Raw genomic sequence first — 106,409 nt, 5'->3', positions numbered from 1 at the left:
TTACTTCTATATTAGGCTACTGTTGAAAATACCTTAAATAATGTTAGAAACACACACATAAGAAACTGTGCACATGAGTAAAACAGGACAAGAGATCAATCTACAGGAGAATAAATGAAAACTATTTTCCTGATCTACAGCTACATACTTCCCTTTTGTTTTTAGTATAGGACTCTTGTACAGTATGGATATAATAAGACATTTGAAGACATCACAGACTGTGTTGAAATTATAAAAGTTTCTTGCTTTATTTTGTCATTTATAGACAAAACAATTAATCATTGTGTCAGATTAATCCATTTTGAAATAACTGTTGCTGCTTTACACCAAAATCCAATATTTTTCTCATGTGATTTTTTATCTGTCTCATGTGTACAAAGTTTTCTTTGTACACATGGTCACTTGTGTCAAAAAAACAATTATCTTTTACATAAGCCAACATCAAACCTCTATGCATGAGACAAATTGCAGTCACTGTGCCGCAATGCAACAAATGGCAGCTCCAGGTGAGCATCAGAGGGGTCACAGTTAAATTACTCTTCTAGAAAAAGAAGCAACAAGCTGGCTGTGTTTTGGAATCCAGCAACAGATAAGCGACAACTCTGATAGGCAGCTGATAGTTGGTGTCTGTCCCTTGTTAATTATTCATGCTGTGTGCCTCTCTCACAGCCAGAAAACAAGAGGAGTGCTTTTGTTTCGGGTTTAGAGGGGGTAAGAGGGGGGCCTGAAGTGTTTTCTCTGCCCCTGTGCTCCTCGTGTCACAAAATCTACTACAGATGGAGAGCAAGATAAGCGCTCCGGAGACTGATCTTTTTGCCTTCTCCTCTAGGGTCGTGACACTGACATTCCCAGTGGCATACGTGATACTTCCAGCCCCCAGCCTCCTTGTGTTCCTCTCCTCATCCCTTTCTTATTGGCCCTCAGGATCCCTCTGCAGTTTTAAGTGCATTTCTGGAGTCAAGAATAAACAACAACTAACAGTTTAAAGTGAAGCCAGCGATCACCTCATGGAAAGATTAGATTCAAAGGCTCGCCGGGGGTTCGGTCCAGACGTTGGGCCTCTGTCTGTGTAAGAAAAGTATTGCAAGAATGGCCCGGCTGCAGAGCGAACAGCTGTGAGATATTTTCTTTTTGGCTCCTTGGGTATTTTCAGAGGGCTCAGAGAGTAAAGAAAGGCTGAGGTGAATCACTGACTCAACAGCCTCCTCCCCCCGCTCTTTGAGCACTCACATGCATCACTGGTGTTGGGGAGAGGTCCTCTCTCTCTCTTCAGACCCTGACACAGTTCACTTCAGTGATTATTTGTTTTTCTTAGGTAATTAGTGATTGATCAACAAATGCAGTGATCTGCAGCTGCTGGGATGTTGTATGCACCAGTCAATGCACAGCTCCAAAATCAGCTTACAGACACGAGTTATGACCCTTTAATTGAGGTCACTTAGCAGGAACCAAGGGAACATTAGAAAGTGACTCAGATATTAAAGTCAGTCAAGAAACAATTGTACAAAAGCTGAGAGTGATTCAAGAGAAAACACGGGATGTAAATTACTCTCCTAACTTTAATTAATGACATTTGAGGTCATTTAGATGAGACGATGGAAGGTTTCACAGCTGCAGGGAACGAGTACAAGAAGCTATTTATTTCAGTTAAGCCATGTGGAGGTTAAACCATGGGGAGTTTGGATTGCATGCTGAGTTCATTACATGTACAATGATCATTTGAACCCCCCACTTTTGTTTCCAGGCATGACTTGGTGTCTGCTTGTTCCCCCTCTATCCAAGCTTCTGGCAATGAAATTTGTCCATGTTAATCACGTATCACACACACACACACACACACACACACACACACACACACACACACACAAGGACGGGCGGACTATAGCTCAGAGGCCGTTCCTCACATGCACATTCTTATCGCACACAAACCCATTTAATTCAATTTACACAGCCCGCGCTTCAATTTCACACACATAGCATCATACCACATGCTATCTCATTAAACAGGCCACTGCCATGCTTCACCAGCTCGCACAAAGTAGGCCTTATTGTTGTGCGCACACATGTACACACACACTGGGGGATATAATCTTGAGGAATTTCCCTGGCAACAGCATATGAGTAATTTAATATTTCATTTTGTGGTTATGTGATGCTGGGTTGTTTTGTCTTAAGAGTGTTTCTTTAATATGTAAATATTGAGCTCCTGTAAACATAGGGTGTAATTTAACCGCTCTGTGTAATTGTTGCACTCATATACAACCATCTCTTCCCCATGTAGAGATGAGGTTTCAGTCTTTGGCATTGTGCAGACTTAAAATTACATCAAAGCCTCTGTTTCCACCATGCGGTGTCTTTGCCACCAACACTGACAGGCAGTTGTGCGTAGTGTCAAAGAAAGATTTGACATTTTGTTAGAAAATGCTTCTTGGTCTCCTGTTGCGATCTAGACTCTCTTCCTTCTGCATTAACTGGGGCTGCAACTAATGATTGTTTTCATTATGATGAACCCACTTAATTATCTAGTCTGTTAGATGTAAGAAAAAAAACAGCGAAATTATTTCTTTCTTAGAGATTCAGCACAGCGACTTCCTTGCCAGTTGCCTGGCAAAACATGACAACAAGATTTTAGAAAACACTGTATGAAGTTGCTGCTCACCCCACCTCCCTATGAACTTGTCATTTTCACAAATTTGTGTCAAACCATCCATTTAAATGTAAATTTTCTTGTGGATGTGAGATACAGACTCAGTGACTGAACATAAACCATGTGGACCAGGCTTACGTTCACAAAAAGGCAATTAAAAAGTAATTTGGCAACTCCGAAAAAATAAATAGAGCAGAAATCGCAGTCGGCGGATCAGTTAGAAAACTCTGATGATTGCTTTTAGGACTAATTCACTTTTGAATTTTGATTTCATTTGCTTAAACAAACAAACAAAGCTGCTGTGGTCTTGTCCCCCCCAACTGTGTTGTTTGCCTCCCATTATTCTGATGAATCTAACATCCTGAAGACGCAGGCAGACACGGACCACATACACACAGATGCACACACGTAGACGTTGAACACATCCTTGCAGCCTCAATCTGTCAAGGGGCATCAGCCAGCACCCAGGGGAGACGTGCCACGCATCATGGCTTCCTGCCCCCCATCTATGACTCCAGGACCAAGATCAAACAGTGAGACGGGTTGTGGATGGGCGAGACTCATCTCCTGGATGCCCTGTGGGGGAACCACACACATACACATTCAGATTTTGGTTTGCACTGTCGCTGAACAGGCGTGCTGTCTTTAATTTTCCGTTGTATTGTCTGAGTCATTATTTGGTTGTTTTGCATGTAGGTGCTTTGAGCTGAAACAACCAGAAGATAGTTTTACTCAACCCATATATTTAAGCTTAAACTCCTCTAGAGGTGGTGAGAGTTTGACTGAGACACCATTCAAACTGAGGGAGCTTTTGCATGGAATCATCTGTGAATTCATGCATCTCCATCTGGCTTAGTGCATCTGTCACACAGCCAGACTGATGGAGGAGCGGAGGAGGAAAGTTGACAATAGACATAAAGGTTTCACTCTTAAGCTGGAAGGTAATGAATCATCTTTATTTGGAAACACCTTCATCTAAACAACTCCTGTGGTAACGGTGCATGTGTGTGTACTGTATGTGTGTGTGTGTGTGTGTGTGTGTGTGTGTGTGTGTGTGTGTGTGTGTGTGTGTGTGTGTGTGTGTGTTACCTGGCTGTAACCTAGCAACAAGCCCGTGACGCTGTTTACAGGAATAATTGGGCAAATCCGTGGGAAGCGGAATAAAGAAGAAAACCCTAGCATTAACACAATGAGTGTGGATTTAGAAAGCTTTTTGCACTGAGGTGGCTTTGCACTGTGTTGCACTTCAGCCGCTCCGTGTGCATACCACTGCATTAAAAAAACACCTGTAGGCGATCTAGTGGGAGACTTGCCTCCACCTTAATAATTACCAGTGTCTACCTGCTGTAGCTCAGTCAGTGACAGGAGCCCAAGGATACGGGAGAGAGGGAGGGAGGGAGAGAGGGTGGGGGAGTGTGGAGATGTGTGTCAATCTGCCCAGATATTTTAAACACCCCTGCTTCCAGGAATTCACACACACAGAAACATCTGCTGGGTCTGAGCCTAACACAGCACAAAAAAAAAAAACACTCACACTCACACAAGGCGTCATGACTGCAGAATGAGAAGGAATGGAGAGTGTAAAGATGGAAACAAGAAATGATTGGACCATTTCTCCCCCTTGCTCCCTTTTATTGTACAGTAAGTGTGCTGACTCTCCCTCCCAAACCCCCACTACTCTGCCCACACTGAGTGCAGCCATTTCTTTGCTGTCTAGTGGTGACAGACCAAGCGTGGCTGAAACTCTCTCCACTGTACCTCCAGTGTTCCCAGGAGGATGAACCGGTTGGTGAATGGAGGAAAGTAGGCCATGGGAGCCACCGCTGCATCCCCTCCTCCTTCTCTCTATCCTCCAGAAATCTACAGTAATTCACCAAGAGGGGAAAATCTGTTTGTCTATCACACAGAATTTCTCTGCTTACATTTGGGGATTTTATTCATCTCAGACAAAACATTCATTTTTAACCATGTAGACCTATTTCCTGTATTGAATATGTTTTTTGGTTGTTTTTTTTACATGCTCTGTGTGTTTACACAAGATGTCAGTCTGTATTTTAATTCAAACAAGTCCACAACTGAGTCACTTCTCCTGTCACAGGACTGTGGTTGCATATGCAGCACAACTATGACGCTCTGTGGTTGCTGGTCTAGCCCAGACACATTTTCTGGTCTGGGAGTCTTGGAAGGTGGAACTGTGGGATATAAAAGATTTTTTTTTAAACTGCGATATAATTTGTGGAGTGAGGCACTGTGGCCCTGTACACTGTAAAACATTGTGAGGTGATTAAACTTAAACATAATAATAATCCTAAAACTGAGTTGACTATACCATTTTTACACAGAATTAATCACTTTTTAGCCCAGTGGAGCTCCCTTGCTCTGCTGACTAAAAACACTGGTGTTCGGCTCAGCAGTGATGCAAAGTCCATTGGATCCTGGTTAAAAGCTTATTAAAAGACGACAAACGCCACAGAAACAATCAGAGTGTGATAACACTCATATCACTGCCTGGTATGGGACCTGCAAAATCTCAGAGCACAGCTCCTTGCACAGAACACTGCAGAAACGTGTCAAGCAACCCCACCGATGCTGACTCTACAAAGTGTGTCAGAGAGGCCTCCAACATAGCGCCTGGCCTCACCCCCCCATCTCTTTGCACTCTTCTGGGAGGAGGTTTGAGGACCTCCAAGTCCCTGCAGGCCCCTCCACCCTCCACAAGATTTCTATTGACCTTTAGTTATGTGGAGAACAATATTTTTGCTTTGTGAGTGTTTAAGCGTGCACTTCAAGAATAACATTAAAAAACTTTAAGTTGAAGGTAGGTGGCTGCTGCATTGTTAACCTTACGAACAGTGCTTGTAGAGACATTTTATACTGAGCAAGCATTTGAACAGTGCTACAACAGTTTAGGTTAAAAACATGGTGGATAATTCCATTATTGTTATTACATATTATAGTGACCACTAATCATAGATCTACTGAGATCTGTAATTTCTAATCTTCAGAGAAGCAAGTCCAACCAACATTCGTGTTGTCACATTGACATACATTACTCTTGTTTTTGCTCACCCATAATGATGAATGTTCAGTACTTCATTTACTACAAAGGCGCTGCAATCTCAGTTGTTCCCTCCACCATCATCAAGGTCAGCATCATTGCATTATTATCAAAGAAAACATCCATCTATCTATCCATTAGCTGTGCCTATCCTTGCAAGGTTGCGGAGGCAGGCGGTGGGGGAGGCTGCTGGAGCTCAGTTGATCCTTGGTGAGGGAGGAGAACACATCATCAGTCTATCACAGGGCTCACATGTTCACACCTATGAGCACATAGCCGGAGAACCTGGATAAGAAGAACATGCAGACTACACACAGAAAGGCGTCAGCCGCCGAGCAGGAACACAGAATCTGTGAGGCGACGATGCTAACCACTGCAACACCATGCCACCCATCAAAGAAAACAACCTCAATCATTTAATTAAATATATAACATAATTTTAGGATTTACAAGAAATCTCCAAAAATGGCAAATACATTATACAGCAGGGAAAATAAGTATTGAACATTTTTCTCTGAAAACATATTTCCAATAGAGCTATTGACATACTGTAACATTTTCACCAGATGTCAGCAACAACCCAAGTAATGCACACATACGAAAAAAATCCAAACATTTATGTCCATAAATTAAGTAATGTGTAATAAAGTGAAATGACATAGGGAATAAGTATTGAACACGTGAAGAAAGGGAGGTGCAAAAAGGTATGGAAAGCCAAGAAACCAGCTGGAGTCTGTCAGTATTTAGAAAGTAACCCTGTCCCCTATCAGTGCAAAGTAATTTTAGCTAGTTTAGATCAAATTGACACCTATGAAAAGATGAGAAGAAGAGAAGGTACAATTGTAAAAAAAAAAAAAAAAAAAAATTAAGCGTAGCGTTAGTTCTGGCAGCTCCCTTGCTGCTGCTGCTTCCTCTGCCGGCTTTTTTGCAACCCACCTCCACCCCAGCTCCTCCTGTCATTGTATACATGTTGGTTGCTCTGCTCTGTCTGGGTTTTCTTTGCTGCTGCGCTCCCTGCTTATGCCGTTCATGATGGCTCATGAAGGGCAGGGAGGTGCTCTTCCTGCCTCAGGCTTTCCCAGAACATTACCATACTGCCAAATAAAACTTGTGCAAGTAAATAAATATTATTTTGACATAGTGGTCCTGACAGAACTATGAGTAATGCACTCAACCGCCATGGCCTCCATGCATGCTCATCATGCAAGTCTACTGACGTGTTCAATACTTATTTTCAAGATTCAAGATAGATTTATTGTCATTGTATGGTTGATACAACGAAATTACATTGCACTCAATATGCTGGGCTCAATATAAAAACAATTAAATACTCTAGTAAAATTAAAAAGTATATTCATCCATACATCGTCTCATCCATTCAGTCACATTCACGTCATCATACATCACACCATTTACTCAGTACCTTGTATGCATTAAAAACGAGACAGTGAAAGTGCATATGCTGTGTATGGTACAAATGCTGTACGCTGTACTATATAGAAAAAACCCCTTGAGGTGTATTATTTTGTTTTCAGGGGTGTCCTGAAACACATAAGCAGATACAAAACGTATCACAAATCCCAGGATAGAGGCTGTCATAACACAAAGAACAAACTTGGGGGAGGTGTACTGGTAGCTTTACTGTAAACACATGTAATTCAGTTTAACATAAAAGGAAAAGAAATCAAAGGATAGAATAGGAATAGAAATAGAGGGTTTCTCACAGCCAGACCCTGAGGTACACCATTTTGCTGAGTTAACAAATATGATTTTCACCCTTGCACAGCGTCACATTGCTTTCTTCCAGCGCATTAACCTCCAAACAATGAATGCTGGGAGTTCTACTAATCTGCTGATCAGGATTTTCCCTCTCATTATGAGATTTACAGTAGTTACAATGTCTACGTATTTTTGTGCAGAGCTCTCTTCTTTCTGGGGAGAGAAAGGATACCACAATGACCAGAATACAAGATGAGTTTGTATCTGTAAATGGGGGGTTGAAGAAATGGGGTCACTGGAGCACCAGTGCAACTACAGCCTGTTAGAGAATGTTGCATCATGGGTAGTTTGTTTGTAGTAAGTCTTTCAGAGTTAATAAGCCCTGGATCTGTTTTGTTAACTCAGTTTAATGCAGTTGAAGGCGTGGGTGACATGTTACAGAGGAAGTGAATTCATGATAATAGAAAACACGTTTAAAGCATCTCACAAAAATGTTTTTACTGCAGAAATAAACCAGGGAGCAAATGGGTTAAAACAGCCCAGAGTTACAGCTGTCTGAGGTGAGCAGCTCAAAAAGACTGAAAGACACCTGTCAGAGAAAATCCTTGAGAGAGAAATGAGAGTGAGGAGGAATCAGTGTGCTACAGTCACTTGACTTGCAGCTACGCCCTCTAAGAAACTGACCTGCTTATGGGCCTGACTGATGAACGCTGTGACACTGACACATAGTTAGGATGAGGAGGTTTGAGTGTTATTTTGTAGTGTAGAGTGCATATACTCAACGAAAAGGGATGGATAACTGCAGGTGACGTTGCCAAGTTTATCAGGGAGTTAATTTGTTTCATTTTCCTTTCTTGCTAATAGTTGCTAATGTGAAAAATAAATGATAAAGGTCCAAAACGATGTGAAAATGCATAGTTTTAGTTGATGGATTGCCTGAATTTATTTCTTTTACTCATGTGTGAGGTTTTACAGTGTATCTTTGTGGCATGTCTGCTGAAGCCTGGACGTCTGGTTTTGGGAGCTTTTAACTGGAGAACAGTAACCGGGTGTGGAAACAGCACTGTCACGGTGGTCACTTTTTTTTCCCTCCCTCTGGCCTGTTAGAGACCCCACTGACCAAGATTCATGTGGAAACCTGTTAATACAGTTTGGGCAGGGGGACTTTCAGGACCACAACTCTCACTCCTCTCCTATTCCACTGTACCAGGGTTGCCTTTTAATGACCTATGAGCTGATAATGACGTTCCCAGAGTTTATTTTGGACCTGCTACACTTTACGCTGCAGCCTTTTTACAGATGCCCAGGTAATATTCTTCCTTCCCTTCAGAGAACTTGTATACATAAATGAAATATGGATGCAGCTCGAAATCAACTCCAGCATCCAATCTCTTGAATCAACTTTGGGGATGTTTCCCTGCCAACTCTTGCTTGGATACCAACACTTCCTTAGCAACTGCATGGCCAGTGGCTATATATGTGCATTTAATGCTGACAGGAGCTGCAGGGCTCAGCTGTTGATGGAACACTGTTATCCTTTTTCTCATTACTGTCTGCTCTATGTGAGATTCACCAGGCCTGAGGGAAACCATCAGGGACATACTCACATGCGTGTGTGCGTATGTGCACCGTGTGGCCAATAAGGAAAAGAGACTCGCTCCTGGGAAACACCTGTCCAATACTCTGAACAGAAATCTCAGCATACAAACAAAGGATTTTATCCTCATCACACTCCAGATGTCATCCAATATGGATGTAAACACAAATCCCAGGGAAGAAGGAAAATTGCTCAAACAAGTTGAAAGTGCCAGAACTCGCATGCATAATTTCATTAAGATCATAAAACACAAATCAGGTGCTCCTGCTGTGAGAGCGGTGGCTACAAACCTGTTTCTACATGAACCTGAGCTGCATATTTCCTTTAACACACAAGACAGGGTCCAAAACAGCACATACTGTACTGTACTGCACTGGGTAGATGTTTATTTCATGATCCTGTTCCCATGGTCAAATGAATAATCACCTCTGAGTGGAGAGAAAGTGATGCCATGCTTTAAGAAAAACCTTCACATTTCATATTTTATGTGAATAGTTTTCTCCAGTAGATAGTAAATTGGAACTGTTGTTAAATCAGTTGGTGAAATATTAAAATTGTCAGAGTGGTGACCTTAAGAGAAAACAATAGCTTTAAAAATTATTTCTTTATTGATCCTCCCCATCCTCATAGACCTTCCGACATAAGTGGGCTACGCCATCAGCTCCTAATGGTCATACAAGGCCAGAGCTTCCATTTTCTGAAAACTCCTGCCGCCTATGCATTGTGCTCAGTAGCCTTCAGTTCTATGGCATGACGTTGTAACAGGCTTTCAAATATAAAATCAAAATAACAAAATAAAGTAAAGTTGATTTAGAGACTGCACAGATTGTTTCCAATGTTTTTTCTCCATCTCTTTTCGTTTCAGAGCAATCAGTGTACAACAATTGGCATTCAATGAATCCACAAACACAGCAGCACATTAATCATATTCACACTCCCAATCCTACTTCCACCTGAGCAAACACACAAGACCATGAAAACAAAGGGGTTTCTCATATTTTAAATGATTATTTGGAGCTTCTACAACCAATATTTCTTAATTTAATATTAAATTACAATGTCAATTTCAAAGGGGATGCTTATGTTTAAGCATCTTTTAGCAGCAGCAGAAGAAGTAGAAGAACCCTTAACACCCTCTCTACAACACCTGCCTAGTACAGACTGCAGACATAGACAGTCAGAGATGTTTCAGTGAACTCACTGGAGCGTTAAGCAGCTAAAGAGCTAAATAGATATTTCCCCAAGGAGTTGGTGAAGACCAATACAGAGATAAAAGGAAAGTGAATATTGGACTTAATCGTGTAATAGACCCAAACACTGCATCTCCAAATGAGTGCTAATGTTCCATGTTTTTTTAATATATATTTTTGGGGGCTTTTTTTTAATGGACAGGAGAGTTAAGAGAGACAGGAAATGGGAGGCAGAGAGGGCGGGAATGACGCAGGATTCGAACCGGGGCCGCCTGCAGTAAGGACTATAGCCTCAAAACATGGGGCAGGTGCTCTACCAACTGAGCTAAACACCACCCCAGCTTGCTGTTTTGCCTGTCAGCATTAAATGTCCCTGAGAGCTTGCCTCTTTACGGGATAAATCAAATGTCCCACTCACAACACCAATCTGCCACCATATCTGCCAAATACATATAATTCTTAATAAATTAATTGTGTGCTATGATAATAATCGCTTTAAGATTGTTGATATTAATTTCACTAAAATGATGACTACAAGTACAGCTTGGTGACCTGCTTTGGCTGCAAAGGTTGTGACAAGAAATCCATCAAAGACAGTGGGGCGATGGGCATTTATTTGTCCACCAGGGCAAAGATGAGCTCCATCACATCTGAGTGATGTGACACATTCATTTATTGAAGATCTTGGCCTCATTATTTGAAGATGTGATGGGTGTTCAAAGATAATCCAGGTGATTGATTGGAACGGTCCATCATGAGAAGCCGAGGTAAGGTAGTGCAATTATTTCCAGACAAGGACAAGGCAAGGTTAAGGTGGAGAGTGTGATTGAACATTTAACCTTGAAGCAGCATCAGCAGTGGAGATTCACAGGTCAGCCAATGAGCTCAAAGCTTATTAGCAGTGAAATGTTGTCATGAAAGTCCAATGTAGAAATCCATCTGGTGCAGCAGTGAAGAACAAATGGCAAACGTGTCGCATACCTTCGAAGATGGACTTAACAAGAAGGGAAAAGCAGTGAGGGAATAAAAGCAAATAGTAAAGGAAAAGCAGCACAGGTTGGATCTTATTTGACTCTCCTTGTCGAAACTCAGCGGGTGGCTCCAGGGGAAACACAAGACTGCCGAGTTTCATATAAAAGCTCATTTTTAAATCATAACTCTGAGGCCAAGTCCACCAGGGGAGAAATGATGCCTCTGTCTGTTGGCAGCGTACATATTCTTAATAAAAAAGGATCTGATTCTTTGATGCGATATTTATATTCCTTTGGGAAGAATGTTCAATTTGCTCCAACTCCACGATACTACTCGAAAAACTGACATACACATGAAAGTTTAACGTGTGCTGTGAACTCAGGGAATACTGCACACATAATAGAGCAGGACCTCCTCCGTCAGTTTTCCTTGTTGGAGCAGACTTGAACTGTAAATCCACTCCATCCACTCGCCTTGTGTCAGCTGCTTTCCATTTCTTTATTAAACTGTTTATACTGAAGGAAACATGAATTAATTACTCCTAACGATACAGATGTTCAGCGCCGGAGGGCCTTGTTTAATAATGGAAGCACTTTCCTCTCTCCTGGAGGCAATGAGAAAAACTACACACTACTATACACAGGAGCAAATTACCTCTCATTTTATTTCAGGCCAACACCAGTCAAAAGATATCACCCACGAGTCCAAAAGAAGAGAGAGGAGAGATTTTTTTTTACAGTGTGTGTTTTCTCTTTAATTCACACTGACTGGCTTCTCTCTTTACTGTATGGCATGTGGGAATTCCTGAGAAAATCTGCACACTACACACAGCGGGCGAAACCTATAACATCAGACAGCGCTTTAGCTGCACATCTGTCAGTGTGAGAGTTTGCCTGTGTGGACTAGGATATATTGGGGGAAAAAAAAAGAAAAAGATGACGTGTGTCATAGTGTCATGATATGAGGTCAACTGCAGGAAAACATTTCCAAGACACACACATTACAAAACCACTATGAAAACACAGAAACCACTTGGATTAGAACCTCAATCTTATATTATTAATAGTATTCTTTAAACTCAATCCACAGGGTCTGAATGAGGAGTTATTTGCTTTTGTTGTGATAAATCATGAATGTTATAATGTTCAGTTGCTGAATTGTTGTATTATGTATGTTACTTAAACTTTTAGACACTGATAGTAAAGTGGGGGTCCATCCATTGTCTAAACTGTTGTGCAGGGTCACCGGGAGGCTAAGGTCAGGCCCAGCTGAAACAGGACAAGGGCTGGGCACTAGTCCATTACATACATGCTATATGCTTGAAGTCCTTATTCTGTTGCAGAATCTTGCTACTATTCGTTCTTCTTAACATTTTATGTGCCTTAAAACTTATGCATATACTGTCCATAGTGTGGACACAATAATGCCCATTCTTCTTTTCTTTGTAAACATGCAGGCATTTTTACTAATCTACGTTGTCACAGATCTAAACCATATCTCAGTTGATACATTAACAGTCCGAGCTTGACAGGACAGATTGTAATCCAGTGGTTATTAGAAATAAGATCAACAGTCAGTGTGTTTTGTCTTTCACCGACCTGTTCAGAAATCACCAGTCTTCATCCTATTCTCGTTTGTTTTCATTTAAGAAATGGAATAATAGGATGTAAACTATGATGCTGTTGTGACGTGTTAATGCCAAAAGCCACTGTCTGTACAAACAGTGATATTTTAATTCTCTCTTTGAAGAATAAATAGTCCGTCTCTGAGACGGCTGAATCAGAAAAATTTGGCAGAGCTCATTTTGTTTTAAATAAATGTAAAAGACTTTTCTGCAGAGTGAGAGGTGAGATGGAGAGAAGACTCCGGCCACATCCTCTGCTCACTCTGTTCCCTGTGAACTGTCCTCTAATAGCTATTTAATTCATAGTACTAACGGATTATCAAAGCCATTTAAATTAGTCATTATGGAGAGGATAGATTGTGAGACAGCCATGGGAGGTGGGTCACGTTAACCAAAAGGCCTAAAGGAAAGATGAGGAAAGCATGCAAATGAAATATAAAAAGGGTGATTTTTCTTCTCTCCCTGCAGATTCCACAGGCTCTACTTATGATTTAATCTGCTATAAAGCTGAGCCCGCTGTGGGAAGCCCTCGGGGAGGAGCCTCTTTCGTGCACTTTTACCAGAAATAATGTTACAGATTCAAAAGAATCTTAAGAGAAAAAAGAGAGACAAAAGAAGATGTGTGTGTTATAGAACAAAGCTGGAGAGAGAAATGGAAAAGCGAGGTGACGAGCGTGAAATACTGGAAACACACACAAGCCAATGAAATATAGATCTCAAACACCACACTGATGTGACAGGGTGACCTTGCAGCTGGTGAATGCCACTTATGAAAAGCAAATTCAGTTGGGTTGGGCTGTATTTACTTAATGTAAGCCTATATCACTCTCACTGATTTCTCTTTGCCTCTCTACAGTGTTTTGTTTTGGCATTTAAGGCTGAACCCAGATGGTAATAGCTGTCACAATAAAAGCACAACTACTTTCTTAACAGTAGCAGTGTGTTCAGTCACGACTTATTTAACATACATCTGTAGTATATTAAATAAAGAATAGTTTACACATGTTCCTTTAAACAAATGTTGAAATGCTGTTTGGAAATTATTGACTTTCAGCTACTGAGAAGTAACAAACAAACCACATCAATAAGTCAGGTAATTTACAACCATGATCAGTTTATATATCAGGATTTAATGATTGAGTACCTGTCGAACAACAGGAAACATTTTCATTGTAGCCTACTTGTTATTCATATGTGAGTTAAAGGCCTAAATAAGCCTAGATAAGCTATATTCAAATGAAAGAAAGAAAATCAGCAAATCCTCACATTTGAGAAGCTGCAATTAGTTGTTTGGTATTCTCTGGATAAATTACCTAACCAATAGACAAACACATACACTTTTTTCTTTGTTTATTAATCTCTTTAATAAACTAATTGCTACTGGAATTTTAAAGAATGTTGTGAAGGTGCGGCACTCAGCGCACTGCAACAGAGATTAATGACTCAAATTTGAGGCACCGCTGGAGATCAGAGAGAGATTTATATGTAATAAAAGCCCCATTTATGTGTTATATTCAAATCCAAGATTATTATTCCTGTGTGTGAGATTAAAGAGATGCACTGGAGCATCCACACTTGAGCACACAGTCACAAACGTCTGACACCGTCCACTTTATCAGGTCAGGAGTCTGCTCGCCACAGGCCGCCAACTCTCCACCGTGAAAATATCCTCCAAGCCGTATAAATATTTATGTCCATTAATAGTAAAGAGGCAGCACGGGTAGAGGCATAAAGCTCTGTGCTGGTCTTATTTTCTAGAGGAGATGCACTCCAACTGCCACGACGTCTCCGTCGCCATGACAACAGAGTTCAGTGAGCGAGCCAAGCAGGACTTGGCATCATCAGTCTGCTCAGACAAAAGTAGCATGAGTCTCATAGAGAAGGGGAAACGATGTGCACATTAAGTGTGCTCCAGCAGCAGCGTGCATGTTAATGTTTACTTATAGCTACTTAAACATCACAAGGACACGTGTTGTCGACGCACAACACACTTCATGGTTGCCTCTGGGAACAGGCTACACCACAGATGTCAAAATGTGGATATGGACGTGATTAGATGATCTCAGGCCATTTGTAGACATTGTTACCAAATAGCAGGAGCCACACAGAATACTTTGACCATATAAAGATGTGGACGCTGATGAGGAAAGCAGATGTGAGGAATTACAAGCTATCACATTCACATTCCACAGACCAATGTGCGCCTGAGTCTAAGTCCAAAACATTGTCTTAACAAAGAGCCAGAGATTTATTGTCCTTCTGCTTTCACATGTTCAGCTGATGGGAGAATTTGAAAGTATTATTATACGTAACACTCCGACTATAAACAAATAAATAATTTCACCCTTGCTTATCATTTTTCTCCATCTCTTACACACACTCATACTGTTGCTGGTGTCCTGGACTTCACACTGTCAGAACAGTGACATTTTTGTGAACATGGGCATGATTTCTCTTTGTGCTATAGAAACAATGACACTTTTGGGCTACAGGATAGATGGGGAATGAAAACAAATGAAAGACAGGAGGCACGCTGAGGCGTGTGTCAGAAAACAGAAATGAAGTGTTATTAGAGTCTACGTCGAACACAGCAGCTCATGAGGGATTAGAAGGCCGAGCAGCAGGAGCGATTTGCTCAAGAGAGAACAGCTTACTGACTTTGTGCTTTCAAGGTAACACAGCTTTCACTTCCAGACTCAGCATGCATGCATGCACTGGCTCAAAGTGCCTCCTGCAAGATTAACAAGGAAGTTTTCTCATTGTGTGAAGAAAGGGCACAATATCTTCCACCAGAGGATGGAGCTGGAAAAGTTGAGCTTTTTTTCCTGGTGAAAAAAAAAAGATGTGAGGTGAGGGTTTACATCATACCCTTAGTCACTTTCCTCATGATGACGGAGTTCCTCTGTAATGACAAGAGTGTGTCTCTCAAAGACTTTCACCTTCCAGCCGAGAGATGATCTTGTGAGAGAAGCTCATCTCGAGACAAAGAAATACATCAGGACAGTATTTGAAAACATGTGCAGGCAAATAAAAATCAATTAAAGGAGAACAAAACAAAATTAAATAAAAATGCTGTAAAGTCAAGGAAAATCTAATGCAATCTAATGCAGTTGGTGCAGTAATAAGTTATCAAATACAAATTACAAGTAGAGCACAGATATTTCACAATTACAGGTGGAGAAAAACAAAAGAGTTTGAGGTTTGTTTGGTAGGTTTGAAAGCGGCTAAAGTTGGGAACATTTAATATCATAAAGCTAGACACAAATAGAAACTATGTGTGTAGGCAGCTTAAACATGTTTCAAAACACTGGTTCAAAGTTGAGACACACTTAGCTGAATGTTTCTTGGACATCTCTGTGACCTACTTGCTTTATATACTCTTTAAAACACATTAGAAAAATATTTTGGCCATGAACCAGTGAAATGATTTATAAACTAGCAGCAGCTCCTTAAAATCTATTCTACAAACCACGTGGGAGCCAGTGTAAAGATTTAGAGGGTAATACCAGTTTATTACAATTTGGAATTTTGGGATACTTTCATAGTCTCAGTTATTTTTTCTTATGGATAATAATAAGATTGTACTCTTGTATAACTGAAATCAGGGAGCATAGCAGCACAAATTCACAAAAAAGCCAGACATGGCAGGAATCATGCAACTTTTCTTGGTGCAGGTATGATTATGAACAATGTTATTTCATTTTTACCTCCTAATAAGATGGTTTAGATTGTTTCATTGCATTCGTTTGCTTGATTGCACTCTTTCTGCTCATCTCACCCCTCACATTTCCCAGAGTCACTGCACTAATATCTCTGGTCTCTGAATCTCTCTGCAACTTTTTTGTAACCTTTGTTTTTTAATGGAGTCCAGGACTCTTTTGCTCTTCAAACACATCAATACTGGTCTGATTTGAGGGCTCACAGGCACCAAAATTGTGGTCAAAATAACGTCAAAAAACATATTTTCTCTGTTATAAAGAAGTAAAAAAAAAAAAAAAAAAAACTCTAACTGAAAAAGACAACAAAATGAATGTAATCACACTACTGTGAATACTATTTTATCCAATAGAGTGATGTCCAAAACTACAAGATAAGTGCCAATATTCTCTGCTCTGGTTGTGTTGCATCCTGATTCTGTGTGGACATTGAACCTGTAATACCTGCTGTTGTTTGAGGTTGTGTTGTTTTAAACTATTTCAGATTCGACTTATAGTATCTAGTGAAAATGTTCCCTTCCGTGTAACAGTGCTTTGTGTTGTCCACCCATTAGACATGATGTTATTTGTTCAGACTGCAAACCCCCAGCATGCCCCACTCTTGTGTGAGTAGGAACAGGACAGAGAGACCCCATGCGGAGACAAAAAAGACAAGGATGTGGATGAAGACCAGCCTGTGTACAGTGACAGCAGGACTTTCCCACACACACACCCTCCAACCCTCTTGTGTCCCACTGATTTCGAAACCCCAGGGAGTTTGGGTTTTTGGGGGGGCTGGTTGGAGGGGGGTCTCAGCCGTGCCTGAGGACAGTGAGACAGCAAAATCCAGGACATGACCACACACACAAATACACACACTTATAAATACACCCACACATGCCACTCAGTGTTATTAACACAGGTCGTCAATTAGGCCTGACCTAGAAAGGCTGTCTGCACGAAGGCTACACAACAAAGTGAAGCAGACGGCCTCAAAACACTCCAAATCCCCTCTCTCAGCTCACTGTCTGAAAGCCTGGATTAACTCACACACACATAAACACAAACATTTATTAGACATAATATGTGCATGCAGAAAATGCCACTTTTAAAAAAAATCTCTCCAACCTCAACACTGATTTCCAGATGCAGTAGCACGCAGAGAGGCACACATAGAGACTGTGTGGTTAAAGAACCGATAGAGAAAGAGGCGGAGCGCCAACACTGACATTGGGAAACTAATTTAAAGCCTTTCAAATGGCTTTCACTGCAGCTGTCAGCACATGAGACAATTAGTTCCACCATGTCCGTAACTTGTTTCTGTCACTGTGCAGGTACATCATGTTGGCGAGAAAGCTGGCAGACCATGTAAACAACACTAACCTGCAGTGGGAGATATGAATACCCTGAACACCCTCACCTTTTTGTCTCTGGCTTTCCTTTTCTCAATGTGGAGTGCAGTGCAGAGAGAGACTATCACAGTCTTTGGGGCCACATTGAGTGAAATAGCAGAGGAGGAGGGGGGAGGCAGCCGAGGCAGAAGGATGTTCTGAAGGTGAAGAAGGTGAAAGTTGTCCTCCTGTGCCAGGCATGTGTTCTCAGTTCGCGGGCAAGGACGTGCCAGGGACAAGCAGTTGCATTTGGCTCAGTTCCCTATACCGAAAGGGCTGCGCTTTCATTCATGGTTTTGTCTTAAGAGCTTTTTCCTCCTCCATTGTTACACAAGGCCTATCTAAAGGGTTTATGCTTCTGACTCGTGCTAAGCACTCAGGGTGACAGAGCCAGAGCTCATCACAAATCCTAAAACCCTCTGCAAATGCTTTTTCTCCTTCCTCACTACTCTCTGTCTATATTATTGTTTTTCACTCCCCTCTTCCTTCTGTCCCCTTCCCTCTTTCCCTCCCTCTCTCCCTCCCTCACTCACTCTTTGCTCTCTTCATCTCTTAATGCCTCTATCTCCTCTCCACTCTCACTGTGACAGTCAAGTGCAGGCGTGCTCTAATCTAAGCCAGATGAGGTAGAAAAACACAGGCTTCCTCCGCCGGTTGCTTTCCCCATTAACCAAGAGGCCCATCATTTCTTTCTCCAATCACAGGGCAGACTTCTGAGGTTTTACTAGCACGTCTGCATATGCACTACAGCAGACAAGCCAGTAAAAGTCTTCTATGAGTGATTTATAATGACACTCGACGGCCTTGCTGCTGCCATTTTCTATCTCCTCACCACAGACTATTGGGCAGTGGCTCAGGGCCAAACTCATGGCACCTGTAAAGAAAACTGCAGTGTCAAACCTGTATTACATAATTCTGTATTTTTATGGATGGATCTGAAATTCCTACACATTTCAGATCCCGGAGGTTCCTCTTCAGAGCATATGGCTATGTAAACGTGGCTTCTGCTCGGACCAGATTGAGTGTACAGTCGCCACCAGGGTTGAGCTGAGGCGCCATCCTCTCTGTCATGGTGAGTTTGGTCTGATGCTTTCATGTAGAATTGTTTGACTCTCACTCACTGCGGAGCCAGAAGGACATCACGTCCCTCTGGGGACAGTTGCTGTCCCGCCCTGTCACTTTCACTCCCGTATCCACGGGCCATGAAGCACATGGCAAACAAGTCCAGGCTGCAGTGAAGCAGAGTGAGGGAAGGAGGACAGAAAGCAGATAAATGAGACGGTATAGGTGGAAGCAAGGAGATAGCTCAATATATCTATATTAATGACAGTGTTTTTGACTCAACATTTATCTGAGTTAAAGGGATAGTGGTTTAGTTTTTGCAGACAGTTGGATCAAAACATTGATACCACCATGTCTGACTCTGTATGGTGAATACTGCACAATGCTAAAGCCAGATGATAATTAGTTTAGCATATTTTGGGACAGAAAAACAACTAGCCCAAAAGTAATCAAGCTAACAGCATCTCTTAAGCTCTCTAATTAACCTTTATATTTTGTTTATCTTATCCGAACAAAACTAAGTGTAGAACAACATGTGATTATAAGAAGGATTATGTTTTGTGGCCTGTGAGCTATCTTGGCTGGCTGTTTCCTAACCCTAGCTACACATCTAAGAGGGATGAGGAAGGTGTATAAGTGTATTTTCCAAAATGTCAAAATAGTTTTCTGTAATGGCAGAGTGCATGTTAGCAACTTAAATACCCGAACATGAAGCACATTTTCTAGTTCTTCATAAGGTGCCAAAGGTTCATCGTAGAAGAAAAGTTGCTAACATGTCAGAGATCTACTTCTTCATCTGATTTCATGTGAACAGATTTTGTCACTGGTGGAGAAATCCTCTGGTAGCTGTGGAGAAGGAGGCCATTATATCCACAATCGTGCGCTAATCAAGCCTTTCTCCCATGCTCTCCCCTGTGTCTTCTTGCTCCCTTTGGATGACCATGACCTGGATGACTGAGAATCTTCACAGACATTTTTACTCTGCATTTTGGGACGAACATCCTCAGAGAGGTGTAGCAGGATGAAAGCAGCGCTGAGGAAGCCTCTTGGATGAGAGGTACAGTAAAACATCTTCAAATATCCTCAACCAAAATCCAGTTGCCCTTGATTGAAACCCTCTTGGATTCTCACTCTGACTCTTCCCCTCCTGCTTCCCGCCTTATACCCCCTTCATCCACCCACCCTCAACTCTCAGTAGAGGGTACTGTACATTAAGTGAAGATTGTGAGATTTCAATCAGCAGCGAGATTTAGGAAGTGAGAAAAAAGAAACTTTCCTCTCAAAATGTATCATTTTCCTAGTTCCCCCCTGTGACTACTCATCTCTTACAGGGCAGATCTATGATGCTGAGGTAATAACACCGGGAGGAGAGTCTGGTGCAGCGGGAGAACAGGCTCCGGATCGCAAAATAACACACTCAGTATCGAGCCCCGCATGAATCAAAATGACAGAGCCAATCTAGCGACAAATTCTCTCTCGCTGGCTGTAAACTGTGCTGCTTTCTGGATGGGTGGATACAGGAGCACAGGCTGGGGAAACTGTGAGTTAAATTCAAAAAGGAAAATTAATTTAGGTGTACATTCTCTACAACGCCACCTCTTATTCTCCACAGTGGAGTTAATCACACTCTGGTTTATGGGGACGAGCGTTCTTCTCAGTGATACAGGCTTTCACTTTTTGTGAGTGCACATGTGCATCATAAAGGTCTGTCAGCGGAGACTGGAAAGGTCAGTAAAAGTGAGTTCACTTAGCCCTGCAGCTGCCTGTTCAGAGTAAAACTAACCAGAACCACAAGCTAACCTCAAGGGGGCACAGCTCGCGTCCACGCCACGGTAAATATGAAGTCTTTACCGTGAATGCAGCAGCTCATCAGTATGCTATGTCAAAACTACAACATTAAAGCAGAGGGTTTCAAAGTCTGACACTGTGGGGCCCCCAACAAGTGAGCTTTAGAGAAGGTAATTAGGAAGTACTGTATAATGTAACGGAGTCAGTTAGTTAGCTGTGACCCATGGTTTAGTCGTTGTTAGGTGTTATTTTGGCCTACATTTGCTTACACGTGCAAATTGACACCGTTAGAATGAGCTATTAGCAGGACCTGTTTGCAGTGCAACCCAGACATCTTTACTTAGACACAGCAACAAAGTTAAAAATGTTTTTGTAAGGAGTGCCTTTTTTAAAATCTGATTTCTAAGCAGATTTATGCATGGTTATTTATTATAGACATCAGAGATAATGAAATCCCTAGGAAGCCTCAGACACAGCAAATCCAAAAATAGAGATATAACATGTGTGTTGAGATGATGTACTTACTGTATGACTGAGGAGGAGTGCAAACTTTGACACAAATGCAACTGCATACCTCATGTCACTCCTTTTGCCCCACCCCCACCACCACACACACACACACACACACACACACACGAACATTCAACTCTCTCACCTCACATTATGAAAACCTCCTGTCTAAAGAATACAAGACTCTCTGAGCACAGTGCTAAGTAACGATGAAATACATAACGTATGTGGGCGGTGAGATGGAAACAAAAGGAGAAGCAGGGATGAGGAGAGAAGGGGTTAAGCCTGCTTCTCTAGCTGGTGCCCAGGTGCAAAATGTCCCTTCCCTCAGGCTGTGAGTCTCCATGCTGTGGAGACCCTTTAATAGCCTTGAGATGGAAGCGCACTATCCCCAATAGTCCATAAAAGACAGTATTCCTCTGTCCCATTCCACCCCGTCTGGCCCCATAAAAACTTAACTGGTCTCACATGACCCCCTCTGTCCACTAACGCAGAGACTGGCTGAACCCTCAGAGGCCCTAGGTGTGACTGGATGGCTTTAAACTCTAAAGGGCAAAGTGGTTCACCGCTTCAGAGATGAGCTCACTTGTTGTCTGGTCATCCTGAGAAGAATGGCCCCTTCCTCAGGAATCATCTGCTGGACCTGGGCTCTGGAGGAAAACCTGAGGTTACTCATCTAGTTGTCGAAATGGCAGTAGACAAGAAAAATATCTAATATGCTAAAGCAAACATGTAAAATATTTATTGATAAAAGCAACCATGGCCGTTGCTAGGAATTCTGGGGCCCCTGAAAGAATACTAAAGTGGGCCCCTGACTTTTCCACTTTTTTTCTTAGACTACGTATGTATTATAATTTTTTATTTAGCCTACTTTGTTTTGATGCTAATGCAGCATTACTATGAGTATTAGTCAGAGTCTTATGCAGAATAATTCAGTCATACAAAGATTAGACTACTGGGGTTTTTTTGTGGGCCCTACTGGGCGCTGGGCCCCTAGAATTATCATCACCCTATACAACGGCCCTAAAAGCAGCTAAAGTCATGACTCTTTTCAGGATGTGGCAACAGTCTGCAGCAGGACAGTCTGGACAGAAGCTGTGCACTGTCACATGTGGGGGACTTTTCCTTCAGTGTTTGCCTGTGGTTTGGAGGTTTTTTTTTTCCACAGCTTGGGGAGGTTGGGGGGTAGGTTTGCACTCTGGTCATGTTGTGACCAGAGAGCAAACGCAACTCCCCGGGATCGTCACAACGCTGAGGTTGCCGCTGCTCAGCTGCTCACGGATAAGGAAGTGTGTGGCCTTGGGGAGCCCATTAGCACAGACCAGACTTTTTTTCTTTCTTTTTTTTTTACTGAAACAGGATCACCTCCACACTTCTGCTCAAGAGGAGCAACTTCACTTTGGCTGCAAACACATCCAGGCTTCTTTCCTGCTGTCCGCAGCAACAGTCCCAATTATTTCCTTCAGAACCCCCACCCCCCCCCACCCCCTCTACTTCCCTCTCACAAACACACAACCTTTTGCATACACACCCACAGGCACTCCAACACGTCTGGGTCTGGCCAATGTTTTACTCTTCCATCTTCCTCTTTAAACGCTCTTCTGCCAAAAAAGTAATTAGGTCACAGTTTATCTGAACAAAAGTACTTGCACAATATGCATCTCCAGCTTTCTTTCCTATGAAAAGTATATGTACACATACGTCCTCAAACTGGCAGGATTAAGATTTTCTTTCTGAGGTCAACAGAGCTGAAAGCCTCAGATGTTCTCCCCATGAACTCATCCTTAAGCTTACTGAGCTAAAACATCTGGGCCCCCGACTTTCTCTGCACAGCTTTCTACTGAGCGCAGGGAGGGATCCTTCAGGATTTGGCCAGTGGGCAACACACACACACACACAGTCTGGTGTGTGTGTTTTGTTGAGTGACAGCACCTGAGAAGCCGTTCTGTACTACTTATAGGTGAAAAAACCAACAGCAGCGCCCCGTTTGTCATTACTCCTGTTAATGTGGCACAGCTGCCTGCCTGTCACGTGGCGCCACCCCTATCTAAATCCCAAGGTGCTTTGTGTGTGTGTGTGTGTGTGTGTGTGCGTGCACATGTACAGGTCTCGGTTGGCTGCTCCTCCAAGCCCCTCAGGAAGAGGAGACAGGGGGGCTGCGAGAAGCGTGTGATGTTAAAGGTACGACTTCTCGACTGTGATCGTTACAGAGTTTGGTGGGAAAGGCCAGATCCCCCGCTGTCTCGTCCAGTGTAAACATAGTTCCCCTTCCTGCGAGGAAGAGACGGACAGAGGAAGAAATGTGAGAGAAAGAGCAAAATATAAGACAGGGGAAGGGGACCGAGAGGAAGGGATGGCACAGACAGCCACAGCAGGGGGCATGCTGTTCTCCATATTAGCCTGTCAATGAATCTCATTAACATGGCTTCCCTAATCAGCATCCGAGAATATTCCACTGAAGGCCATCCACTCTGCTCCCCACCTCCTTCCTTTGTTTGTGATTACAGTGATGCATAAATTTACCATTATTTTTTTTCATTCTCTCTTTCATTAAAGAGAACTGGTTTAAACTCCCTCAGAAGCAGCTTCTGTTGTTTTCTGTCCAGCTGCCTGTCTTTACACGTGAAGCACAGCAGGCTGCCTTGTTAAAGATATCCACTCTGCCCTCGTCACATCAGGAGAGGTTTGTTTTCCACCAATTCAGCTTCACTCTGTAAGCAGTGCAACTGAATAGGCACTCATGCTGAAAGCCTGTCTTGTTCTAATGACAGATTACTAGATAAATACAGCCAAATTACTTACAAACGTTGCTAAAGGTTACAGGAAAAAATTGGAGTTGCTTGAACATGGTAACAGTAATTTCAGAGACAGTGACAAAAGCCATCCTCTTATCTCTTCACATTTGTTGACGCCACTTAACTGTGTTGTGTTATGTGGATAAAAGGGAAAACAATGTTTGCGTGTCCAAAATGTCATTCATGTTTTTCAAACTTAAAGTTGAGGACGGCCTCTCAGGGACAAAGAGGTGTCACTAGTCTGTCATTCACATGTGTCACATCACTGGGCCCTAACAGGAAGCTGGCTGGCTGTGAAACAGGAAGGTCAGACCCCATGAAGAGTTGTTTGGTTCTTTTATTTGCCCTCTGCTTTTCCTTAATGAGAGCAGCTGGTATCTAATGCAAACAAACCTCAGCTATTGTCCAGAGACATAAAAACGCTAATGTTTGATTCCCTGGTTTTTAGAGATATTTGGTGGCACAAGATGAAACAGAGAAGATTAGAGGTTGGGAGCGAGAGCCGTGCCAGAAACATTCCCAACACCGCACATGCTCATTCTTAAATCATGATCAAGTCCTGCCGATATTGGGAAATCTGAATTCCAAAAGCTGTACAGCATTAAATGGGAACAACACAGCCTCGTCTATCTCAGAGTCTAAGCCTCTCTCTTTATGTCCTCTGAAACATCCATGACTTTACATGCAACAGTTCTGACACATATTTTTAGGTCCATACTGATTTACTATCTGTCCTCTAAGTCGTCTCCCTTACTCCACACTCTCCAGTGGCTCGAGGCAGCTTTCCCATAGTCCCGTGTGCTCTCAGGGTGTGTTCCTGGCACTGAATGTGCACATAGGATAAATAAATCACATACAGGCCCTCTGGAGAGAGGGGAAACTGACTGTAACGGACTACAGGGAATAAAGAAGACATCTGGTGGAGAAGCTGGAGCCGTTCTGGTGAGGAGAAAATGACAAAGACATTATGTGAGATGGTTTCACCAAGCCTTTACAGGTTTAACCAACATGTTTGCTAAGCTCAACAGGACAGTTGAAGTACATTAATTCAAGTACTGAACAAAAGGGAAACTGAGGGAAACACTGCACTTTTTACACCACTACTTTTATTTAACACTGCTAAGGATATGACAGTGTTATAAATTATGATACTAAAAGGTCGAAATAAGGGTAATAACCTTCTGAAATTATAGTGGCAGATATTATATTACAATATCTATCTGTCAATCTACAATTATATTTTGATTAATTGTGTGGCTATAGTTAAACTTGAGCAACTTTGACATGAACGCATCGGTTATGACAACATTTTTGTGCACTATGACCTCTTTTTCCTCTAGTACTTTCTACTACTGTTGTGTAACTTGAACTATCTGGAACAAAGCTAACATTAACTTGCTAATGACATCAATTATGATAAACTGGTGAGATTTTCACAAAAAATATTCAGACACCACTGGCATCCTGTCCTCATCAACACCAAAGAGAGTGCAATCATCTTCAGGAAACAGGAGTCCATTAAGACTGGCAGTGACATCAGGTAGCCCCTCAGAATGGCTCAAATGATTTGATTTACCAGCCAAGAAGTCATCTGTGCACCCCACACCGGATGTACACAAAGACATGACCGCACATTTCCCACATATATAAAAAAAAAGGACGCTGCCGTGAAAAAGCATCCACCAACACGCTGTGTTTCACTGAGCAAAAGAACTGTTTTGGGGTCTCACTGCAATTAACTGCAATTAACATGGCTGAACAGTGAGACACAAAATTCATGGAGTCCTGTGACTGTTCAGAAGTCACCAAACCATGACAAAATTTGATTTTGTAAATGGAATCTAGATTAGTATTGTAAATTTAAAAAAAAAAAAAAAAAAAAATTACTATTTGTAAAAAGAAAGAAAGAAAGAAAAAAGTATGACTTATTGTCAATCAAAAAACATGCATGGAGTGCTGCATGGGTATCAGTTGTCTTTGTCTGTTGTCTCTACCTCTGGTGCTCTTCAGTGTGAGGATCCAAATACTAGATGGTTGCGGGAACTGAGGCACTCTGAGTAGGAAGGAACGCGTTGGCTTGGTTTTAATTTGTTTGGCCATGCTGCAATAAAGGCTTTTTAAAATCACCTTCCTACTCTGAGTGCCTCAGCGCTACCATCTATGACTTATTGTCATTTATAATGAATGCTATTATTATTATTATTATTATTATTATTATTATTATTATTATTATTATTATTATTATTATACGTTGTCAACTCTGTAAATGAAGCCTGAGTTGTTCTATATAGTGTTTAGACAATATGAGTAGAAATACAGAAATTCTACTACCATCTTAGGTCCAACGAATAAATATTACATAAAATTACTAAAATGTAAAAATAAAAAACTCCTCATATAACAACATCTGGTAGGACGTTAAATAAAATGTTGCTCATTTTTCCAAACGGAAATTCATCTAGAAGTCAATAATAAATTCAACTAACTGAGCAAACTAAAATAACAGACTTAGGATGTTTTTCCTGTAATCACTGCCAAACTACTTGGTTCATTCAAGGAAATGCTCCAGAAAATAATAATAAAAAATAATGATAAGAAAATAACAGGGCTGTGAAATAAAGCAAATGTACAAATATCTACAATCCTTGTGTGGAAGCAGAAAGAAAGCTGAAACACTCTTCTTATTGTGGGATGAAATGAACAACTGACCAGAAGGAGAGCTGTCTGTTAGCCAGAAAACAGTCATTTCAGTGGGCTCAGGCTGTGTCATAGCATTTACTGTTAGCCATTTTGGAGAGGCCGTCGCATTTGTAGTCCAAACACAAATGCAGCCATGAACGGCGGAACAGTTGATCCTGTATCAACCCTGGTCCCAGTGGGTTAGTGAGCACAGATCCTATTAAATAGTGTGGCTGCTGCTACATTCAGTAGACGAAGGGGAGAAAAGGGGGGTGAAAACATTCACACTAACCTCCATCTGCTATGGTCAGGTTTGGCACAGAGTCAGCAAGTCTTTCCAAACGGCAGAGCTTACTTTGTGTGTGTTAATGTACACGAGTGCAGAAAAAAATTGAGAGAGAAAAGAGAGACAGAGGGAGATGGATGGAGTGGAGAGGAAAGTCGGCCGGAGGAAATAAAAAGGGAGATGGGAAGAAGTGAGAACAGCCATCCGCAACAAATGTGCTGCAAGGCTTTGGTATGGGGGTGACAGGTGCATTATCATAGGTTAATGAGAAGACGAGGGCCGACTGTAGCTGCAATCAGGGGAGTGCTGTCTTCACTACCACCTCCATCAATCAGATCCGACATAAACTCCCACTCCAGCAAAAAGCACACACACACAAATACACATAGGTATACAGTACAGTAAAGCAACACATACAGGCACACATACAGTACAAACACCTTCAAGTATTCAGTGCTGAGCGAGCATATTATCGCTCGTGGGTAACACTGATACAACGATATTGTGGCCTCAGTTTTGCACAAAAGATTACAGTGTGATTATGAGGTATTTATGGGTACAATGAGAGATAATTAGCACCTCAAGCACAGCCCTCAGTTGTGATCATATAAAGATGTTAAGTACGGCTGGCACTGGAGTCTGTGATCTTCGTAGGAGAAAAGAACAGAAAGTGGTGGAAAAAGGGTTCAGATTATTTATTTAAATGCCCTGAAAACATTTGTTCCCTATCAGATTCCTATTATCAGCTACTGGGTCAGACACAGATACATTATTTCCATTATTTCCATTTAAAAAAAACATTTTTTTTTTAATGCAGTGTGAATGTTTTTGTCTCTTCTCCCTGGTTTAGCTGCTAATCCATCCACCATTGGTTCTGAAAGTTCATGTTGCAGGACTTTTGCAGCTTGGTTCAGCATCATTCGTCCAAATGCTCACCTCCTTTTCCCTGCTGCTAAACTGGCCGGCATTCCCTGCTCTTGAACCAGCCTACCATCCAGTGCTGCCATTAAGCTGGCCCTCTCTCCCTGCTTTCCCTGTATATGACCCAGCCTGCCCACCAGAAGCTGCCTCCATCAGCTCTTCTTAACTGACCAATTCCATTTGCATGTGTTTACATATTCCACGTTGTGAACTGTTTTCTTGTCTGTACACAACATCTATTGCGTGTCTGCCCATCCTGGGTGAGGGATCCCTCCTCTGTAGCTCAGGTGTCTCCAGTTTTTCCCTGTTAAGGGTTTTTCCACAGTGGATGTGAGGGCAGAGGATGTTGTTCTAGGACAAACTGTAAAAACGGGCTATACAAAGAAACTTGCCTTACCTTGCCCTGCCTTGCATTTTAAAATATTAGGTCCTATGATTAAATGTCAATGGTACAAATGTAAGTAAATTAAACTTCAGTTGGAGAGGTTGACCACAGCCCTTTGATGGAGGGACCCTGGACAGCATTGGCTCCAGCCTCCTGTGACCCTGCACAGATAAACCCATTAGATGAAATGAAACTACAGAAAGTTTCAATAGACTGTTGCCAGAATGGCTACAAAGCCACCCAAATGTTGGCATTTATAAATTTGGCTTCTACATGTAAGAGGAAGTCCCTGCTGTAGTAGCTGTAGTGTGTTACTTCTGTTGACCCCTAGAGGAATTCTGTGTAATTACAAAAACACTATTTGTGTGTGGCAGATACAGGCTGCAGTCACAAGAATGCAGGCATTTTTTAGCATGAGTGTAAGCACTGGGGAGCGTACCTATGTTCCCTGGGTTCTACGTTCCCCGCTGTTGCCGGTTGATGAACTCTCTCTGGACTATCTCTATCTATCTAGCCTGTCTAGCCTCTACCTGGTCTTTTTGCTAAACTTAACCAACTCCTTTCTTTATTGCCTACTGTAAACCCAACCAATGGGACAATTCCACTTCTCACTCAAAAATAGGCAAAAATCTGCAAAGTCACAACTCAACTTCCACTATGGAGCTAATAAGTTTAATCAGTGTTGTGTTACCTCACCTAGTAATGGCTTGTATGTAGCATGTGACATAAAACAGACATGTAAAAGTTATGCACTCCAGCTGTAAGTGCTACGCCTGTGTAAATGTGTAAATGCACACTGAAAACAATTTGCTGCTCCTGTGGTGTTTTTGTGAAACAAGTAAGCACTCAGTTGTAGCTGCCCTCTCTTCCCCTCTCTCTGTTTTTATCTCCATCTTCATATCTCTCACTCTCTCTCTCTCCCTCCATCTCACTGGACTGTGTGTTTTCACATACTCATATTATATAGTGTTTGGCAAGGCAGTGGGGCTGTGCCTGAGTGATTTCAGAGGTCTTTATTCTCCGCAGGCCAGGGAGGCCACATGAAGAGGAGAGCTTGCCCTTATCAAACTGGATTAGCTGGCAAGAGGAAAGAGAGGGAGGTATACAGAGGAAGAGAGAGGGAATGGAAGGTGGCTCTGAGTGTGAGTCAGTGTATCACTCTTCTCAGGTGCTGGAACCTACAAGCCGCTGGGCAGGAAATGAAGCGGAGGACACCCACTGACCTGCAGCCACTTGCCGCCTCTCAGCCTATCACAGAAACAATTTAAACAGCTAATGGAACTAGGCTGATCCTCTTTCCATCTCATGCAGGGGCACAGTGACTCATACTTCTCATTTCTGATTAGAGCTCCCCAGGCTTTAAAGTAATCTGCACCAGACAGGGGATAGGCCCATGCTAGTTATGTTATTATACATATCTATCAGACGGATATGTGTAACAGAGTGCATACTGTTTGTTTATACATGATCCCTACGAGAGATTAAAAACAGGAAAGCCAGGGCAGGAGGAAGTGGCTAGGCAGGGGGGTCAGTGTGCAGGTGGAGGAGGGGTCCATTGCAGGGGTGACTGGGGGGCATGTGGGGGTGCAGTCTGACCATGACACAGTGTGAAGAGGATGCTGGGTGGAAGACCACAGCGGGCAGACAGGGGTGGGGGGCCTTTGCCATCAACTGTGTTGGATGAGCACCAATGGAGCGGATAGCTGACTAAAAACACAGGGAAACTAATGGCAACACAGAGCAAACATCCAGGTAAACATACAACTCATTTGCATGGGCTCAGTGCAGAAACATGAAATGCATGTATCCTCAGTATTGACTAAAGTTTTATTCACACTCTCTGGAGACACATTTCTCAGATAAACATATTCTTATAAATCACCTCAGGTCACTCAGCGCTCACTCAACACATGGACTTGACATCTTCATTATTCATTCCTTTATTTCATTCGGTCTCAGTGGGATCATCATCTGTCCCACTTCCTTTGCCCTGGACTCACTGACTGACAGCTGTGTGGAAAAAAAAAACTGAAGAAGCTTTCCTTCCTCATAGTGTTTGTCCCTGACAATGTGTGTGTGTGTGTGTGTGTGTGTGTGTGTGCGTGTGTGCTTTGATGAGTTCAGCAGCAATAGCTTACTATCCTGGCTATAAGGCCATTTTTTCATACCCAGTGTACAAAAAAAAAAAAGAATCGACTCCTGTGCACTGAAATTACACAGTTTTGGTGGTATTTTTTTTCCTTAAACCCCCACCATCTACTACTGAAATATGTTGTTTTTACCAACCATCAACATTTTCATTTCAGTAATCTTGCGTGACAAAGAAAAGCATAAAATCCTCAGAGAATGGAAAGAGGGATTTTTTTCTCCTTTCAAAAAAGTTGCAAAATAATTATGTTTTGTAAATAACTAAATGGAGTCCAGGGTGACCACCACAGATTGATTGTTTTGTTCTACCAACAATCAAAACCCCAGTCAATATGCAAACAATCAATACTCCTGTGCATTCATGTTGATATCATGCATAAACAAGAGGAAAACACTTTCTTCATCCTGTCCTGGAGTCAGCCCATGACACAGTCTCATTTTCCTGATAAATCATTTGAACAAGATTTGTTGGTGACAAACTCGGTGAATATCAAATCATTTTAGCACATTTGACCTCCCAGTGGTGAAAGTTAACAGTGAGGCAGAGGTGACACAAACTGAGAACAGTGAGCCACACTGAAAGTTAACTATTGAAAAATGATTTTGGTTATTTTTGATCACGTGTAAGGTCATAATGTAAATGAGAGTGAGACGATGATGACATGCAGCTAAGATCCCTGGCCACACCCCAACCATGGATGTTACAGTTATGTGGCATGGGGTAGTAACCATTCAGCTACAAAGGCACCACATTATTGTACATCGTTTTGATCATTGATTGTGGTGTGATGACTGTTGTGCCTTTATAAACGTTATTCTCAGTCATGTGGGCTATTTGCCCGGTGAAGATCCTTTTTCCAGTCCAATAAAGTTCTGGCTCTAATCCACTGCGAAGATACTGTCCATTTTTTCCTACCCTCAAGTAGCCCACAGATGTTATTCTGAAGTTCAATATCGCATTTTAAATGAGAAATTGATGTTTGGCACTTGAAGCAGTGAGCATGGACCGAGCTCCCTGATGAGCTGCAGCTCTGTGCAGTTACTTGAAAACAGTCTCCAGAGCAAACACTAAACTGTACTCATTATACTGAGGTTAAGTGTCTTAGACAATAGTGGATTAGAGCAGCAAGGTCTGTGCTGTGATTGTGTTGCTCTGCTTCAAAGCAGTGTAGGTGTGTGGTGAGGTATTAGCTTCTGGCATGATATGACATCATGACGCTCCCTTTCCTAGATAAGAGTCATTGCACTTAAATCTTCCGAGAAGAGCTCTCTTATTTATTGCAGAGCAGAAATCCTGTTATCGCAGTGAAGTGAATGGATGTGGAGCTTTTTGTTCTGCTCAGCCACAAGGTAGTCAGACTAAATTAACAAGAAAATACAAAGACTAATTTGGGGGAAAAAGAAATAAATTAGCTTAGAGGAGTAGAAGTAGGAAGGCAGTGAAATAACTTATTTCTTAAGAATCTGCATAAAGCTCATAATTAAAGCTGCAGCTTTTATAAATTAGGTTTAACATCTTCAATTTCCCACTAAAACACCATAACCTACTAATTTTGCTCATCTTGTCTTAAAGCACGTCTGCCTGAGCTACTGACACTGTTATGTATATACTGCCATCTTCTGGTAGCTTTAGGTACCAAACATCTGACCACGAGGGAAAGATCCCTGTCTGACAAACAGCCTGTGCGTATTTAAGCTCTGTTCAACAAGTTTTTATGAAAATAAAATGAAATTAAAGCAGAGTTAAGTGAATTTAAGTTTAATAGTTCTCAATAATAAAAACAAATACACAACATAGTTTTAAACTTGGCTTACAGGTCCACAAATATTTTTTCTACGTAACAAAATTCTTTTTTTTTTTTGTAAAAGTGTAAAAATATCTTAAACACAATAAAAAGCCTTCATCTCTCATTTCTATAAATTAATGCAATCAATTTGTCAGGTCATTAAATAGAGGCTGACTGCAATTGCCAAAGACACTACTGTTCTTTTATACAACGGCCAGTTTCCTCTCTCTTGTGTAATTGTAGCGTAATGAACATGATTTGAAATAACTTATTTGAGATGGCATGAGAAAACTACAAGCCACATAAAAGTGCAAACTCTTCACTTAATTACCCATAAATTCAGCCATAATAGTGTGTTCAAAATGAAATGGGAGGACTGAGACATTAAAAACGGTCAATAAGTGGGATGGGAAAACTCACAAAATGTTTTTGCAACATGAGTTGATGAGCCATCTTTTGATAGCTAAATATGCAATCACTGCACAGCATCCAATTTTTTCCCTCTGCTCTTGTTACTGATAATATAAAACCTGGCCAAACAATTGTGCAGAGAGGGGAAAATACCTTGTGGTGAAACAGCTGCTGTTTTCATGTTACTGCTACAATTAAAAAACTAAAACAAGATTTTTCAAAATGAAGGCAGGTGTGAGGATCTTAAATAAAGATGTTTGGGGCATGCAGGCGCTATGGTAGACTGTTCACGAACTAATGTTTTACTAGAGAAATAAAAATTTGGCCTCAAGAGTGATGACAGAATCACTCTGAGGGTTGCAATTTTCCTGATTCAGGCCAAATAGAAGTTGACGAGCTGCAGTGGCAGCCACATTCTGTACATTATCAAAAGGAAACGAAGAACAATAGGACTCTTAAAACAGGCGTGTATGTGTGAGAGCTTTCCCATAGAAATTGCTGACTAAGCACTGAAGTGCCAAAATCCCTTACTAAAGTCATGCAGTTGTAAAAACAAAACAAAAAAACCACGAGATGACATGGGAATACAAAAAAAGAATAAAAAGAAATAAAATACTCACTCAACACATCATACACACTTACTTCATGCAAAACTAGTCATTTTGGAAAGCTACTGGTTACCAGTCACACACACCCGAGAGGAAGACAGTGATTTGATTTAGAGATGCTAACAGATGATGGATACTGGGAGGGAGGTGGTGGTGGTGGTGGTGGTGGGTGTAAAAGAAGGTTAATATTAGGGCTGCTGGGTACGAGGAGCTGATGATATACGCCAAAACCTCCACCACAGCAGCCCTGCCCTGGGCCTCTCCTCCACCCTGTGCACCAAAAATACCAGCTGCAGGATCATAGAGTAGCATTAATCCTTAAAAAACTCCTCCCACCTCCCTCTCATCTCCCTGCCCCGGAGTCAGAAGATGCTCTGGCTCTCAGCTCACCAAATGTCACTAAAGTGCTCTCTCTACTACAATGTTAAGCGCGTCTTTGAGGTCAGCCAAGGAAAACAAACAATACACAAATAACATTTGCATAGTATCAAACGGCACAACTCTCAGGCTTCCACTAGAAAAATATCACAAATGTCCACTTAGAAAACACGTATGATAAGACAAGATTGGTAACTTGTGAACTAATGTCCAACAAGTGTGTCAAGTTGGATTGAGAGGTGTGCGTGTGTTTGTGTGTGTGTGTGTGTGTGTGAGAGACATATGGGGTGTGAGGCAGCTGTCAAGGCAGGAGACGCTCAAATGGAGGAGACAGCTGGCTTTGTGTGTGTGTGTGTGTGTGTGTGTGTGTGTGTGTGTGTGTGTGCAAAAGAATGTGAGAAAAGGAGAGAGAGGGAAAGAGTCCATCCATCTGTGTGTGGTGTGAAGCTGGCTACATCTTCAGCTCAGTACTTGGGTACTTTGGTGTAGTCCTCCTGGACGACGCTCTTGCACAGACACATGGAGAGAATCATCCCCAGGAGCTGGAGGAAATGGAGTCATCACCTTAGTTATCAGACTTTCACTCATGAATATGTGTAAAACCCAGAGAATTAAATCACATTCGTTATACAATCTGTACTGCCTCACGTATTCATCTGTTGAAAATACAGCTGCAAATAACAAGCAGTTGTGTGACAGTTGGTCTCTTGCCTGATTGCCATAATTATAATAAAAAAAGCCCATTACAATTTCCCAGGACCCAACATGATGTTTGGCAAATGCCCACTTTACAATATTACTAATTCCTATTCCCTGATTATTAAAATAGGTGCCCATTTTCCTGTTGCTCCACTAATTTAATTAACTACAGAAATTTAAAATGAAGCTGCAGTTTAAAGACTTATTGGCAGGTCCAACCTCTCCTCTCCTACATACTGGCAACAATGTGATTCCACACTAACATGACTCCACTGTAAAATATGTGAGAAGAAAATCCATCAACACACAAGGTCTGTGTATAAAGGTGCTCCAGAGATCAGCCAGACCAATTATGGACAACATCCTTTTGTTCTGGTCAGAGGAATAGTTTGGCATTTTGGGAAATGTGCTTATTATTTCTTTATTTACTTGTGCTCAGAGTTAAATGACACCAATTACACATGTTTCTATTAAATATGAAGCTGAAGCCTAGAGATTAACATAAAAAACTTAAATCTGCCTACATGTATCTCTAAAGCTCACTAATTAACACGGTACAGTGTTTCCCACAGCATTAGATTTCGGGGGGGGGGGGGGATTTATTAAATAAATGAATACACAGTACCATGTATATTGTGCTACACAGGAATATTGTAATTATCATGTACTTAGGCACAAATAACTGAACTGTTATAATGAATGTATATGGCTCCATTGTTCAATGTTGTGTTGTAATTAGCTAGTGAGTCCAGTCCTGGTCTACAAATGGGGCAGATCAGAAAGGCCCAAATAACTGAGAATGGTGGAGTAAGACTGACAGGGAAGGTAAAAACTTGATGGATTTCTTCACAGGCCACTGGTCCTCCTATAGCCAACTGATTCAACAGTATATCTTGAAATAAGGCAGTGGGACAAAGAGGGGCTGTGTGAAGCAATGTCCTGCACACAGCTCTGCAATGATTTTACCCATTTGAAATAGTAGAAAAAAATTGAAAATTAATAGCTGGCAGCCAGGCTTGATATTAGGTCAGGAAACACTGTGTTACATCTCTTTTATTTGATCCATACAAAGACTGAAGTGTAAAAACTTCAAAATGTGCTTTGATGAGGGCCTACTGTACTGCATGTACAGAGATCAACAAACTGAGAGTGGAATCAATTTCAGCAACAGGTCTACAGGGATATTTCCCAAACTTGTGAAGCATCGGTTTAATTCAGACTTACAACGTCTTACACTAGTTTTGGTTAAACTAAGAATGCAGCTTTTGTGTTGACGTTGATTCTTTTACAATGGCAGGAAGAGATTCGTGGGCTGTATGGATGGGTAGAATAGTAGAATAGTGTCCAAACTCAGCTGTATGGTACTAAGATCAAAATCTGAATTCATCCTTTTAAGGCACATACAAACTGTGAGATCTTATGAGTTTTCTAAAAGCCACACTGTGTGAGATGGATCTAATATATTTGGGAATGACATCAAGTTTGATTTATGTAGATCATTATTTTGTTACCATCTATTGAATCAATAAATAAGTATGAAACATCATCCTAGGTGTCATTCACTGCGCCTCAGTAGTGGTAACAATGAATATATGATTTCATTCTAGAGTGCTGTTGGTTGGCTAGTAGGTGTGTAGGTCATAGCAGCAGTCACACTGTAAGATGGTCATCCTATTAAGTGTCTGATTGTCAGAGCCTTCTTTGGTCACAAAACCATGACGACAGCCATCTTTGAACGTGGCAAGTGGCAGTGCGATATAGCGTCAACGTTTTGAGGCCATGATGAAAGATATCCAAACATTTCCCTCATGTTGATCATCTTTCATCTAGGGCAGCAAAAGTGTGGACTTGCCTACAGACTAGTGTCAGGGAGAGATAAATACTGTACCTCCACAACTGCCACACCAACGCACATTCCCAGAATAACCCCGCAGTTCTCCAGGAGCCATTTCTCCACACTGGTTATACAGCCCTGGAGGAGAGAACAAGAGAGGGAGAAGGAGAGACAGAATGAGACTGAGAAAGACATGGAAGGAGGGGGGAGGACGGGGGCAGTGAGCCAATGTGCAGAGGAGAGATGAATGACTACGTGATCCCAGCCGGACATGAACAGAGCCTTTTCAAAACACAACTGTTGGCTTTGGACTGAGTCAGTGCGGGGAAGAATAACACAGCTTAGCTGAGCTGAGGAAAACAGCAGAGAGAGAGTAAAGTTCCTGAAACATGCAGACCAAACAACAGAACAGTAGACCTTTCCTGGTATTTGAACACATCACAAAGCACAAACGACACGCCTTGGCTGCCTGAAATCACTGTGCTGATTAAGTGCAGCCACAGTGCCACACTGAGCTGGCACCAGGAGTTACACAACATGAGTCCAACTGACTTATGTAATGAGTAAAGGTGTGAGGTCTATCAGGACAATGCAGGCATGCTGATGCATTGTTCACCCAGCTGCAGGAACACGGGCGTCAAGATAAATTGTTCCCATTTACACAGACATCAGACCTCTGGCTAGCATTCATCACAGGAGACAGTTAAGGTGGCACCGTGGTAAATGTAACTAAGTACATTTACTTCATGTACAAGTTTGAGGTATTTATACTTCACTGGAATGTCTCAACTATATTCTAAATTATTTCAACTGTACTAAAAAACACATTTTCCTCACTGCTTTTAATTACTAGCTGCTTTTCAAATTATCATCTTATATTGTAAATTTGATCACTTTGTAAAATATACATTGTTATGAAAAGCTGTTCAAACCTGCGGTCCCCTGACAACAAATGTTTTGTATGTGTACATAAAAAATATTATTAGTATAATAATATATTATGAATCATGGCACAGACTTTCAGGGTGACTGTGAAAATGTTTCAGCACTTCAACAAACCCTTCCAACATGACTTTTAAATCAAGAAGTGTAAAGCTACCAAGAGTTTAAAACACATAAATATATATGTTCACCATTGTAGCATCACTTGTAGATATCGTGAATGAAAGCAAAAACAGTTAAATTACATGATGTCCGACATGTCTGTTCAGTGAATGTCTCGTGGCTGATCAATAAAAGTAAAAAGTAAAAAGCTGCAGTGAAGAAACTTGGTGCAGTGCAGTAAGGTAAGTGCAGCAGACACTTTCATAAGGTGTCTGAATGGTGAGTGAGTGACTATTAAAAATATAGTATAAGGCAAGTACTAAGACTGACACTTTGGCTTCAACAGTAAATTCAGTTTCACTATTTTCAAATTTAGTGCAAAAACACCAGGACAGATTTAAGAAGTGTTATGTACCGTGTCGTAGATCGGTAGATCCGCGGACATGTGTTCACACAGGCCTACTTCCTGGATGTCTGTACCAGCCAGGGTCTCATTGCGACAGGAACATGGGTAGAGGTTCTTGGAGCTGTTCTTGATTGAAAGATTGTCAGACCAGTTTCCTGGACCAGTCCATCCACAGCACTTCATCTGGAGATATGAAAAACAGGCAGGATGTGAAAATGGAAAGAGTCATTTATTCATGTTTATTTAAAATAAACTAGATGCCGTTTGTTTTTTTAATCTGGTTTAATTTATTGAATAATTGCTCAAAACACAACACCACATAAGTAAGTCACTTTAGGTAAGTAGAGTACTGTAGGGTAACAGATTGGTTTTCCTGTTCTTTCTCTGCAGACGTGGTGTGGACGAAGCATTACAAAGAAAAAAAAGACTTCACACCAAAGACACCCACTCTAAAAATATGCATTGCACACTCATGTTACTGGAAAACACACTTTAGATAAAGACTCTCACCAAATGACCTCAGTTGAAAACTCTGTTAATCCAACCTGCGGGTGTGATGTTGATGCATTTACAGGTGTATCAATGATACAAAATATACTAACTGAACCTGTTCAATGGATGTATGTTGATGATAATGATGTTCATTTTTATTTTTAGTATGAGACTTGTGTGTGCGTGTCTTGTTCAAACCAGGTTAAAGAGTCAACTCACCGTCCTCTGAATGAAGTCCCATGTGTGCTCTGTGGTCCTGTTCTGCCCAGTGTAGTTGACTATCATGCCCTTTATGATGTTGGACATCTCATATTTCAACTAGAAATGAGATAACAATATATTATTACAATGCAAACTTGAAGCATCTCAAAATGCATGTAGGATTGATTGTCCACACAGAAATCAATCATGATGCATGGCAGACAGACAAACAGTGTGGAAGAAAAGAAAACAAACACACCTACAGTATCTGAACTATATGTTTTGTTGGGTAACACCTCGGGTGGTATTACACTGTGAAGTCCCATGCAGGGCTGAAGAAATGCACAAATTCAGCTTAGCAGAAGTGTGTCTCTGTGTTTATGTGTACAAGACCACAAAATAGTGGTGGAGATGTAGTTTCAGAGCTCTACTGGAGATGAGTGCAAGCCTCACCCTATTCTGGGAAAGGGCACCACCCTGCCCTGTGGTGAGCCTTAAACACAGGGAGCGCATCTAAGGCTGCAGACATGTACTCAGAGATACACAGAAACACATGCATACCCCTGCATACACGCTGAAGGGCTTACAGCTGAGGGGACAACTACGGCCTCCACCTAGCCTGAGTCTACCCTTCATGGGTGAGGTTTATCAAGGGAAAGGCTTTTTATGTGCTGGGTGGGACTGACCATGTGCAGAGCATGGAACTGGTCCCAGAGTTGGTGTGTTCAAACACAACACTCCCTTCACACACAGTGCAAACACACAAGGCGGGCTCTATTATTTAACTACGGATGTAGTGCTGCAGTACTGGTGTGTTCAGCAGTTTGATATGGGAGAATTACATGGGAGCTCAAAATACATGTTACATTAAAGGTATATTTGGTAAAATTGTGTTGAGTGACTTACCACAGATGTCCAAATGTTTCACATATGTAAAAGTGACAAAGGTCATGTGAGATTGGGATGTATTGTGCATGAGTTTTTGAGTTGAGTTTGAGGTTTTACTGGTATTGTTTTAAGCATATCACTTATGAAATGATGCAAACATAATTTCTTAGCTTGAGGGTCTTGAGACAAAGTGTCCTTTAGGAATATGTGAGCATTGTAATGGCAGTACACCTGTCATATTTTCTCCATCACATAAATTAAAAACATGCACAAATTCAAAAATATCTGGTTTCTTTTTTTTCTTCTAAAGATAATCCATGTGTTTTTTAATTGTTTATTCAACTTCAACAGTAACCGATAAAGAAATATTCCACTCTTCTTTCCATTTTTGAGACACAAGGTTTTCAGAGCATTGATATGTGCCTTTTTAAGACCTGTCTGACTTGTTTTCCAATTTGTTCTTTCCTGAGTATTAGTGACCTAAGTTTCCCCCTGGGCTTGTTTATCCATCTACCAAAAGCTGATCACAGTTTGCTATTTCACAGGTTGACTCCCATTTCAAAAACTTCCCACCTTTAGGGGGTGCTGCATAATCAGAGACATTAACAAAAATTGTGTTTTTTTAAATTCCTGGAGTGATAATTTACTGATCTACATCGGGCATTGTTGGCCACACCATTTTAATTGACACAAAACAAAAAAAAACGCAGAGGAGGAAATGAGACGACAATGGAAACTGTCATCTCAAACCCTACTTGCTTCCTCTGCAGTTGTCAGACATCTAACCACGTCCACCTACGTCATCTCACAGTCTACCAGCAGCTCAGGTCTCATCAGGCAAAAAAGCTCCATCCCATCACTTTCCATTTGTTTAGCTATGAAACTATTTGATCACAGGATGTACAGTAGGGAGCTTAGTGACAGGTTGAGCTAAGACCTGATACAGCCAGAGACAGTCGTGAGGAGGGGCTCTCTCCTCTCTGTGCTAACACACAGAGTATTTTCATAGAGATGAAGAATTGCACATAAAGCTGTTCTCTTTTTTTAGCCAGTAGAACAAGTATGAAATAGTGACTGAAACACACAATTTTCTTTCTTTCCTTCTTTGACCATGTATTTTTCTTCACAGTGTAAACTGTCTGACAAAATCAGGAGCCACACAAATTGAAATAAAAGACTGTGCTGTGCTGATTTCAGCCATATTTGCTTTCGAGCCTCCCATCGCAACAGCACGGTAAAGCAAACCTGAGGACCTTTGTTTTCATTTAGGCCGACTGGACCTCTTGAGATGATCATACCACACTTGAAGTGAACTGAACTGACATCACTGGCTTCAAATGTGCTATGTTTGCAATACTACAAGCTGTAAATGACCCCCTGCCTGGAAACTGCTTTCATTTTGAAAGAGCAAGGGCCAGTCAGTCACAGTCACGTGGCATTCAACTGACCAGTGGTGGAAATATGATCACGCTGTCAATTATAGGGCTGGCACCGTTGTTGCAGTCCAACTACAAACTAAGAGGACTAAAAATTACCGTAGAATCTCAGTGACAAGTTATAAAAACGGGAAATAAAGAAGGTAGATTTATAAAATTCACTCATATTTACCGGCTCTCTTTGGAAGTAAATGAGGACTCCAGCAGTGACCTGGGCGATGAGGATGAGAAGGAGGCAGGTGAAGTACTGTGGAAGAGATAACAAAAAGAGACAGCTATAATCAATATTTTACCAGAACAACATCTTTGAATGACAATGTGATGTTTAAACACAATGCAGCGTTTAGCAGGGAAAGATTTTTCTCAGAACATTTTTCTCTGATTAGATTAGACCAAAATAAAGCTTAAAGAGACAGGGGTGAATACTAGACACTTAACAGAAGAAAGGAAAAACTAGATATGGATTTTTTACCCTTCAGTTTCAGTTGTCATCTATCTATGCTGGCAGATACATTTTAAACATAATCTTTATACAGTTTCCTTTATACCTTCCTTAGCCTTATGTATGGCCTCCTTCAGTGTGAATATGGTGCATGTGTGTGTATGTGTGTGTGTGTGTGTGTCATAGGGGGTCTACTGCCAGCTGGTCACTGTCACTGGAAGAAGTAGGTCACAGCAGTTCTTCAGTTAACTCCTAGCAGGTTTAACACTGTGGAGGTCATGCACCCATCCCCACTCTTGCTGTACCCCCCACATCTCACCGGCTTTATCCCTGTCACCCCCCCACCTCTTAGTAAATCCACACATGCTGTGAACCCTCTGCCCCCACAGAAGCAGAAAAGCTCAAGGGCTTAATATCAGCAAGAGCCTGTAAGGTGTTCTCAGTCAAGCCTGACATTTTGAGCAGGTGCATGTAGCTGAATGTGCCATTCAAAACAATGTATGCTGTTAGCGTTAGTGTTTTAATCAAACAAGGACGTTTTGTAAATACAATTAAACTACTGACCCCGATGGCAGAGAAGAAGGATGAGGTTGACTTTTAGGTTCAAACCCCACCGATTTTCTCCTTCATGTAGCACGGCATTGTTTCCTGTGTGGTCATCAGTGAACTGTGGTCTGAGTTTCTGTTGCACATCTTGTTTACTGCTGTGATAAAGGTGTTAACCTAATGTCTAACTCTGAAGAGAATGCAAACAAGCCGTAGCATGTTAGCATGAGAGCTGAAATGTGAGTCCTCACCAGACCCAGCAGACAACGGATTTCGTAGATGGCCCCTATGCAGCCGAAGAAGCCCATGGCCATCGACAGCGAACCCACTCCTATGAGGATGTATGAAGCCACTTTCACTGTGTCTGATGATTCCTCTGGTAAAAACAAATAAGAAAACAAACACGAGTTCAGTATCCATAAAACCACTGCAGGTGGTTTTGCTACATTTTCGTAGCGAGAATTTGTAGTTGAATTCAGTTCTTTTATTAAACTCAGCAATACTTTTTTGACCAGATAGCATCCACAATACAATATCCCACACAATTTTTAATGATGAAGTGATGAGGAACAGCCACAGAGTCTATCTTTGATTTACATGTATGCTCATGTTTCTGCTTCAACCACAGTGGGTGCTTGCAAAAGAAAATGCAGCACAGAGGAAGGACTTGTTCTCATGCAAAAATCATTTTGATATAGAGGGTAAGAGCGAGCCAAAACTGTTTCATAGAACAAATCGTCCAATCCTCTGAAATCATATTATTGTTGTTTTTCTCCCACAAAACTTATTCTAATAGGACACCAGAGAGAGTTGGACCAAGACAAGACAATGTGTGGCAAGATTAATTGAGTTTCGTCTTTGGTATGTGGAGCGGGAGGGATCCAGGAGGAGGGACTGGCACTGAAATGGAAGATTGGAAGGTTGGAGAGGAGATAAACTGGAGCTATTATGTGGCTGTGTTATCTGGGCTGGAGGAGCTCCAGAGAGCCAGAGCTCAGTCTGCAGATGGAGCCAGAATCTGAGCGTTGTGAAATGGCTTCAACTCCTAAGGATTTCTGGGCCAAGCAAAAACCAGCCAGATAACTCATTCATTGAAGAGGCAGACTGACGCAGCAGCTCCTTCACCGCTGCTTTATGAAAATAATGCAATGTTTTCTTTTTGGCTTGTTCACTTGGAAGCTAGATAGATGTATTCATTCAAATCCCCTCTCTTTTTCTCTGCTGATGTTTCATGCAGCAATCAGCACATATCCTATATACACCCTGGCAGATGCACAATGAAAGTTAATTATCTCACAGACCATAAAACAAGTTGTCTTTCTATATAACTCAACTGTGTAAAACTTAATGACTGTACATTATCACAGGTTTCAGGCTGTGCAATTATCCCAAACATAAATGAGCAATTTGTGAGGCAGCAGAGATCTGTAAACTATACCCCAGTATTCTTCGGTCCTCAATCAATAGATATAAACAGTTCCCATGAATTTAATCATTTGTTACTTAAAGGGACAACGAGGAGTTTCTAATCGGTTATAAAAAAGTCTCATGTTAATGTGGATGAATCTCCGCTACCCACACTTGTTAATGGGCCCATTTTCGATAAATATATCATTCTGTCTCTAACGTTATTAGTGGTGGCGGAGATGCTGGTCGAGCCGACCAGCGTTTCTTTACTTTCAGTTTCGCAACGAGTCATGAGAATAACGTAGCTGAATCGCCGTTTATGGTCGGAACTACGGTGGTATGTGAACCTCTTTGAACCTCTGACTTTAATTATTGATGAATGAAAACATGAGTCCGTCTTGCGCCGGTCAAAAGAATTTTACGGTGCGCGCGGAGGCTCATAAATGTAGTGTGAAAACGCTTCGCTTTTCCAAAACTCCTCGTTGTCCCTTTAAAACAGTGTAGCTGAAATAATTAATGTCATACTCAATGGATAGTTAACACTACGAAGACAGACAAAGCACAACCCATCCTGCATGCTATCTAGAAACCAATCAATAGAAAAATTGAAGAACAGAATAGACCATGTTTAAGCAACGCCTGTAATTCTCATGTTCCACCTTCTTCATTGTTGTCTGTCTCATTGTCACCATTGTCAACTCTAAATGACTTTCAGGTGGCTGGTTGAGCTAAACAAGCTGAATGCAAGGGGGCAGTTGTCGGTCTGAGAAGTGAAGCTCACTTCCGCGTTCAAAAAACTGCAATCCCCTCGGATTCCTCTGGGGGCTGGTGTCAGAAGGGAGCATTCCCCATAGACCCCCATGTTAAAATCGCCGACTTTACATCCTCAGTAAACATGTTAAAAGCCTGGTGTCAGAACGTTTTTTCGTCTCAATCGATAGTTTCTACCCCCGCACACACTCTGAGGGGGGTGAATTTTTTTTTAACTCTATAGTTTTACTGTTATTAGGTTAAAATTCTGGCCAATCAGGGCGCGGAAACGTTGAGTGACAGGTCCGAGCAGCTCCGTGGACAGCTGCTTCGAGGCCAGTGGGCGGGTTCTCGGCCGGCCAATCCAACATGGCGCTGTCCAGGCCGCCATATTTGAGTCACAAAAACGACTCCCCAAAACCAATGGGTGACGTCACGGACGCTACGTCCATTCTTTTTACAGTCTATGGCTGAATGATGATCTTTAGAAACTTCAACTAAAACTTTTTTTTTTTTTTAATAAAACCACATACGGTATCATAAACCAAGTGATACATTCTGTAACAGGGAAAAAAAGCTAAAGGTTAAAGGTAAAAGGAAAATATTTGCATACTTTATGCATCATATTTTGTATGTACTGTATATAGTGTATTAAAACAACTCTGACATACAAAGATGTCATTACATGAATGTACATATGAACTACCAGGGCTGTGGTCCTTTCAGAATAAGTGAAGCTAAAAGTGCTTGGGTCAACATATGCAGAGTGTTCATGTGGCTACAGGGTATGATTTAAAGGCAGGCATACAAGCATATTGTATGTTCTATATCCAGCACTCTGGTGAAGCCTGTTATTACTCTCTCTCTCTCTCTCTCTCTCTCACACACACACACACACACACACATGCGTGCACACAGAAACCAGTGCCTGCAAAAAAGCTACAGATGAATGTAAAGGTCCACAGGTTTCCTGAAATACCTGAAGAAACATTGCTAAATCACTCTCAATAGATTAATATATATTCAGTGACAACTGTTCAAGTGCTCAACTTGCACTGATTACACAGTATGTGTTCATTCTTTCAGCTCACTGATTGGTGAAAAGATTAGAACAAGTGAATGAAACAAAGATTTCCTAGTGAACCATAAACACATTTCCTCCATTTAGATCATAGACCAGTTTTCTATGTCTATTGACTAAAACTGAGATAAATGTCTGTGTGCGGTTTCCTTGCAACCCAAGGAAAAACTCTGAGTCGTGCATGTCTAATGCAACCTCATAACAATTCTCTGTTGTGACCACTTCTAATGTTTTCATCTGAGCAGTTTTCTAATATTCTTGGCATGCTATGGCAAGACATCAGCTTTTTTGGATTGACTATTTCCTCTAACATCATGTAACAACTAACACTAAAATGCACTCAGCAGGACTTTAACATTTTCAGCTACACTTCACTTTCTCTGTCACACTTTGAAACAAAGCTCTTTTGAAAGCCAAAAAGAAAAAAAAAAGAAAGTTTCCTCTCAGGGACACTCCCAGGTGTGTCGAAGTCACAGAGTAGCAGATACAGTAGGGTAGCTACGTGACATGTTTCCAGCAGTAAAGCTAACATCTGTGTTCTTCTGTTGCAGTAGGAAAACATACAATTCTCCTGAAGTCAGCAAGTGGTTGCCTGGTTACTGTGCTGTTCTGTCATGCACTGTGGCACAATTCCATGTAGGTCTCTGCTAGACTTTCTAAAATAGTTTGTTGGGTGGTTTCCGTAGAACTTTCCATTTAAAAAGAAAATGATATAAGCTGCTGAGGGTGGAGGGAGGACTGTTGTCTGTAAACCAGAGATGAGTTGTTTGTAAATAGCTGGAGAGGAGTCATTATGCAGATTTAAAATGTAAACATAAGGAATATCAACTCTGGAGTTTGAGCTATCTAAATCATTTTCATCCAAGTTCTCTTTCCTCTTTTCACGACTTTGGAAAGTTTCTGAAATAATCTGCAGCATATTTCCTAACTGGGCTCTGGCACACTCTCTGGCTGTGGAAAGACCTTCTTTCCAAGGCTGACTTTTGTTTAAACACAGGGCAAGCCATGTTTTGGCAAGTGCCAGCAAGATAAACTCAAGACATCATATCGTGGGGGTAAACTATCAACAGCAGTGTATTGATATACAGTAGAACGGTATACATTTAGGGGAAGATGGCCTTTTAACAGAAAAATAAAGGGGGGCTGAAACCCAAACATTCCCCAGAGTTCCCCTGCTTGGAGTCACTGGGACAGCTGCAGAGGCCTCTATTAATATCACTCATAAAGAATGGAAACTGAAAACACAGAGATCCTGTTTATGGCCAGGCAATGGTACAGCTTCTAAGGGGAACACACAGAGTCAATAAACAAACTTGTGTGCAGCTTTGGTTTTTGTTCCTTTACAAAGTGGTAAGAGATTTCCAGTGAGGTTAGAAATCCATGGACAGGGGGAGGAGTTGAGGCTGACCCACCCAGGGGTACGGGGAACATAAGACACGGAGGAGAGAAGGTCATCGAACCCCTCGTAGGAAGGGATATCCTCAGGGTATCAGTGGAGCAGGATCTCCACTATCTCTGGAGGAACAGATGGATTATCATAACAATAGGACTGGGGCTGGCAGGGATGATGGATACTGTACTGCCTGTATGTTCTGAACGCCTGGCTGGAGATAAGCAAACTCGGCTCAATAATAACCTTGAAGCGATTCCTCTCTCAGCAATGACCTCGAGAGCCAAAATAGGGAGATATGGCTCATTCAAAATGGTTCAGGACTCAAGGTCAGTTCTGGATGATCTTCGTCAAAACCCATTAGTCAAAGCAACACTGTCCTCCAGCCTAAATATACATTTCTTCCGCCCTGCTCCGGAATATATATCTCAAATAAAAATAATTTGCTTATTGTCTGAAATCATAAATGTATTAATTTAGTACACGCATACCATCTAGAACTAAGGTGATATAGATTATCACCTGTTTTTTATCTATAGCCCAAAATAAAATGAGACAAAAAGCAAGAAGAAGGAGAATCTGCATAAATTAAAAAAAACATTAATAATAATAATCATAATATCATCAACTAAGGATTTTCAGCTCAAATAAAGTTACCCACTTTTGTTTGAATAGTCTCAATATGGGAACAGAAGCTCAGAGCTTTCAGTTTGGCACAGTGAGGCAGGTTATAACCACATCCAGATTCCTAGAACTCCTAGCTACTCAAAATGTATCTCCTATGGGAAAGGAGCATCACTGTCTAATTTAAATAAATGCTGAATTTGACTCCCAACAAGTGTGAAGTTGCCAGATAATAAACTGAAAGAATTCTTCTTTGTTAACTGGGAGAAAACGTCACTGCTGCTGTCGGCAGATCTCCATCTGGGAAGAATACACTGAAAGCATTTATAACAAGATTTATTGCAACTAAGAGTTTCCGTACTTGGATCCTGTTCATTTTAGGCAAGGCTAGAGCTGGCTTTCATTATTCTTTCTTTAGTGCCTTCACAGCAGATAACCTAAGTGAGAGACATGGTTGTCTATGACAAAACTGTCAACTTTGCATCTTAAAGCATGATGTTTGGAGGCTTGGTTTCTCACTTACTACACAGTGTCTGCAAATAGATCTACGACAACATCTGTGGGGGTGGGAGATTTTATCTGCGGCCCTGTGCCATCTGGGGACCTGGGAGAAGTTCAAAGGACAACTCTGTGGAAACTGTGGGGGGGATTAAGCCGCTAATTTCCAATATGACACAAAACCTTGATAACTGTCACCTCCTCCTCTGGATCTCTACAGATGTGTGGGTTAAAGTGTGTTTGTATGTCTTCAGGGCAGCCTGGCAGAGGAAGTCAGATTTCATCTGAGTCATATTTTTGGTTTCTGTTGCGAACATCCTTTTGTGGTGCCTTGGGAATGAGTCCACATAAACTGTGCAGAGTAGGTCAGGGGTTTTAGGATCTGACAAACACACTGTCCAGTATCGCTATCTACATTTCCACCGTGCTCAGACGAATGACGTTAGAGTTATTACACAAGGTGTGTGCTAGTGTTACATCACTTACGCAGAACAGCAATGAAGCTCTGGTTGTCAAAGAGGACCCAGAGTCCGAAGCCCATGATCAATGCTCCAAAGATCTGCAAAGAAGAAAAATAGAAAAATCAGGTACCGAATCGCATGTGAGAGTAAAACAGGGCCTGCTGGTCCTGGTATGTCTTAAAAGAGCCTTATTTTGACTTGCTTAGTCTGTCACATCTGGAATTGATCAAATTCTAACTCTTCTCTTGCCCTTTCTTTTATGTCTTTCTCTCAGCAGATGCAGAGGGAATGAGGATGTGATCACAATAGATCACAAGAGGCACATACAGTATCTCCTCTCTTAAAGATATCAACCTGCTCTCACCTCCACTTTGCTGGATTTTATCACAACTGTCACCAAATAGTATTAAATGTGCATAAATGGATCACCACTATTCGAAAAAACAGGAATCATCATTGCCAGACTGGAACATTTTGTTGCCAGCGTCTACAAATGACCTGTTTTGTCTTGTGTACCACATAATGAGGTGATGAAGTTCCGAACGATGTAATTAAGAGCACCCTTGTTTAGAGGATATGGGGCCTTATAGTGGGGGCAAAATCCATAGATGACAGACTTTGTTGATTCACCAGCTTCCCCTCTGTTACACCACCCCTCCCCAATCTTACAAAAGTAATTAGAGCCCTGGTTAGGAGCTGTTCATTTAAAGGGACTGCTGAGCTCCTGGCAACCATCATTAGCCCACCACTTCCTGGCCTCCTAGCCTCCCCTTGTCTAATGTGTCCACATGGACAAACACTGACACAACACACACACACACACACACACACACGCTTCTGCTTAGACACCAGTTGAGCATTCACATCAAAGGTCTGCATCAGGTTTACAGCCGCAGACTCATTGGAAAGGTCTGGACATCCTCGCAGTCGGTTTTAAGAGTCTGGGGTTTTATCAACCCCTGGACTTTATGTTGTGGTCAATGTGAGCAAGGAGGAAACAAACACAAACCATCTGCTGCTGTTCAGACCTGGATGTGCTGAGGTACTCTTTGCTCCAGGCAGAGTCAGGGCAGCAACATTTCCCTATGTATCTCAACTGATCTCTGGTCCTATTTGAATAGGCCTGCTTATTCAACCTAGAATTACTGCTCTGTGGTGGTACAGTATGCCTGAGCCAACCAGCTAAATTGCAGGGAAATATGGACACAATCTGCCATTCCTGAGTTACACTGTTGAATAATAGCAAGAAGTAGTTTGCAAAGCAGTATTATGTCACAGTGAAGTTATCCTTTGTCTATTTGGATATGAAATATCATCACTTCAACCACGTCATTTTATCCTAATAGACATGTGTGTTTCAATTGTGTCATAATTAAATGACTTGAACAGACATGTGAATGTATAGGTGTACAAAGACATAATGCTGCTGGTCCTGGCTGTTGTTCATGTGGCAGAAGGCAAAATAAAAACCTGGAAGGCATCACACAGCTCTCAATAGGTCTTGAGTGTCTGAGCATAGAAGACCTATCTTTATACAACACATGCAGATGTGTAAAGTGAAGTGAAGGCTATGTGACATAGTATGCATGCATGTGCAAACTGCGGGAGGACCACCATGTGATGATGAAGAAATGTATTACTTACAAAGAAGAGGAGGTTGAAGAGAAATAGAAAGTACTTGGTGACCGTGATGCATCCTTTCCCCATTGTTGCGCTCCTGTAAGAGAGAAGTAAAGAAATGTTTTGGTTATACATTAGAGAGGAATATCACAGAATAGTCTGGCCATGTAAGATAGATAGAATAAGAAGAGATACTGTAAGACAGAAAACAGTAGCAGTTAGCCTTGTGCTAGTCTGGCTCTAATAGCATAGTATATAAGCCACAGAATAGGGATATGAGGAACTCTGCACAGTTGGATCCGGCTTTAATCTTCAAAGCAACAACACCAGCCTTATTTGTTTTCACCAGGCACATTTCTCCAGACTGAAACAGCCCAACTTGCTCTAATCACCACTTCCATAAGACAACAATCGGCCTGTTGTTGTAGAATTAGGTTTTATGACAATACTGTATGCCCGTGAAAGCAAGTTTGTTAATGAATCCTCTTTTATTCTTGACAAACAAAAGGAACCAACCTAGTCAGACAGATTGGGGGGTTGGGGCCACCACAAGGTGGCCAGTGGTTAAGTCATGATGACTGTTTGGAGTCCATACAGTTACAGTAGGCATGCTATTGTAAACACAACACAACTAGCTTCTAAATCTACACATGTTTTACAGTTAACATTATTTCAAGTCACATACACAGTGTAACTTATTCACTACTGTACCATATCAACAGATATTCAACAGATCTGTCTGATGTCATATGACAAAATAACAGACAGCACCATAATATAGTGAATCTGACCCTCTGTTGCTGTCTGACATTTTAAGTTTGGGCATGTTACACTTACGTCTGCATTGTTCTACAATCAGTTTACCTCACACTCATATATAAATATATATTTCATACAACAAGTATGACTGACTGTGTTCAATGACTTCTCTGTGAGTAACATTTTCCTCTGAGAAAACACCTGCAGGCCAGGCCAGCACCACACATACAGCACAGTAGGGACACTTTATAAAACTCTCTGGCAACATGGTTCCAACTAGCGTCCATAAGTCCAAAGAAAATATTTACCACAACCAGAGCTCTTCCTTCAGGGGAAGACTGAAAATATAACCATCCATTGTGGTTATTTGAGGAGTCTGAAAATATCCCATGAAGACAACTCCCCGTGTACCAGATGACAAGCTCTTCTCCCCGGTCTGTTTGAAAATCCAAGCTGTAGGTTCTGCACAAAGACTGTTTCACATTGTGAATTTGGTTATAATAATGTTGACTATTTTTTAGGGGTGTCAACAATAATCGATTCGGCGATGCATTGCAATGCGGGACATGCACGATTCAGCATCGATGTGGCAACGTGCCATAATCGATTATGTTACTGTTTATTTTCTGGCCTCAAATGAAGTTGTGAAGTTACAATTACCTCCGGGGGCATTTACGGAGCAACGACATGCGCAGCCTGTAGCTACATGCTAAGTAGCACCAGCAGTAGCAGTGTTGCCGCTAGGGGTGGGCGGATCGATTTAAAATATCGATGCCGCTGGCTTTCTTTTTCCTTTTCTTTTTTTTCACCCGCGGTCGGATTGAGAATTAATTAATTAACGCTCATGAGTCCGGCCGTGTTGGGTCCGAGACTCAACAAGCCGGTCGGGTTTTACCGTCACTACAGGCAGCATGCCCGTTTATCACCAATAAACACAGTAGAGGAGGGGGAGTGACTGAGCTCAGGCTGTAGACGGGGGTCTCTTGGTGCCGTGTAAAAACAACAACAACAACAAAAAGTGTCACGACTTCCTGTATCTGGCCCTTCAAAATAAAAGCCCCATAGTCTAGATTTTGAGACACGGCTCCAAAGGTTTGTTTGTTTTTTCCTGCGACCAATCGACCAAGGCTAATTTTTGGGGGCAGCCCTAGAAGTGATTTAAATGCCATATCCAATACATACCATTCAATTTTATTTTATTTTATAATATTTATGTCAAAGATACAGGAGAGTGATAATACACACATGTGCAGCCAATAAAATCTCTTGTTCAATATCTCATGACTGATGAAAAATTTGCCGTGTTGAGTGCAGTAGAATTTTGATGCATTGCAATGCATCGCAATGCATCGGAGAATCGAATCGAATCGTTACCTGCCGAATCGTAATCGAATTGAATCGTGAGGGCAGTGCCAATGCACACCCCTACTATTTTTGTAAGCACAACCTCATTATCTGCAGTTACAGTGTGTTTTATTTCTGAAGTACATGTATATTTTGCTTACAGTAATTCAATAAAGTACTTTATTTTGATAAATCATTGTATAAATACTTTCATAATGGTGGATTCCTGATCTTTTTTTATTAGACCAAATACAAACAATGAATGTTATGTTATGGCAGAGCAAGTGCTGTTCTAGTAATGTTTCATGAGGTATAGTTTCACCTACTAACAGGAAGTATCAGCAGTAGACGGCTTTGTGGTTACCTTGGACACTCAGTCACATTTGCAAATGAAGCATATTTACTTTGCTAACATCGGTCCACTAGACTTTAATCTTCCTCTTAGTTGATAAGCAGTGTGTCTGTCAGTGTATACACCCAAGTGAGAAGTGACACAGTCAGATCACAACTGCCATCTCTTTTGGTTTGTGCATCATCACAACAGGAAGTGAACCAGCCTATTCTAAATATAGAACAGGGTATTTAAAAAAGAGCAATCACGTTGTAGGCCTTTTTTTCCCCACAAGGTGTTAAGTTATGTTAAGTTTATTGTTGTCACTGCATAAAAAACATATACAAAATTACTACATTACTGTAACACATGTATACAATTATATGACCATATTATTGCTAATAAAGTCTTCAATTTTCTTCCTTCTCTTTGTGGACCTTTCCAATTAGTTTCATGGTTAATTTGGATTCAGTCAGGATCCACTAATTACTACAATTTAACTGCTACAAACCATCTAAAGAGAATTAATTATTCTATTTAGAGTTACCACATGTGAACACTACAAATAAACACTGTATATTTGAGCCAACATAACTGGCCAGGTTTAAACTTTTTGTTTGGTATAGTTTGGAAAGTAGGCAGAGACTACGCGTACTAATCACCTATACTTGGCTATTGAATGTACTCGATATTCAATAGCCTAACAGAATTTCATGTTTACAAAACCGAAAACAGCACAAACCCAAACCTCACAGCAGATACCCCTGCAAAGTAGATAATCCTTAAAGGAGATTGTTGGTCTTTATGTCTAGATGGTGAGCAGCAGAACAGATTAAAAAAGGCTTAGTAATGAACATTGTCTGTTGGCTGAGCCCTGTCCATGTGAAAACAATTCCTAACAATACCCCACAGCTACTTATTATATTTTTCAAACAACAAATTAAATAGGCTATCAGGCCTAGCCCAATTTATTCTAAAGAAGCCAACAGACTATATAGTAGAGGTTAGGAACAAAGCCAAGCCGAACCATAAATATACTCAAATTCTTTTTGCACAACTTCCATGAAAGCTCACACATGGGTTGGCAGATACAGTACACTGTGGGGCTATTTGAAAGCTTGATTTCTTCTAAGCCTACCTGAGCAAACCCAATCACAGTGGACCTAAAAGTGAATGACAAAATCTCTTCCAAAGTGGAAATAAAGACTGGAAAGTGGAATGGAAATTCAGAGCAGAGCCGAACAGCAGTTCCAAGGAACAGTGCCATTGTAACTTTCTGTATAAGAACTACAGTAGTACATGCTGCTGAAATCAAGAGACAATTTGGTTTATTTAAACTGGGGCAGCTGGAAACAGGCCAGAGGAGGATTGAGCTCATCTTGCAAAAACCATATGCAGAAAGAATGAGTTGCCCTGTCCTGTGTGTGCAAATGAGTCACCTGAACTTTCCAAATTCTGTGACCCGACGTTGCCATCTTTCCCTTCATAGCCCCCACTTTCCTCCTTGTGGTTTGGCAAAGGTCTCATCACCATCACACAATTTTGGTGGGCAGTACGAAAAGAGGTCTTCAATTAAAATCAGTGCTTGTCTGTCATACAAAGAGTGCAGTCAGAATCATGGGGTACAGAGATGATTATGAAGACAGCATGAGTGGCAGATGGCAGTAGCCCTGTCTGTTATGAACCCAGCGTGGATCAACTACAGCCCTGTCGTACACAAAAAGTCAGACCATGTGCCAACCTCCATGTACGACCTCCTATCATATAAATCCATTTACACATCTGTGGGGCCATCGTGCTGGCATGAACCTGATCCATCATCCTGGTACTAAAGCCCTTAATACCACGCAACAATGTTGTTTATCCCTCTGTATAGACAGGATGTAGTTCATTGTCTACCATGGTGTTTTGGTGACTAAAATGAAAAGATGAGCATTTTTGGTTGAGTGAGAGGAAACAGTTCTGCCATATCCTAAGGAAGGGCAGTATAGCGATTACGCAATAGGCAATGGGTTCTGATTATGATGTGCTGATTTGTAGAGATCAGAGGTGGTAAGAAGTGGCAATGATAGAACTAGACCAATAGGAAGCAGCAAAGCACTAAACTCACTAAACTGTGTCTTGATAACGTGATAAGGCCTCATCATCACACACCAGAGAAATCAAACAAGTCCACGCTGCTTTGTTAAGAAACAGAGAAATGTGTGAAAGTGCTGCACACAACAAAGAGGAAGGAGGAGGAGGAGCTGATAAAAAAAGACCTGTGCAACCTGTGTATGGACATGGTTGACATTTAAAAAGTCAACAATCAAAAAAGATCATTTGCCATTTTTGTCTGATAACAATGGTTGCATGGGGTGGAAATTAAAAGTAATAAGTACTATTACCTCCAATCAAAACCTACTCTGGAATATAAGCAAAGCAAAAAACAAGAGTCCTCCAGACCTCCACAAGTGAAAATAGGCTGGCTACATCATGCAGTTGCTGTACTAAAGAAGCATTGATAAAACAATAAAAGTACGGACTTTCATGCCGACGTAAGGTGGTGAAATCCCCTCCTGGTATTCAGCGCCAGGTAACTTCCTACCATCTGGTGGAAATGATTACGCATTGGGGTATTACAGTAGACCTATGGCACCTATGACAACTTAACAGAGCACAAGTGACTTCAACCCATTTATTATTACTGATTATTTGTTTAATTTGCAGTCACAGAGTACTCAACACCAATGGTGACGGATTTGCACATTTTGATGAACCCAAAAAACAAACTTTTACTAATTAACAGCATAACTATTCAAATAGAATCTGTTGCTGAGTAACTGGTGAATCTACACAATGTGTAGTACAGCATAACAGGATATGAAAACAGAGGGTAACTGAGGGTTACATATATGTGTAAACCACAATATTGCTTGAAAGTGTGCACTCAACTCAAGAAGGTGTGACTGGCTTACTTTTCAGTTTTACCATATTGATACCTTGTTACAGTCTTGTAACAGAAATCCATCAGATAATGTTTGTATCCCAGGGAAACCATGGCCTTGTTGTAAAACGACTGATCAGGGAAATCGTGATAGATTTTAGAGCATCATGTTCAAAATAGGAGTTATGATTCTGTCCAAAATAGGAGTAATGATTCTTGTTCTGATATTGTTGACGCATACAGTATGCTTTATGAAAGCAGATGGCTCCATTACTCACGACAAAGTCTTTGCAGACTAAAACACACTTAGGTTAAGACATTGACTGATCCCTGTGTTGAAGGACAGTTTTCCTGACACAAGTGGTCTAATACCCCAACTATATCTAATAGGCTAATGACATTTTAATTTTGCCATAATGCTGAACCCATAAAAGTTAAAAATAGGCAAATCCCAAAGGACTTTCATTTTCAGGATCATTTGACATCTGTCTAAATCTGTTTAAAAAAAAAAAACGTTCAGATTCCCATATGAGTAGCCCAATGATGATGCTGCTATTTCCTCCTGTTCCCACTGTATTAAAAGATATCAGATGTCAAGGTCAGTGGCAAATCCACAAAACATTAGAATTTTGATTTTAAGATAATATGACACTAAGTTAAGTTAATAGCATGTCTCTCCTTTAATTTTTTATCATAAAAAAACCCCTCTGTTTCCCCAGAGCTGCAAAAGGTGAGACGTTTACAGGAAAATGGCTGTATCTTAAGATATCAATCTGCTCTGACCAACTTGGTCCTGAGATTAAGGCTGGTTTAGTTTTTCTAATGCGGGTTTGCAGATTTTACTCCCCATCACTTACATCAAAGGGGCACTATGAAGGTCTCAATCAAGATCTAGTGTGGTCATGGGGAATGATTACAGTGCGGCCAACTTGTGTCAGTCCAGCTGGACACTAGTTGAATAAAGGAAATGCGAGTTTTTGTGATGGAAACAGATTATGCGAATTGAGGCAGAGTTTGTGGGTGAAGCTGCTGGACTTCACCCAGCGACGCCCCGGTCTCCCAGCTCTCCTCTCTGCACTGCAACACAAACGCGCTCCGTAACCCATAATCTTTTGTTTATGACGGTTAAGACTACACAAACACACGCCGTAACATCGTTATGTAACTTATTGATTTTTCACCGGCTTCGTATGTAAACAGATGCACATGGAGGAGAGGAGCATAACCAAAACAGCGGAAAAGCGAGCGGACTGTCACAGTTCCTACTGTCTTTCTGTGTAAATATCTCATGTTACAACATGAAAACCTGCAGTTTATATTCAAGTGCGGCCTATAGGCTATATGTATTTTCTTTTAAAATGTAGCTGGTGCGGATTATACAGGTGCGTCTATAGTCCGGAAAGTACGTAAATTGTCCATGATGTTGAGTGTCAGCTGAGTGTCAACTGATGGATACAGTCACGCTCTCTTATGACGTAATCTCACGGTGCACTCCTCCTAATCGCAAAACACTAATGAATGGAAACGGGCATAAATTCGCTTTGCTTTTTGCGCATTTTCACAAAATCCGCTTTTAAATTCGATACGACTTGGATGGAAACCCAGCTACTGAGACGATAACTGTGAACTTTAGTTACAGCGTAGCTACAACGTCACGAGGAGTGAATAGCCGAGGGACCGCTTTTCAGGGTTTACAAACTTTACATAGATCTTAACGAGCGATGACAACACGTGAAACCTGTACGAAGGTGACGTTATGTGTCTTTTATCTCAAGGGTGTAAACACTTTATGAACCAAATCAGCTCGGTTATCATCTACACTTTACCATTAACGCAATTAAAACAAACACAAAAAAAGTTTTATGGCTGACGTTCGTTACGTTAACGGCTGCTAACGGACGTCTCTTCAGCTCACACAGCTAACCTAACTGAGGTGGCACGAGGACACTACACTATCGGTTAGTTAAGGTAGGAAAAATGTAATTTAACATTAATTGTTATTCTCAGGTTAACGTTACACAGAGGTTTCTCAAGGCAAAGGAGATGGAAGGAGATACAACTGTTTTACACACTCTCAAATGTTTTATATAGGCTTTACAAGCGAGTTACAAACTGTGGATAGAACTAAAACTTACTTGGACGTCTTTTCCAAAGGTGGTAACAGTTGGCTGCGGTGTCGACCGTCCTCTGTCCTGATTGCCGAGTGACTAAACTGTCTGCACTGTTGAGAAACCAAGCGTGTGCATGTCAGTCTGTGTATGTTTGCGTGTGTGTGTGGGGGGAGCGCTCACACCCCCACCGTGCGGCAGCGATGTGGAGCTGCTCTTTTTTCTTTCTTTCTTTTTTTTTTTAACCCTCTCCTGTCCTGTCCAGGTCCAAAAAGTGTTGAGAAGGAGGTAGAAGGAAATGCTCCACTACCAGGACACCTGCAGTTACTAGTTCATAAACTTTCACATACAGAACGAGGTGCCTATAACACATTAGAGTAACCAACAGTGAATTTATTTTTTGTAGAAATTATTGATAGTTTTGTCAATTTATTAAATGTGACGTTTTGTAGCTTTTAGGAATTCTAAAGTTTCAACCAAACATTGTAAAGGTGTGACTTTAGGCTCACTAGTAATTTGCATTCCCAATACAAATTTGTTCCACCTCCATGATTAGTCTAAAGGTTAGAGGCCATTTCTCTGCTGACTTTTTTTTGAATACCTTGAGTAGCCTATATCTTCCTGATTATACATAATATAAATACAAATAGGCTATGTGTACTTTAGAACTTGCCCTAAGGGGATTTCTTTTTAGGTAGAGTAACTTAATACCCTCTCTTGCACACATAGACCTATTTTCATCTAGGTACTTCCTCCCCTGTTTTCCCCCTCTTTACTTTTTTTTGGCATTTCTTTGCAAAACATAATTGCTTATTAGCAATTTCTACCATTAAATGCTTTATGTGCCTTTAGTGCTTTCCATCACAGGAAGACTATCAGTCCTCATAGAGCGATGGAAACATTGGTTGTAGCCTGTGGTAGTCAGATGTTGCAGCAGCATTAGGCAGAAACTAAACTGCATAATATCTTCTGATTATAGTTGATTATTTAAGACGTTTGGATCTGCCTTTTGAATGATCCTTTGTGAGTTACTCTAAAACACTGTTTACCACCTTGTCGTACAAAATAAACCAAGTCTCAATATATTAAGTGGAAAGTATGGGGAGAATGCAAACGCACACAGAGAGACACATGGGAGCTTTTTGCCTATAAACAACCTCAACCACACATACATTTCCTGTGCCTCACAATCCCCCTTTTCACAGTTTGCCCAATGTGTGTACGTGTGTGAGAGAGAGAGGGAGACAGAGAGAGAGAGGAAGGGAGACAGAGTGCTTGAGTGGGACAGGAAAAATTTTGCTTGAATATTTGGTAGACTATATCAGGTACAATTAGTAACTCAAAATATTTTTGTGGTGACCTGAAGATGATCATGTCATGACATGTCAAACACCTCCCAAAACAGAAAACACTAAACAAAGGGTGGGATTACACAAGAGCCCTTTAGTTTCTTTCTTCAGACATGTCAAGACAAGGTTGTACATTCAGTTTTGTGATGCATGTTGTTGAATTTGACAAGACATTTTGCTGAAGGCTCAACTACTTTGAAGACTCCTTAAGGGAGGCAGAAATTATTTTGCTGAGGGTATAATGAGTGTATAAAATGAAAGCCTCCCTCTCGCTGCTGGGCAATGATACACGTTTAAAGCTTTCTAAGTTCATCTCAGAGAAAACATAAGTGGATGTTTAACTTAGAAAGCCATCCTCCACTAAGCGAAGTATAAATTTATGGCATTTCAGTATATTTGAAGTAGATCTGGCTCCAGTGATAGGATTTTCTGCTTCTATTTATCGTATGAGGTTATACGTATTACAATAGCCTTTCAAATGGTGCGATTGTGATGAATAAAAAAAAAAGAAGCCATTTTCAGGTGGGCTTTTTTATGCCAAATTGGAAATAATCAGCACATTAACCAATAATGCAAACAGTTAGAAATATGTAGAAGTACAACTATCAAAAGGACAAGGACAAAGTAGATGTCACTGCTTTTGAAGTCGTCAAAATAAACAAAAGTGTTTTCTTTATTTGAAACTAAATGGTAGAAATCCATAACAATTCGTTTCTGAGGTACAGTATAGCACATACATAAAAACACACTGCTACAACTTCAAACAGTTTGACCTGGTATGCTAGTCACAACAGTACAATATATTTTGGATCTACATCAGAAGGAACGAATAGCTCAACTTGCCCATTCCTCGAAACAATTTACCAATGAGAAATCTTGACTAATTTACGTCAGAGAACCAGGAGGATGAAAGAGCGATTTCTTTGCCTCCCTTCTGCTGCCAATCCCCCCTGAAAGTGCCCATCTCTCCTAAAATAACCTGCTTCACAGACCTTTGAACATTTCACAAGGCTGATGATTTGAGGCCTGTAGTATCGACGGAAATGGAATGACATTTTTCTTGAACTCCATAATTACCATGCTAGTCAGGACAGAGTGGTAGGTTGGGGTGCACAATGTCACTCAGGAGAGTTGCATCTAATTAAACACTGGAAAAAGGATAATTACTAGTATATGTAGGAGTATGGGAGACCTCACCCATGTTTCGTGTTCCCTATATCTGAAGTGAAAGCTCACCCAAGTACCAAGCACATCTGCCTTCAGTGCTGGACTTGCATCTGGAAACCCACAATCACTGGGACCTCAGGACCACTCCCTTCTTGGGCGGGACTCTACGTGGTCATTGGCAACAATATGGACCACCTTTAGAGGAGGCCTGTAGTATGTTCCTTGTTCAATCCAAAATAGTTTTTTAAGTTAAATTTACAAAATGAGTGGCCTATCTTTAGACTGTGTTTTTGACTGGCCTTAGGTGTTGAAGAGTATGAAGAGGCCAACATTAGCACAGCTCTGAGCTGGGATGTCTCCTACCTGAGGGCAGCCCATTTATTGGGAGGTAGAACATGTTTTGAACAAATTGACCGGGTAAAGACTGTCAAATGATGGGTTATGTCTGCTTGAACTGCCTCATAAATAAGTGTTTCCTTTTGATTTTTGACTAATATAGATATTCATCCCCTTTAACATCTTTATCAGCTTTGCATTCTAGCTATTTGCAGTTTGCGCTACACTGTTTGAGCCATCTCGTTTGGTGGGTATATTGCATGCATGACACCAAAACACAAATGTCACTTGAATAGGTACAAAAGAAGACACGGCAAGAGAGAGATCAACCTCTGAAAATCATTTAACTAATAGTGAACAAGTTCCCTGTTCGGTTCACAAGAACACCACATGATGGTAAATAATTTTATTTACATATATACAAGAAGTAGGATGCAGTGTTGATGACTGTTCTTTTAAGTAGTTTTAAGGCAAGGCTAAGGATGTGGTGTATGTAAAAAAAAAACTGTGCTACATCACTAAAGAAGAACCAGGTCAGGTTTGTTTACCCTGCACACTGACATGCTCGGCTTGTGACACTAGCACTACAGTAAAGGTCAGAATGATAAAATACCTTCTACAGGATCACTCGGGCTAAAGTCCTGCCAAGCAGCACACACACACACACACACGCACACACCAAGATGAGAACGACTCCTTTAAGAGTCCTTTCACAAGTGTAAATATTCTGTACAAAACAATTCCTATTCACTTTGGTAGAACCTCATGACCGATACCCCAGGAATAAAAAAATCACTGTGTCCCTGAAAAATTTCGAGTCGAGTATTTCGAGTCAGCACTTCATTTTGGGTCGTCTAAATCTGATGAAGATGATTGATGGGTTACGATTGGGAGTATAAATTGACCTTGACGGAGTTTCCTCAGTGTGCTGGACCAAGAAAGCTATCAGCAATGTAACAAGAGGGTCACTGTGATTCACCCAGCATTTAGCTTATCTGACTGCACCTGAATCTTACACGAAGCACAGCTGATGCTTTTGCCATTCAGTGTGGTCACTGGAGAGCTGTCAGAGAAGCATGCAAGAGCACAGATATGCAGGCTTCACTTTGGCATACATACAGTTCAAGTTAACATCAACAGCATCAAACAGGAAATGAGTAATAGCACAAAATCTTGGTCCTTGAATGTGATTAAGAAGCGGTGTCAAGATGCAACGTTTTATCAAACAGGTAATACTAAATACTGAATCTGGAAATCATGTAGCTGTACATTAAAAACATAGTAAGATTTCTGAAATTACTCCATACTGTACATATGAAATCATAGAACTACTGTAGGCGACATAAGAACACGATGCACTACTGCTAGTTCCTTCTTTATAATAACAGCTTGTAGAGCTGCACAAAGGAGGAATGTGTGTCAAGAGGGGCTTGACCTCACGGCCCAGTGAAAGTGTAATTCACTTTTGCTGTGAGGTTTCTTGTTCTTGGAATGCGAGACTCTTATATTGAATACTATGGGTTGCAATAGGTTGGGTCCCATAGAAAGGGGCAGGGGGGCATTCATTGACAAAGTGATGCTCCAAGCCCCGGTGAAATAATCATCCAAACATTCTGACCCCACGTCCGTGATCTGTGCTCAGCTGTCCCCTCTCTGGAAGTATCACACAGGCAGCTCAGATTTTCTTCGGCTTACGTCCCAGGTGGTAGTAGTAAGCCATGGTGACCACCAGGAAAAGCAGTCGACTGAGGAGCAGGAGCATGGCGGCATTGGGCAGGATCCCAATCTCTATTAAGGTGATGGATGTCACTGAAATCACAGGGCAACATTCAGCGCTTAAAGTATATACAGTATATGTTTTTGTCATTATGGGAGAACATGCACAGCACACAAGGTTCAGAACATCTTTAAAGTGGTTCTTAAAGGATAGGTTCACATTTCACTACATATGTCTTAAGCACTTCTCAAAGACCCATATGTACATTTAAAGAAGTTTGACGATTGTTATTGTTGCACAGTCTAACAGCGCTTTAACAAAAACAGACTATTTCATGTCACACAGTGTTCAAGAGGGATCTAGTGAAATCTTGGTGTTGATCTGTGTCAGTTGATGTAAGTGGATGAGACAAGTGAGGTCAGTTTACACAGAGCACATTTCAAAAGAACAAATAAATAAATGCATGTTGATACTGTTTCAATGTACTACGTATACACAAAGGCATGCGTGTATTTTTTCTCAGATCCTACCCTTAAATAAAAATCCAAGGCTGTAACTCCACTTTCTCAACACAAGAGGGCAGTATCAACACAGACAAAGCACACTGGCTGAAGCGATTCTGACCAATGAATTGTTTAAACTCAGCAAACCAATGAGAGTGCGATAGCGAAGCAGGGCTCTGGTGCTAAGACTCTAACAGCTAGGGGCAACTAGACATTACTGAGACTGTAAAATGATGTGTTGGAGAAGTGTAATCACCTAGAAACTGGACAGCAAAGTAGCAGGCTTCACTGAGCAGAGTCCACTGGATGATGATCTTCTCCGCTGTGTAGAGACCATTCCACATGATGAGGGCCAGGCCTGGAATAGGATGTGATAAACGAGAATTTATAGGCTCAAGGGCATGGGAATGAAAACTTTAAAAGAAAAAAAAAATACAGTTCAGAAAAAATAAGCCGCAAATCCATCAACAAAACTACTACTACTGAGAGCAATTAACTTGCAACTGTAACCTGCCTGAGTGAGATTTACATTGTGTTCACATAGTGATAATTGGCCTATTGATTCTGCTAAATGCTCTGACTTGATTCTCATATTGATTCTGATAAAAGCCTGTGTTAAATCATTTCATTTCCCACCACAATCTTCCAGTTCATTTTCCTGTATTTCGCTCCACCCACGCACACGCACCAGTGAGGCTGTGGAAATGAGCAGGGGTGGGTAAAGAGGTGGGAGGGCTGATGGACTGTATCCCCTCCCTGCCAGGTTCCATCTGTGTGGCAGATGAGACCCCAACCTTCACTCCCTGTGCTGTTCCTTGTCTCGTAAGACATCACCTTTTATCTTTGCTAATCCCCGCGGCCCTGCTGACATTCAAAAAAAAGAAGCCAGTCTTTTGTTGGCCTTTTGAGACTGAACGTTGCTTCATTCAGATCTTCCTCCACAGTGCTAGGTGTGCAAGGTTTTACCTCTCTTCAGGCAATTCAGTAATCATAGAGGGTTGTTTTTGATTCTCATTTTACATTAAGGTTCAACTAGACATGCATAAAATGTGTTAGAGTACAGTATATGGTTTCTCATTATGCCTGTTTGCATGCATGCATGTTTAAACAGATTCAGTATTTTTTAATTCTTATATCTATTTGAGATCTAGTTGGCAATGTTCGGACACATGTCAGACTTTTATCGTGCCTGGCTTAGGTGAAAATGACAACCTGGCAAAATATCTTGAACATATGTCAAGCCTTTGCTCTTTCCCGTCATTCTCAGCTTGCTCTCCCCGCTGACTTTCCCATCAAGCAATGACCTGTGTGCTACCTGCCACCGTCACAGGCGCGCTCTGCCTCTTCACAGAGCCATCACAAAGCCACTAATCATTGACTCACCGGCTTGCCTAACAGTCACAAACTGAAGCCATTAAAATGAGTGCTCGCAACTCAAATATAATCTGTCTGTAATTGGGGAGCAAACCGCAAATGTCACGATGGCGTACCTGGCATGTTTACAGGCACTAATTTACCTCCTGTAGATGGTGCGACAGGAAACAGCGAAGGGAAAAAAAAGACAAAAAAAAAATCCCCCCTCAATTTACAGAGAGTGAGTGAGCTGTAAAATTTGAATGTTGAGTAAAACACTACGTCCTCTCAGATCAGACCCACACAAACAGTGCATACACTGTGCTGCCATCCCCCCACTGAGCTCCCAGTGGATTTAGGCCTTATATATGAGGTCATAGAAACAGAGGCAACTGGAGCTGCTGCTGTGAGTATTCTGGAGAATTGGTCTCTGTACCCCTGTCATGCCCTCATAGTGAACTGTAGACACACACGCACACAACTGAATCAAATTACACAGGCTCTGTTTGTAGCCTAAAGGAATGATGTTAGAGCAGGAAGACAGTTTTTTTTGTACATTATCTCGATGCTTATGACCTGTAATGATGAATGCATTAGAGAACATTATCACAGAGAAACCGACAGTCCACCAGTGTATATTTTTAGCAAGTATAAAGAAATGTTAAATCAATGTGAATGTGCTGCTACATTACATGCGGTATACTTGCCTTACTGCAGCTATGTATGAGGGAGTATCAAAAGCTTTATCCATCACGTCTCTTATCTGTCTATGTTTCTTGCAACTTGAAAGAACGGACTTACTAAGCAGTGCTCCTCCATAGAGGCGAATGGAGATGCTAGTCATGGAGAGTTCCTCCTCAAAAACAACCTCATATAGCTGGTTGGGAAACACCAAGGCCTATGTAGGAAAACAAAAGCACAACACAGCTCTGTCACATCAACACAACAGGATTCAGTCTTCCCCCAATGCAGCACAATTGACAAAGTATTACTGTTTGGGAGTTGGAGTCGCAGTGTGTGCCATAAACACTGAGGATATTGAGCGATTAGGTGATATAGCTAACAAGAATGAAGCTGTTTATTCAGTTATTCAGTTATTCAGTCTGCCAGTGCAGTGCTGGGTTCATATCAATCATTTTTCAATTTCTGGAAAGAGGGTTTTTTTCCTATCCCCTTACTGTGCAAAATCGTGTACTGTGGGAAGCTATACAGACTTGAGAGAAGACGTTTGAAGTTTGAAGGCGTGACACGTTTCACTTTGATGATAATTTAAGCAACACTTACCATCACAGCCATAACTGTGAAACCCACTGCAGAGATTAATATCCACACCCTAAGAAGAAAAACATTAGATGAGTGCATATCCTTCCTGCAACCATTAATACAGAAACTGTACATTTGTTTTCTCAGAGTTTAGAAGACGTTGAACCTCACAGGAAGTGATAGACACATGATCATGCACAGTGTACTATCTGTGTTAATAGTGATATAGTCTGAGCAGCTGAATTCTTACCTCAGCCCGATAGGTTCTCGCACTGCAAACTTCAGCTCATTCCCCAGCATCTGACTGATCTGTAAGCAAATGAGAACACATCAAAAGGAAAAAAAAGAAATGAGTTGTGAGAGAGGAACTGCAGTTGCAATTATGCCATTTAAACAGATACCTGTCATGACAACATTCGAAATACACAACCGACTGTAGAACTAACAGCTGTCCATGGAGGCGAGTTTAAAGTTTCTAAAACATCTTGGCCAAGCTTCAACAAAGAAGCACATTAAGCAAAGCAGTGGAGAGAATACAAGAGTGTCAGAGAAGGATCTACTAAGATGTTAATTAGAGACTATAAATGTCTTCACCTCCTTAATAACCCCCTGAAGATTAAAGGCATGTTCTGTCATAACAACATCTTGCAGTGAATTATGAATGAATAACCAGGTCTATGGCAGTAACATATTTTTTTTACAAAAATGAACAAAGCAATACACAATATATAATCCTGACAGCTTGAAGAAAACAGTGTGGTGCAAATAGCTTTCAGTTTGTCAAAATGTTCTCCCACTGTGTCTCTCAGTAACCAATTGCGGTTGAGCACGAAATTAATATTTAATTGAGATGCCATACAGAATACATGTTATCTTATCATTCAGCACTATTCAGAAGAAACACCCAAGTGTCTCCGTGGTAACATCTGCTGGGACAAGCATCTCTTATCACAAGATGGTGGAATGCTAATAATCAGCAACTTCATTTTCTAGCCATGCTCCATGAGGCACTTATTTACACACATGGACGTCACCCACAAACACTTCTTTAAAGCATCCAGATACGCACTGTGGCCAATTTCTGTTCTTTTTTTAAATATATATGACCAGGATAATAACAAATAATCATAATAGTGCTGGTATGATGTAGTATTATACATTTTCTGTGTATTGACGGCTTGTTTCAACAAATAATTTGTTTGTCAATTACTCATTCGAGAAATTTACCAAGCACATTTATTTGTTTTTGTTTTTTTTATTAGCCTTTATTTAACCAGGTCGGTCCTGTTGAGACACGATGACCTCTTTTTCAAGGGAAGCCAAGACAGCAGCATAGAAAAGTTGCAACAATTACAAGACACAGAAATCACACAGCAACACAGATAAAATACATTACAAGATACAGGCAGGACTGGGCTCCGGATTCACATTAAAACAAGAATAAGTGCGGTATGAAACCGCTCCAATTTCTCTCATGCGAGTTTTCAAAGATTCAACGTTTTCTGCAGTGCATTTCAAGCAGCAGGTGCAGCATACTTAAAGCAGTGCTTACCAAATTCAGAATGAACTTTGGGCACGTTTAATAAATAAAACTTGTTGGAATATAAGCAGTAATTGTTTTGGGATTTGGAGAAATAATTACATAAATAGTGGGGGAGCAGACCCAAGATAGCATTTGCTGGCTCCAGATTCACTGCTTTTGTCTGTCTTATAGTTGTTGTTAATTTTATATTAGTGGTTAATCAACATAATGCAAAAGAACAAAGGCTCTGTGCAAAACCAAACTCTGTGCGCCATGTAGTAATATGCTACTGTTGATGTGAATGTGAATTTAAGATAAATTGTAACTCTTTTAAACTCCTCCTCTAAGACAAGTTCTCTACATACAGGTGTATCTGTAGTGTATGACTGTGATTAAAGACATGGTTCAGAGGGGGAGTGGAGCATTTAGCATGTTTAATCAGAGAACATAGGCCTAGAAACATTCAGACTCAGACTTCTAAGGACAAGGGAGTAAAGAACTGTCTCAGACAAACCACACAGTGAGCGAGTGAATAAAAAGCCTGAACAGACAAAAACCCACAGAAAAATTACAACTGTTGGCTGACTGTGCAGTTAAATTCCTTCATGCAAAGCCTCTGGGTCCTATCAGTGCCCCAACAATTATCTCCCTTCATCATTAAACATCTCTTCCCTCAAAACTGTTCTTGTGCTCAGTCCGAAATAGCATCTCTGAAACTAAAAATACACCAAGGCATGGAAACCCCTAAGACACAGAAGAGGAATCAATCCCTGGCTCGCAGTGTTTACAGGGAACTCACTATCAATTGGAAAGTGGTTTTCTGCTTTATAAGGCTGTGAAATGTCAGAGTGAATGACACCAAGTCATTCATGTCTATGAAATACTATAGTTCAACACAAGACTTTTCTTGGGTTTTTGCCTTTTCCAATTTGCACCAGGTAAATGTAACTGAGCAGAGCAGCTGGTAGGCTACAGTTTTAGAGAAGATAAGAGGAATATATATAACAAATTATGACGACACCAATGACAGCCAGTTTCACGCTATTGGCTGAGACTCTTTAGCCCTGTTGTGGATGATACAGGTTGTAACTGTGAAAATCAGTTTCAGATTTATGTGTGAAAGGTGGTTTGCACATTATTTTGTGATGTACTGTATATTTATAAAGAAAAAAAACCTTATTGAAGATGTGATAATAATTTAATCCCTGCCCTCATAGCCTAGTGAGTTCAATATCTAAAACAGCTCCTGTTGTTGCCCATGGCTGCAGCTAGCTTTGATCCCAGAACAAAAGCTAAAGCTAAAGAGTTGCAGCGAAGACCCGTTACATCCCTCCATGTACTCTGTGGCTGAAGTGCCAGGGCATGAATCCGTCATGCCAGCTGTGATCATGTGACCAGGTGATTCAGCCCTTCCTGTGCCATGGATTCAGTGGCTGTTTTTGACAGGAACACATAAATATTCATGACTAGCATGAGAAATACTCAATGGGAACTGAGTGTCAGCTGATGGCACAGGGCTAGCTTGGGGTGGAATAGAGCGGAAGGGAGTCGGGGGAGAGATGGAGCAACAGGAAAAGGAAGAAATACACAATGCTGTTTGTAGAGAGAGAGAGAGAGAGAGACGCTTAATCACAGCTGCTATAATAGCCCAGCTTTGTTATCAATCACTCAGTCGGCTACATCCAGTAAACAAAACACGGCTTTTCTGCCAGAGAGCATGGCAAATATTGAGAATCCATTATCCACCAACCTAAAATCTGTCACGCGAGTGTGTACACTTCCCATTTAATCGATGATGTAAGTTTGTGCAGCCGCAATTCAGTAGATAGCGATCACCATTTCATCCATCCCAGTGGTAATCCTCTGGGAAATATTCACACAAGATTGCTATTTGTCTTTTTTTATGAACGCCTGCAGGCTTGATTGTTGCAACATGACCTCGGCACTGAAGTAGCGTACTAGTCACTAGTGTGTTAAAGAAGTTGTCAATAGTACCGTGAGCAATGTAGGCGATACCTCTCACAAAGCTGTACACACACACACACACACACACACACACACACACACACACACACACACAGTAGCACACAAAGCCCGTCTTTGACTGAAGTATAAGTAATAGGGATAGTGTTCTTATCTCAGAGCAGAAAAAGAAGCAGGAAAAGACAGTGGACCACAGGAGCACTTCCCTCCTTTGTTTACAAGAACCACAGGGATAAAGTCAACCGTTTCCTCCTCCATACTAGCTCCTGCTGTGCAGCTAACCTTACATCTTGATCCCATGGGCCTCTTTACCACAAGCACTTGTGTCGAGGATAAATAGAGCGACTCGACTAACAGCACAATGCAGCAGAGCAAGTGAACAATTCAGCTGTATGAGTGACAATTTCAGTTCTAAATTAGGGTCATTGTCACGGTTAAATAGGGAAACACACTTTTCAAATCAGCACATACAATAGGCCACATTGGGCAAAGCATTGTGTTACTGTACTCTGCATTGTTGATATCATTACAGCACTGTAAGCAGCTAACATTATTCATCTCTCTTTATCTTTTAGATGAAGGTCCCAGTCACTGCACTCTGTACATGTGATCTAAGTGACAGATGTCTGGGTTAAGCTCCTTGCTCAAACATTAGGAGAGAAAACAAACACTCTGGAGGGCTGAGAGAAGGGAGCAGACATTTCATCACAAGCCATCAGCCAAAAACGTATGCCTGCACCCTTCTGTTCTGTTCCATGCTCTCACTTGCCTGATTAATATTTCAGTGAGCAACAGTACGCTCTGCCTATGCTCATTTTAATGCCATCTGAGTATGAAAAAAAAGAGAAGCTGGATCTTGACATTTCTATACCAAAATAGAACAAGAAGTAACTGTCAGTCTGCAATCGTGCCTCTCAACACGCATGGATATGACAAGAGTGTTTACTGGTATGAGCCAGCATTCGTGCTGTTGTGTTTTGGTATACACACACCACTGTACGCTCTCTATATGAATGCGCAAATGCATCCTGGGCAGGAACATAGTAGATGAGACGCAAGCGGAAGGGAGGCTCCCCAGGGAGTCAGTTACATCTCTGTGGAGTTGCAGGAGCTCATGGGATAACGTGCTCTAGATTCACTGAGGCGTACGGAGCAAAGCAAATGCACACGATGGGACTAGGAGTGATGAGCCAATTAGCAGCCCATTGTGGCTTTTAAAAGGAATCCATAGCTCTTCTCAGGGGTTAATGAATGCATCTGTGGTTGTATGCCACTCTTGCTTGTGCCTTGCAGAAACATTATCCATTAGACTGACAATAGTTTAACACATTTGTTTACTTATTGTCATTGTCACAAAGTCCAAGGCTGAGATCTCCAAAGAGGAAACTCTAAAGATGGAGATGTGAGCACCTCCCACTGTTCCTCCCACTTTACAAATAGAGGCCCAGTTGAGGCCTTCCCCCTTTTCCTTTGTCTCCAGACTCTGTGTGTGTGCTGGTGGTGCTCACCTGAGTTTGCCATGCGTGTTTGACTTCATCTCATTGTAAGTAAATCTAAACTTATTTCAATGCATTAAGGTTAAGGTCAATGTCTAAGTTTCTATTCAAATCTCATGCCTAGATGGGATTTGAATAGGGGCTTGGACTATGCCTACAGTTACAGGTACATGGTGGGTAGAGAGGGACGGTAGTATGGCGTCAGCAGGCAGAGGGGGGATATATGACTGGACAGTAGAGGTGGGAACCTGGACAGGGGGTAGGATTTGCTGCGAGGGCTGAAGCATAGGATGAATCTGAGGGGCAATGGAATAGCCAATTTGTGATAGTGGGGGTGTTGAACCAGCTTCAGACTCGGCATATCTCATGTTTACAGGGGCAGGAGTAAATATTCTGGAGGGAGGGAGATCATAAAAGGAAGTGGAAGCCAATTGGTCCTTCGAGCGGGAGACTGAGCCACACTCCACATGTCCACAGACTAGAGCAACTTAAAATGGCTGATTCAGCTGATTCAAAGGCTGTTGGCATTAACCCGGTTGATGGGCTGATCACTGATGAAGCGCAGGCTTCTCCTGAAGTCACGGATGAACACCAAGGTGGACAAGACATAACCCAGCCTAACATGGATAAGGCTCCCCCTGTAATGTCTCAAACATCACCTCGGCCATCCTCATCCACTCAACACATAGAGCCTGCCCTTCCACCTGAACCATCAATTCCCCTTTTGCCATCAGCATCCTACACAATCCCTGAGAACCCACTCACAGAGCCCAGCGGCCAAGAGAGACCCAGGAGGCATAGACGCCCCCCTGACTATTACGTGTCCATGTACTGCCACAACAAACATCTATAAAGTCCCATGGCCCACGCAGTGGTGCTTATAGTAAGACTGGCTCCAAGTCAGTTTCCAGTCTCCCCTCAGCCTCTCGAATTAGTAGGTTTTCCAGAGGCAGCAGTACTTCAGTCTTAAGTGATCTCCAAGCCAGCCTCCTTGAGGAAAAGAAGAGGAGAGATGAGCTGGAGGAGTTGAAAAGACAACAAAGGGAGGATGAGGAGCTTGATACAGAATGTGCATTGATAGACAAGGAAGCCAGAGATGCTCAGCAAAGACAACAGGAAGCCCAACAGAAGAGAGAGAAAATTGTCAGAAAGGTTGCAACAAATCGACGCATCCGCATTAAGGAGCAAGAGCTTGAGGCAGCCCAGCTTGTTTCAAGTTTTATTAGAGAAAACCTCTTAGATGATCACCCTGCTCCAGCTTCTGCACCAACATCATCATCTCTTCATGACCATGTAGCTTCCACTTCCTTTTATGATCTCCCTCCCTCCAGAATATTTACTCCTGCCCCTGTAAACATGAGATATGCCGAGTCTCAAGCTGGTTCAACACCCCCACTATCACAAATTGGCTATTCCATTGCCCCTCAGATTCATCCTATGCTTCAGCCCTTGCAGCAAATCCTACCCCCTGTCCAGGTTCCCACCTCTACTGTCCAGTCATATATCCCCCCTCTGCCTGCTGACGCCAGTCCCTCTCTACCCACCATGTACCTGTAACTGTAGGCATAGTCCAAGCCCCTATTCAAATCCCATCTAGGCATGCACCTGTAGCTTTAAGCTCAGTCCAAGCCCCCAATCAATCTGCATCCATGCTTGGCCCTGTGCAGCCCACCTTCGCAGGGAGTTTACCACCTATGCAGATATCATCTCTGCCTCCACGTTCTGTGCACTCGCAACCCCCAAATGTTATGGATCTGGTCCTGGCCTCAGCCTATGGGATACCAAAGCCCTCACTCCCTGTGTTCAAGAGTGGTAGAGAGAGTGATTTTGCTCTGTTAAAAATGGCCTTAGATAACCTCCTTGACAACCACACCCATCTTACTGAGCAATTCAAATACCAGGTCCTCTTAGAACATCTTAAACACCCAGGAGCCCACAAATTGGCCAAATCTTGCATGCATGATATGAGACCATATTCTACTGCCCTTCAAGCACTGCAGGAGAAGTATGGTCAACCAAGGCTATTAGTTCAGAGTGAGATTGGTTCAATATTGAATTCTCCTGTTATTCGTATTGGTGATGTTGAGGCCTTAGATGATTTCTCTCTCTCTATCCATGCTCTGGTGGGAATGCTGCTGACACTGGAGGGCCCTACAGGATCTGAATTAAGATGTGGCTCCCATGTGGATAAACTCCTCAGTAAACTCCCTGTACAGTACAGAGATGGATTCATTGAGCACTGTATTAACCGAGGCATTCTCACTGGACAGGCAACCAGAACTTATTCCCTCCTTGACCTCTCAACCTGGCTACAGTTGAAATCAAGGGCCAAACGCATATCAGAGAGAGCTGTGGAGTTTCACAAACAAGAAAAACAGCAGACTGGAAAACGTCAGCCCTCCAGACCAGTCTCCTCTGTCTACTTGTTGTCAACATCTGATGAGAATGGCACATCGAGAGCACACTCCAAGGAGAAGGTAACTGCCAATTCTACTATTAAACCTAAACCTTACTGTCCCTACTGTAACATTCGAGACCACTTCCTTGGCTCATGTGCAGAGTTTAAGAAACTCACAATGACCGACATTGAGAAATGGATCAGTGAGAAAGGGAGATGCACTAAATGTGGGAGAACACACAAAATGGATAAATGCACCTTGAAGAGGCCATGTAATGTATGTAAAGAGATTCACTTAACCATTCTCCATGATCTCCATATATCTAAATCGGCCACAGTGATGTTTGCATCTTCCCCCTCTGAGCTCCTCTATGTTGACCAACCTAATCGCTCTTGTAAAGTAATGCTGAAGGTTGTGAATGTACTCATACATAACGGGGATAAAACCCTTAAAACGCACGCAGTTCTTGATGATGGTGCAGATAGGTCCATTCTGCTCCCCCAAGCTGTCCAACGTTTGGGCCTCGCTACTCAGCCTGAAACCCTCTCCCTATGCACAGTAAGACATGATATAGTGCAATTGGATGGGGCATCTGTGTCCTTTGAAATTTCCCCTCTTAACCAGCCGAATGAAAGACATGTTATTAATCAAGCTTTCACGGCTGAGAACCTTGGGCTGTCTCAACACACATACCCCCTGAAGCAGCTACAAGAGCAATATCACCATCTCGATGGTATCCCATTACAGCCCATTGACCATGCATGTCCCCTGGTTCTCATTGGCTCAGACTATGCCCATCTAATGGCGCAGTCGCCTACCTTCGGGTTGAGGACAATGTTGAGAACATTCATGTCAGCTTCATCATGGCCAGGTCTCGCATAGCCCCTAAACGCCAGCTTTCCATCCCTCGTCTTGAACTGTGTGCAGCTCTAGCAGGTGCCCAGCTGGCTCATCTTCTCAGTGCTGAGCTCACTATTCCCCAACAGTCTGTGACACTCTGGACTGATTCAACAACAGTCTTGTCCTGGTTGACCTCTGACTCCTGCCGTTACAAGGTGTTTGTTGGAACCAGAATAGCTGAGATTCAGACCCTGACTGACACCAGGAGCTGGAGGTATGTTGACTCAAAGAATAACCCAGCTGATGATGTAACACGGGGTAAAACCCTCCTGGAGCTCTCTCAGCAACACAGATGGAGTCAAGGCCCACCATTCCTCCTCTTAATTGCTGACTGCTGGCCAACCAGTCCACTTGTACCAGCTGAACCAGAACCAGTTGAGGAAATAAGGAAGTCAATGTTCTGTGGAACAATGATGTCAACTGGCATAAACCTTCCTGATTTTAAGAAGTATGGCAGCTGGGATGACTTAATAGAGGAAACAAAGACTATGCTTTATGGGGCGGCGGATCACAGTTCAAACATAGCCCAATGTTACATCGACTCAGAGAAGCACCTTCTACAAAGAGCTCAATCAGAGTGTTTCCCCGAGGAGATAAACGCCCTTAAAGGTGAGAAATCTATTCCAAGGAATAGCAAACTACTCCCCCTGTCTCCTGAATATGACCGTGAACTCGGCCTAATCCAAGTGGGAGGCCGACACCGAAGAGCAGAAACCCTTGACCACGACACCATTCACCCAATTGTCTTGGATCCCAGACATTATGTCACAAGACTCATTATTAAGCATTATGATGGAAAACTACTGCACCCAGGCCCTGAGCGCGTCCTGGGAGAAATGAGGCGGAGGTACTGGATTCTGCGTGGTCGTCAAGCCATTCGCCAGCATCAACATCAATGTCAAGACTGTCAGAAATGGAGAGCCAAACCAGTTATTCCCAAAATGGCCGATCTTCCTCCAGCCCGCCTTCGATTGTCAAAGCCCCCATTCTGGTCCACAGGCATGGACTGTTTTGGGCCTTTCACAGTAAAAATCGGCCGCCGCACAGAAAAAAGGTGGGGCATACTCTTTAAATGTTTAACAACACGCTGTGTACATCTTGAGCTACTTAACGGTATGGATGCAGATACATTTCTAATGGCCTTCAGAAGATTTGTCTCACGCAGGGGAAAACCCTTTGAACTCCTCTCTGATTGTGGAACAAATTTCAGAGCAGGAGAGACAGAGTTAAGAAATGCTTTCCAGGCTATGGCGTCGGATTTGAAGCAGAAATTAGTCCACACACAGGTGAGATTCCAATTCAATCCTCCATCTGCCCCACATTTTGGTGGGAGCTGGGAACGTGAAATAAGATCAGTTAAAACAGCCCTCTATGTTGCATTGGGGAAGCAAACAACAACAGACACAGTCCTGCACACAGTACTGGTTGAAGTTGAAGGCATCCTTAATTCAAAGCCCCTTGGATACGTCTCCTCTGACCTTGCCGATCCAGATCCAGTAACACCAAATATGTTGCTCATGGGGCGGCTTGACTCCTCTCTTCCTCAGGCAATCTACTGCTCAAGTGAACTCCTTGGCCGAAGGACATGGCGTCACAGCCAGATCTTGGCAGATCGTTTCTGGACAACATTCATTCACTACTATCTCCCTACATTACAGACTAGACAAAAATGGAAGTCGGACAAGGACAACCTGGATTTAGGTCAGGTCGTACTGATTGTCGACCCTCAGTACCCTTGAGCATCATGGCCCGTAGGAAGAATAACTGAAGTGTACCCTGGAAAGGACGGTAAGGTCCGCAGTGCCAAGGTCAGGATACAGGGAAGAGAATACGTACGACCTGTTGCTAGATTGATCCCACTTCCTGGGATCACAGATTGAAGAAAATGTACGTATTTGCTGCACAAATCCAGGGGCGGCTGTCACAAAGTCCAAGGCTGAGATCTCCAAAGAGGAAACTCTAAAGATGGAGATGTGAGCACCTCCCACTGTTCCTCCCACTTTACAAATAGAGGCCCAGTTGAGGCCTTCCCCCTTTTCCTTTGTCTCCAGACTCTGTATGTGTGCTGGTGGTGCTCACCTGAGTTTGCCATGCGTGTTTGACTTCATCTCATTGTAAGTAAATCTAAACTTATTTCAATGCATTAAGGTTAAGGTCAATGTCTAAGTTTCAAGTATTTTAACATGCCTAAGTTTAACGAGAATCATTTGGTTTGATGTGTTTACGGATAATGAACTTAAAAGATTGATTGATTGTATTCTAATTTAATGGTATTTCGTTATATTTATCAGGCATGAATTACTTTGTTTCCTTTCTTTCTTTTCTTTGTTTAGAACCATGGCACTCGGTGACACCACCCCCTCAATTCAAACGACAAACTAATAAACAGAGATTAAATACAAGCAACTTCTGTGTCCTGGTGGTTTGTGTGGCTCCAGTCTGAACCTTCACAACAGTCATAACTAAGCTTTGTGTTGCACTAATGCCTTTGTTTTTAAGCATTACTCCCTATTAAGGAAAAAAAAAGAAATGTGTTCATGTAAAGTAGTATGTAATCTGACCTTTGAGCGGTGTACTTCGCCATCATCATCCTCGCCACCGACTCCAAGGATCTTCCGGCTCTTAAGGCGGCTTATCAAATCTGTCTGGCTGTGCTTCTTCATCAGAGGAGGGTGAGGTTTAGACGCCATGTTGCACACACCTGACAAAGAAATGGAGAGAGATTATGTAAAAAGTATTACTTCTGTTACTATCCCTCTTTACAAAGCAGGCATGTCTCTACAGCACATTTAGGAAGAGGTATCTGTCAATCTACAAATAACCCCCAAAGGACTTGACTTATGCAACACAGTTACATAACAGTTGTCTATACAAATACAAACACACAAAGCCTTCCTTTTAAGTCAGACTGGAAGCAGGAGGCAGATGTCCTGTAGGTCAGCTGGGAGGCCAACAGACGCAGGTGCCTGCTCAAACAGCCAATGCATCAGAGAGTGACATAGGCTATTGCTTTACACAGCCTCACACACACATGTAAATGGAGCTGGAGTTTGCAAAGACTGAGTGAGGGTCTTGCTTCATTCATCAATCAAGTTTCCCAGAGAATGTATCACTCAGTGTATGGTGGCTTTGATGTCAGCTTGTATTGTCCACACAGCAATACGTATGCCCGAACCTTGGTTTCAGAAATATCTTCCTCACATTAAAGAGCTCCTCAGTGGCCCTCGACTGCAACAATGATTTCATCATCAGCTTTTATTTTTGTCCATTTTTTGGCTTTGAGCTGTCAGCACTTATTTTTATTCCAACTATTTGAATTAAACCAGACAAAGGCAACATTGTGCTCAGCCAACTTTGTTTTTCGAATGATAAAAAAAAATGCATTTTATAACTTGGAAGGAATTGTGACAGAAAAGACTGCATAAAATCAGAAATAATAGAGAAAACATTCATTTCCAATTAATTTTTACTTTGTAGTGTGCGTGTGCACAGTACCTGTTGATTCAAAGAGAAACAGAAGTTAAATCAAGAGAGAACTTCTTCACCTCAAACATCCACCACAGCTGGAGGGAAAAGGCATGAACAAACAAGTGTACACACAAAGAATGGGACAGCCTGTGTAAAAAATGGATGGCTATTCCACAGGCCAATTCTCAAGATGAATAAAACAAGAGCAATTATTGAACCATGGTCCCAAGGATGAGGACACCTTCTGTAACAGTGCTCTGCCCCCAGGAAAGGGAAAAAAAAACACAATCAGGGCAAGCCAGGGAATAACACAGTGCTCAGTTTTTCACCAAACTGGAAGTGTATTGTCACAGTTAGAGGCATGGCAAGCTTTGAGTAAAATTAAAACAAGTGCTGTGGTTTAGGCTTAACTGCACAGACTGTAAGCAAATATAAACTGAGAGAACAATATCATAAACGAAACCCCTGCTACAGATCCATTCATCGTCTACATCGCTGATCCACAAGGGCATAGTTGACCCTGGACAGGTCACCAGTCCATCACAGAGATGGTTAGAGACAAACAACCTCACACGCTCACACTCGCGCCTATAGGCAATTTAGAATCTCCAATCAACCTAGTGTGCATGTCATTGGACTGTATAGGAGGATGCTGGAGAACCCGGAGAGGACCCAGGCAGGCACAGGGAGGATACGCAAACACCACCAAAAGTGCTAAACACCACATCACTGTGCCGTCCACCAGCAACAGTGCATGAAACAGACAGAGGGACAGAAACCAGGAAATCTGCTAGATTTTTGTAAGGATGTAAATGAATACTGTCATTTAAGTTTCAGTATTTTATTTTAATAAGTTATATAATGTTACCAGATATACTGTTGAAACGTCAACCTCCAATAGATCATTTTCAGACCTAATGCCTTGCTCATTAAATGCTGAAATGTGTGTCCCATGTCCGTTCAGAGAAAAGTAAACAGGCAAATCATTTGTTCCTTCTTTCATCACAACATCTTTGGGCGGTCTGAAAACAATGGACTGAATAACATCCCCATTATGCAAAACCACAGCAATGAGATAGTGGTCCCATGAATTTTGATCTGTACAACCACTATGACCCAATCAAGATCTATAATGAAGCAGCACGACACACCTCACCACATGCTTTGGGAGATGACATTTTTCCCACATGCTAAAATACCCTTGCATTTCCCTACCCGTGCTCCTTGACTTGCTACTGTAGAGCAATGCTGATGCAGTTGCCTAGCAACTGTCAATGGACCAATAGCTTCTTCATTACTAGAAGCACCTTTCATGATTGAAACTACCTTTGATGTGCTGAGAGCCACTGATGCTCCGCTGTCGTAGCAGGTGACACTTAAAGATGAATCAAGAGACTTTAATCTTATTCAGTGAACAGAAGTAGAGACATGGTTTCCTAATGAGTGGCTACCAGTCAGAATAGAAGACTTAAAGAGCCCCTAGCTTACAATTTTAACTTCAAAAGCAGATACACATTTAGTAAACAGTTGGTAATTACAGCTACTCTTACACTTGCGAGATTATCGTACATATGATTGCACTACTTCAGCACTTCCAACACTTATGGATTAACCTGGGTTGTGTACTCAAATATATCAATGATGAAAAGGGGGGTCAGATGTGAAGATGTGGGTGGTATGATGTGTAAATGTAGAATGAGATTTTGACAGGACTGAAGAGAAGCTGACAGAACATGTACAGAGTGTCTCTACCTACATACAGAGGTGAGAGCAGAGGTGGTCCTGTAACTGATAGCAATCAAGTGCTCCACTGCATTTCAGTAAAATGGTATTGCATTAAAGGAGAGCCGAGTCCGTCTCCGCTTCTCTAAGGTCTTTTCTATAATCTGTCCGTGATGCATTAAATGCATTTACCTTGAATTATAAAGTATGTTAAATGTGGGAAAGTGCCCCTTTTTATTCAAAATCTAAAAACATTTAAAGCTATCAGAGTTTCAATGTCAGGCAGAAAACCGTTTTAACAAATAAAAATCCAATAAACACAGTGACTGTGCTGTCATGCACAATTTGTTGCTTTTTTCTGTTTTATATCTCTGTAATCTAAACATGTTCAGTTAAAACAAGTGTCTCTGAGTGCCTTTCAAAAACGCCATACAAATCTAATGTATTATTATTATTTAAGACATCTGAAGAAGTTACTTTGTCAATATCAACAATACTGACAGGCATCTTTAACAGACAAAGTAATCAATCAAAAAATAATCTTATGATTAATTAATAATGAAACAGACATTAGTCGCTGCACTAAATTAAAGTGTCAACTGTAGAAAACTAATTAAACCATTACTGATGAGACTGTAAGGGTGCAATGTGAAACACGCAAGATGATGAAAAAAAACCTTTGACTGAACTGCTAATATCAGAAATGCCTCCAGATCACTTATCACAAAAATAAGAAAAAAGCCATTTAAACATGCACCACTGAATGCTATGTTATAATATTCATCATTTTTCAAGAAGACGTGAATATTCCTGGAGCAACTGTTTAATAATGTAATCCTGTTTCGTCCCAGGAAATCCTATTTCCCATTTCAAGTGTATATTAGTTGGAAGAACTAAAATATTTGGTGAATTAAAGCCGTCAGACTAAAATATAACACACCTACTCAACACATTTCAGCAATTCACAGTGGTTGATTCCTCAAAAGCATTGCATGCATCCGGGATGACAACATGTATAAAAACATCAACAAGGATTTAAAGAGGCAGGTGTGTCAGGGCTGTGTGTTTGGAGAACATCAATGCATTTACCTCCCTGATAACAAGAAAGAATAGTATATTATAGTAATATCACAGAGGGATATATAAATAAAAAATCAAGTGAAGGATGGACCAAAACCTGAGAGTTAACTACCAGCAATAACATAAAGTAACAATACTCTCTCTGTTCCTACCATGGGTTTCATAACAGAGCATGTGCTGTGGAGAAGAGAAGCTGCTAAACATAGGAGGAAGATACTTTGGGAAAGGTGAGAATTCCCGGGGAGATATCTTGTTATAGTGACTAGAAAGATGTTCTAGGAAAAATAATTGTGTCATTCGAACAAAGCAGCATGTGGGTGTGGAGGAGCAACTGTGAATAAATGTGTTACTCAAAATAAGAAAGCAGTCTACAGCCTGCTCATCTCCTCTTTTCCACAAATAATGTAAGACACAGTTGTCCAATGGTCTCCAAATCCCCCTGCCAACATGTTTGGGTATCTAGCAGCATGTAGTGCCAAGAGCAGATAAGGCCGGAAAACAAAACACACACAGCAAAAAAAAAAAAAAAACCACACAATTCCTCTACTCAACAGACTGTGTGGAAACAAGAGTGAGTTGTTCCTCAATGAAATGTCCATCTCCTGTGCCCACTCAGAATGATTTACTAACCTCAGTAAATGTACGTATTACCTCTCGTGGTAGGTGTTAATGGTATAGGTTTCTCACTGTCCAGAGGAAGACAGTAGCTTCATCATCACAGTATAACTTTAGGCTGAGGACAGGAGGATCCAGTCTCCCATGTTATGTTAGAATTAGATCAAGTATCCTTGACCCTTATTGGATTCCAGATCTCCTAACAGTGTTAAGGAGCTACTTGTTTGTGTTACTGCTGCAACATCCCAAGCCACCCTCTGCCACTGAGGTTGGAGCTGTAAACTAGAAGAGTGGGTAATGTGATACTACTTTTTCTGCCAGTCGGTATCAACTTTGGTTCAAAGTGAAAAATCTCTTATCTCTGACGTATTGTTTACATACAGTGAAGCTATGTTAGCTTGCTTCATGTGCGCAGTTTAAGTTAACAGTTTTGAGGCGTACACATTGGGGAATACACCTCATGTTCTCTCTGAAGGACAGACGGTCATACTGTCCTCCTCACCAGACCCAGGAACGGGACCACAATCATTTTTTCTTCCTTTTCTTTTTCATGTCTGAGCAAAAGACCGCCACCATCACACACAGCGCTACGGTAACCATGATTACAACCATGATTGTTGGTTGTTACGACTACCCAATGACCTATGAAATCACGCGACCGTGGACGATGATTGGTCAGGTTCATACTTGTAGTGTTGCCAGTCTCCCAACCAAGACACAGCAAGAATGTATGCCACTGTGAGTGTTTAGTCTGACATGGTGGCCCACCGTGAAAGACCAAAAGATCATGAAGTCTGATCCCGACATTAGACTACTGGAGGATTTACCATTAAATGTTGTGCAGAGACATTCATGGTCAGCGTGCTCTTACATAACCAGGTCCATCTCCTACTGCAAGCACGCGGCAGCACAAATAATCATGGTCATCATCATCAAAACAGCTAATTCCCCCCACAAGACCCAGCAGAGATGTATGTGGACTGTGTGACTGCAGGATGAAAATCTTCACCAAAGTTTTTTTCCATTTGGTCTCAAGTCAGTTGTTGGTGTTTTGTATCTGCGGTGTTTCTGTTTTATTACTGCTGGGCCTTGCTGGTGAAAGGTCTGTTTTGTACTCTGAAAGAAAGAAGTCAAGCCATGTTAGCAGGGTTTTTTGTCCTGTGTAAAAAGGAGTTTTAGTGAAAAACCAGACAGTTTTTCTCTCCAATTTTATTCTCCTGATGAAAAGTCTTGTTCTCTGTAGTTTTGTCATTGTTGTATAAATCTTTATAAATATAAAATCAAATTAAATAGGACAAAATCACTGCCAGAACAACAAGAGGTGTGAAGAGGCGGAAGTGAAAGGCTTTAGTGTGTGTGCTGGTGTGCATTAACAGTCAATTAAGACTGCAAGGGAGGAATAGAGTCATTACACCTCCAACCAAGCGCTGCTAACAGGAGTAGATTAACACAGAGTACGGCTCAGACAGGCCGGTGAAGCCTCAGCTGTTATAAGCTTCCACTCCTTTTGGTGTATATCATGGCATGTAGCCGATACTGTATTACATTAGTTTGTTTCATTGAAAGGAGTTTTTGTTAATTTGTCTGCTAACATGAGTGGAGGACAATCACACACACTAACCCTAACCCTATAATATAACTATAAATGTTACCTTGACGTCAGAACAGCTTAGTCAAGAGCAGCCACTGGTAGCAGAGACCGCCAGGTTATTTTGTGTAAGTGGAAATATTGATCCTGGAGATGTATCAAGCTGCCCAGACGTGCTTTAACTCAGACTTCAAAATCAACTAATGTAGCGGTTTCCCTGTCTGACAGATACTAGCACTGATGATGAAGTGGAAAGTACAAATGAGGTTCATTTGTGGCAAAGGGGCAAAGAAAGCAGATGAACTCAGAAAGCTGTGCTTGTGACAGCTGCTCATAAACAAAGGAACAAAGGCACTGAATTCCTATCTTGAGTTAGAACAGGCCACCAACACATACCCTGGAAACTGTGCTCCTTACAACAGAGAGAAGATCTGTATATGCTGACAGTCTGAGGAGAACTGCTCCTCAATGGGCTATTGTGTTGACTTCCAACAGTTTAATACTGTGAGATCATCCTGGGACAGTTAAGATAGAATGAACTACTAATGATTTCTGGGATTTGGAGTTTCCCTACCTAATATTGAGTTATTATATCACAGTGAACCATGAGAATTTACCCCCTTGCTGGATGACTTCTTCCAACGTGATTACATAAGCGTGTTGCAAGAGTGGTTATTGAAGATCCATGGGGAGTCGTGACGACATTACAGAGCTGAGTGAGTGCATCAGTAGTCATCTATATTTGTCGTGGCAAGGTTTTTAGCAATGGAAATGTGTGTTTCAAAATGACTAGTATCACAAGCCAATGCTGTGACATAATGTGGATCTGTGAACAACCATTTCAAACACTGTCCTAGGAACTCAGCTGTAGGATAATGACATAGTTGACCGTACAGCAGTGCAGCTGGGTCTCTGTTGACTCCCTGCTGGTCCTCATTCTAGTGGAGACCCCTACTCGATCCCTCCTCCTTACATTACCACTACTCCTACATAAATGAAGAACGGTGAGGAAAATAGCAGATGGGAATACACCGTTTTTACAATGCTGATTTGAGCATGGTTGTGTTAACCCTTGCTAAATATTAGGTAGAAACCAAATGATAAGCTGGACTGCACCGGTACACAGTAGCATCACAAGTCCAGGCTTCAGTATAACACCAATTTTCCACCAACATCAATATGTATAAGCTAATAAAAGCAAGCTGGCCCTTTTTCTTCTGGCAGGCAAGTGTGTCTTTCTGTTTGGACTGAGGACAAACTACAAGGAGCAGAGCACCCACATTAACAAGGGAGGGGGAGTGAGCTGCTAGCCACCATGCAAACTAGTGTGGCATCAGTTACTGGGTGCTTCAAGAAACAAATTTTGTGCTGCATTCCCAGTGCGCAGTGAAGCCACAGTGTTTCTGGTTTAACATCACAATACAGGGCAGGTGACAGGTGTGTTTACAGTGTTTTTGAAAGCGCAGAAAAAGGGGCAAAATTAGAGGGCTCACCCTGATAAATACCCACTTCAACTCCACCTGAGTGTGAGCGCTGATTGAACTCTCTTGCCATTGCCAACAAAGCCCTTTTATAAGTGCTGTGAGCAGTTTTTCTGGCCGTAAAACCCAGTTACACAAGCTATCAAACACACCTTTACTGTGAACCCTGGCTCATAAATACTGTTAGATGCATCAGACATTTGCTAGTCTTAGCCCGCTACATGCTACAAAAACGTGTTGTGAATATGTTTGTATATCATATACAGTACAGTACGCAGTGCAGTAGAGGTGTGCCAAAAAATCGATTCATATAAGAATCACAATTCTCATTTAATACGATTCAGAATCGATATAAAATGTCCCAAAATGAAACAAATCTGCTGGCTGTCGGCCTCCATCTCCTTAGAATTTAAAAGGCAGCATGTTAAACTGCACTTTTTAAAAAATAAAGAAGCACTTTTAATTTTGTTACTTATTATTGTGTAAGAATTACTCCCATCTAGTGGTGCGGTTGTAGATCGCAAGCAACTCAGTCGTGAAATCGGGCTTAAGGCAAACGGACAACAGCCGCTGCAGGTAACGGCATAAACAAGCGTCTATTTAAAGCAATACTTACCTTTCTGGAACTTTTGCACATTTCTTTGTCTAAGTTAAAATGCTATTAATAATCTGATGATACATTAAAATGTAAGAGAAACCCAACAGGGTTAAAAACTCATCATTTTTTCATTCTCATATAATTCTGAGAAAAGTCTGACCAATAATATTATTCGGTCCGATTAATAAGATTTGAAGAGCGACCGAACCTACTTAATATGTAATCACTTTGTGCACCCCTCTCCTCCTCTCCCCCCTCCCGACCAGGAAGAACGCTTGACAGAGCAGTAGCAGGACATGAGCAGAGGAGACTAGAGTCACAACACACAAGAAAGAAGGTTTTTGGAAATAAATAGTTTTTTAAAAGACCAATAACTGCAGCCGCAGCTGGTCGCAGAGTTTCATGTCTGATATTGTAACGTTGATAGTGAGCAGCCCCGAGTGATACGTAAACACAGGAAGTCACATGTGTCTATAAAGCATCCAGTGCTAACGGCTAGGCTGTTAGCTCTGTGCTAACGGCTAGGCTGCTGTTAGCTCTGTGCTAACGGCTAGGCTGCTGTTAGCTCTGTGCTAACGGCTAGGCTGCTGTTAGCTCTGTGCTAACGGCTAGGCTGCTGTTAGCTCTGTGCTAACGGCTAAGCTACTGTTAGCTCTGTGAGTTCTCAGCGGTCCGGACCCGGTTGAACTCCGGACCGGCGCGGCTCGACTCGGCTCGGTCTGGATTTATTTTGGCCCTGAACCAGCGCATCAGGTGGCGCTGGTCCGGCCGTCAGCCCGGCTCGTTGAGAACTGTAATCTGTAACAATCACTTCCCCTGCGTCTCCAGTAGCAGTAGGCTAACAACAGTTTATTATAAAACTCATCAGTCATCATCACTGAGTCCGTTTATATGGTTTAAAACTCCGGTGTTGTGTTTGTTTGTGTTGTTCCCGTTTCACTCGCGTTCCTGTTCTGTTTACCGTTGCCATGCCAACGCATGCAGCAGGGAGGGAGGGGGCTCGTGGAGATGCGGCAGGAGGGAGAGGTGGGTGGGACTTGTGAGGGAGGTGGAGCTGTTGATTTTCAAATGTTTGTGCTGTGCTGAGTGAAATGCCAGATCGGTAATTGCTTTAAACAAGTGGCCCATCAGGACAAAGCAAAACAATACACGTGACAATATGTTGTCATGGTGATGTCGTATTGTTTACCTGACCCACGTTTTACCGGCTTTCTCTGGACTTCTGTGACTAAAATGACATCTGGTTTGTTACCGACGGCCGTTTTTCCGACTGCACCTGAATGCAGCATTCAGGTGCAGTCGGATGCAGCATTCAGGTGCAGTCGAGTGGCAGCGCATCAACAAACTGAAGTGTTCCGGTAAGCTCTGAATTTGCCGTTCATATCATTCATATATACATCGAGCGGGCAAGCTCGGTTGGTAGCTGACATGTCGTTTCGCCATGTTTTTACGTTCAGTGGCACGCGCTGCCATGAACGGCAAATTCAGAGTTTACCAGAACATTTCAGTTTGTTGATGGGGGGGATTATTGATGAATGAAAAACGTACTTTTGAACGAAATAATCGATTTTCGTGAATAGATAACAGAAGAAGTTACACAATGTACCTTTAAGCAATATATGATATTGCTTTTATGCAACAGTTTCAATAATTCCATCTAAGCATGGATAAATGTTTAAAACTCAATAAATGTGAAAAAGACACTTTAGTCATTCTGTCTTGCAAAGCAGACTGGAGTAGATCATGAGGATCCTTTGCACACCGATAGACTGAAGCAGAAATCATTATGAATCAAATCATTTTGAATCGAATCGCAGCCCCAAAAATCTGAATCTAATCTAATCTAATCTAATCGTGAGATAGTAAAAGATTCCCACCCCTACAGTGCAGTGTGTGTGTGTTTGTGTGTAGAAAAACAAAATCCAGAAAGTGACTTCAGAATGACTTGACAATGCTTTGTACTCCTCATTTGCAATGCACAAACTCTACATACAGTATAATTCAGTGGTGCATCAGAAAGACAGGTGGTTTATTTTTTACCACCCTTTACATTGTGCTCATGTGGGGCACAGGATTGATGTACTGGATTGTGTGGTGTTTCTATCTGTGGAGCCACCTTAACACAGCAGGCTCACTGTGACACCGACTCAGAATGTGGTGAGGTAAAGCAGAGCTGACACTTGGTGCACACACGCACATCTGGGGAGGTGAATGATCTCCTCCGAGGAGCTGAACCATCTGAGCTCAGCGGGGATCGAGCACACACGGATCAAACGTACATGCGAACAAAGCTGGCACGCAGCTTCAAAGCTCCATCTCTGTTGCGCTACTGTGAGAAACTGGCAACTAGTAATTATTTCTACTTGTATATAATTAGTATTTTTTTGTGCCTAGCAGGGTTATTGTTGATTTGCTCTTCTCTGTGGCACATTATCACAGTGTCACTGCAATTTGAAGATATGTGGATAATTACAATTGAACAGCAGTACAAGTTAAACAGCAGATGTTCTGTTATAATACCTTTAAAGGTAATACTATACACCAGCGCTATAGACTGCACTGCACCCCCCAGAATAACATAACCATACCCCATCATCTCTGCAGAGTTAAATCATGAGAAAATAAATGAAGGTATTAGTTATAGTGGAGTCACAGGTGCTAGAAATACCAGATGTGAAATGCTTGTTGACCACGGTAACTGTTAGCCAAGAAGACTAATTAAGAGATCTAATGAGGCAGACTTTAATGAGGCACAGAAAACAGTTATTAGTGGAGAGAAAACCTCATGCTAGATTGCTGTGCTTTTTCACTTGTGGGTAATAATTAGACTTATTACATGTATACCCCTTAAATGCACATAGCAAGATGCACGCCAGAGCCTCTGATGGTTTTTGCTTGGGAGAACAGCAGAGGAGACATTACGGTTATGAAAATATGTTGTGCGTCTTGGTGAGAGCTGTGAGAAATAGAAATATGCTGTTGAGTAATAACTACACTGCAACAGGCAGTGATCAGTACTAGTGACATTTATAAAATCGCAGCAGTGATTACACACTGGAGTTCATAAATGGTGGTAACTCTATTGTCGCTGTGAAAAGAGATAACAGAGAAAGTAGGCACTTCCAGCAGTGCCATATTTGACAAAAATATTTTTTATGTTCTGCGGCTCCCTGGGGCTAGAAACAAGGATCCAATAGCTTGTTTTATAGCCAGCAACAATTTCAAGATCTCATTCTAACATTACTTCACCATGGCAGGTTGAGTTACGGACATACAACCCACCGTGGCCTGTAGATTAAAAGATTATTTTCCTCCCCTTTTTAGGAATGATCAAGATGTGAGGAAAGCATTGTGCATAAATCCTGGGGCTACAGAGGAGTTGGTTAGTTTGAGAGACTTAATGGGAAACTGCACACTTGTTCTGGACTTGTGACCTCACAGCACACATATTTTTCAGGGCAGAAAATGAAGGTTGGTTCTCTTTCGAACTCACTTCTCCAACTTTCCTGTTTACATTCTTCTACTTCTCTGATCTTGTTGACTACTGTGCTGAAGAACTAAACAGGGAGTGTGATAATCTGCAATCACTGAAAGTAGAGCTGACATGTTGCTGTGTTCCTACGGAAACGCAACGGGGCTGGGGGCATTTACTTTCTTTCCATGTCAGTGAGTAAGTGTAAAAGCAGCTTAAACTGTTTTCTGCCCGTCCTCAGGAGCTCTGAGACTGTGAACAGCAACTGAGGAGAAACACATTTCCTCGCTGGTTTTTGAAGCCAATCCATATCTAATGAAAAAATACTCCTGTAGCCTATGTGTTCCTTCTGCTTGTAGATCTACTATTATTAGCAGAAAGTGTCATATATTTATACAACAGAATCAATTGTACAGAGGACTGATTCCTGAGGTGACACCATATGACTATTTCAAGCCCTCTCCTTCGACCCTCCTTGCTCAGCTTCGTCTTGCTTGTTGAAGCGCTACCTGGTTGCTAGGCAGCCCTGCTGGATGACGAAGAGTACTCATTTGACGGCTCAATCTGTGCCACTGAGGATTTCTTCACGAGGAATTAATTGCCCGGTAAATGTCAAAAAGACATCCTTAAAATATCAATCATGTTGCCATTTATTCTGCTGTGGTTGAATGTATGCATTTTTATCCTTTTCCATGTCACCTCCTCCCCATGGCTCGTCATCTAATCCTGCGCTCATGCTTCAAGGCATGATACTGGTAATGGATGCACACACACGTAGGCTGGTTCATGTGGCAATAAACGCACTTATATTGCCTATAAAGTTAAAAGAGCCAACAAGAGGGCTCCGCAGTAACAGCCATTAACATCAACATTATTGTGAGCGGGTCAGCTTTTTAGTGTTAGGCCAGACGCACACCAGACCAAATATAACAACTTCCATTTTGTTGACATTTCTTATGTCTGATGGCCAGTTTTAGAAACTGTGATTTTATAGGGTGTAAGACCAATGAGGAAAATACCAAACAGAAATGGGACAGCAGGAAGCAGGCACAAGCAGTCGACAAGCAACAATGGTAGTTACGACTGTGACTGGGTCAACTAATCATCTGAGATACCCGGTAGTTTGTTCTCAGCTTGTCTCACACTAGAGACACGGGCCAATAATCCTGAAATTAAAAAGCTCATTTTGTCTTACAAACCAAGCAGCGATGCCACACATTACTTTGTGTGCCGACTTTGGCACAGCACAGTGTTTGCTTCTATCTGAGATCTGCAAAACCGAACCACCCAATGTGAAGATGTTGCTGCTCTTTTTCCACGGAGCACATGTTAGTGAAAAAAAGAAGGTTGACTGAATCAAGACCAACACACTTAGAGACACCAACTCATGATCCCAGCAGTTTAAACTGTGTTTATATACAATGCCTGGCTTTTTTTTTCATGCCTTAGTGTGGTAATATAAACATATTTAAATCATACTTTCTGTGTTTGTCAGAAGGTCTTTTTCTCACACCGAGCACTACTCAAAAAACTGTGTTGCATCCCTGAGGTATTTTTTACTGTTTACCTCACCACTTTACGACTATCACAATGAAAAATCAATCAATTGCGAAGTGAAAACTGTGTTGTAAAATCTTCGGTATATAAACCACTGTGCAGTGTTTTTCTGTTTGCTGGCTTCAGAATCAGAGATTTAATCGGCAAACTGGCTTTCCTGGATCCTATTCCACCATCACACTAGTACTTGAAACTAGGGATGTCACAATTACTTGTTTTCACAATTAATCGTGGTATTAAACGCCACAATTAATTAATCGTAAAGATTCCTAAATACCGTCACTTCCTAAAAAAGATTAGGTCAGAACCTTATCGGCAGATGTGGCGCCAAAATAAAGGTAAATGCTCAGATACTGGTCCATTTAACTAACGTAACATTGCATTGGTAGGAATTTAAATGTTAGCGTGTCATTTGTATTTAAAAAAAACAACAAAACAAAACAAAAAACGACTAAAATAAACTTAAACACTTGGTATAGATGATTTATGACCTGAATATTTCAAACACTTCCACTGGGAGATTAATAATTGGTCCTACATGAATAGATACTTGAAATATTTTGTGTAAACAATGAGTAATGTAATTATATCTTGACTATATTTGATTTTACACATTCATAGTGTTGTTTTTAATTTTTATAATGTTTATGTTTTTGTATTTTTTTTACTGTATAATTGATATTCCTGGACCCCAGGAAGAATAGCTGTAGCTTTGCTGCAACTAATGGGGATCAGAATAATAAACAAATAAACAAATAGTGTTGTGAAATTAATTAATGCATAGTAATCGTGATAATCGTAACACCGTGATTATTTATCTGGCAATAATCGTACCAAGAAAATTTATAATTGTGACATCCCTACTTGAAACAACACACACCGACCTCTGTAGCCACCTACAGTACATTGTTTTTTAAGGAACAGGTAACTTCTTTAAATGTCTAAAAAAAAAAAAACTAGATGTAATGTATTGTATCAATTTTGTTGAATTGTGTACTTAAATAATCTATTTACTCATCAGAATCGAATCCTTTTCTTTACATGACGACTGTTTAAAGTTATCAAAGAAACTGAGAAAAAAGTGTGAATGTACATCTGGGAAAACTTTAGTAATTCTAACCAAAAGAAGTTGACTGCAGTTACAGTAATGAGTGACAAAGACAACAACACTCACCATCCCACACTAATTCCCAATCTCACTCCATTTTTGGAAATATTTCAGCAGAGAGATCCCGAGAAAACTGTAAATTTAAGGTTTAACACAGTGATACACGACCAAGCAGTTGGCACTTGATACTTTCTATTCTCAAGAAAAAATAAGATTGGTCCTCAAGAAGTGAAATTGATATCAGCTCCAACATGATTCAGTACAGCCATGGTGATTTTTAACTTACACATTTGTCAGTATCATACAGATTCAAATTGTTCTACTGCTGTTGGTCAAGGTTAGACAGTCTGCTCCCATGGGGCCTACAGTATTCTCCTGAGACAATCGTCATCTCCAAGCTACCCCAATGTCTAAAACAAAGAAACCTCATTTTCAACATTTCATCCTACTGCCATATTGTCGGCCTTATACCATGTTCTGATAAACACTTGAATCAATTCCCTCTATCAGTACGCAGAGCACAAATGGTGTAAGGCACAGCTGCAACCACACCAGCACAAACAGATATTCTTTTTACTATTCAGCCTGTGATTGGTTTGTCCATCACGCTCCCACGCTGCAGACAGAGTGCAAATAATAAAGGTTTTCTGTGACAGAAAATCAATACTTTCAAACACTGCATGTTGTAGCCTGATAAAACCTCAACCATTCTTTTGACCGTCAGCAGAAACTACCAAACAATCTTGAAAAATGAAAAGTACCACCAACAGCGTGTGGTTTTTAAACACAAATTTTCTTGAATTACAGGGCTAACAGTAGTTATGAAATCACACTGAGCTTCTATCTCTTTCTGTTTCTCTATAGTAACCTGCTCAGTCGACCTTATCTCTTACTTAGTTTGCCGGCAGACAATGCATTGTGCAAACTCATGGGGTGGAAGACAAGTTAGACAACATAATTTGAGTCATTTTCATTGAGAAATCATCTCCTCTTGGAGATAGTCAACACTTTCCTGCAGACAGACAAGAATGAAATCTTTGTTTGTCTGTATGAGCCACTGGATTTGTCTGGACCAAAGCTTGCAGTGGTTTTTCTCTCCCCAGCATCTCCTACTCTTCAGTACATCTCAAGTCTGTCTAGACGTGGTTGCCTTTGATGTAGGGAAATCACCCTTTTGCCCCAAATGTATTCGAGCCATATGAGACTGCCAGAAACAGCTCAGACAGCATGTTACTTCAAATTGTGGGTAGACTTTAGGCGCACCACAGTCTCTGTTGGGTTGTATGTGTGAAGTCCTGAAGCTAATTTCATGACTTTTCACTTTCACAGTGGGGAAAAATAAATTAAACTGTTGCTGAATGGTGCCTTTATATTCATGTATGGTCTGAATATTAAGTAAAAACTTAGTTTCAGAGGAAGGTTCCCATAAAGAGGGTCATTACTGCTAATATTGTCAGCCTACATTGTTACCTCATCTTGAGATAAGTCAAAGCTGCCTCTTGGTAAATGTGAATACAACAACGCAGCTTGCTAATCAGGTTTTCACACAGCAACACAAATGCCATGAGGGCTCAGCTGAGTTTACACATAAACAAATGAGGGAATTAACTTTAGCCAGAGGCAAATCGATGGCTGCCCGATATCTAATCAGGAAAAAGACTGCATTTGTCTCCTGGCCCTACTAGATGTACTTCATTTTCTTGCATGGTGAAAGTTGGTTGGGACTTCATTGTTTTAATCTGTTTGGAGAAAACATGGGTTTTTAAACCAAGGAGTTGCTCTCTCCTCAGCCTCATTAATGTCGGAAATATTGTCAGGACCAGAAATCATCCAGACAAGGGGCACAAAACACCATTAATACTAGAAAGTGCAGTCAAAGAGAAATACAGTATTAATCAAAGTACTTTCTTAATTACTGCAATACAAATATATATAACTGACATTCACGACAATCATTTTTTTCAAGACACTTAAATGTCATTGTTTTAATTACAATGTGCTGACATTAATATAAACAACATTGTTTTGTGAAACTGTGAAATATGATCCTGCTTGCATCTAATTATATTTAGTATATAAACTAACTATAATATACATCTTAGGGCAGGGCCTAAGGATTCAATACCAGTATTTGCTGCATATTTGCTCCACTGCAGATATAGTATTGTAATTGCAAAGCATTATACTATAAATATCTGTCAGCCTCACCTGCTCCTGCCCTAGCTGGTTTTTCCACAGCAGCATGGTGGCTACCGTCCACCTCCTCCTCTCCTACTTATACATCTCTCTCTCCATTAGCTGCTATCGCTCCCTGACCGTCTCCTATTCCTCCTGTCACAGTAGCACTGAAGCCTGGGATATTCTTTTGATAGCACCTATGGTCCAGATAATCTTTAGGTATTCTTGTTATATCAGAAGAAAGAGAGGTCATTGTGACTTTGACCACCAAAATTTGATCTGTTCAGATTGTTGAAAGTTGAGGAAATTCCTTCAAAATACTATAAACCTTTGTAAGAATGAGACGAGTCCCTGAAATCATAACGATTATTATATTTATATGCAGGAATCACTATATCATAATAATATTAATAGTAATAATACAGTCTGCTGACATTCCATAAAATAAGTTAGCATGCTGAACATTATATAAGGAAGAATAATCTTGAGAAACAGTGTGTGAGCCCATGCAGTTCCCAGAAATCCTTGAGACAGTGATTCCCCCCAGGAAACTGATTACTGTAAGCTGCGAAAAGTCTTGAGTCTGGCGTCTGATTTGCACCACTACGTTTTTCCTCAGACATTAGTCCCTCATTGTGACCCAAGCCAACGGCATATCTCCGTTTTTTTATGCACTTACTCAATGTACTTTTTCAAAACCTTCCAAGGTCCTGCTTGGATTAATTACTGCAAAGAAAGAAACTATTTATTGAGTACCAGCTGGCCTGAATCAGGCAAACTACCATTCTACCCCACCTTGTTATGTAATTATTGGTATACCAAAATTGTTTTGTTATTTATGCTGATGTCACTACTGATATTTGGAATTTAAAACATGTTCCCTCCCTTCACTTGCCATTATGTTGACACTGGTCTGCACTTCCAAGAAACTCCTTCAAAGCTCAACATGGTATCTTCAGAGGGGCTGACTCCTCCTTCTTCTCCTTGTAGTAATCCTTAAAGAGGAACTATGTAAATCCAGTCGCTTTTCCACTGTTTTGCTAACCCCCGTCCTGGCCATGTGCATTTGTTTACAACAAAGCTGGTGAGAAATTAATCAACAGAGCGGTAGATATTATATACGATGTTACATTGTGTAGTTTAATTTGTCATATTGTCATAGACAAGAGATTCCAGGTTACAGGGTACGTCCGTGCCGCGGTGCGCAGACGAGAGCTGGACACCGGGGTGGCGGCCCCAATCTTGCAAGGTTGGTTTTCAGCCAAGGGACATAATAAGTAACATGCACGTGGAAGGCAGAGAACCTCCATTCTCCCTCATAACAATTACTCCAAAGCTGTTAAATTGAGGTAAAAATGTAGCATAGTTAAACTATAAATCCTGCATTCCTCTTTAAATTAACATAACTACCTACCTACAGTACAGTTCACTTAACAGCCACCACTGAGTGGATACTGAACCTTAAGGTGCAAAATAATATGGAAGATGTGAGCACAATCTGGGGTTATTGTGTGGTATTATTGGATGAAATGGGATTGAAATAAGATTCTCCTCAGTGGAGGCATGTGAGTTAACATGCATTAAAACAGTTTGGATGATTGAGTGTGGTCTGAACAAAATAAATCTTATAGAGCTTCCATGTTACAGCTCACACTCTAAGGGAAGGAAGTACAGTGTCAAAACTGAACACTAAAGGTATGTTTGAGGGCAGGAAGCAGATCTTTCCGAGCAATGTCAACACTAAAGTGTGCAGGACAGGACTTGGTTGGCTTCCAGGCTGAGTTATATTTTACCATTTCAATCCTTTTTACAACAGGATGCTCGGTTGTCAGCATGCATTTACATAAATTTGCATTAAATATATTTCATCCTTCCGGAAATATGATATATTACTACCACTGCTGCTCTTTTTTGACATGTACAGAGTGTATGGATTGTAATGGAGGTACGGGTGACATTTACCACGACAAATATGTGTCACTCACATCATGCCAGGTTTGAAAGGGTATAAAACCTGAAGTTCGAATTCTGGTTATTACAACATACACTCTGTTGCTTATTCCATACCAATTTATCTCACAGTTATGTCATGGATTGAGTTGAAATTTAAAACATCCAAGAAACTCCAAGGGAAATTCCCAACATATACTGTACATAGTCCTGTCTTCTTGAATGTTTCACTGTAATCAATTTCTATGGGCTAATGCAACCTGGAACAGGTTTTCGGAGGATTATTGCAAAATGGATTGCAATATCCTGAAAGATAAACAAAAGAGCCAATCATGTCGTTTAATCTTTTAGCAGGTTTATGCTAGTGTGAAATTATAAAACTGTTGGAAAGTACCAACAGTCACGATCATACTTCTGAGAAAATCAAAGACAGTGAAAAGTTCAGAATTTTGTTTGCATGAGTGGACATGAAATGACCCATATGCTAAGGTTTCCTTGTGGTTTTATTTCCTTTTTTCCTACAGATTTTATTGATCATTTCCATTTACAAACAGAAGGCTTTAGAATAGAGAGTGATGCAGTGACTCAAGTTAAACTGTACGTAGGATGGTTGTCATAAAAACAAAAATATAGAAAAACCAGCATTCTCTTCCATGGACTGGACTGAGCATCACTGGCTAATAGAGAGGCCTGGGAAAAAGCCTGATAAATTATATTGGTAATACTCAGTTTTGGTCTGGAAGGAACTTAATGCATGATTGTGCCAGGCATAAAAAACTCAGGCGAAAACTATTTTAGACCTGCGTCATGGGAATAAGATTCCCGACACTATCTAAACTATCGCAACAAGAAAAGTCTTAAAAAGCACATTGTTGATATAAGTGTCAGGCAAGTTGGACCATAGACATACATCTATTCTGCTGAAAACATTGATGCTGCTGAATGTTTTGACATTAATTCAACCATATTTGGCAATTTATGCAAACATGCGCTTCCTTTGTAGTAATATCTCTTATCTAAATTGTTTGTGGTGGCATAATTTCTTGTTTTAAAACAAACAAGAACTTAATTTCAAACAATTAGTTGAGTAATAAGGCAATCAAGTGGAAAAACTATTTTGATAAACAGTTAATAGCTTAGTTAAGTGCTTACATGTGGGTTTTGGACTTTTGGTCAGTAAACCTGCAAGGTAGCTGCCAAGCTCCAGATGACTGGCATTGGCTTAAAGCAGTTCAGACCAATAAACATCCTGTGCAGGAAAGAAATACTAATGTATTTCTTGAGTGAAAGACGAGTAAAGACCAGCAGAAGGCTTTTTCTCAATGGATGGATACCAACTGGCTCCACTGGTGATGAAAATTATCAGAATGCAGCATTTGATTGGTTGCGAGGCCTTGAAAGACACATGGTCCAACCAATCTCCTGCCGAGTACATTTTGAAATCAGCGGTTTTCCAAACAGTTTCTGACAAAACCTTCCCAGATGGTTCTGTGTAGGGTTGTTCGGTATACCGGTACTAGAGTGGTACCGGGGTACTGACGCATTTAAAACGGTACCATACTGCGCTTAGATGGGACCGGTACTTTCATTTTGCGCCGCCGGCAGCGGTGACGTCGCCGCGTGAAGTCGCCGCATTGTAATTTGAGCCGCGGCGAGCGAGTGAGCAGTCACAAACGAAGCAAGGTGCTGTTTTTATTACCGTTACAGCGCCACCTGTCCACGTGCCTGTGTTTATGTGTGTGCGTGCGCCGCGCGTGAGAGAGACGGCCGCCACAGACTCGTTGATTAATGCAAACACTGCTACGTTTCGTTTGTACCGCGGATCACCACTGGCATGCATAGTTTCTCTCTCTTTCTGTGAGTGAGTGAGCACAGCGAAGGAGCGCGACGCGGAGGAGGAGGGGGGGGGGGGGGGGCAGAATCAACGTATGGGAAACAATAGATGTGTGTGTTTGAGTAACATGAACGTTTGTGTTTCATTCTATAAACTACTGATAACAATTTCTCCCAAAAATAATAACTGGTCAAAATAACAAAAACGATGCAGTGTTTTCAGACCTCAAATAATGCAAAGAAAACAAGTTGATATTCATTTTTAAACAGACCACTAATGTTTTAATTTAGGAAGAGTTCAGATTAATATAGATGGACATTTAATCCTGCAGCAGCAGTAACTGTTTACTGATTTACTGATTATTTACTGATGCATATGTTATAGTTCTAAGATTTTCTATTAAAATAAAGCCAATAATGACATTTTTTGTGTTCTCTTTTTATTTGGAAAAGTACCGAAAAGTATCGAAAAGTATCGAAAAACACGTTGGTACCGATACCGGTACCAAAATGTTGGTATCGTGACAACACTAGTTCTGTGTAAGAAACCATCTGGCATGTCAGGTTTGTTGGTTGGCCAATAGAAAGAATTAGAATAAATCAACATGGGCTATGGAAAATGGTTTAAGACTTCATCAGTCATTTTAAAGATTAACCAGAAAAAATAAACAAAGAATCAAAAAATTAAAATGTTACTTGCCACTCTATACTTAAAGGGACAACGAGGACTTTTGGAAAAGCGAAGCGTTTTCACACTACATTTTTGAGCCCCCGCGCGCACCATGAACTTCTTTGACCGGCGCAAGACGGACTCATGTTTTCATTCATCAAAAATTAGGAAGTCAGAGGTTCAAAGACGATCACATACCGTCGTAGTTCCGACCATAAACAGTGATTCGGAGGCGTTATTCTCATGACTCGCCACGAAACCGAAAGTAAAGAAATGCTGGTCGGCTTGACCAGCATTTCCGCCACCACTAATAATAACAAAATAACGATAGAGACAAAACGATATATTTATCGAAAATGGAGCCATTAACAAGTGTGGGTAGCGTAGATTCATCCACATTAACGTGAGACTTTTTTATAACCAAATAGAAACTCCTCATTGTCCCTTTAAATAATCAAATTTTCATCATGATAGAAAACAAACACATTTACAAAGTTATTTTATTAAAATGCCACTGAATGACCGCTGAGTGGTCATTCAGTGGCATCCAAATATCCAGTGATGATTTCTAAATGTAATCAGTGAGTAAATGAACTTTTTCATTTACTCACTGATTACATTTAGTCTTTACTAAACAACTGTGTGAGAAGGATTCACAAACCTGCATAGGGATGGCTCTACGGTGACAGGGTAACACTATGGAGAGATAGACCTCCTTTATCTTTAACATTTAACAGCTAGGACATTTTCAATTCTTACATTATTTTCTAAAAACTGAGTTCCTCCAGTAAAAGGTCACCAAGGAGTCAGCTAACTAGATGCTGGTGTTGAAAATGTTAGACGTGATGTATGAGTGCTGCAGCAGAGAAGTGAAAGGTGACTTTGTCCAAATGGCAAGGGTGAAATGTGAAACCATTTAAAAAAAAGTTCCATGGACTCACAGACGCAGCCAAAACAACTACAATGCTCCACTGTGAGAATGAGCACATACAGCGTCCAAACAACCAGTCTCCACAGCATAGCTCACCAAACAGCTGACCAGCACAGCCTGGCATATTCCTCATTGCGCGTGAGTGACACCCCTATGCCCCAGACAGAGCAATTAGTAAACAATTATGCATCAGTGAAATGAAACAAAAATGAAACTTTTACTTGAATTCAGATATGTGGAGTTCACTATGTTCCTGAGCTCAAATGAAGAAGACGTCGATGCTCCCGCTGCCACAACCTGATTTTCCAAATCTCCTGCAAAGTCCTCTATAAGTCAACCTGCACATAGAAAATTAAAGCACATGTTTTATGAGTAGGCAGCCCCCTAAAAGTCTAAGATTTTTTTTTTAACAATGCAAGCAAGTCTTACTTAAGACAACAGCATGCTCTACAACATTACAACATGAAGTAAAGAGGTTGTAAAACTTAATGAATCCCAAATGAGATTTTGGTGGTGACAGCTTGAATTGCCTGAGGGAAATTACTTGCCAAATATACACAGAAATTGTCCACAGTGCCTCCCACCCCCATCCCCACTTAACAATGGAATTGCTTTTCTGTCTTCCCCAGATATAATCAATGAGTTGAGCAGCATTTTACTACCATAAAGAGACAAAGTCTGAAGAGCAGCATATGGTCTTGGCTTCTCTAATCTTGTCCACTGGAAATAAACAGAAGCACAGCTGCTGTGGGGTCATTATTAAAGTCTTGGTTGACCCACTGTCACAGCAGACAGTAGGAAATTAAAAGCAAAGATGCCAGGAAGAAAGCCATCCTCAGTGACAGAACAACTGGTGCGCAGTAATCCTGAGAGACAAACCAGGAGTCGCACAGAAAGATGCAACTAAATATAGCTTGCCACCATTTTGCTTGGGTAAAATGATTACTTGTTGCCATTAATCCCACATCGAGTGCTAAGAATGCAAAAAAAGAAGTAAAATTTACACCATTTTACTATAAGAAACGTATAACTAACAAGAAAGTCTTGAGGCAACACAGCCACCATGTCCGATCTGTCAGGGACAAGAGCCTCAGACTCTGCCTACTACTAAACTATAAATAATCATTATAACAGTTTGTTGTGGCTTTGGTGGACTGTGTTGTGAACACAAGTGTTAATTAATCACTGAGAGGTTAAAGCTTAAAAAAAAAAAAGAAAGAAAAGGGGGTCACCATCTGCTTTCACTACCCAGCATGCATCATGCCAAGAGTGTGTGATGGACCTGTGGGAATGCCCAAGGCTGTTCCCAGTGCTACTGCCTGCCTCAGTGCCTCGTCAAAAATCTACACATGAGACACAAACCCATCTACATATGCTACTGCTTAACTCTCCACGGATCATTTCAGCCTCACAGCCCTGCTCTAGTGAGACCAGTCAAACTCTATATCCAGTCTGGTGGAGTGCACGAGGGCACCGATTCAGAAGTTGCAAAGAAGAAAAACATCCGCATTCTTCACTAGGTTTCATAGTAAAATATGGTAAAATATTTCCACCAACACCATAAGCGAGGTCATGATATAATGTGATATTTGTAGCAATTAGACAGGTGTAAAGTACATTTAGGCCTACATGGTGATGTGTATGTTTCCATGTGACATTATGTGATGTGCTGTTGTTCTGCATAAGAGCCATTAGTGACAACGAGGTTGCAACAATAGCTAAAAGAGTCTTTGAGGGTTGGCTGAGGTGACAATACCCTGCAGTCACAAGCGTTCCTGGAAAAGGAAAACTGTCTAAAAGGTCAACATCCAGGCCAGATCTGACCTATTTCCTAGAGCCCCTTCTGCATTCAGACACTTAAGCACAACTATGTTAACGGTAAAAAACACCTAATGCATTTACAATGCTTTCCATGGGTGAAAGGACAGAGATGGTGTTGAACACCTACCTCAGCCAGAAAAACTGCTGATGGCTACATCAGCCCAGCCACAGTACCTTCAACAGACACCCACTGCCCACTCCACATCAATTTTATTTACTTTCCACCAAGCTGACATTTTTGTCACCATGGACACCAAGAACAGAGAAGGAAGCCCCATTTAATCTTTTTTTCTTTTAATTTCACTAGCAAAGCCTGGATGACATGTTGATTCCTGACCACAAGGTGATTATAGAACAACTGTGCTACTGCTGCCATGGAAATAAAGCATGAGTCATGACAAAGGCAAATCAAATTAACACTTTACAAGGCTTTGTGCTGAGGGGTAAAATCCCTCATTTGTCTCCCCAACTCGTCACAGATACAAGGAATGAGTTAGCCACCATGTTGCTTCCCTCATGTTATTGCCTCCAGTTTGTCTTCAGCCAGCAACCGTGGGTTAGGCCGTGTTGACTGTTGAAATGCCTGTACCATTACAAACGTGGGCATGTTCATGCACATTAGGCAGTGGAGTCATTTTGAAGGAAAAATACAACTGTTTGTTGTTTCCCTTCTCCACCTGAAGAACTCAACACACTCAGCTGCTGGATGTTGGAAAAGTCAGTTAAGCTCAAGTTGAAGTCAACAGGACTTTCTGCTATACGCTAAGCTATAGCTCTGTGCACCACACCGACTGGATGACTGTTCGTTTGGACACTGCAGCGGCATTGCTGAGCTGCACTTGGGACAAGTCTTAACACATCAAATACTAACCTCAACTGTAATAAACAGACTCTCCTTCAGAGTGATCCACTTCTCCTGAGAAAGGCAATATCTATTCTGCACCTGCCGTCAAACTCATAATTAATCTTACTTCAATTTCAAGGGAAATGTTCTGTAAAACACTTGTTTTATATACATTACCATATTTAGGTGTATGTCTGTCCTCCTGCTTCTGATAAACCCAGCTGGTACACAAAGGCATTTGTTCTAATGAAATATCTTAGTAGTTTCTGACCCAACTGGACATTTTCCATCACCCAAATATTCAGATCTCAGTGTTTTGGATCACTCACTGCCCTGCCACACAGGTTAATCTCCTTTTACTTATGAGTGGAGTTAATTCAATTGTAATATATGACCTAATAATATGTGACCTCTGTCATTAAAAAATAATCTTTTTTCAACATTTTTAACCTTTATTTATTTTTTTACAACAATGTGTTTTGTTTTTGCTTGATCAAACAGTGACAGATCATGAAACAGCTCTTTAATGCTAAAAAAAAAAAAAAATGGCAGAACAATTTGCCAGAGGGCATTTAGCTGGGAAACCAAAATAATTAGTTACCCACTAACGTTAACCTTTGGTTGTTAAATAACTTCACAGCTGTCCTAAGTAGGTGGGGTGGAGCAGCTCAGCCATTTATAAAGTTCTGGAGCAACACTATAGAAAAATAATAATATATGAATTTGAACTCCCACTGACGTGTTTTCCTTCATACAACTGTCACAGTGGAAAATTAATGTTTGTTTTCTTTAGCGGTTTATTTAACAGAGTTGTCCACAACTTATTCCCCAGCTTAAAAAAAAAAAAAGATACCCACTTCCAACAAACTAGCTAGGCCTACTACTTCGACAAAACAACTTTAGGCAGAAATTAAAAAATAAAAAGACGTGCAGAAATAGTCGACAGGCTTTTTCAGACAAGCAACGCCAAATAGACTTTAGCTGTAGTAGTAGCACTTACTTGTCTACTTACAAGTCGTGGACAGATGCGGTTACAGACAGCTTGAATCATCTTAAAGTAAGAGGAAAGAAACACTACACTGCGTGAGGAAGATATGAGAAGAGTTACTTACAGTGTGGAGCGTAGTGTGGTCTAAGTACAGAGGGGTTAGCCGTCAGTGCGCTGGTTGAGCAGGGAGGACAGTGTGGTGGTTCATCGCACCGCTCTGTGCTTTCACAGAGCACGGAGCAGCTCACAATCCAAGGGATCTGCCGATTACCGTAATAACCGGCGCTCACATTAAAAGCGCACAGATGATTTTAACCACCGTAATATGTAGACTAGTGTCGCCACCACGACCCAGTGGCTTTGGGCTTGAAAATTTAGTTCAGCTTTGGTCGCCAACCCCTGTAGTAGTTGGATCGACACGTGTACCTATTACACCTAATCAATAATTATTTTTATTTTCGGGATTTCACAGCGTTTCAGACATCTCCTCATGAATCTTAGGCAACTGTCTTTTTTTATACTGTGGAACTCCTCTTGTCTGACAAAAGCATAAATGTAGCCCACCTGCCTTAGGCTATTCTCCTGTCACTATTATAGGCTATTGTCTCCGTAGGCAACATGGTGTTCCTGTCCTCTCTTTGTCTCCACTGGTGTGACAACTTCCTCCTCTAACCAGATCAGCTACAGATATTTTAATTTCACCAGAAACCTGCTTGATGACACTGAATAGCAAAGGTGTATGTGAAGTTTTTTTTACAACGAGGATGGCCTACTGTTTTGAGAAAATAAGCTGTAGATTTAAGAACTGATCACACCAGTTTGAGAATCATGATTTTTGTTTGTGTCAACGCAGCAGAGGAAAAACTGGAAAATTCACTGCAAGCGTCAACCTCACAATCACTGAGTAATTAGATTTTTAATCTACAGTAGGCTACATTAACTCTATAATGTCTTGAATAGGTTACTCCCAAGCCAATTGTGATGCAATACATCCTGTACATTTGTGCCTATAAAATATTATGTAATTCCAATAAAGTACTCTGCCATACCAACAGAGTAATACTGTACTAAAATACTATATTACCTTTTCAAATAAGAAATACACCGTTCATAAATAAATAAAACAAGTGCCTGTCCACTATTTCTTGGTATTGCAGTTTAACGGCCTTCTATTTCCTCATTGTGTCTTTGGAGTGTATAAAGGCAAGGTTATGTGTCTTTAATTGCCTTTGTAACAGCATCAAGGATGTTCACACAGGTGCTAATAAAACAACTTTGAACAGAAGTGCTGCATTAGTGGCAGACAGGATCTCTGGGGATTTGCTGGCAGAAGCAGAATGAAAGGTGTGAGGGGGGGAGCAGTACAGAGGCTGGCAGTAGGATTGAGTAGCACAGTTTTATCGAACATCTTATCTTACACACAATTTTGCACATTTTTCTATTAGTGTACAAGTTACTGTACATTTAATACAGAACAGGAGGTGCAACAAATCACATTTTGTGTAACCAATCTATTTTGATGGCAAAAAGTTAAAAAAAAAAAACACGATCAGCAATAAAATGAAAACAGGTGACGGGTTTAAATCAGTCAAGCCATGAAGCTGTGGAAAATAACTGAAGACACAAGTTCAGTTTCAGATCAAATTAGTGATGGTTCAGAGTAGAAACAGGTCACAGATATACACCAATCAGCTACAGCAATAAAACCAGTCACCCGTTTTAATGTTATGGCTGATTGGTGTACTGCAAAAAAAGTTAAACCTAGGATAATGATTGAATAAAATATAATATAATGACAGTGATAACATTTTACACAACAAACCCAACTGTCAGCCAGTGGAGGCACATCATCACAACACACTCAACATATCTTTTGTATTAGAATTTGGTCTGGACACTACCACCACCGCTACTACTATAATAAAAGCTATACTCTGACAATTAAAGCAGAAGTAAGCGATCCGGTCGTTTTGGCTAACTTTGTTAGTTAGCAGCTCCCGCCCTCGTCATGGATCTATTGGTCCTCGTCCCTATGTCACCACATTCACGCGCATCCCTTGGCTGCACACACAGAGGGGACCGCCCCTTTATGCCGTTCTCTCTCCTCATTGGATAAAGGTTGTAGGATACAAGGAAGTATACAAGAAGTTTTCTCCTGGGCTTACAGCAGAGCAGAGTGACTGACAGACCCGTGTTTCGGACCAAACACTCTATGTAAGTGATTGCCGTCGGAAGATATAACTATTTAAGACTTATATTAACACAATATTCCGCTTAATTCTGCTTTAAGGATGTGATCAGTAATTTGACCAAAGTCAATCAAGATTCCCATTGAAAGGGGGAAGACTTACAAAACAGACTCAACTGGTTGATAGGTGAGATGTGATATTAAAGCAGAAGTAAGTGATATTTTTGTGTTAATATAAAGTCTTAAATAGTTATATCTTCCGACATCACTTACATAGAGTGTTTGGACCGAAACACGGGTCTGTCTGTCACTCTGCTCTGCTCTGAGCCGAAGAGAAAACTTTTCTCGTATCCTACAAGTTTTATCCAATGAGGAGAGAGAACGGCATGAAGGGCTGTGTGTGCAGGGATGAGGACCAATAGATCCATGACGAGGGCTGCTAACTCCATCGGCTGACAAGACGTTATGGTGAGTTCAAGGCAACTTGTAACTCGTGTTTTTCCGACCTGTGAAGTCGCACCAGTTCGATCTGCTACGAGTTCACGGGTCGGAAGTTACGAGTGGCCGTTATAGTGCACTTTCACAGGTAAAGCAGGTCGGAAAAACACGAGTGGGTTGCCTGGAACGCTACAAAGTCGTAAGTCGTGACGTGAAGCTGTAATTTACGGTTTCAAAAGCCTGCCCGGAACGCAGCATTAGCCAAAACGACCGGATCGCTTACTTCTGCTTTAATAAGTATTCATAATCCAGGCAAATTCAAGCATTACCTGTGTTATTTTTAGTGTTATTTTATTTTTACACAACAGATAGGTCTTGTTATGAATTAAGGATTCCCAGTAGTGACATCAAAGGATATTAGAGAGGAGTCACTGATCATATTTCAGTGGCATTTTCGCCCACCTGTATGACGTCCACCCTTCAGTGGCATATCAGGGTATTGCACATTCAAGGGAAACAGTGACACTTAAGAGGGACAGATTATGGCAGAAGGTGGATGTTACAGGTGACTGACAGCCAGAGGTACTTTGTAAGAGATAGGAAGGGCAGGGGGTTGAGTGCACTGATGTGAGAACATGGGGTGAGAGAAGACATGGTTTGTGTGGAGAGATATGAGAAGTTGAAACATGAAGCTTCTCTCTTTATTCTATTTATTGTGGCATTTTTCTACACATACCAATTTTAGCCTGAAGGCAGAGGAACTCAAACATGTGCTGTATGAGATGTGAGCAATGAACGAGAAAATATGGGCTCTGAGAAAGGGGCTGCTATGTGGGAGGCATATGCGCTTTGTCTTCACCCACACTGGAACCTGTCAAACAAACAACACTCTTCTTCCGCCCCCAACCCGCAACGGCCAATCAGGTTTCGAATCGCATCACTCAATTTCCTTGCCTGTTTCTGAAATAAGATTGTCTGGAGCAAGGTGTTTGAAAATTGTGGATGCGGCCCATGCGGGAGGGAGATATTACAGAAAAACCCATCGTGCTAGTCATGGTTGATTGATTGGTCAAGATATTGCGTTAAGGTAATGAAATTAACAACAATCCCTCATTATTCCAAATATCTTCTAAAATAGCTCCAGATGACAATATGTTGTTCTTGTTGACTGCTGAGACCAAAAAAACAACAACAATAAAATTTGGTTCCTTGGTCAACATCAACCACAAAGGCTGGGATCCAAATTATTTTTGTCTTGTTGCATTCAAGAATAAAGATCCTTAACCACAAACATGGATTAAGAACAGTCTCAGATTAACAGTTGTAGACACCTCAGTGGACCTTGGTGACACTAAGGTTGTGTTATCAGCTCACTCACTTACAGACATCCTACGTCCCTAGCTAATCATGTTAGACAGCCCTCCAGGAATAAGTATTAAATTCCCCCGCTGTGTCTCATCTCACTTCACATCCCAGGAATTCAGGGTGTTTTAAAGGCATGATATATCTCTCGTGTATGGTAATAATGTGTTAAGAGCCCCAAAATCTTATCCTCTTAATCCTCCTTTGCCTCAGGACAGTAGGGTATGCTGTTAAAGAGCAAGATTGTGCTATTTGATTCATTTACAGGAATGGATTATTACGGCGTGTTGCCAGCGAGCTGAGAAAACTGAAACCAGCACAACAGGGAGACTGGGGGAAATTGATCAGGATGGTGACTTCCTGGAAAAGAGCAAGAATCAGCCAATACTGCCCACAGCCAATACAGCCAGGTGAAAGGATATGATGAGGCAGACACTATAAAACAGGAAGTTGAGGGGTGTTGGCCGTCATGGCTGGAATATTGACTCAAGTGGACAAACACTGTCCAATACAGTTGTCATCCATTAAGTTTACTGTATCTCCATACAGTAAATACGCGGCCTGGAGGCCATCCCTTCTGTCACATGTTTAACACAGCCAGCTGGAGTGAGGTGGGGTGGTGGGTCCATGATGAGCAGCAGTCAGCTGCGACTAGTTGTTTATTTATCTGTGAGAATCTCCCATGAAGCTCAGCTTTAGCCCAACAGTTGCTCCAAAGGAAAGAGGCAAAGGTCAAGTATTATTGCAGTCCCCCTCTCCCCTCTACTCTGTCTGCGAGCAGGCTTGTTGATCCACCATACTCGACAAACGCACAGCAAGTTAATCATTTCCTTGGCTCATCCTTTACTTTCAGATTAATCATTATTTTCTCTATCCGACCCTGCGGAGAATTAGAAAACCCACTAATCCAATAATAATCAGGATATAAACTGAATTACCTTTCCAGTGAATAACCACAAAAAGCAAATGAAGTGAGACGAGAAAACAGGAGAAAATCAACGTCTGCATAATACACAATCAAGGCGTTGTCTGTTAGAAATGCACTTGAAATTAAATCTGCACCCATCAACACAGCATACAGACTGCATAATTGGGTATATGCAAAAACATTAAGCAAATGGAAATAGTCTTTTAATATGAAGGAGCTCTTGGCACATTGTGCTGCTACGTGGGATCCAACTAAATATTTAGCACCTAAGCTGCTCTTCTTATGGAAACAATGGTGGTCTTTCTTTCAAATCTAATTAAATTTCCTCTTTGCCTCGGCCAAGAGCTATTTTGAGAACCTGGCTCTTATTTGTTCCAAGCAGGAGAAAATTATTAACCCAAACACAGGCTTAATTCAGATTTGAGGGCATTTTGCCCCCCAGCTTTGACAACAGAGGCTGAGTGGTTGATTCAAAACGAGTGGTTGAAACAAAAATGTTTCACCAGCTGAATAATAATAGTACCACTACTACTACCAATAATAATAATGATGCTAATAAAAATAATAATAAGCAGAGATGGACATTTTAATTAGAAGAAGCCACAGGTTTCCATTAGAAGAATTAAAACAATTAAAAACAGATTAATTCAAATTAATTCTAGT

General features: G+C 41.3%; 2 protein-coding genes across 2 annotated transcripts; both read right to left on the bottom strand.

Annotated features, from left to right (window-relative positions):
- Window positions 1-32,210: 32,210 nt before the first annotated feature.
- Window positions 32,211-57,039, bottom strand: cd82b (CD82 molecule b). The gene is made up of 9 exons (XM_085778693.1): window positions 56,966-57,039; window positions 49,495-49,567; window positions 47,876-47,948; window positions 41,891-42,015; window positions 40,824-40,898; window positions 38,346-38,444; window positions 37,644-37,817; window positions 36,239-36,322; window positions 32,211-34,193 (listed from the first exon to the last, which is right to left on the bottom strand). Exons 2-9 carry the CDS (start codon window positions 49,555-49,557, stop codon window positions 34,116-34,118), a joined length of 771 nt encoding a protein of 256 aa, XP_085634819.1. The 5' UTR covers window positions 49,558-49,567; window positions 56,966-57,039; the 3' UTR covers window positions 32,211-34,115.
- Window positions 57,040-60,191: 3,152 nt separating this feature from the next.
- Window positions 60,192-101,057, bottom strand: tp53i11b (tumor protein p53 inducible protein 11b). The gene is made up of 7 exons (XM_085778692.1): window positions 100,955-101,057; window positions 75,488-75,627; window positions 64,877-64,935; window positions 64,648-64,696; window positions 64,165-64,261; window positions 62,267-62,368; window positions 60,192-61,599 (listed from the first exon to the last, which is right to left on the bottom strand). The coding sequence occupies exons 2-7, from the start codon at window positions 75,614-75,616 to the stop codon at window positions 61,466-61,468; spliced, it is 570 nt and encodes a 189-aa protein (XP_085634818.1). The 5' UTR covers window positions 75,617-75,627; window positions 100,955-101,057; the 3' UTR covers window positions 60,192-61,465.
- Window positions 101,058-106,409: the final 5,352 nt, after the last annotated feature.

This window comes from Trachurus japonicus, chromosome 6, assembly GCF_045865225.1.
Source record: "Trachurus japonicus isolate A0001 chromosome 6, Traja_1.0".
In the NCBI taxonomy this organism is placed as follows: Eukaryota; Metazoa; Chordata; class Actinopteri; order Carangiformes; family Carangidae; genus Trachurus; species Trachurus japonicus.
Note: the sequence above shows the minus strand (reverse complement) of the source record. Positions and strands in the feature narration are given on the sequence as shown.

Bases quoted from the DNA above. Each gene is read 5' to 3' on its own strand.
- tp53i11b (XM_085778692.1), bottom strand. From the start codon at position 75,616: ATGGCGTCTAAACCTCACCCTCCTCTGATGAAGAAGCACAGCCAGACA. The intron at 64,936-75,487 runs GTCAGATTACAT...ATTTGCTTACAG, and splicing joins GCGAAGTACACCGCTCAAAG to ATCAGTCAGATGCTGGGGAA. The intron at 61,600-62,266 runs GTGATTACACTT...CTGTGATTTCAG, and splicing joins CTTTGCTGTCCAGTTTCTAG to TGACATCCATCACCTTAATA.
- cd82b (XM_085778693.1), bottom strand. From the start codon at position 49,557: ATGGGGAAAGGATGCATCACGGTCACCAAGTACTTTCTATTTCTCTTC. The intron at 40,899-41,890 runs GTGAGGACTCAC...TCTCTTCCACAG, and splicing joins TCCGTTGTCTGCTGGGTCTG to TACTTCACCTGCCTCCTTCT. The intron at 37,818-38,345 runs GTGAGTTGACTC...TCATATCTCCAG, and splicing joins GGGACTTCATTCAGAGGACG to ATGAAGTGCTGTGGATGGAC.